This window comes from Ornithorhynchus anatinus, chromosome 14 (genome assembly GCF_004115215.2).
Source record: "Ornithorhynchus anatinus isolate Pmale09 chromosome 14, mOrnAna1.pri.v4, whole genome shotgun sequence".
NCBI lineage: Eukaryota > Metazoa > Chordata > Mammalia > Monotremata > Ornithorhynchidae > Ornithorhynchus > Ornithorhynchus anatinus.
The window spans coordinates 12,721,998-12,843,893 of NC_041741.1; the positions used below are offsets into that span (position 1 = coordinate 12,721,998).

General features: G+C 45.0%; 4 protein-coding genes and 1 long non-coding RNA gene across 6 annotated transcripts in view; 2 read left to right on the forward strand and 3 right to left on the reverse strand.

The window, feature by feature from the left end:
* The window catches only part of LOC114816427 (protein FAM170B-like), a 5,635-nt gene extending 4,458 nt beyond the window's left edge, over window positions 1-1,177 (forward strand). Inside the window, exon 3 of the mRNA XM_029078577.1 lies at window positions 605-1,177. The gene's annotated coding sequence lies outside the window, so the exon portion shown is untranslated. The remainder of the gene's footprint in view (window positions 1-604) is intronic.
* Window positions 1,178-48,035: 46,858 nt separating this feature from the next.
* SPTSSA (serine palmitoyltransferase small subunit A) lies at window positions 48,036-61,022 on the reverse strand. Its single transcript, XM_029079371.2, has 2 exons — window positions 60,870-61,022; window positions 48,036-49,255 (listed from the first exon to the last, which is right to left on the reverse strand). The coding sequence occupies exons 1-2, from the start codon at window positions 60,979-60,981 to the stop codon at window positions 49,152-49,154; spliced, it is 216 nt and encodes a 71-aa protein (XP_028935204.1). The 5' UTR covers window positions 60,982-61,022; the 3' UTR covers window positions 48,036-49,151.
* Window positions 61,023-67,747: 6,725 nt separating this feature from the next.
* Window positions 67,748-74,989, reverse strand: LOC100081416 (E2F associated phosphoprotein). The gene is made up of 6 exons (XM_001512171.4): window positions 74,858-74,989; window positions 72,269-72,450; window positions 71,527-71,622; window positions 71,241-71,361; window positions 70,026-70,136; window positions 67,748-68,299 (listed from the first exon to the last, which is right to left on the reverse strand). Exons 1-6 carry the CDS (start codon window positions 74,929-74,931, stop codon window positions 68,023-68,025), a joined length of 861 nt encoding a protein of 286 aa, XP_001512221.1. The 5' UTR covers window positions 74,932-74,989; the 3' UTR covers window positions 67,748-68,022.
* A 185-nt stretch (window positions 74,990-75,174) lies between these two features.
* On the forward strand, window positions 75,175-81,793 carry LOC114816558. The gene is made up of 3 exons (XR_003764346.2): window positions 75,175-75,227; window positions 79,732-79,845; window positions 81,093-81,793. It is a non-coding gene; the product is annotated as an uncharacterized LOC114816558 (long non-coding RNA).
* A 418-nt stretch (window positions 81,794-82,211) lies between these two features.
* Window positions 82,212-114,203, reverse strand: SNX6 (sorting nexin 6). Of its 2 annotated transcripts, none has more exons than XM_029078995.2 (14): window positions 114,081-114,203; window positions 113,878-113,925; window positions 105,136-105,240; window positions 104,429-104,539; window positions 101,422-101,543; window positions 99,274-99,397; window positions 96,187-96,282; window positions 94,488-94,593; window positions 92,603-92,678; window positions 91,928-91,967; window positions 88,320-88,403; window positions 87,112-87,271; window positions 86,939-87,024; window positions 82,212-84,001 (listed from the first exon to the last, which is right to left on the reverse strand). In XM_029078995.2, exons 1-14 carry the CDS (start codon window positions 114,084-114,086, stop codon window positions 83,948-83,950), a joined length of 1,218 nt encoding a protein of 405 aa, XP_028934828.1. In that variant the 5' UTR covers window positions 114,087-114,203; the 3' UTR covers window positions 82,212-83,947. The 2 variants fall into 2 exon arrangements, with proteins under 2 accessions (XP_028934828.1, XP_001512169.3); XM_001512119.6 differs by having other exon boundaries at window positions 88,320-88,406.
* Between the last annotated feature and the right edge of the window lie 7,693 nt (window positions 114,204-121,896).

Below are 121,896 nucleotides of genomic sequence, written 5' to 3' on the forward strand. Positions count from 1 at the left end.
CACCTTCAACCCCACAGCACTTACATATGTAACCATAATTTATTTATTTATATTAATGTCTGTCTCCTCCTCTTGGCCTGTAAGCTCCATGTGGGCAGGAATTGTGGCTGCCAACCTCATTATAGTGTATTCACCCAAGCACTTAGTACAGTGCTCTGCACACTGTAAGCACTCACTAAATACCACTGATTGATTTTCATTTGGATTTCAGAAGGACTCTGAATCCCATTCTCTTCCCCAAATAGTTACCCTAGTAAGAAGGAAACTAGATCAGTGACACACAAACACAAGAAGAACAGCATGGCCTAATAGGAGCAGCATGGCCTAGTGGCAAGAGCATAGGCTTGGGAGTCAGAGGTTATGGGTTCAAATCCTGGTTTTGCCAATTGTCAGCTGTGTGACCTTGGGCAAGTCACTTAACTTCTCTGTGCCTCAGTTACCTCATCTGTCAAATGGCGATTGAGACTGAACCCCATGTGGGGCAATCTGATTACTTTGTATTTACCCCAGTGCTTAGAAGAGTGCTTGGCACATAGTAAGTACTTAATAAATACCACAATAATAATAATAATTACTGTTAATTATTATTATTATTATTATTAAGAAGACAGAAGAAAAAAGAAAGAGAAATAGGAACTGAAGTGGAGAGGACCAGTGAAAATTGAAAAAGTGGGAGAAAAGAAAAGAATGGAGGTGAAGATTCCTGAGATGAAGTGAAAAGAGAGAATAGAAGATATGAGAAAAAAGGAAAAAGCCAAAAATTAAGAAGAGACAGAAAGAAGGATAAGACTAGAAAAGGAAAGAGAAAATCAGAAAGACTGAAGGCAAGAAGATGGGAGTTGAGAAAGTAGACAAGAGATATGGAGGAGATTGAAGACAAGAGAGAAAATGGAAGAGAAAATAGGGAAGGAAAAAAGAAGATAAAAGACAGAGTAACAGAAAAGATCAAATAAGAGAAAATGATAGAAAAGATAGAAGGTGACAGATAAGCTGGAAGATTGAATTGAATAGAGAAGATAAAAGATGAAAGCCAAGAGAGAATTTAGAAAAGAGACAGCAGAAAAAAGATAATAGACAAGCAGGTTGTAGAGGAAATAGAAGATAGCAGAGAAGACACAAGAGGAAACAGAGGAGAAAGGAAAACATGTAAATTAAAATTCTACTTGGTTGCAAATGATTAACACTGCTAGTGTTTCCCGGGACAGCACTAGGTTGGGGAGGAAGAAGATAATAATAATAATGTTGGTATTTGTTAAGCGCTTACTATGTGCAGAGCACTGTTCTAAGTGCTGGGGTAGATACAGAGTAATCAGGTTGTCGAGAGGGAGTAGAGATCAGAACTGGAAGGGAGGGGGGTCTGAAGGCCAGGCCTTCATTGCAGGAGGGGTGGCCCGAGGCTTGGTCCCTGGAGTGCCTCTGTCATGATCACTCATCCAGAATTCACCTGGCCAGTGTGGGGCTGGGTGGAGGAGGTCTCTGACAGGGCTCCTGAATTCCTTGCTTGAGCCTTGCCCAAGGCAGCTCGGGGAGATGAGCCAGTGACAGTACTTTGGGGGCCAGGGGAAGGAGATGAGAGGTCTGGGGAGAGATCCCCTTGATTTCCCCATTTGGGGGAAATGGCCCCAGACTCTAGCCAGGCAGCCTAGATGAGCTATACCGACAAGTGATGGAGAAGAGGGCTGGGGGCAGGAGGAGGACTAACAGGAAGGCAAAACAGTTGGGTGACCGTAAATAGGCAAAAGAAATCAATCTGGGCCTGACAGACCAGGAGAGAGGCAGATTGACCTGGGAGGGGAGGGGGAGACATGACTGTGGATGTGACTGTTGGACTCAGCCACCAGAAGCCCAGAACTCTGCTCTTCTAGTTACAGTCCCCTATTGTTTTTTAAATTTATTTTGTGCTTGTCTGTGTTGTTTGCATGTTCTTCTTGTTTTACCTTTCCTTATGTGCCTGTCACCAGTCCCCTTCCCCCATTTATTCTTTGTTTATTCTTAGTTTTAGTCTTAGAATGTGAACCCCTTGAGGGTCAGGAACCATATCTAATTATCACCCCTATATTCATTCCCAGCAATTAGTACAGTGCTTTGTACATACTAAGCACTTCATAAATACTATTGCTGCTACTAACTCTCCAAGCTCTTAGAACAGACCTCTGTCCAAGGTAAGTGCTCAATAAATACCACTGATGAATTAATTGGAGAATATGTGCGTTAATGTGTGTGTGTATCTTTGTCTTTCTTAATGTCTGTGTTTGCCTGTGTTTCTGGGTGTGTGTTCACACATCTGTATGTCAGACTGTGCCTGTGTCTGCGTATGTGCTCCTGCGTGCCGGTGAGCTGGGCTGGGCAGGGCTAGGCAGAGAGAATGTGGAAAATATGAGGGAGGTTTTTCTCCTAACTGGGAAGGTGAAAGGGGATGTGAAGGTAGCGGTGTGAGAGTGAGAAGTTTGCATGTTGAGCTGTGTTTGGGGAGAAGTTACAGGCAGTTCCTCACTGTCAGCTATTAGGAACCCCTCATTGCCTCTTTGAACCTCCCCATCAGCCGTTACAACCAGACGGGCCCCTGGCCTTACCCCCTCCCATTCCAGGCTCCAACCCTTTCTTGCTCTCAGGCTCTAACTCTCTCTTTGGTTTTCCAAAATAGGGGCCCCGCCTGTCCTGATCCTTCAAGGCTGAAGTGAGGTGAGGCCCGTGAAGGGAGCTGGTTCAGGGAGAATGTGCCTGCATGCATGTGGCTGTGACGGTTTCCTCCCAGCTGTGTTTCCTGTGGGAGGGATTCAGAGAGGAGATCCCAGGACTCCCAGGCGGAGACTTGGCCTGGGGAGGAGTGAAAAATTCAATTGAGATGTGTCACAAAGAGAATTGTTATCCTATCGGGGATTTAGTCATGAATTAGGCAGAAGAGATGGATTACTTTGCAAAAGTACTACCCTGAAATGTGCATTTTTGCACGAATGCACTGAGGTATGGAGAAATGTAAGAAAGGAACAAGGGAAAAGGAGACACAAAATAATGATCTAGAAAAAACATTTAAGCAACACGTAGACCTTTGTTATAACGAGAAAGCTGTTGGGATGGTATCCCTTTAGAAAGACACTTCCTTAGAGGGAAAGGAATTGCTAGCACTTCTGACTCTGACACAGTGCATTATACTGGATTTAACCAATTAGCTGTAGTTAGTAATAAATAATTTATTTTATTTCACATTCTTGGGGTTTAGAACTTGCTAACTCAATTAAAACACAAATTTAGATGAAATAATTTGAAAATTTGTCCCAGGATGTTCCAGAAAGGTTTTGGGAGCAGAACCCAGTTCTTTAACGACCCCCTCCCCTACTTATTCAAATCATTAAATCAATCAGCCCATCCCTCTGGCACTTAGGTGTAGATTTTAACTCGGTTGCTCTCACTTACCTGTGATTTGTTTTAATATCTGTCCCCCCAGGTAGACTGAGTGCCTTGAGGGCAAGGATCATGTCTACTAAATATACTGTAGTCTCCCAAGTGCTTAGTGCATGGCCCTGCACAGCCTAAGCACTCAGCAAATACCAATAAATACCATTCCAAACAAATGAGAAAGGAAACAGTTCTTTCCCCAGTGGTGATAAGGACATGAAATCCTATTCCACTGAAACTGTGCAAAAGGAAACACCTGCAGAGTCCAGAGGGGTTTGGATAGATCCATTAATGGGGGGCCGAGGGGGAGGTTTCCATGCTAGGCCACTAAAGGGAATGTTAGGGGTGGAAAGGGAGAATTAGGGACATGTATGGTCCATCCCTAACCACTGGCCGAAACCATCACCATTCATTCATTCGTATTTATTGAGCACTATGTGCAGAGCACTGTACTAAGTGCTTGGGAAAATACAATACAGCAAAAAAGAGAGACAATCCCTGCCCACAATGAGCTAAGATCCTTGCTCATGATCTGATGTTCCCTTCCCTAATGCTGCTGGGGCTATTTTGTGTCCAGAACAGTGGCCACCCCCCAAGAGTGACAGCAGGAGTGGTTAATGTATGCCCCCTGTTATCCCTTTTTGGCTCAGTGGTTAGCTTGCCCCGGCCTGGGGTCTGCTAAGACCCCCTACAGCTATCCAGCCCCCTAGAAGAATCAATTAATCAATCAGTGGCATCTACTGAGCCACTATGTGCTAAGCACTTGGGGGAATCCAATATAACAGAGTTGGTAGACAAATTTCATGCCCTCAAGCAGCTTTCAGATTATAGGGCTTCCAGACTCTCTCTATAGAGGATAGAGTCTGTGTCAGCCGATTGGGGACTCCCACCCCGGCCAGCTGGCCCCAGGGAGGGAGCATAGGTCATTCATTCATTCATTCAGTAGTATTTATTGAGCGCTTACTATGTGCGGAGCGCTGTACTAAGCCCTTGGAATGTACCATTCGGCAACAGAGACGATCCCTGCCCAATAACAGCCTCACAGATGAGACAGTTCCCTGGTAGGGAGGGCAACTCAGGTTTTCCTGACCCTGGCAAGGGCTCAGCAATGACCTTGGGTAACAGTTCCCTCAGATTTTCCAAGAGCCCTTCTCACTTTTAGACTCTGAGCTGCTTCAGGACCAGGGACTGAGTCTATTTCTCCCCTGCATCTTTTCCCAGCACCAGATTTTGCACCCAGGAGATGCTGAATAAAAAACTATTACTACTACTCAGTTTGGGCAAATGTGCATGCCATAGCCAGATGGGAGAAGTCAGGACTCTGAAAGCCGCTTCACTCACTCCTGGGGGGACAGTGGGTTGGTGTGGGAATGGGAGGGGAGGGGAGAGGGAGGGACAGGGAAGGGTGGGGAGAAGGGACAGAAGCAATGTCTTGCTCAACTGCACTGGACCATAAGCATGGGAAATGTCCAGCAGAGAGCACTCTCAACACATTTCCTGCCAGTCCAGGAGGGGAATTCTGTTGGGCGAGATGAAAGAGAATTGAATCAATAAGTGAGGAAGATAACGGAATCCCCACTTTGAGGAGTTCTGGCATGGGGACCCCTGAATCTTGGCCAACAGTATCCGCATCTGCCCCCAGCCCTCTTGGGCCCCTGTGAGAAGCGCCAGCAGTAATAGCAGCAAGAGCATTTATTAAGCACTTATTGGGTGCAGAGCACCTTACTACGTACTGAGAAATAATTTATAGGTGAGAATTAGTGTCCCTAACCTCCAAGGGGATTGCAATCTAAGAAGAAGAGGGCAGGCAATGGACACATAAAGTGGAAAATAAAACTATAAAAACATAATCATCATCATAACTTGTTTCCAGACTCTGACAGAAGGAAAGTCCACCAGGTAAACTGAGTCTTAAACAACATTGGTGGACATGTAGGGCCAGCAGTGCTGGGCCCCACAGGCCAATCCTCAGATCCTACATGACTGGCCCGCTGGGCGAGGGATGTGTTTTCTCTTGGTTTTGTCAGTAGTCGCTGGGGTCTGGATAATGAGCCTTCCGCTCCAGCCTTCTCCCTACACCCCAGGGTCAGCAAGAGGCCCCAGATTTCCTTTCCCTGCCCTTCTGGCCTTAAGGAAGGATTTGGATGGACTGTTAAGAGCCCCAGGTCAAACCCATTAACACTGTTAGGAATGCTTTTTCCAAGCTGTGAGCAGCAAGGGCAGGGACAGCTTAGCAGGGTTCATCTGAGGTTGGCGAGAGTGTTTAGTGTTTGGTGGCCTCTCGTCCTTCCTTTGTGATCCCGGATAGGCCAGATTTAATTAAGCAGAAATGGCGTGAGATGGGTGTTCAGGGCAGTGGAGCAGAAGATTAGAGCTGCCTAAGATGCAACAGCTCAAGGAAGAATTTCCCAGTCGGAGCCCTCCGGCCAGAGAAACTGGAAGGATATCCCTGCCTTCTCTGCCTTGGAGGTGCTAGTGAGGACGATTGACTCAGCCCCTGATGCAGATTCAGCATCGGCTTGGATCAGTGATCACTGGGAAACCTAGTCCCCCTGCCATGAAATGGCTCCCTGAAGAGAGATGGTCAGCCAACCCATACATCGATAGTATTCGTTAAGCATCACAGTGTGTGGAGCCTTGGACTAAACACTGAGGTGGGTACAAAAGGGTGAGAAGACACAATCCCTGCCCTCACTGGGTTTGCAGTCTAGTGCGGACAGCACACACAAATAAATTACAGATGGAGGGAGCGATAGCATACAGAAACACTGTACAGAAGTGTTGTGAGGGTAAAAGAGGCCCGGAAGGGCTGAAGTGGCAGTTGGGGGCATATAAAGTGCTTGGGAGATTAACAGAGCTCAATGTGGGCAGGGAATGTGTCTGTTATATAATCTATTGTATTGTTATATTGTATTCTCTCAAGTGCATAGTAAAATCCTTGTACACAGTAAGTACTCAATCAAATACAAGAAGCAGCATGACTTAATGGATAAAGTCCAGGCCTGGGAGTCAGAAGGACCTAGGTTCTAATACTGACTATGCCTCATGTCTTCTGTGTGACCTTGGGAAAGTCACAACTTCTCTGTGCCTCAGTTACTTCATCTGTAAAACATGGGAATTAAGAGTGTGAGCCCAATGTGGGACAGAGACTGTGTCCAATCTGATCAACTTGTATCTACCCTAATGCTTAGAACAGTGCTTGGCACATAATAAGCACCTAACAAGTACCATAATAATAATGATTATTATTATCATTACGATTGATTGATTGGGAATTTCTCCAGTAGGGGATGTGATCTCGGGCTTTAAGGATGGAGAGAGCTCTGCCCACCACCATCTCTCTCCCTGACACTTCCCTGGGTTTTCTCTGAGCACTAGGTCAAGCTAACCAGAGGAAGCACGAGCTCGTTCGGAGCCTGGAAACTCCCAGCACACCAGGAAACTCTGCAGCCCCAAGCATCCAGGCCTCTGATGGTCCAGCCTTCTCGCGCTGGAATTCCGCCAAGACTTCACTGCTGGCTGGCCAGAGTCACCGACTCGTGACTTCTCCACAAGCAGTGAGGAGTGAGGGCTCATTGTTCCCTTGCAGGAGTTGAAGGGCCCGTGAGGGCAGGAAACCCAAGTCCATATCCCCTGGGCCTGTGGAATGGTCTCTGACGCACCTGCCCAGGCCCCGGCTTAAAACGTCCATTCCCGCTTAGCCTGGCTGCCCCGCTTCTGACCCCATCCCCTCACGTCTCTCACAGGGGGCTGGCCCAAGCAGCTGACGGAACTTGGGTGTGGGACTTGGAGAGTGGTGCCCATCCCCAAAGGAGCAGGGGCCAGGGATGTGGATCCCACACCCAATAGCTTGTCAAGCCTGCCTGGCAAAGGGCAAGATTGCTGGACCACCAGCTCTTCTGCTTACAGTTCATGGGTGTGGGATGGGCATTTCCAGATATTCAAATAGCCTCCAGAGGGAGGTCAGTTTGAGGGACCAGCCGAACCTCAAAACCATGTCACCCCAGAAGGCCAAGACCATCCATAACTTCAGGCACCATGGGGGCAGCTGGGATTGGGGCCTCTGACCAGGATTTTCTTTAGCCCCTGTCTAGGAATCCTGGGGGGGAAAAGGTATTGCTTCGAAAGACATTCATTTGGCCTACAAAACTGCATCCCTGTGCCCACATCCATGCTTAGGGTGGCCACTAAGGGCAGTAAAATATCAGACCCGAAGACTTCCCTGTTCATCCACTTGTTTTACTGGGCACCCGGAGTGGCAAAGTGATATCATATGGGCCATCCTGTAGAAATACATTGAGTTTGCCTCAAGCCAGAGCACTCTCTGGCGGGATCCTGACCCCTATCACTTACACCAGAGCCTTTGTGTTCCCCTCTCAGGCCGAGGCCTAGTGGAAAGAGCACGGGCCCACTCCTCCACCTCTCCCTTCCCCTCCCCACAGCACTGTACTTGTCCGCTCAACTGTATATATTTCCATTACCCTATTTATTTTGTTAATGAATTGTACATCGCCTTGATTCTATTTATTTGCCATTGTTTTTACGAGATGTTCTTCCCCTCGACTCTATTTATTGCCATTGTTCTTGTCTGTCCATCTCCCCCGATTAGACTGTAAGCCCGTCAAACGGCAGGGACTGTCTCTATCTGTTGCCGACCTGTTCATCCCAAGCGCTTAGTACAGTGCTCTGCACATAGTAAGCGCTCAATAAATACTAATGAATGAATGAATGAAAGGTCTGGGTTCTAATTCTGGCTCTGCCAATTGCCCGTTGTGTGACTTTGAGCAAGTCACTTGACTTCTCTGAGTCTCAGTTTCCTCATCTGTAAAATGGGGATAAGATCCCTGCTCTCCCTGTCCCTTAAACTGTATATACCCCAGGGCTTAATGCAAGAGCCTGGAACATAGTAAGCCCTGAACACATGCCACAGTCATTGTCGCTTTCCATCATAGATGGGAACCCCCTACCTAGTGTGCGCATCTGTCAATCAGTCTGGGAGAGGGAGCTTGGGGAGTGCTTGGACCCTGTCTCCATGGGGTCGGTCTTTGAACCACATATCCCAGGGCCAGTGGGCTTTGACAGACCACATACCAGAAAGTAGATCTCCATTGTCCCCATTGACATCTGACCCACTCCTGGGACCATGAGCTTCCTCATCAGAGCAGAGAGCCGAGCAGTTCCTGCTTTCACTGCTTTAGTTTTCGGTTTATTCCTTATTTAGGGTGGCAGAGGGTGAGCATCCCCAGAAGTAAATCATCTGTGAAGGTATTGAAACCCAGCCTGTTTTCTCAGCTCTGTCCAATAAAGCACAGCCTTTCAAAATCTCTAATGGCAAGCTGTATTTCTTCCTGGACTTGTGTCTTGCCCCTGGACACTTCTATTCCATACTTATAAATTCCTTCGAATTGTTAACTCCACCTACAACTGCTCTGTGATTTCTCTCCTTCTGCCTCATTGGTGAGATAGATCCCTGGTCACTGACGTCCACAAAGGGGCAAAGAGGCTTGAACATACCTAAGGTCTACAGGTTGGTTTAAATAGCTGTTCTCACGCTCCACTACTTCTGCTGAGGGGAGTAAATATCTGCTAAAGGGAAGTCTGTCCCCTAGTTTCAGCATAGTGCAGATTGCAGACCATAGCCCCATAAGACAGAAACAGAGATCGACTGCAATCTTGAAGTCAATCAGGCAGCAAAAGACACCGAAAAGCAGCCCTTGGAGTGGCCAGGAGAAGCAGAGAAATGACTTGAATCCTATTGCAGTTTCTCTCACTGGACACTGATGGAAATACCAATTTCTTTTAGAAATTGGAAGCAACTGAATTATCTCCACAGTTTTACCAAAGCTTTTAAATTTCCAGTGGATAAATTGGGTTTTCTTTCCCCTCACTGAGCTGACATTCTTCAGCCCTCTGAGACATAAGGAGCCGTAGATAAACCGAGCAGCATTACTGACAATCTGAGGACTCTTTTCAATAACCCGACCCCACACCTGGCCCGTATCCAACACTGCCCAGGAATGAATGTCCAGACCCTTCCAAGAAATAGGGACAGTGTTTGATTGACAGAAGTTTGGCCTGGAGCTTTGAAAAGCCCCGGGGCCCCATTATAGGGAGAGTACTTAATGGGCGGGGAATACTTCTCTTCTTTTTGCTAGACATTCCCAAACACTTTATGTGGTGCATGGCACCTGATATGTACTCAATAAACACAATTACTACTAAATCACTACCAGTACTATTATGCTACATTACTATCGCAACATTCCAGGTCATAGCAACATCTCCAGCAGTTGTGTACTTATTTTTTATCCATCCTTTGCACATATATAAACATGTTTATTCAATTGCACATTCACAGCAACGTGGTTTAGTGGAAAGAGCACGGGACTGGGAGTCAGAGGACCTGGGTTCTGATCCTGGCTCCACCACCTACTTGCTGTGTGACCTTGGGCAAATCACATCTTCTCTGTGCCTCAGTTCTCTCATCTGCAAAATGGGATTCAATACCTGCCCCCCTCCTACTTCAATCAATCAATAGTATTTATTGAGCGCTTACTATATGCAAAGCACTGTACTAAGCACTTGGAATGTACAATTCAGCAACAGATAGAGACAATCCCTGCCCAATCACGGGCACTTACACTGTGGATCCTGATGATCTCATATCTGTCCCAGTGTCCAGTACAGTGCTTGGCGTAGAGTAAACACTTTACAAATACCACATTATTATTAACTTATTTATTCTATTTTATTTGTAAATATCTTTATGTCTGTCTGTCCCATTCTAGTGCAAGCTCCTTGTAGGCAGGCAATTTGTCACTTCCTTATTTTTAACTTCCCAAGCTATGGGATGGTTGCCCTCTTGGATACCAACCTCCTGATTAGGAATGGGACATTCAACACATATAACTTTCCTCTCTGTATCCCAACTTGTGCTCCAGGGACCTGCCTTGGCCCCCTCATCCATAGAACTATCCATACCTCTCTGAACCCATACTCCTTACCACAGATGAGCAGGTCTTGTGGCAGCCACAAGGCCCCGGACCTCTTCTCCAGAGGTTCCAAAGTCTGACAAGTGGTACCAATCTGCCCTACCCACCACTGCTGTGGAAAACGCAAGGAACAGCTGAATGTGCCACACCGCATGGAGTAATGAAATCCACAAAAGTGAGGCTGAGTAACTGATAGAGATAGATCTACCTCGCCCAATTTTGCCACGTTTCCCAAAGGTGTGGTGACAGCACATTTGGAATCTGTTTTAATAATAATAATAATGTTGGTATTTGTTAAGCACTTACTATGTGCAGAACACTGTTCTAAGCGCTGGGGTAGATACAGGGTAATCAGGTTGTCCCACGTGAGGCTCACAGTCTTCATCCCCATTTTACAGATGAGGTAACTGAGGCACAGAGAAGTTAAGTGACTTGCCCACAGTCACACAGCTGACAAGTGGCAGAGTGGGACTTCGAACCCATGAACTCTGACTCCCAAGCCCATGCTCTTTCCACTGAGCCAAGCTGCTTCTCAATAGTTCGCCTCACAAAATGATACAGCTAGGCTGAGGAATGGGATGAATCCCATACAGAAAGTGAAATGGATTGGACAACTCATTTCTCTCTGCTCCTTGGGGCAAGGGAGGGGGAAGACGCACATTCAGATTCATTTCCAACTTCTCCACCAGAGAACTGAGAAACTGTGACCTCACTGGACAGAGGGAAACAAGGTTCTTGGTCCTCAACCTTGCCTGGTCTCTGTGCCGGAGGCTTTTTCTACCCTCCATTGCTCTGTCTGTGGATTGATTTCATAGATTGGTTTGGCTACCTTATGTTCTCTACCTTTGAAGCCTTATTGAAAGTACACCTTCTCCAAGAAGCCTTCCCTCACTAATCCCTCATTTCCTCTTCTCCCAATCCCTTCTGTGCTGCCCTTGTACCTGCATTTGCTCCCTTTATTCACCCCTCCCTCGTCCCCCCAACACTTATGTAAACATCTATAATTCATTTATATTAATGTCTGTCTACCCCTGTAGACTGTAAACTCCTTGTGGGCAGGGAATGTGTCTACCAACTCTGCTATATTGTTATATTGTACTCTCCCAGGCACTTAGTATGATGCTTTGCATACAGTAAGCACTAAATAAGTATAATCGATTGTTGTCTGAACTTCACTGGGAGCAGGAGAAGCCTAAGTGGCCAGCTGGTTCCATTTCCCACCTGCCATCCCTAAAAACTCAAATAGGGCAGTGAACAAAATGGTCTGTAAACTGGCAGTAAAATCCAAATAAATAATAAAACACAACAGTATAAAATAACACTGTAAAAAATATTCTTCATCTTTGTGGTTCAACTGCCAGGGGGATAGGTGTGGGTGTGTGATACGGATGTCTACAGACTCACACCTGCACGGTGACTGGGGGAGGAAAGCCAGGCTGGAGGATTGAATCTGGGAAAGTCATACATAACCTGATCCATGAAAACATGCTTATTCACCCCAGCCCTGCAGCCTGAGAGCTCCAGCCCAACCTCCAGATCACCATCTCCCCCGACCTCCCCACCCCTTCTAGATCTCTCAACCTCACCATGGGATCCCCCAGCTCCTCGGCCTCCCCCCAGAGTCCCCTGTCCTCTGGGGGGCGGCTCTCACATTAGGGGTTACGCTGGGGGCCGGGGTCTCAGGGGAAGCTGATCCTCCGAGCCCAGAAGCCTCAGCCTGCGTGTGAGCAGGGAGCGGCCCCACATTTCCCTGGAAGCGATGATTCCCTGGAACAGGACGTGGGGGCCGGGGTGGGGACCGTGTCCAGCCCATTGTTCAGGCCAGGTGGATGAGGGGAGGAACTGGGGCTTCCCCCACTGCCCTCTCCAACCCCGTTGGCTGGGGCTGATCTCTGTCCACGCTGGGACCTGCAGCCGCAAGCCCGTTGGACCAGAGACCCCCGCAGCCACCCCCTTGGTAGAAACACGGACAGGAACAAATGGTCTACAGGATCTAAGTTCACCCACTCAGAAACCAGCCCAGCCAGAGCCTTGGAATGGAAAAAGGGTGTCATGCCCTCTGGACCCCTGACTGGTGCCTGGCACATAATAATAATAATAATAATAATTATTATTATTATTATGGTATTTGTTCATCCATTCAATCATATTTACTGAGCACTTACTGTGTGCAGAGCACGTACTAGTCACTTGGGAAAGCACAATAGAGCAATAAAGAGAGACAATCCTTGCCCACAAGTATATCTATTAAGCATTTATTATGTGCCAGGCTCTGTACTAAGTGCTGGGGTGGATATAAGCAAATCAGGCTGGACACAGTCCTTGTCCCACATGAAGCTTACAGTCTCAATCCCCATTTTACAGATGAGGTAACTGAGGCACAGAAGAAGTAAAGTGATTGCCCAAGGCCACACAGCAGACAAGAGGCCAAACCAGAATTAGAACCCATAACCTTCTGAACGCCAGGCCCGTACTCTACAACTACACTAGGTAAGTGCTTAACAAATACCATTATTATCATTATTAGTATATATTATCATTCTATTATTATCATTATTATTACCCCCCCCAGTGGTACCCTCAGGTCCCCTGCCTGGCACACATCTGAGGTGCCTTCACACCCCCTTTCTGGCACACACCCACACACTCCCTGTGGTAATCTGAGGGAGCCCAGCAAGCATCCAATCCAACCACATCTGGTCTTCAAGAGCCCAGGTGTCACAGCCTGTAAATGTACACGCTCATTAACACCTTCTACTCCCGAGGGAAATACCCACCAGAAGTCCTGTGGACAACCCCTGCTGGCTTTGGCAGGTACAGAATGGTCGCCAGTGGTTCAAGCAAATTTATTTAGTCTGCTTCATCTCTTAAGGACTGCCCATTTGAACCTACACTCTGTAACTCACTGTCATCTCTCCACTGCCGACCACAATTTTCACCTGGAACTACCTCATCCCATCTGGCAGACCACTTCCTCCCACTGTCCAGGCCCTTCTGATGTCACCTCTCCTCCAAGAGGCCTTCCCTAATTAATCTCTCATCTCCTCTAGACTTTAAGCTTGTTGCGGGGCAGGGAGCGTGTCTCTGTTATTGCTCTGCACATAGTAAGCACTCAATAAATACTATCGAATGAATGTTATGTTGCATTCTTCCAAGCACTTACTACAGTGCTCTGCCCACAGTGAGCACTCAACAAATACTATGGATTGATTGATCTCCCTACTTTATTTCCCCATCCATGACACTTCAACACTGCCGCTTTACCTAAGAATTTGCATATTTACATACAAATACACACACCCTGCAACACCAATGCACGTCTTTCCACTCTTTTGCTTCCTTCTATCTATAAATTATTTCATAAATTATATAAATATTCTTGATTGTATCACACTTAGACTGTGAGCCCAATGCAGGGAAGGGATTGTGTCCTACCTAATTGATTTGTATCTACTCCAGAGCTTAGAACAGTGTTTGACTCATAGTAAGTGCTTAACAAATAATAATAATTATTATGGCATTTGTTAAGCGCTTACTGTGTGCCAGGCACTGTACTAAGTGCTGGGGTGGCTACAAGCAAATCGGGTTGGACGCAGTCTCTGTCCCACGTGAGGCTAACAACCTCAATCTCCATTTTACAGATGAGGTAACTGAAGCACAGAAAAGTGAATTGCCCAAGGTCACACAGCAGACAAGTTTAGAACCCATAACCTTCTGACTCCCAGGCCCATGCTCTATCCATGTGCTGCTTCACATATATCATTAAAAAAAACAACAAATATTTTAAAAAATTGAACTGAGGTTTGTGTCAGTGAGGAGTAATAAGCAGTCCTTACCTCAGGTAGGGTTCTTTTCCATTGCTCTTGCTAGTTGAGCAGCTCCGGGCCACTGACCCATAACTCCAGGGGAAGGGAGAGATGAGAGGAGAGGGTCATTTCAGCAAGATTGTTCAATCTGGAGGCATGTAGCGTGGAGATAAGCTCCTTGTGGGGCAGGGAATATGTCTACCAACTCTTTCACATTTTACTTTCCCAAGTGCTTTGTGCAGTACAAGACTGGGAAACAGGAGTCCTGGAAACTAGTCTTCTCTCTACCACTGGCCTGCTGTGTGACCCTAAACAAACCCCTTGCCCTCTCTGGACTTCAGCTTCCCCCATGGAAAATAGGGAGAATACCAGCCACCTCCCCGCATCCCCGGGGTTTGGTGGAGTGGGATGAGATCACTGATGGGAAAATTAAAGTGCTTATCCCAGCACGATTCATATTTATGTTGATTATCTCCTCGCCCCCTTCTTTCCATCACAAATTGTGGAGGAAAAAAGAGGGGAAAGTGTCCTCTCATTCTCATTTGGAAAGGGAAATCATGTGGAAATGATCTAAGGTCTGAAGTCACGTCCCTCACGTTGGGACAGCTGCCACTCTTCCCCTCCCCCTACCCCACCAACGGGGAGGTTGGGGGGTGGGGGAAGAGAGAGAGAGAGATAGGGAGAGATGGAGAGAGCACAGGTGTCTCCCAGAGAGCCTGGTGGCCCCAGATGGGAGAAGCGATTGGGAGAACAGGAAATGTGGCTTTGCTCAGCTGCCACATGCAGTGACAGATTGATCATTGTGCTGTTTTCATGGAAACCCCAAGGTCACGATTCAATGGATGGAAACCATTGTTCACAAAGGCACGTGTACAAACGCAAGCGCTCCTCACTGGTCCGTTTAAATTTATCCCAGAACAAAGCTGCCAGCGAAGAACTGGCCGGTGCCCCCTCCAACCCTGCTCCGAGTTCCAACTTCACAGCCACTGACTCTCCCCTGAACAGGAGCTGGAAAGTTCCCCACTTCCCCACCCACAGGCTCCCACACCCTCAGGAGACCATGTTAAAATGCCCATGCAAAAGGATGCATGGAAACCGGTGCCTGCTTGGTCCCTCCAGTGTTCAAAGAGGGGGATAGGCAGACCAGAGACCCCAGAGGAAGTTATGTTCCCAGCTCCTTTCCAGGATCAGACTACCCAGGAGAATATTTGGAAGTGGCATGGCATAGTGGATAGGGCACAGGCCTGGGAGTCAGAAGGTCATGAGTCCTAATCCCAGCTCCGCCACTTGTCTGCTGTGTGATCCTGGGCCAGTCACTTCACTTCAATGTGCCTCAGTTACCACATCTGTAAATGGGGATTGAGGCTGTGAGCCGCACATGGAACAGAGACAGTGTCCAATTAGATTTGCTTGTATCCACCCCAGCACTTAGTACAGTGTCTGGTACATAGTAGGTGCTTAACAAATACCATGATGATGATGATGATTATTATTATTATTAGGACGTTTGCTTGACGTGCCCGTGGGGCCACTTAGGAGTGGGGGAGAGGGAAGGCAGTGCTGCGTGATCAGGGAACTCCACCTCCACCCTAAACTTTGCCCCAAAATGACATTAGCCAGGCCAACGCCAATCCCTGGAAGCCTGGCTCCTTCACAGCATCAGGGGAGTTGGCCAGCCTGTTGTTGTAAGACATGTTCCCTGTTCTGGAGGAGCCAACAGTCTAGAAGGGAGGATGGACTCCACTCCCTGCCTCCTGGGGTGTCACAGCCTCCAGAACCAGGACATCTGACCACCCTCCTGCCCGACTTGGTTGAGCTCCTCCAGCCGCAGGTACCACCAGCACCGGTTGACAATTAACCCAGAAAATGAAGTCAAGGCATCCCTATGGCCCCAAAACTGCCTGACCTTAGATGGCCCCATCATTCTGTCCTAAGGTATCAACTTGAAAAACAAATGATTGTATAGGCACCTGCCGCATTATGCATCACAAATTAAATCTCCATTTATCTCTATGCTCCAAACAGTACCTATCCATCGCCTTCACTTAAAAACACATTGCCCTTCCTTCCAGTCTTGTTAATTTCCAGATGCTAATTAAATTTATACTCATAAAAGTATCTGTTTAGCATGCATGACTAGTTCATCCTTCAGTACCCATTATCCATTCCACATTCCAACATGTTTACCTACTATTTGTCACCCGTGTCTGTTGCCTCTGTTTTGAAGGTGTAGGCTGGAGATTGGGCCCGGATGGCTTTTTATCTGCCCTCTTGAGTTCTCTTAAAGTTGTCTGTTGTAATAATAATAATAATAGTGTTGGTATTTGTTAAGTGCTTATTGTATGCCCAGCACTGTAAGGAAGCGCTGCGGTAAATACAAAATATTCAAGTCAGGCACGGTCCCTGTCCCACATGGGGCTCGTTGTCTAAATGGGAGCGAGAACAGGTATTGAATTCCCATTTTACAGATGAAGAAACTGAGGCACAGAGAAATTAAGTGATTTGGCCAAGATCACAGAGCGGGCAAGTGGCGATGCCAGGATTAGAAGTCGGGCTAATTCCCAAGCCCATGCTCTTTCCACTAGGCCATGCTGCTGCTTCTGAACGGGTTTTGGTAAGCCATTTTCTTTCACATTAACCCATAATGGAATGATTGCCCCATAGAAGCACTTAAATATGAAGCAGCTGGAGTCCAGCCTCATCTCTTGTGCTCATACTTGTATTCAACTGTATATTCCACTTAGTTCTTCATAACTCATTTCTTGTGAATATTTCTATGACCACTGTGAAGGTACCTAATAAATACCCTGGATGAATATTAAAGCCTCGCCTCCTTTTCCATCTGGCCTCGACACCCACTGCAGGGAGGAACGATGTGGGCAGGGCAACGGCAGGCGATGTTCCAGCTTCAGACACTGTGAATAAGCACACAGTGGAGCATAGAACTACTTTATATCCTGGGACCAAGTAATGATGGCCCCTACCCTTGGGGAGCTTCCTGTCTAACACGATAGCAGAAGGGGCACTGTGGAAGCGCAGGGGTCAGGGCTCTGTATTCATCCCTTTCTTTTCAGACCACCCCCTCTGGGCTCTTGAGCCTCTAGGCCCTGTAGATTGCCTCATACAGAAGAACTACAAGTACTGCTGAGGGTGCAAACTTCCCTAACTTGTGCAGCATGGCCTGAGAGTCAGGCAGACTGAGTTCTAATCCCAACTCTGCCACGTCTCTGCTATGTGACCTTGGGCAAGTCACTTCCCTCAGTTCCCACATCTGCAAAATAGGAATAAGGCTGTGAGCCCTATGCGGGACAGGAGCTATGTCCAACCCAACTGTCTTGTATCTACAGTGCCTAGAAGCAGCGTGGCTCAGTGGAAAGAGCCTGGTCTTGGGAGCCTGGGGTCATGGGTTCGAATCCCGGCTCTGCTGTGTGACTGTGGGCAAGTCACTTAACTTCTCTGTGCCTCGGTTACCTCATCTGTAAAATGGGGATTAACTGTGAGCCTCACGTGGGACAACCTGATTACCCTGTATCTACCCCAGTGCTTAGAACAGTGCTCTGCACATAGTAAGCGCTTAACAAATACCAACATTATTAAGCGCTTAACAAATACCACAATTTTAATTATTATCTTAAGTGAACAAAAGTAACTCCGGTGACTAAGAGTCGTAGGATACCTCGGGGTGGAATGTGGCAGGACTTCAGGCCTGTACTCCATTTGGCTTGGCCAAGTCGCCATTTACTCCAAGTGGGCACATCACATATCCTCCCCTACCTTTATCATCTTGTTCAGATGTCTGCCTTATCGGGGAGCTCGGTGTGTCGAAGTCTTGAAACAGAATGGAGGTGACCTTAGCGAGGTCAGGACCCCTGGCTGGCTTATCAGTGGGATTTGCCCACCTGACCTCTATAATGAGGCGGGAAAGGCAGGGCCAAGCAATCACCCCAAGTAGAAATTTACTGCTCCCCGCCTAGAGTATATATATGATGTATTGTGCTCTGCAATCACGTGCAAGGCTCAGATGTTGTTTCTAGACTCTTGGCATCTCTCATTTGTCCTGCTGGCTTTGGTCTGAGAGGCTGCAGGTCCAGCCAACACCATCTCCAATGGGCTGAAGATTCTACCTAGAAGGAGATCCATGGCTCCCACAGAAATGAAATGGAATAAATAAGTTACATAAAATGTGCCAACCCTGTGGAACTTCTCATGGACTTGGGGCTAGGGCAGGGAAAAATTGCATTCAAAGAGAATTGGAAAAGTTGGGTTGTTAGCGTATTTATAGTTATTAGTTATTAATAATAAAAAGACGGTGCTTATAAAGTACTACTGTGGGCCAAGATAATCACATCAGGTGCAGATATGGGACTCAAAATCTAAAATGGAGGCAACTGAGGCCCAAAGAGGTGAAATGGCTCTCCCAGAGTCACACAGCAGGCAAGGGACCAAGCAGGGACAACAATTCGGGGCTTCTGACTTCCAGTTCTATGCTCTTTCCATGAGGCCAGGCTGCCTCCATCCTAAATAGATTGGGGGGGGGGGTTTACTCTGAGAGGTTTCTATTGCTCCTTGGAATGTAGGCATGGAGTTTGGGTGGGAAGGGGTTTGAAGAAGGGAGTGGCAGAGAGGTGGATGGGGGCTTCAGTTTTGCTAAGTTTATGGAAGGCTAACTACTGGTGGGGCACAAGCAGAATCAGTGAGAAGGTCCAGCCCAAAGTTCTCCAAAAGGGAAGTGCTCATTGTGGCCCCTCAGGAAGATTTATGTGTATATCCATACTTTATTTATATTTATGTCTGTCTCCCCCTTTAGACTGTAAGCTCGTTCTGAGCAGGGAAGGTATCTACCAATTCTGTTATGCTGTATTCTCCCAAGCGCTAAGTACAGTGCTCTGCACACAGGAAGCACTCAGTAAATGTGATGGATTGATCGATCATATGAAACAGCGTGGCCTAGTGGAAAAGACCCCAGGCCTGGGAGTCAGAGGACCAGGCTCCTATTCCTGGTTCCGCCACTTGTCTGCTGCATGAGCTTGGGCAAGACACTCAAATTCTCTATGTTTCTCTTCTCATCTGTAAAATAGGGATTAAATCCTACTCCTTCTTACTTAGACTTTGAGCCCCATGTGGTACAGGGATCATGTCCAATCTGAATATCTTGTATGTACCCCAGTGCTTAGTGCAGTGCTTGGCAGATGGTAAACACTTGACACACACACACACACACAAACACTTCCACAAAGAGAAACACCTGCACATCAGAAAGCACCCCCACCCCACCTAGGGTTTATGAAGACTTCCGCGCAGTTGATCCCCATCTTTGTGGCTTTTCACAGAAATCCTTACCATCTGGGAATCAGAAAACCCGAGTTCTAATCCAATCTCTGCCACTGGCCTGCTGTGTGGCCTTGGACAAGCCCCTTAACCTCTCTGGGCTCCAGTTTCCTCCTTTGCAAAATGGAGATAATATTCCTTTACTCTCCTTACTTCACAGAGATGCTGAGAGGATAAAATGAGAAGATTTATGTCAAAGCACTGTGCAGAAATAAAAGCACTGGGCAAATTCCAGGAATTATTGTTGTTGTCGTTCATAAGCGGGGGCCTAACCAAACCCAGTACCCAAAGCCCCTCCCGGAAAGATGTTCAAATATAGCAAGGCTCCTCCCAGTGGGGGCGGGGGAAATCTCGGGTGAGGAGTAACTGGAGGGAAAATAGAAACTGGAGTCTTTAGCTGAATGGGAAAAAAAGGCTCTCTCCCTCTCCGGCTCCCTGCCTGAGTCTCTGCCCTCAAGCTTGAAGGATTCCGAGCAGAAATGGCTCCACTGCATCAACTTTGGAAATATGGATCGCAGGATTCTGCAAAAACCATTTATTACTCTGAACTGTGACTCAGACATTGTTGCATTTCTAGGGTTATAGATTTTCTTTCAGCTAAACTAAGGTTGTAAGTCACGGTGACAGTTGTAATGTGTGTAATACCACAGAACCAGATTCTATTACACACATATTTTTGCTAGAGGTTTACGATGGTAAAAATATTTCTTCTTTTTTCCAATACCTTTCTGTACCTGTTGTGTAAATATATTGGAACCTATAACCCCCAAGTCAATTTCCCAATGAAATGTGCACGCTGGAGGCAGTTTGTCCTGTTGAAAGAAGCTGCAGGAGTACAAGGGGACGCTGCCTCCGAACTAATTATATTCCAGCCCAATATTGAATTGTAATAAAAGATGAATGAGAGAAAGTCTGTGTCATTGTGAGAAATGAGGAAGGTTACAGAAAGCTGGTCCCGGAAAAGATTTATCAAGTGGGAGGCTGCAGGCGTCAGGCTGAAGATCAGGAAACTTATCTACAAGGGTGTTTTATGAGAAAATAGTGGCATCTGCATAGGAAAGAATTCCTGGAGATTGTTACCACTTGTAATGGACCAGAATGAGACCATTTGGGAGGTTTTCAATACAAATTCAGGGAAATAATCTCTCTAGACTGTTAACTCCTCTCTAGACTGTAAATTTGCTGCGGGAAGGGAATGTGTCTGTTCTATTCTATCGCACTCTCCCAAGCGCTTAGTTCAATGCTCTGCCCACACTAAGTGCTCAATAAATACAACTGATTGAATTTCAAGTACGACACTTAGATGTATTAGTGTCTAGTTTCTTCGACTGCAAAATGGGAGTGAGATTATCTCTCTCTCTAACCTCTTCTCCAGGGAGAACCAGCTGGGAATGGGACTGTGTCTAATCTGTTATCTAAAATCTGATCTGACATCTAATAGAAGCAAAGTGGCCCAGTGAATAGATCACGGGCATGGGAGTCAGAAAGACCTGGGTTCTAATCCCAGCTCTGCCACTTCCCCGCTGTGTGACCTTGGGCAAGTCGCTTCACTTCTCTGTGCCTCAGTTACCTCATCTATAAAATGGGGATTGAGACTCTGAGCCCCAAAGGGGGCAGGGACAGTGTCCAATCTGATTATCTTGCATCTACCCTAACTCTCATAACAGTTCCTGGCACATAGTAAGTGCTTAACAAATACCTTAAAAAAATCGATGATGCTGAAACTACCTATGCCCAGTTCCCGGCTAGACTACTGTGTCAGCCTTCTCTCTGACCTCCCTTCCTCCTCTCTCGCCCCGCTCCGGTCTATTCTTCACTCCGCTGCCCGGCTCATCTTCCTGCAGAAACGATCTGGGCATGTCACTCCCCTTCTTAAACAACTCCAGTGGTTGCCTATCGACCTCCGCTCCAAACAAAAACTCCTCACTCTAGGCTTCAAGGCTCTCCATCACCTTGCCCCTTCCTACCTCTCCTCCCTTCTCTCTTTCTACCGCCCACCCCGCACGCTCCGCTCCTCTGCCGCCCACCTCCTCGCCGTCCCTCGGTCTCGCCTATCCCGCCGTCGACCCCTGGGTCACGTCCTCCCGCGGTCCTGGAACGCCCTCCCTCCTCACCTCCGCCAAACTGATTCTCTTTCCCTCTTCAAAACCTTACTTAAAAATCACCTCCTCCAAGAGGCCTTCCCAGACTGAGCTCCTCTTCCCCCTCTACTCCCTCTGCCATCCCCCCTTTACCTCTCCGCAGCTAAAGCCTCATTTTCCCCTTTTCCCTCTGCTCCTCCACCTCTCCCTTCCCATCCCCACAGCACTGTACTCGTCTGCTCAACTGTATATATTTTCGTTACCCTATTTATTTTGTTAATGAATTGTACATCGCCTTGATTCTATTTAGTTGCCATTGTTTTTACGAGATGTTCTTCCCCTTGACGCTGTTTAGTGCCATTGTTCTTGTCTGTCCGTCTCCCCCGATTAGACTGTAAGCCCGTCAAACGGCAGGGACTGTCTCTATCTGTTGCCGACTTGTTCATCCCAAGCGCTTAGTACAGTGCTCTGCACATAGTAAGCGCTCAATAAATACTATTGAATGAATGAATGAATGAATACTTAGCACAGGGCTTTGGCACAGAGAGGCCCTTAAAAAGTACCATCATTGTTATTAACAGAAAAGAAGCAAACAGAAAGGTCTAGTGAGTCATTGTTATTAACAGAAAAGAAGCAAACAGAGAGAGGTCTGATGAGGCAAACAGGGGTGGGGCTTCTAACTGTTAGCAACTTCCAGCTCAGTAGTCACAGAAAGACAGGGACTGAGAGAGGAATTGAGGAAAAAGCTCAGAGAGACAAAGACAGAGAGATGGGAGACATACACAGAGAGACAAATAGCAAAACAAAGATAAAAATATGGACAGAGAGATGGACATGAACACAGAGGAGGGAAAGTGGGATTTGATCTACATTCTACAGATGAGGAAACTGAGGCACAGAGCAGTTAACTGATTTGCCCAAGATAATGCAGCAGGTGTCAGAGCTGGGATTAAGCATGGAGAGATAGAAAGGGAGACACAAATACAGAAACGCAGAGAAATACCAAGCCAGGAGAGGCTAAACTAGAGACAGAGAGACAGACAGAAAGGCAGTCCTGGATAGGAAGAAGCAGAGACAGATAACGACAAAGATGTGAGTCAGAGAGAGGCAGAGGTACCAGAGAGGTGGCTAGAGAAGGGAAGGGCTGGCTGGGAGAGGGCACTGGGGGAGAAGTGAGTGAAGCCTAGAGGAAGTCATTTCTAACCCATCATGCAAGGATGAGAGTAGCTGACATAAAGAGGAGTGCTTGAAGCAGCAAGGCCTACTGGAAAGAACATAGGCTTGGGAGTCAACGGGCCTGGGTTCTAATTCCTGAACCACCACTTCCCTGGAAGAATCTCTTAACTTCTCTGTGCTTCACTTTCCTCCTCTGTAAAATGGGATTCAATTCAATTCAATGCCCAGCTTCCTTCCTGCTTATACTGTGAGGCCCATGTGGGGCAGGGACTGTGTTCAACCTGATTACCTCAGTGCTTAGCACATTGCTTGGCAATCAATCATATTTATTGAAGCTTTACTGGGTCCAGAGCACTGTACTAAGCGCTTGGAAGAGTACAGTGTAACATATTTGGTAGATACGTTCCCTGTCCATAAGGAGCTTATAGTCTAGAGTCTGGGCCCATATTAAGCACTAAATACCATAGATATTATTACTGTTATTATTACAGCATGCCATCATGTCTGTCCCACTTAATGCCTACAAGAGTAACAACGTGGTCACTTTTGGCTCTGGTGGGAAGAGGGATGGAAAACATGATTGGTGCTGGTTGGTGACCTTTCTATAGGATTGCGGGCATTGGGAGTTATCTCTTACCCTGTCTCTTTTTCTCTTAGTTCTGTCTCCTCCTACTTCTTTCCGTGTCCCTATCTTCTCTCTCTGCCTCTATCTCTTTTTTTCCTTCTCCCTGGATGTCCTGAGAAGATGAGCTGCTGTTTCCCTTTGCTTTGGTACTGGAGGGGATTTTGAGAGGCATTTTTTTGCACAGAAAGCTCCATCTGGGACCTGGAGAAGCAGAGGTAAAGGTAACACTTGTGGGTGTAGCCCTGGAGATCAGTCAGGTCAGCCCGGGGGTACCCACAGTCCAAGCCTGGTGAACTCTGGATTTAGGGAACCTGAGGCAGGGATCTCTGCCCCCCTGCCACACGCTCAAAGTGTCTGGGAGTTTAGGGACTCAGGGATCTTCTGGAGTTGACCATTCCTGGGGGTGGGGAATTATTAATATTATTATTATTGTATTTTTAAGCACTTCTATGTTCTATGTTAAGCACTGTTCTAAGCACAGGGGTATGTACAAGTTGATCAGGTTGGACAAAGTCCCTATCCTGCACAGGCTAAGTAGGAAGGAGAGCAGGGATTTAATCGCCATTTTACAGTTAAGGAAACCAAAGCATAGAAAAGGTAGGTGATTTTCACAGAGTCGCACAGCAAGTAATTAGCAAAGCAGATATTAGAATTCAGGTCATCTGAGTCCCAGGCCTGTGCTCTTTCCATTAGACCATGTTGGACCAGACTCTGGCCCATCCCTGGGAGAGACTTTGAGCAGGACCCCTGCTCCAGGCAGAGCGGGTCCTGGGGACAGAGAGCAGCCCTAGAGCCCAGGGGCCGGCTGGAGTTGCAGCAGTTGGGCATGGGCACATCCCTTACACCTCCCATCTTCTTTTTCTGCCCTTGGTCCTACAGGAAACTACAGATGCCTTATGGAAAGCCCTTTACTCCCGTCTCTGTCTCCCCCTCTGGGTAACAGGGAAGGGGTGCAGTGCCCTGGGGCCCCGCATGGCATAGTGGATAGAGCTTGGGCCTGGGAGTCAAAAGTTCATGAATTTCTAATCCCAGCTCCACCACTTGTCTGTTGTGTGACCCTGGGCAAGTCACTTCACTTCTCTGTGCCTCAGATACCCCGTCTATGAAATGACCATTGAGACTGAGAGCTCCATGTGGGACAGTGTTCAACCCTATTTGCTTGTATCCACCCCAGTGCTTAGTACAGTGCCTGGCACGTAGTAAGCATTTTAAAAATACTATTGAAAGCACAGTAGCAGACACCTCAACAGTAGGAATTTCTACTACAGGATGGGTGCCCTGGGTGGTTGCAGTGCCCGGACAGATTCACTCCGGAGGGGTGTGGTGGGAGGTGTATGTGTGGGGGGGGTGTTTGTGTGTGAATGTGAGTGTGTGAGTGAGTGTGTGTGTGTGTGTGTGTGCGCGCCTGCGTGGACTGTAATTTCTACTACAGGATGGGTGCCCTGGGTGGTTGCAGTGCCCGGACAGATTCACTCTGGGGGTGTGGGGGGTGTGTGTGTGTGTGTGTGTGAGAGAGAGAGAGAGAGTGTGTGTGTGAGTGTGTGTGTGAGTGTCGGGGGGGGGGGGGGGAGTGTGTACTGTAATTTCTACTACAGGATGGGTGTCCTGGGTGGTTGTAGTGCCTGGACAGATTCACTCTGGGGGTGGGGGTGGGGGTGTTTGTGTGTGTGTGTGTGTGTGTGTGAGAAACTAGGGGAGAAAGGGTAGGACAAACTGCTTTTTTTTTTCCACAATGGGAAGATGGAAGGCTAAGCTGAGAGCAGTATGAATACCCAAGCTACAGGAAACAATCAATCATTGAATGGTATTTATTGACCACTTACTCTGTGTGGAGCACTGTACTAAGCGCTTGGGAGAACAGACTACAACTGAGTTGGAAGACACGGAAGCAGCCCCTGGGAAAGCTGTGCTAAGCATGGAAGCAGTGTGGCTCAGTGGAAAGAGCCTGGGCTTCGGAGTCAGAGGTCATGGGTTTGACTCCCGGCTCTGCCACTTGTCAGCTGTGTGACTGTGGGCAAGTCACTTAACTTCTTTGTCCCTCAGTTACTTCATCTGTAAAATGAGGATTAAGAATGTGAGCCTCACATGGGACAAAGTGATTACCCTGTATCTACACCAGCACTTAGAACAGTGCTCTGCACATAGTAAGCGCTTAACAAATATCAACATTATTATTAATCCAGAATTACTGTCAGTCTACTGCGTCATCGATTCCCCTGCTGGAAGCCGGTGGGTCAAGTTGCTGGGGCGGTCCACAGCGATGCACGTACGGTGTGATAAACAACAATTCTGGACTGAATTATCTTAGGCTGGCGGTGAGCCCCCGGCCGTGGGGACCGGCTGACCGGCCCACCCTCTGGTGTCTTGGGATAATAGCCTGTCTCCTTGTGACCCCGCAGTGACCGCTTTGTAGGCAAGGTTCCAGCCCCCTGGACTCGCTGCCCTCAAAGCACACACAAACACACACAAACACACATGGAGAGGTCCCTTTGCCTTTGTCCTCCAGAAAGGGCCCAGGGCCGGGGATGCTCGAGGGGACCGCACATTCTGTGGGCTGACACTGTCCCCTGGTGGCCCGGAACCCTAACGTCGCCGAGGAGCCAGCGGGGATTTGGATAAAGCCCCAGTGCTCGGGATGCAGGAATCAGGGTTCTGCCAGGCCCCCCCACTCCCTGGCAGTGGGATGGTCCCTTTTCATTACTCTAAACCGAGGAAAGACCCTCTGTGGCCCAGTTCTCCGCATGGCTGAACTTGGGGTTTGACAGAAAAAAATGCAGCTCCTCACTTTCCCTTTGGGACCCTGGAAGTGGGAACTCATGAGAAGGTGGTGAAACCTGAAAGGATGCCAGCAGTCTGAAGAGGTGGGTTTGCCCCCACACAAGCTTGGCCAAGCATGTACATGGCTTAGGGACACGTAGGGAAGGGTGGGGAGGAAGGGCAGGAGTGGGCAGGGCATTTTAAAGCCTGTAGTCCCAGTCCGATCACAGGGAGAGCCTCGCTGGACTCGGCCTTGATACCCACTTTCCAAGTGGGCAGGGCATTTTAAAGCTGTCGTCCCAATCCGATCACAGGGAGAGCCTCGCTGGACTCGGCCTTGATACCCACTTCCCACTCTTCAAAAGTCTTGAAAATGATTTTCCATTCCTCTCTCATCAAGTAAAAACATCTGACCCTCCACTTTAAAGCACTCAATCAGTTCTTGGCCTCCTATTCTCTCTCTTCTCCCACCTCATCCCAACTCCCAATCTTCATTCTTCTCAAGCTAACCTACTCATTGTGCCTCTTCTCATCTTTCCTGCCTGCTGATCTTTTGGCCATGCTCTCTCCCCTGCCAGGAACTTCTTTCCCTTTTGCAACCCACAGGCCAGTAAATTGCTTTCCCTGACATCTAAGATCTTCTGAAATAATATCTCCCCACATGACATCTTTCCTGACAAATTTCTAATCTCCCCTTCTAATTTTCCCCAAATGTTACTTTAGGCTTTCTGTAGCATTTAGGCACTTAAGTACTCTCAAACACCATGGTACTTATGTATATTACTCAGTTACTTTCTCTTTTTTTATGGTATTTGTTGTTAAGCCCTTACTCTGTGCTAGGCACTGTACTAAGCACTGGGGTAGAGTCAAGCTAATCACACTGGACACAGTCTACGTCCTGTGTGAGGCTCACAGCCTTCATCCCCATTTTACAGAAGAGGTAAGTGAGGTACACAGAAGTGCCATTCCCAAGGTCACACAGCAGACAAGTGGCAGAGTGGGATTAGAATTTAGATCCTCTGACTCTCAGGCCTGTGTTCTATCCACTAGGCTGTGCTGCTTCTCTTATATTTCCCTTGCTCCTCCTTCCACACAGCCCGCCCCCCACCAGAATCTAAACTCCTTGAGGTCAGGGATTATATCAACTAATTTTATTGTGCTACTCTGCAAATAGTAAGCACCCAGTACAGTGCTCTATGTGCAGTAGGCTTCAGTGTTCTGCACATAGTAGATACTTTATAATTGCTGATGACTGACCTTTTTCTGTCACCATGTGTTGCCTTCCTTCAGAATGCCACAGGGTGATGAGAACCATTCAGAGGCCTTTCATCCTTGCAGAGGAGAGTGTAATCTTTCCTAGATGCTGTTCTTCACCAGAACCCTAGCAAGACAGCAGCTTGCCTTTAGTTAGGCCAGCAGGGACCGAGAGGGAGATGACGGAGGCTTGCCCAGGGCTCTCTCAACTTCCTGGGAGACTCCGTTGCCTCTGTGCTTGAAAGGTAGTGTGTTCTACTGAAAAAAGCATGGCACTGGGAGTTGGGAGATAGGGGTTCTAATCCCAGCTCTGTCACCTTGGGCAAGGCCCTTAACTTCTCTGAATCTCATTTTTCTCATCTGAAAAATGGGGATGAGATCCATTCTCCCCACCTCTTAGGCTATGAATCCCAGGTGGGGCAGAGACTGTGCCTGATCTGATTATCTTCTATCTATCCCAGAGTTTAGCATACAGAACACACTTAACACCACAGTCATTATATAGTAAGAGCTTAACAAACACCACCATTATTATTATTGTAAACCAAATTCCGGCTTATTGTAAACCAAATTCCGGCCCTGGAGTGGATCAAAGTCTCCCATCTGGAGCTGGAAGCCTTGGGGTCAGTGAGGCCAGGGTCATGTTTTTGAGGGCAGGCCCAGAGCTCAGGGAAAGCCCCAACTCTCTGCTAACTCTGGAAGCAGTGTAGGTAGGAATGGTCAACTCCACTGCCTTTCCTCTGGGAGCTACAGTTTATCCAGAATCAGTGTGGGCCATCCATGGTAGAATCTGCCAAGGACCCTCCTTGGAGAGCACTGGGAGGCACTACTTGTTTGTATGTTGTTTATGGTATTTGTGAAGTACTTACTGTGTGCCACCCACTGTACTAAGTACTGGGGTAGATACAAATTAATCAGGTTGGACACAATCCCTGTCCCACATTGGAATAACAGTCTAACTTCCCATTTTACAGAAGAGGTAACAGACACAGAGAAGTGAAGTGACTTGTCCAAAGTCACACAGCAGACAAATGGCAGAGCTGGGATTAGAACCCAGATCCTCTGTCTCCCAGGCCTGAGCTCTCTCCACTAGACCACGCTGCTCTCTCTTCCCCCTTCTTCCCCAGTATGCTCTACCCATCACCTGCTCACCTCCCTTCTGCCTCAAAACCTTCCTTCCATTACTGTTCTGCCCCAGTGCCTCCCCCTCCATCATCTGCTCCTGGTGGACAGCCTCTGACCACTGGCCATGGTGACTATGCCTCTCCCTCCCAAATATGTCCCTTCTTTGACCTGCGACCCCACCTCGCCTCCCTAAAGCCATGACCAAGGCACCTGAGCAAGCCCCCAAACCAGAAGCTGACAAGACCAGACAGCCCAGCTCCCATCCCCGACTAAGGTATACTCTCCTTGAGGGAGAAGAACGGCATCTTCACTTCCACTGCACTCTCCTAAGCATCTGAAACAGTGCTCTGTACACAGTAGGTGTTCAATAAATACAACTGATCCACTCACTGATTGATTATGGAGTCAGTTACCAACACCCCAGCCCAAAGACCCTTACCCGATCATGGAAAGATGGATAAGGCCCTTAAGTTTGTTCTCTCCTGTGGCCGTCATCTTCGTGGCATCTCATTTCGGAGGCGATGCCCACAGCATGGTCTCGGTGAAAATCCAATCCTGTAAAACAGTGTTTCACCACCTAGCAACCATCCACCTTCCCAGGGTTCCTTAGGCCCAGGAATGTCTCAGGAACAGAAGAAACCAATTTTGCACAGTTGTTAGTTCATTTCCTATTCAGGAAATGTGGAACAGGTGTAATTAAAATAACACTTTTTTTAATTAAGTGACCCCTCTTGAATTCAACCATCTGTGAATTATTCAGATTTTCTTCCCATTACTGTAAAATTAAAACTAGGTCACACAAACACTGCAATCCTCTATATCTTTCCACACAGCTATATATATATATATTTTCCACCAGTTAAAATCCTTAATGATACCCTAAACCTGTCAAGCATAACTCCCCCAATTCATTTCCCGAAACCATCAATATTTTATCACACACTTGCAGTTGGCTTTAATTTAACAGTCCAGGTTACTAATCGAACAAAACACCCAAGTCATTAAAAGTTAGCGTGCCATTTACAAAGTGCATTTCACGTTTATTAAAATATCTTTCTCACAGCCATTAGAAGGCTAGTTTTAATTACAATCAGATATTTGGTTCTCCTTCAGTTATGCGTGTGGCATGCTGGGGAGACTTTTTTGATTAATCTGCAGGACAGAGTTCATCCTTTCCTTTTAACTTCTTCACACTTCACTTTCTTACCACTGCCACACCTGGGGAATGGAGAATGGAGGTCTTGGAGCATCCTTGGGTCTGGAGGAAGTTTCAATTATTCCACTTCAAGTGCTGCTTCTCCTCCCCTGAGGGCCGGGCACTTGAGAGAAACTTGAGGGAACAAAACTTGAGGGAACACCTGGTCTTCCCTGTCGACTTCCACTATCTTTCCCTGACAATGGGAAGACCCAGGGGATGATCAGGTCACCTTCTTGACAAGAAGATTCCGCCTCACCTCCGTGGGAAATCTTGAATCATCAGTGGTATTTATTGAGCACTGTACTAAGTGCTTGAGAAAGTACACTACAATAGAGTTAGTAGACTCGGTTCCTGCCCTCAAGGGACTTATAGGCCTCCTCCCCTCTGCTCCCACCAAATTCTCTGCTTGCAACAGCAGTCCAAAGCCTTCTGCTTCAACCTGTCCCCCACGTGGAAGCTCACCAGAAGAAACAGAATCACCTTTCACAAAGACGATGGCATACTCTACCAATTACTGGGACTAAGCACTGCCTCTCCCTCACCCCCTACACTGTAAACTGTATTTACCACCTCGATCGTACCTATCAATTGCATTTATTGAGCACCTACTGCTGTGTGCCTCAGTTATCTCATCTGTAAAATGGGGAGAAAGTTTGTGAGCCCAGTATGGGCCAGCCCGATTACCTTGTAACTACCCCAGCACTTAGAACAGTGCTTGACACATAGTAAGTTCTTAACACAAATACCATCATTATCATTATTATTATTATTACAAGTGCTTGGGAGTGTACAGTATAACAGAGTTGGTAGACATGTTCCCTGTTCACAAAGAGCTTACAGCCTAAAGGGGGATTGTTTTCTCCCATGTGCTTAGCGCAGAGCTCTGCATAAAGTAAGCACTCAATAAATACCATTGATTGACAGCTTATTCTGATCCCAGTAGTTCAGGCGGGGTAATTAAGGGGTTAGGTTGCCTTTCTTCCTTTCCCATCCCCCTGGGGCACCAGGAAAATTGTGCCTTAAAGCCAAATGGGCATGGCCCCAGGGGGTTGCTTGGGGCAGACATTTCTGCTCTGGGCATTTGTTTTACCTCCCATTCATCCTTTTTTGTTTGGTTTTTTTTTTTGCCTTTCCCCATATATCATATACTCTCCAGATTCTGGTCCTTCCAAACACATGTAAAGTGCATGTCACTGCTGTTTCCCGGTGTTTCCTTGCAGTGTGTTCAAATGCCCATTTCCACTGACTTCAGCAAGAAAATGTCACCCCTCCCAGGACCACTTGTTCAACCCCCCTCTGGGCCTCCCTGAACACCGGCACGCTGTCTGGACGAAGCTGGACACAGACTCTGCTCTCAGGCAGTCCCCCTGTCGCCTGACCGCCTGCCTGACCTCACTGCTACTGGACAACGGGGACAGGCCAGAGAGAGTGAGAGTGGCTCGGTGCAAGCTGACCCCTCTGCTGGAAAAGCCTATGGAACGTGAGGACACCAATGTGACAGAGGCAGGGAGGGTGTGGGGTCACCCAGGGACTACAGCGGGGGGCTCTCAGCTAGCATTTTGAAATGCTTGGCGGCCCATGCCACTCGGCTGTCACCTCCTTGGGGTCTCCCACCTCCATGTGTTCCGGGGGCAAGCCCTGCCCAGGTGAGGCCCAGCAGGAGCGGCTCAGCAGGTCTGGGAAGGCCTGGTCCAGGGCACCATCTAGTGGCCCAGTAGAGAGACCAGGCCAGGAGGGAAAGTCCCTGCCGCAGAGTTTGGGGGTCTGGCCAGAAACAAATCCCGAGGGTAAAGGTCCCCGTTTGGGGCCTGACTCCTCTCTGACCTCCTGCAAACATCCCGCACAGCACCCCAACCCCATCTCATCCCTTCTTCCACTCTCATCCTTCTCGGCCATTTCTCAAGGAGATATCTCCTGCCCAAGTTGCAATTCTCTTAACTGGGCCCCTTACCCAGGTACCCTTACCCCATTCCTTTTCGTCTTGGGAAAACACTCCAATCTACTGTTCTTACCTCTCTGTTACCTTCAACCACCTACTCTCTGATAGATTCATACATCTGCCTATCTCCCCAGTCCTTTAAAAAAAACAACCAAACAAAAAAATGTTCTGGATCCCACTGCATCCTTCAGCCATCACCCCATCTCCCTCCTCTCATTCATGTCCAAACTCCTCCAAAAAGTTTAATCCACCCGCTGCCTCCACTTCCTCCCTTCCAACTTCTTTCTTGACCGTTTACAATGGAGCTTCCGCCCTCTTCACTCCACAAAGTGAAGAGCCCTCTCCAAGGTCACCAAAGACTTCCCTTTTGCCAAGTCTAAGGGACTCTATTCCACCCTAATCCTCCTCGACCTCTCAGTTGCCTTCAACAAGGTGGACCACTCCCAGTCACTCTAGTCTGTGAGCTCGTTGTGGGTGGGGAATGTCAGTTTATTGTTGTATTGTACTTTCCCAAGCATTTGATACAGTGCTCTGCACACAGTAAGTGCTCCATAAATACGACTGAATGAATGAATGAAAGCACTATCTAGCCTCAAGTTCTGCTGGTAGACTTCTCCCCTCCTGTTTTTCCTCCAAGCCCTTATCCCTTAATCTCTTTCACCAGTTTTTCCTTTAATAATCATTAATAATTATAGTATTTACTGAGTGTCAAGCCTTGGGGTAGATACATGCTAATCAGCTCAGGCTGAGTCTCTGTCCCTCATGGGGCTCACAAGAACAGGTTTTGAACCCCATTTTACAGTTGAGGAAACCAGTTAAAGTGACCCAAGGTCCACAGCAGACAAGGGGCAGAATCGGGATTAGAACCCAGATCCAGGGAAGCAGCATGGCTTAGTGGAACGAGCACAGGCTTGGGAGTCAAAGATTGTGGGTTCGAATCCCAGATCTGTACTTGTCAGTTGTGTGACTCTGGGCAAGTCACTTAACTTCTCTGTGCCTCGGTTACCTCATCTGTAAAATGGGGACTAAGACTGTGAGCCCCATATGGGACAACTTGATAACCTTATATCTACCCCAGCGCTTAGAACAGTGCTCAGCACATAGTAAGTGCTTAACCAATACCATCATTATTCCAGTGCTTAGAACAGTTACCAGCACATAATAAGTGCTCAATACTATAATCATTATCATTATTATATAGACACCCTGCTGTCATTTCCAGTTTAATATGTTCTATCGTCCTTCCCAAACCCTCTTCTCTACATAACTTTCCCATCATAGTTAACAATGCTACTATGTTCCCCGCCCCTTAAGTCTACAAGTCTACAGCTTTGGCATTTTCCTCGTCTACCACCAAATCCTCATTTGTCAGTTTTTCCTCCACAACATCTCCAGGATCTGCCCCTTCTGCTCTATCCAAATGGCCACCACACTGACCCAGTCCCTCATGACTTCTGCACCAGCCTCCTCACTGCTGTCCCTGCCTCAAGTCTCACCCCTCTCCAATCCACACTTAGCAAGTATGTCTGGCGATTGAATGAATGAATGAATGAAAAAGAGCAGTGGGAAGCAGAGGAGGAATGTGAGCCCATTGTTGGGTAGGGATTGTCTCTATCTGTTGCCCAATTGTACTTTCCAAGTGCTTAGTACAGTGCTCTGCACATAGTCAGTGCTCAGTAAATACAATTGAATGAATGAGTTGGGGAGGCAGAAGCCCCAGGCTTGAGAAGCAAGAGTGGGCAGACACTTGAAAGAGTGAGTCTGGCTGAGGTGAGGTCAGGGAAGCAGACACTGAAGCAGAGACAGGGGATCACTTAGACTGTGAGCCCCATTGAGAAGCTGCGTGGCCTACTGGGACAAGAGCATGGCATAAAGGATAGAGCCTGGGCCTGGGAGTCAGGTCATGGGTTCTAATCCCGGCTCCACCACTTTTCTGCTGTGTGACCATGGGCAAATCACTTCACTTCTCTGGGCCTCAGCTTCCTCATCTGTAAAATGGGGATTGAGCCTGAAAGCCCCATATGGGACAGGCTCCAATCCGATTTGCTTGTATCCACCCTAGTGCTTAGTATGATGCCTGGTACACAGTAAGCGTAAATACCACGATCATCATTATTATTATTATTAGTGGATAGACCAAGGGCCTGGGAGTCACATGGACCTGGATTCTAGTCCTGCCTCTGACCTCGGGCAAATCACTTAACTTCTCTGTGCTTCAGCTACCTCGTCTATAAAATGGGGACTATGACTCTGAGCCCCATGTTGGACATGAACTGTGTCCAACCTGATTACCTTGTATCTACACCAGTGCTTAGAACATTGCCTGACACATAGTAAGCGCTTAACAAATATCATTAAAAAAATAGAAAAGTGGAACGGGGACTGTGTCCAACCTGATTAACTTGTATCTATCCCAATGCTTAGTACAGAGCTTGGCACACTGTAAGTGCTTAACAAATATCATCGAAGAAAAAAATGGGGATAGTTCTGCTCAGGAACTTTGTGTTTCTAGGTGTAGATATGTGGTGGGTGGGGAGGCTGATGGGAGGAACATTTGCTTGTGTGTGAGTGTATGGGCCTGGGGCTAGGAGAGGAGGTGTGGATGAGCTGGGAGAGAGGTGGGAAGGAGAAACAAAGTTTTTTGACCCTAAATGTGCAAAGGAGAACATACCCACTTCTCCAGATCACAGAGATAGACAACAGTCCCACCCAGGCATGCCTTGGGCACTCTCAAACCCACACATCACTCCTCACATTTAGTTAAATGCTCTTTGTCTTTCAACCAGAACTACACCTCTGCTCTCTTCTTCCCTCCCATTCCCCCTTCCCTCTATCCTCAGTCTGGTCGGCACCTCTCTGCTCCCTCCAACTGCTCTAAAGCAACACTGGCCTCAAGAGATGGGAGAATTTTTTTCCCATCCTTTCCCTCCGACTTCTGCCATCCCTACTGCCCCCAGGACAGGGAAGAGAAGAGAGAAGGGACATTGAGGGAAGAGAAGGATGATGGTAATTTCCTAATTGGAGGGCAATTATCAAGAGGGAACTAGGCAAGTGAATACTGAACTATCAAATCTATGAGCACCTCGAAAGTAGGGATTAGGTCTGTGGGTTTTACTGTCTGTTCTCCAGACTTACCAGTACAGTGGCCTGCACACTCTAGGCATTCAGCACAGTGTACATAGCAGGTGCTCAGACAATACCAGTTAGGCTTGCCATGACAAAATGTTACAGGGGAAAGGACAGGAAGGAGTTTGGGGATAAGAAAAAGGTGAAGACAACAAGTGAAATGGAGCCAGAGAAAGGAAGGGGAAGGAAACGGAGAAAGAAGGGAACACAGAAGGGCATGACCACATTGACTAGGAAAATCTAGACCTGGGGACAACACAATGCTAACTAGTTCTTGAATTCTGATACCATCGATTTATTGATGGATTTTATCGGTGCTGACCTTTAGAAGACAGGTGACTTGCCCATCAGCCACCTCCGCACAAGTGCTGCACAGCAGGAACTGGAGGGTCAGTAGGGCTCTGTTCTGTCTTGTATGGCTAGCCTAGGGCCTCTCAGGGGCCACGAGCCCACCCCTGAATCCTGGAGAATCATGAGGTGGAGGGGATTAGGACTGCCTAAACAAGGCATCCTTATATTCAATTCATTGGGGTTACTGTTAATGTTATTGAGCCTCTTCTTTGTGCACCTGACAGTCCCAGTCACTTGGGAATACATAAAAAACATCTTCGATTGAAGACAGGCCCTGCCCACAAGGAGATTACAATCTGGAGGTGGGGGTGGGGGTGGTAGAACAGGGATGGAAATTTAACTCACTTTAATCATCCAATCTAAACCTCTCCTATCTCCTCCCCACTGAATTAGTTCAGAATCAGCAACTGCCAGTGTTCTACAGCGTCTGTGGTTTCTGCCTCTGCTGCACCAACATCCCACCAGGGGCCTTCTCTTGCGGACGATCTGGCCCTGCTGAGGTAGCTGGCTTTCCCCTAGGCCTATACACCTGTGCCCCCTTGCCTGGGTAGCTGGGGACTGTGTCTAGGTGGAAGGAGAGCAGAGAAGGGCAGACGGAATAGGAACAAGCGGCCTTCCCGGAGGGACAGTGGGCAGGGCAGCACTTATGCCCTGCCTTGTCTCCTCTATGTAATTTATTTTAATGTCTGTCTCCCCCTCTAGACTATAAGCTAGAAGCAGTGTGGCTTACTGGATAGAGCATGGGCCTGGGAGTCAGAAGGACCTGGGTTCTAATCCTGGATCTGCCACTGGTCTGTGTCACCTAGTCATTAAATTTCTCTGTGTCTCAGTTACCTCATCTGAAAAATGGGGATTAAGACTGTGAACCCTATGTGGGACAGGGACCGTGTCCAACCCAATTACCTTGCATCTATGCCAGTGCTTAGCACAGTGCCTGACAAATAGTAAGCGCTTAATAAATACCACAATTATTATTATTGTGCATTCATTCATTCACTTACATTTATTGAGCACTTACTGTGTGCACATCACTATAGTAAGTGATTGGAAAGTGCAATTCAGCAAGAAATAGAGACCATCCCTATCCAACAATGGGCTCGCAATCTGGTAACAAGGCTCATGTCTACCAGCTTAATTGAACTCTTTCAAGTGTATAGAACAGTGCTCTGCACACAGTAAGGGCTGAATAAACACCAACAATTGATAGGTCAGAAAGGGAGGGGAAATGGATGACCATATGTGGGCAGCCACTTAACTTTTCCCGGGCCGAACGGTAGTTTGCCAGCTTTCCTCCTTTCCGTAGCAGCCTGGTGACCCTCCCCAGGTGAGGGCCCAGGCCCCTGGCCCCCAGAAAGCCACAACCTGGTCTGACAGAGTCCACGGGCCAGCCAGTCATTGCATTTATTGAGCACTGTACTATGTGCTTGGGAGAGTATGCTAGAACACTGTAACAGACACATTCCCTGCTTGGTGCCCTCTCCTCGGATCGGTCACCCCTTCTTATTGTCCGCCACTCCCAGACTGGCCGGCCGCAGCCTCGCCGAGCCCTTGCGGCTGCTCCGTTCAGCTGACTGAGCACAGGACGGTTGTTGGAGCTGGGCAGCGGAGGGAGGAAACCACGGCTGCTGTTTACTTTCAGCCTCTCAAACCAGTTCGACTGAGGCTTGCTGCCGTTTGGGAAGGCGGCATGTGGCTTTGAGCAAGGAAGAGGTGGGGGAGAGGGAGAGGAAGAGGAGGAGGAGGAGAAGGGGCCCTCTGTTCAGCGGTGACATAGACACCACTTTGGGAAACAAAGAGTCTTTTGTGCATTGGTAGCAGAAAGCCTGAGGGATCTAGCTTGGCAGCCCAATTGTCTGCAGAGGCTACTGATCCCTGTACAGACAGATGAGCATGGGCAGCTCTGGATTCTGAATGCCAACTGCCTTCCTCAGGGGCTGTTTACTCAAAGCGGGCACCCGGGGTGGGTTTTGGACACTCAGGCTTGGCTCACGAGGGATCTGATACTGCCCGATCATCAGTTGGTTTCTAGTGCCCACAACGGGCAGAGCCCAGAGAGATTCATAGAGGGAGCTTGCGCTCTAAAGGAAATAAGGCAACTGGTCCCCAGGGAGATTTCTTAAGCTTACGCTGAACTTTTTCCGGGTTGTTTTTGCAGATGGCACAGGTGCTGGGCAATGCCGGTTTTAGACATTTGGCCTCCCTGACGTGGGGAAGAAACTGCCATCCCCTCCCGTCCTGTTACATTTCACACTATGTGCAGCCAGTGTAATGTAACAATGTATGCTGTGGGCAGGGAGTGTGTCTGGGCAGGGAGTGTGTCTAACAACTCTGTTGTATTGTACTTTCCCCTGCACTTAGTACAGTGCTCTGCACACAGTAAGCGCTCGAAAAAACCCATTAAAGTGCAACATTTTGTGGAAATCTGTCCAAACAGTGTTCCTCTGCCACCATCACCCCCTAATCTGGCAATTTTATTCTGAGACATGAGCCCATGTGTGCACACATAGACACACACACAATCTCGCTTACCACCTGAACCTGGCACTGGCCCTTTCCCCTCTCTCCCTACCTCAACTGAACAGGAAAGCATCACTGTGAAGGGACTCAGCATAAGGGCCACCCATTGCAGTTTCAAGGTGGCGGGTTCAGAATAAACCCCAGCTAGTGGTGGGTTTATGGAATTTATTCCCACCAAAAGTTGGGCAAAAGGGTCACCAAAACCTGGCCCAAAAGCTAATCTCACCCATGTAGAACATCAAGGAAGGATTACATTCTGACTTATCTATCACTTCTGTTATTATCTTCATCCCATCAGAATTTACTGATCCCCTTTTGCATGCAGGGCACTGTCCTGGGCACTTGAAAGTCGTGGTCCCTGCTCTCAGGGAGCTTACAATCAAATGGGAGAGACAGACAAGGGTATTCTGAGTATAATGGGGACAAAGAGAAAAACAGATACAAGTGGTAAGGGCAAAATTAAGTTGGCGAGGTTCCCGAAGCGCCAGGAAGTTCCGGGAAGAAGAGAGAACATAGTGGGTGAGGGGCAGACATCACGGAGGGAGAAAAAGCAGAAGAAAGGAGAAAAGAGAAGGAGGGAGGAGACAGTGGGAAGAACACTGGTTTCTCCTGTTTGAATTTCTAGTTGCCCAGAATGCTTTATCTCCTTTACCCACTGGATCCTACTAGTAATATGTGCTACTTTGTTTTCCTCACATTCATTATTTTGATCTTGTTGCCATAGCTACGGCCTTTATAAGTGCTTACCATGTGCTAAGTGCTGGAATAATAATTATGGTGTTTAAGCGCTATGAGCAGAGCACTGTTCTAAGCGCTGGGGTAGATAAAGGGTAATCAGATTGTCCCACGTAGGGCTCACATTTTTTAATCCCCATTTTTACAGATGAGGTAACTGAGGCACAGAGAAGTTAAGTGACTTGCCCAAGGTCACACAGCTGACAAGTGGTGGAGCTGGGATTAGAATCCACAACCTCTGACTCCCAAGGCTGTGCTCTTTCCACTAAGCCACGAAATTGGAAACAGTCCCTGACAATCAACCAATGGCATTTATTGCGTGTTATGTGCCAAGCAATCATTGGTATTTATTGAGCACTTACTATGTGCAGAGCACTGTACTAGGCTCTTGGGAGAGTACAATACAACAGAATCAACAGACTTGTTCCCTGCCCATAACGAACTGTCCACAGGACTCTCAACCTATCTTATCTCCATTTTACACATGAGGGAACTGCAAGGCAAAGAGAGGTTAAGTAGATAGGCTGAGATCACATAATAGGCCAGTGACAGAGCTAGGGCCAGAACCCACATCTTCTATCCCCCTGGTCCCATGTTTTTTCCACTAGACTGTAAGCTCATTATGGACAGCTAACTCCTCTCTTAATACTGTTGCATTTTCCTAACTCTAATTAGTGCTCTGCAGTAAGTGCAGTAAGTGCTCAATAAATACTAATTGATAGACCTCGCTGACTACTACTTTCCTGCTTATGAAAATCAAGGCAAGAGGTGCATCTGTCTTGGTTGAGTCCTCTACTTTCTGAACTAGGGAGTTGTTCCCACTGCAACCCTGAAGCCCATTGGTCTTCACTTCTTTAAATCACCTTGGCAACAGGTATCTGAGTAAAGTCCTCCATCCTCACCAGACCCAGGCCAGACCCTGGCCTGGAGTCACAGCAGCATGTTGAGCAAAGGTTTTGATCACCTTCCTCTTGGTTTAGACACCTGGTATTGATTTACCTCTTTCCTTAACCCAGAAACATTCCTACCATCATCGTCAATGGTATTTATTGAGCCCTTACATTAGGCAGAACACTGTTCTACAAATTTCCTATGAGCCTCTCCCTGCTTCCTGGGCTTCTGCATTGGAGTAGCTAATGCATGAATCCACAGGTGCATGGCAGCTCCTGGAGTAGGTAGTAGTGGACCCGGTATAGACAAAGGGAAATGGCAGGCTCAAGAACAAGTGGGTATTTCTGTTTTGTTCTGGATGACTAAAAGAGTGGGAACCTTGGCAGTGTCTGAGACGACATTTTCCAGCCGGGGTCAGTGTACAGGGACAGAGTGGGGATCCTACATCCTATGGCTGCACTTTTTTTTTAAATGATTTTTGTTAAACACTTTATGCCAGGGCACTTTACTAAGTGCTGGGTAGATGCAAGCTAATCATGTTGGGCACAGTCCCTGTCCCATGTAGCTCTTGCAATTTTAATCCCCAATTTACAGATGAGGTAATTGAGGCAACGAGAAATTAAGTGACTTGTCCACGGTCACACAGCAGACAGGTGGCAGAGCTGGAATTAGAACCCAGGTTCTTCTGACTCCCCGGCCCATGCTCTATCCACTGGGCCATGCTGCGTCTCTTCTCTGAGCTGGAGGTCTCCAAATTACCCTGACCAAATGTGCAGTTTGGTCAATTTAAGTCTCCAAATCAGCCTAGATTAGCAGGAACTTGGTTCACTTGAAAGAAGGAACACAAGATTTGGAAGTGAATCCTCCCCTGAACGCCATCCAGCGGAACAAAGTTCATCCCCCTCCTCACAACATTCCCCCCAGCCGAGCATTCTCTGGGGAGGAAAGGGTTAACAATTCCTCCTTCCTCCTCGTTGGGAGTCCAAAGAGCAGTTACCTGAATGAATGGTCTAAAGAGAGTTGAACGTTCCACACTTAATCTCAAGTCCCCTCTCCCACCCTCTAAAGGGGAAGGGCTAAGCCAAAGAGATTACTCAAGAGGTTACAGTGCACTTGGTTCACAAAGAGCTTCTCAATTTAAAACAATTTATCCTTCAGGATGCTTGGTTTCCAGCTGAGGCAACAAGCCCCAGAAAGGTGCAAGTTGTCAGCCAGTGGCTGAGCAGGATTAGAATTGTGAGTCCCCACATTTCCATGTTTTGGCATCACCCACTGAGTCATGGGCCATCCCAGTTGGGGCTTTTGAAACAGCTCACTGCAGGCCTCACACATCCTGTTTCAGCTCAAGCTCCAGGCAGGCCCCGGGCAAGCAGCTTCAAACAGAAACTCACGGGCTTCTTATGCCTAAAACAGTCTCTCTGAAATTGCTCTCAGAGGGCAGGGGAAAAGCTCGTGCTCCCTTGCTTAACTCTACAAACAATTGTAATCAAAGCTGTCAACTCTTCATTTTGAATACTGGGGAGGGGGGTGGCAGATGTTTTCCGGGAAGGAAAAAGCAGGGATGGGATAGATGGACTTCAAAGAGCTAACCGTCCAGAAAGGTGCCATTTTGAGTCTTTCCAGCCCCAACGGGAAACTCTCAGGTCATGTCAGAGATGGGAGATGACTGAGGCTGGGAGTCCCCAGCTCAGAAGACTGTGGGAGCCACTGCCAGCATTGAGTCATCAGTACAGATAAATGCACTGTGAGCTGATGAGAACCACTAGGTCCAAATGAAAGCCTTTAACCTCCATTATCTCTGAACTCATTATGGGCAGGGAATGTGCTGCTAATTGTTGTATGTACCCTTCCCCAAGCACTTAGTACAGTGGTCTGTACATAGTAAGCACTCAAAGACCTTTGATGATTGATTTAAAGCCAACTTTACCCCAAACTTGAATTTAATATTACTATTAATTGTGATTTTGTATAGGCTCTTAATTTGTGCCAAGCATTGTGCTTAGTGCTGGGGTAGATCAGATCAGAGTCCCTATCCCTCCTGGGGCTCAATAAGAGGGAAGGAGTACAAACACTGAATCCCCTTTTCACAGATGAAAAAAGTGAGGCAGAGACCAGTTGAGGGACTTACTCAAGGTCACACAGCAGGCAAGTGGCATAATCTGAATTCAAACCCAGGACTCCTTCCTGGTTCTGGGTTCTTTCCAGTTGGCCACACTATTCTTACAAAAGTATTTACTTTGTGATGCACCAACTAGCCCCCAAACTCACAGATCAGATTAGACATTTGGCCACGCCTGTCCATCCAGACCAGGAAACTAGAATGAAAACCTCACTGGTCCAGAATGGAGGGAGCTGAATGGAAATCAAGGACCTAAATCTGCGTATTCCAGCTAAGGATATGGGAAAGGCAGGAATGAAAATCTCCCACAGATAACCTTATTTGAATTTACCGATTAGCCTGCTGAATGACTGCACCACGGCTTTGTAATTATAACACTGGGGATTATGTGACGTTGGGAAGGGTTCACCACTATAGTCTCAGTGTGCGTCACGGTCTCTGAACCAAAGCCAACACCCTTATTACCATACCACTGAGAAATGGAATCCAAATCACCCAAGACCCAGTTTTAGTCACTAGTTTTTACTTTTGGCCACATCGAAAACTGACAAGTCTCCCTGAACAGCTGCCCAACCGCCTCCCTTGCCCTGTCCTCACACAGAGGGACCGGCAAGCTGTGAATTGGCCAGAAAGAGGTAGAAAGGTCTGGTTAAACCTCAAAGAGATGGCTGCTAGTGGAAGAAAAGCCTTTGGTAAATTCAATATATAGTATTAAGAAGGCAGATTATTCAAATGTTGTTTTTAACAAATAATTACCGTAATTATTATTACCCAAACTGAGGCTTAAATTAAAAAAAAAGTTCAAATTGCAGAATGAAGTTGTCCCACACCTGTTAGAGAGCCCTAGCCAACTATGTTATCTAAACTCCTGATTCTGACTCACACTGCCTCAAGGCAGTTCAGTTCATTTGGTTTCTACTGGGAAAGAAGGATGGCCTAGTCAAAAGAGCACAGGACAGGCAGGAGACCTGGATCCTAGTCCCAGCTCTGACACGCATTACTGTGTGACCCTCTAAACCCTCTAGACTGTAAAATCATTGTGGGCAGGGAATGCATCTGTTTACTGTTGTATTGTACAGTGCTCTGCACATGATAAGCACTTGATAAATACGATTGAATGAATGAGTGAATGAATGACCCTGGGCAAGTCAATTTTTCTGGGCCTCAGTGTTCCCACCTGTACAAAATGAATATGACAGATGAGACCTCCATGTTGGACTATAACAAAAAGTTGTGGTATTTGTTAAGCATACTAGGTGCCAAGCCCTGTACTAAGCAGTGTATATAAACTATAAGTAGATCAGACAAGGTCCCTGTACCACATCGGGCTCACAGATTAAGGGGGAGGGATAATAGGTATTTTATCAAGCATACAAAGTACCTAAAGTACCCTATTATTCTGGGCATGTCACTCCCCTTCTTAAACACCTCCAGTGGTTGCCTATCAACCTCCGCTCCAAACAAAAACTCCTCACTCTAGGCTTCAAAGCTCTCCATCACCTTGCCCCTTCCTACCTCTCCTCTCTCGGCCGCTGAGTCCCTTGGCCGAGTTCAGAGGTGAAAGCAATGGCTCTGGAGAAATAAGCAGTGGGGCCAGGAGGGGCCCAAGATGCCAGGACATCTCAGACAAATGTTTTAGTGGGTGGGCTTCTGCTAAAGTGGCATCTACCTGATGTCATCATGTAAGCTCCTTGTGGGTGGGGAATGTGTCTACCAACTCAGTTGTATTGTAGTCGCCCTAAGCGCTTAGCACAGTGCTCCACATGCTGTAGGTGCTCAGTAAATACCACTGATTGATTACCATTACACTGCCTGTCAGCAGAACACAACAACTGACCAGTGCTGGTTATTGAGAGCTATGCATAGAGCACTGCCCACAGACTTGGCACATGTGCCATCCTGTACCTCAAGGGGTCTGGTTCCTTTGAGAGTTGTCACTGGCCATCCTAAAAGTCAGTAATGACCAGTCAGTCTAGAAACCCCTTGGGCTGGATTAGAATGTGCACAGGGAATGGCAATTCATTCAATTATCCTTTCTTTAGGGTAAAGTGTCATCTCTCCCCCTTTTGATAGTTATGTTTTTGCTTTTAAATGGATAGGGTTTCTTCAATTTAATAGGGCAATAAAGCCATTTGCACCATACAAAAACGTCCAATGTGCTCTTTGGACAGAGTTTTATGGTATATTTGCTAAACTCTAGGATCATGTCATGAATCCCAAGTATTTACTGATCCTCCTCAAAGTGCAAAGCTCCATTTCAGGTGCTAGAAGTTACTCTTTAAAGAAAGGACTTACTTCCAGGAGAATGGGTGAGGTTAATCAGAGAAAGCTTGCCCTCCCCTTAAGCTGTGATTGCTTGTGATTGTGTTGCCTGGCCAACTGAAGGTAGCAGTAATTTATAAACCCTTCAAACAACTAAAAACCTCATAGTACCTCCTGCTCCCATTAAATGCACACAATTTATGTCTCCCCGACTCCCTCATTAGATTATAAACACCTCAAAGGTTGAGGCCATTTTAATGTAATCTCTCCAGTCTCTAGTTTTGCACGATACATAGTCAATAACTTACTGAATGAATACTTCCTATTCTTAATGTTGCCCGGTTAAAATAATTCGGTTTAAAGAGCATTTGCCACTCTCAAACACATTTGGGAACATCTTCCAGGGTCAGATTTGAATGGACTTTATTTACATAATTGTAACTTGCATAAAACTCAGGTAACATCTTATATACTTCTCCTGGCTCTAAATGACCAATGGAACAAGATAGGAACATAGTTCCCTGCTTAAACCATTATTTGGAGGAATTGAGTTTTCATTCTAAAGCAGTGAGGTAGGACTTTAGCTATTGGGATTTAATTACAGCTTCCTAGGCTAGAATTACATTTACTTCTAGATTGATGTCTTTGATATTCAAGGATCACACCCCCGATGGTGAGGTTTATCTCAGCCTGCAAGTAGTCTGGAAGGCCAATGTGGGCTCATTCACCTTGGCCACCTCAGCATTTATTTACCATGCAAACCCATTTATCAGTGGTAGTTTAGTATGATATAACTTCCCGGGACAAATACCTGGGATTCTTAAGAGGAAAAATAAAACCCATCTCTTTTCACTAGCCTCTCGACAGTCCTTAAACTGTACAAACTTCATTATCAATCTTTATTTATTGAGTGCTTACTGTGTGCAGAGCACTGTACTAAGCGCTGGGAGACAATAGAACAGAGTTGGTAGACCTGTTCCTGCCCACAATGAGTTTACAGTCTGGACGGGGAGGCAGACATTAATATGAATAAATAAATTACGGCTATGTATGTAAGGACTGTGGGGCTGAGGGAAGGGTGAATAAAGGGTGCAAATCCATGTGCAAGGGTGATGCAGAAGGTAGTTGGAGAAGAAGAAATGAGGGCTTAGACAAGGCAGGCATTTTGGATGAAAATGTGCTTTGCATGTTTTGAAGGTGGGGAGAACAGCATAACGCTAAAGAAATTATATGCCCCCATATTATGATGGATTTTATAATTAGTATTTCGATTTCAAAAAGACATGGGGACAACTGTATTATCCTTACTTTCTAAATTCATAAATTTGGAAAAGCTAGGCATCCTCTAGACTGTCGCTTATTCTGTTGTGTTGTACCTCTCCAACTGCTTAGAATAGTGCTCCGCAGACATTAAGAGCTCAATATATGGCACTGCTTGATTTTTTTTCTTAAAAGGTAGTACCCACAACCCAATCCTGTTAATATAAGGAAAAGACATTGCTGAATTCATTCAATAGTATTTATTGAGCACTTACTGTGTGCAGAGCACTGTACTAAGCACTTGGAATGTACAATTCGTTACCAGATAGAGACAATCCTTGCCCAATGATGGGCTCACAGTCTAAACGGAATCATTTAAAAAGTAAGCATAAACCTTTCTTAAATCAGTCATGGAGGCCTTGAGAAAGCCTCAAGGAGTGAATGTAATTCTTGGTTCCGCCACTGACCAAGAAAGCTCGTCATGGGCAGGGAGCATGTCTACCCAACTCTGCTGTATTGTACTCACCCCAGCACAGTACAGTGCTGTGCACACAGAAAGCACTCAATAGATCCCTGACCTTTAGTTTCTCCATTTTAAAAGGATGGCTTGAAGATAATGTTATATTTCTGGTATCCCAAATGAGCCTCGTCCCAATAATGGAATTTCTCATTATCAAATTGCAGATTCTTAATAATCATTAATAAAAACAAAACAGCTAATAATGGTATTTGTTAAGGGCTTAATATGTGCCATGCCAAGTGTGGAATAGATACAAGAAAATCAGAGCAGACATAGACCTTTACTCACATGGGATTCACAATCTAAGAGGTAGGGGAAGCAGTGTGGCCTCGTGGAAAGAGCACAGGCCTAGGATTTAGAAGGAGCCGAGTTCTAATCATCCTCATTCTCTAATCATCCTGGAGGGTTTCCAGTACTCTACCAATCTCGGCTACGGGAGGGAGAGTCAAGCAGAGGCATACCAATTCCATTCTTAGTTTGGGCAGTGGCTAGTGAGTGGCAGGCAATCTGCTACAAGTCAAAACTCCCCTGTGCTGGGCAGTAGCAGCATGGGAGAGAGTCAAGGGTGGAGATTCGGGTTTACTGTGCAGAAGGAGGCAATGGTAAATCACTTCTGTATTTTTCCCCAAAAAACTCTATGGATACACTACCAGAATGATTGAAGATTGAGGAGGCGTGTTCTGGGAAAGATGCATCCGTGGAGTCACTATGGGTCAAAAACAACTCAACAGCCTAAGACAAGAGTTCTAATTCCGGCTCTGCCACTTGTCTGCTCTATGATGTTGGGCAAGTCATTAAACTTCTCTATGCCTCAATTACCTCATCTGTAAAATGGGGATTAAAACTGTGAGCACTATGTGGGCCAGGTAATGTGTCCAACCCGATTTTCTTGAATCCACCCCAGCGCTTAATACAGTGTCTGGCACATAGAAAGTGCTTTAACAAATACCATAAAACAAACAAAAAAACAGGCATTTTATCCCAATTTTACAGATGAGGAAACTGAAGCCCCAAGAAGTCAGGTGATTTTCCCAAAGTTGCACCGCAAGCAAGTGGCAGAGCTGGGAAAAGATCCAAAGTTTCCTGACTCCCGGGCCCATGCTCTTGCCACTAAGCAGACTATGGGAAGGAAAATCAAACTGTTGCGGGAAGATAAAGTAAATGATCCCCACAATCAAACTCTACCACCACTCCACTCTACCATCCTTTACCTCCTTCTAGCCTGAAAAAAAAATTAAATGAGTTTTTAGCAAGCTACAAGAAATTGTTGAGAAGGGAGTGGGTGTCCTTGCAATAATAGTAAATAATAAATTGGACATCAAGAGTTTACTATGTGCTAAGGTCTGGGAGAGATACAAGATTATGACATCAGACATAGTCCCTGTCCCACACTGGGCTCACAGTCTCTTTTACTCCCATTTTACAGATGAGGAAATTGAGAACCAGAGGGGTTAAAGCGACTGACTTACCCAAAGACATAGAGAAGCCCAGTAGCCAAACTGGGGCTTGAACCTATATTTCCTGACTCCTGGACATCAATACTTCTGATTAATTGAACTTTGGTGCTCTACTAAATATAGGAAGTTTAAGCTAGCAGCTAGTTCAAACAAGAGTTACTTTAAACCTGAATTCTCTAAAGGGGTATCAACTTATCAGAGGATCATTCTCATGTCTGTTTCCAGATGCCCTCAGGACTTGGCGCTGTCAAACACAAAGGGCTGTTGGGAAATAGAAAGCTTTGCTTTTCAGACAATATAAACTGACAATAAGCCTGAAGAAAACTAACCACAGGCCTGCACTAAGGGTACCCAGGGGAAGGAAAGCCCTCAGGACCGGGGGACAGGAACAAAAGAGGGGAGAGGAGTGGCAGGGGGGAGGGAATTATAATGTGATCTTTACTTACCCAGGGCCAGGTCATCATGTCAGACTGCTTCTGGAGCGTATCCTAACGAATTGCACGGAAGTCTATGGGAAAACGTACCTCATAATACAGCTGCTCACACAGTTCGCCCACAACAACTTGTAGTCTGGGATATGCCTGGAATAGATCACAGATTTATGGCTCCTAGTAGGAGCTGGAATCCCCAGGACCAGAGCTCCAAGCCACTGAGGCCCACCCGTGATGCCCAGGACAGCCTCTCCCTCCCCTCTCCACCCATCACAGGAATCCAGCCCCGCTTCTCCACAGGAATGGACCAAGGACATTCTAGCCAGAGTCTCAGTCCAGAGCCCCCCATGAGTGCCCCCAGGCTGCAGGGAACCTTCTAATGCCAGGGGGGCAAGCTCCTGGGCCTGACCCTGACCCCTAGTACACCAAACCTTCCTCCATCCTCAGGAGCGGAATGTGGGCAGAAGTCACCTCCAACTTCTAGAACTTCGAGGTTGCAGTTGTTTGACACGGAGGACTGTTAGGCTTCGAGCGGAGAGTTTGTAGCTGAAGTCCTGTGCCCTGCTTACTGATCGTGCTTCTCAGATCTGCACTAGCAGTCTATAAAGGGAGTTTATTTTTAAAATAGTAGTTTATTAAAAGAGGCCTAGTTCTAATATGAACCGAATAGAGAATAAAAGTTAATCTCACACCTTCAATAGAGCTGTTTTTATTTCATATTTTTGATTTCGATAAGTTTCCATTTCAGAAAATTAGGTAGTCATCCTTTACATTTCAGGAATATAAATCTTTTAAAAAAAACCACACACATATTACAAACAGGAGGATTAATCAAGCTTGAGCTCCTCATTATTAGAGTGTGAACTGCTGTCTACCCTTCTCATAATCACATTGCAAGAACGTGAAGGTTTGCACATGACGCCAGACACTACCAAGAAATTCAAAAATTTAAGGAATTAATTGTTAACATCGGCATCAGGAAAAAACCCCAACCCACCTTTTCCAAAACCACTCCTTGTTACAAGCATTATGTACAACAATAATGCTAATTAATAGGATTCAAGGACCATTTAATCACAGAAATCCATCTCCAACATCTTCTGACACTGAAAAATCTACAACATAAAAGTTAGGTATTAGAAGGCTAATTGCTTCTTTAATTAACTTCAGAAGGATGCCTCCGCTGTTTCAGGTGCTGATATTTTGACAACTTCAGCCCAGCAAAATGGACGTATTACACATTGAGAAAACTTTGAGTCAGCAAAAATCATGAGTCCGGTCTTACAAAGTCTTCTGTAAGAAATGCTTGATGAAAATATCTCACCCCTCTCATCTTGGTGTCATTTCTTACAAAACTTTGGTTAATAATAGAAATACATCCAGGCAGATGTATAGCATTTGCTATACAGCAGCAAAAGAAATAAGCCCAAACTAATAATTTCTGATTTAAAAAAATAGAAGGTAATTAAAATTTAATCAAAGTTATATTAAGAAAAGCTTTCACAGTGCAATATTGAAACGGTCACAAGGGTTAAGAAAATACTGATATCAAAGTACAATCACAATGTTAAAATAGACAAAACTACTATACAAGAGCATCTTTTACAACTAAAAAGAATGGGCACAATATACGAGCCAGGGTTGCTTCCCGGATCTCCTCATCTGGATTTCTTGTCCTTATATTCATCCTTGGGTTGCCTAGCTTGACATCTGACATCAGACTTTGTTGAAGTCCTTCTCGTGAGTTCTCGGAGGGAGGGTCCTTCCCTGTACTCTGGTCCCAGCTATTCTTGGGCACATTTCGGTCATTGCACAATTTCAAAGTAATGCAGTATCGCCATGATGTGTTGAGGCATGAACACGTAACCGGTGTACAACGCCATTCCAACAATGGAAACCAGCATTGAATCTGGGAGGTAGTTAAGGAAATCTGAGATTTGCTTAGCTTAAAAACAACTCCATTACCAAACACGACCACAGAAACAAATTCTAAACCATGTTCTGCTCTACTGATCACAGTGGAAAAAACAATCGGTCTAAAAACAATAAAGCTGTTGAGAATACTTCCCCCAACCTTATATTATTTGGGGCTACGGCAATGTACGCAGAAGGTCAGCAGGATACCAGGGTGCTAATAAACATTTAAAAACACAGTGTATCCAGAATGTTATTCACAGTAACTTTAAGGCAATAGTAAAGTAACACTGCTCATCCATGGAAACAGAAATGAAAAGGCAAAGTAACATTCTGTGTGATCAGTCACTTGTTAAATAACCACTTTTTTTTGGCTTTAAGTTAGAGCTCTGATGAAAGATCAAGGACTGCAGGGTTCTTAGAAGTGCCAGTAAACAATCACTATAGATCTCCTACACATATATGTCTTAGCAGATTCTGAATATTTGAGACTTTAAAAAAAAAAAAAAAGACCAAAGGCTGTTGAAACAAATCCCTTAATGATTAACAGATCCAGAACAAGGTTGCCAACTGGCTAGAACCACCTTTACAAATAGTATGAATGAAAAAGTACTGATTTTCATGTTTTTACTGACAGATCAAAAACTTTGGAGGGCTGACGTTACGGGTGGGAGAGCAGCCAACCGGAATCCCGACAAATGCTGCTTGTAAAAAAACAAAAACAAAAAAAACCACCCCAGCATTTGTCAACCCTGACTAGACTCTACCTACCTCATTCCATTATGCCCTGCCCTCTCAACCGGGTCTGGGGATTCCCTCATCTCCTCCTCATTACCAATAGTATTTATTGAGCTCTTATATGTGCACAGCACTGTATTAAGCACTTAGGAGAGCAGCGAGGTCTAGTGGATAGAGCACAGGCTTGGGAGTCTTTAGGACCTGGGTTCTAATCCCAGCTCTGCCTCTTGTCTGTCACTTGTGTGACCTGGGCAAGTCACTTCACTTTCTGGGCCTCAGTTACCTCATCCGTAAAATGGGGATTAAGACTATGAGTCCCATGTGGGACAGGGACTATGTCCAACTCGATTTGCTTGTATCCAACCCAATGCTTAGCACTGTGTGCCTGGCACGTAGTAAGCACTTAAATACCACGGTTACTATTAATATTATTACAGTACAGCAAAGTTGGCAGACTATGTACAGAGCCTGGCACAGAGTAAGCGCTGTACAAACACCACAGTTATTATTATTATTATTATTATTATTGTGACAGAACAAAGTTGGCAGACTATGTGCAGAGCACTGTACTAAGAGCTTGGGAGAGTACAATATAACAGAGTTGGTAGACATGCTACCTGCCCGTGCATGATGAGTTTACAGTCTAGAGGAGTAGACAGACATTGGTTAAATTACAGATCTATACTTAAGTGCTATGAGGCTGAGGGAGGGGTGAATAAACAGTGGAAATCCTAGTGCAGGGTGATGCAGAAGGGAGGTAGGGAAGACAAAATGAGGGCTTAGTTGGGGAAAGCCTCTTGAAGGAGTTGGGCTTTTAATACCTCTTTGAAGATAGGGATAGTGAACGTCTGTCGGATATGAAGGGGGAGAAGAGTTCCAAGCAGGATGTGGGCAAGGGATCAGAGGAGAAATCGATGAGATCGAGGTACAGTCAGTAGGTTGATGTTAGAGGAGCGAAGTGAATGTGCTAGGTTGGAGCAGGAAATCAGGGAGGTAAGGTAGGAGAGGGCACAGTGATTGAGTGCTTTAAAGCCTATGGTAGGGTGCTCCTACTTGATGCAGAGGTGGGTGGGCAACCACTGGAGGTTCCTGAGGAGTGAGAAAACATGGACTGAAAAGTTTTGAAGAAAAATGATCTGGGCAGCAGAGTGAAGTATGGGCTGAAGTTGGAAGAGACAGGAGGAAGGGAGGTCAGCAAGGAGGCTGATGCAGTAATAATGGCAGGATAGGATAAGTGCTGGGATTAATGAGGTAGCAGTTTGGACGGAGGGGAAAGGGAGGATTTTAGCAAAGTTGTGAAGGTTGAACCGACAGGACCTGCTGACAGATTGAATATGTGGGTTGAAGGAGATGAGTCAAGGATAACGCCGAGGTTACGAGCTTGTGAAACAGGGAGGATGGAGGTGCTGTATATGGGGATGGGAAATACAGGGGGGAGACAGGGTGTGGGTGGAAATATGAGGAGTTCATTTTAGGAAATAGGAAGGCAGGTCAGAGTGAGCTCTCCTCCCAACCCCAAACTGAACTAACCCTTTACAGGATTAACATCACTCATAGCATGCTGTGCCTTGGACGCTGACATTTTCACCAATAATCTAGTGATGCAATCAATCCAACACGATGATACGGATCGTACCTGCATCTTTAATACTGCTGAGGCCACTAAAACTCGGTGAGGAGAAACCCTGATTACAAACAAGCTCCTGTGCAGAAAAGAGACTCAGTAGGATATAGGATTAGCATGGTGTAAACCTAGAACCACAGGCTTCAGATTCCATCGCTCCACCGTCCACATACAATGCCATCGTGAGACGGTCCTTCCCCTTAGCTGCCTATTCATACCACTTGGGGCTATTCTGAAGAGTATCTGCCAAGGTACCCTGAGATCAAATCATCAGATACTATCAACTTCAGGTCCAGTTTTAGTCAATGAAGAGATTTTAGTTCCTTACTCCAAACAGCATGATCCTTATCACCACTGAAGCTAAATATTTATCAGCCATTTAAATAGATTTCCTGACTTCCCAGAATGTTAAAGGAAGTGTTATACTCAGTGCCATAAAATGAGGTTAAAAAAATGATCCATTCCCAAATTCTGACTTCAATCAATCAATAGTATTTATTGAGTACTTAGTCTGTGCAGATCACTATACTAAGCACAGAGGAAGATTCAAAAGAATTAACAGACAGGGTCCTTGACTTCAAGCTTACCACCTAGCTGCAGGGACAGACACTAAAATAAATTCAAGAGACAAAGCAATACGGTATAAAATTATGTACAAAACTTTTACAGGGCAGGGGTCAGGTGAACTGTTCAACTGGCAGGGGGGATGGGAAAATAAGGCAGGCAAGTGAGAGGTTAACCAGGGAAGGTCTCCTGGAGGAGATGTGATTTCAGAAGGGCCTTGAAGATAGGGAGAGCAGCAGTCTGGTGGATGTGAAGGTGGTGGGTGGTCCAGGAAGAAGTGAGAGTCTGAACTAGAGGTTCAAGAGACAAGAGAGATGAGAATGAGACAAAGCAAATATGTTGGTTTGGAAGAAGCAAAGCACGTGAGCTGGGATGTAGTGTGGGAGGAGTCGGGGGGGGGAGAGTAAAGCATTCCTCAATCCTCCATCCCTGTTGGCTATCACTCCAGCTTACTTCCAGAATCTCCCCCTTCCAATTTTAATGCCAGCTGAATTTGACCTCACTCAGAGAATCAAATGTCACTGACACGAAGTAGCCAAATCTTCTTCATCCCAACCCAATAAATTTTTCTATTTCTTTTCAAAGCCTCTATTTAATTCTCAACATGAATTTTATGACATCCAGAGATTCAGGGTGCCTTCCCACTGGAAATCTAACCCCGAAAGGACACTACCTAAGAAAATTCAGCAATAAATATGTGTCTGATCTGATTATCTTATAAGTACCCCAATGCTTAACAGTCCTTAACAAATATCCCAGTAATTGTAATCACCATTAATTTCTATTTTCTATATTTACAAACTAAGTGTGATATCTGTGACTTGAATTTTTTTGAATTTACAAGAAGGCATTTTTAGTTCTCCACCCACCCTCCACTGACAGTTCCAGATTATTATTTCATCCATGCACTCTAGGGCGTGTCTCCTGCTGGGATGTCACTAAATTTCAGGGGTTGCAACATAAAGCCAAGCATGATATCCCTAACACAACACACCCTATTGCACCATATTTCTGAATGCCTCTATTATCCTTAATAGGATTTTCAAGAAATTACTACCACATCCCATCATTCTGGGAAACTAGTTCACACTACAACCCTTCTAGAAGAGACAAATATTGCCAAGTGGTCTACATGTCAATTTTGTCTTTTAAAAAATGGGAAGTCAGTCGAATGAAAAAGGTGGGGGAACCCACACTCCCCAATTCTTCATTTCCTGATTAGATGCCACATGAAAGTAGAGACTGCTCGAGAGTTAACCGTTGTGCACAATGTAATACTGGCTTAAATAATTCCAGAAAGCAGGACCTGGGATTAAGCACTACTAGCATCATTCTAGGCACCCATCATTGCCTTTTTTCCCAACTCCTCCACTGTTCTTTCCTCCTTTTCTATTTCATGTTAAATTGCTACTCATTTAAAATTCCACTTATATTGCCCTTAAGGTTCTAGCCACTTTGCCACATAACCCCACTGGGCCAGGAGGGAAAACTTGAAACCACACCAATGCTACCAAAACAACTCAAGTGTTCAACCTGTTGGTGGTGGGACCTATTCATTTAATGGTATTTACTGAGCACTTACTTATGCAGAGCACTGTACTAAGCACTTGGGAGAGTACCTTGTAACAATAAACAGACACAGTCCCTGCCCACAACGAGTTTACAGTCTAGAGGCATTTACCTACCCTTCCTTTCTTAACCCACCGGTATCTGGGCAATACTCACCCAAAAGGCGCACTTGTGCATTCTCCCGACATAGTGTGGAAATTATCATCACTGCTAGTGCTTACTGCATGCTTACTATGTGCAGAGCTCTGAACTAAGCGCTTGGGAGAGCAGAACACCACAGAGTTGGTAGACATATTCCCTGCCCACACACACACAGGCCCTCCCACCTAATGGACGGAGCCTGTTGGCAGCATTACCTTTGAAAAGAAAAACAACTAAAATATGTTCTTAAAACACAAGATTTTTACTTTGCTTTCCAAAAACGACTCATTTCAGTATAATGAAATTTCCTGGTCAAACAGGATACCTATAAAGGCTCCTTTCAAGTCTTTTTTTTTTCCCTCAAACATTCCCCCCCACCTCTTCAAAAAAAACCAAAAACACACCCACATCTCTGATAGGGAAATTCCTTTCCAGGGCTCTAAAATCAAGCAATAAAGACAAACTTTCCCAAACAGATGGACTACCAAGACACTGAATTTCATATTCTTCATTAAGCTGAAGACAAAGTGGCTAGGTGAGACCATCCTTTGCAAATATTCATAGTAATTAATCAATCGATGGCTTTTTTGAGAACTTACTGTGTGCAGAGCACTGTACTAAGAACTTGGAAAAGCACAATACAACAGAGTTGGTAGACACACTGCACACAAGGAGCCGACTGTCTAGAGTGGGAGACAAAGTACCAAGTATTAAAAATATACATCAACGACACGGTAACTAAGTGGGAAAAAAACTTAGTTTCTAATATTCACCCATTATTGGGTTACAACGTAATGTTTAGAGCTGGCAAGACTTACAAAATCTTGCTTTTGCACAGGAACAGATTCAGCCTACGTATTAGTTTAGTTTGGCATCAGACGTAGAGAGTTTGGAGTCAGATGATATAGGTGAAATCACTAATCATTTCAAAGACCACACATAATAATAATAATAATGTTGGTATTTAAGTGCTTACTATGTGCAGAGCACTGTTCTAAGCGCTGGGGTAGATCTAGGGTAATCAGGTTGTCCTACGTGAGGCTCAGTCTTCATCCCCATTTTACAGATGAGGTAACTGAGGCACAGAGAAGTGAAGTGACTTGCCCACAGTCACACAGCTACCAAGGGGCAGAGCCGGAATTTGAACCCATGACCTCTGCCTCCCAAGCCCGGACTCGTTCCACTGAGCCACACTGCTACTCCTTAAATAAGTTTGGAGAGGATGGAATCGTTACCAGCTACTTCCAAGAACCTCAAGAGAATACCCCACTCTTTAAAAAGCAATAATTGCTAGGCTCTCTACATGGAGTAAACCTGAAGCATTTTGAAAATATTTAGCAGATTGCACATGTTCATTAACAGCACTAATGAAATCTGCCTCGTTAGCCAGCTAATGACAAGGGAAGTTGCTATTAGTATACTTTTGTCACAGTTCACCCTAGGAGAATCGACAAACATTAAGCTTAGGTCATGTAGACAGTGGCTTTTTGGGGGGTCTTTTTTCCATGAAAAATGGCATCTTTGTGCACACCATCTCCTAGTTGGCCCAGGGGTTCAATCCAGTTCACAGCAGTTGTCTAGGCAGTTGATGGTTCGGCACTGATCCTTTCTTCCCACTGCCAACTGTTTTGGAAATGTGCAGGAGTGGTAGGGGTGAAGGTGGAGGAAGAGAGAGAAGGGGTAAGGGCCTGAATCGGGGCAAGAAGAGCCCAAATCGCTATTGATCAGACAGGTTTAGAGAAAGGGATATTGGGTTGTGTCTCAAAGAAATTAATCCTATCTACATAAGCAATCCCTGCGAAAAATTACGTTGCTGCTTTAGTAGGCAGATGTCACCGATGGGGTTTAATAAGGTTTACTTGATGCTTAGTTGGAATACAGATCGGGAGACTCCCAACTGACATTAATATACTATCCAGAAACAAGTGTAGAGTGGGATAACCTGATTTAGGACCATAACATCTCAAAGCATCACTGATGACTCCTCCTCCTCATCCCTGCTTTGCCTCCTCTGCTCTCAGCACTCAATGCTCTCCTCCCCCAGTGTGGCATACATAACATAGAAAAGCACACACTCTTGCTGGGCTACAGGCACCTAGGCAAAAAAGAAAAAAGATTCACTATCAATAAATAAGGAGAATGATTTGCTACTGACTCCAAAACACCTGGACTTTTATTCCATAGTCATTATCTGGAACATGCTTATTTGGGACATATGCACACTAAGGGATTTGAACTGAATACCAAATATTGTACATATCTGCAGGTATGCTGTTTAGGTGTTTATGGATGGTAGATGTAGAAATTTTATATTTTTGCCATGTGCTACATTCTGGATTGCTTCCTAGTGAGTTGTTGGGTAGAATGAAAAGAGGTCCAGGAAGAAGCCTCAAGCAGCACACACTGAAAATAGACACTTCTACAAATCCCCAAGTACAGCTTCTGCAAAAAAACTCTGGTCCAACATATTGATATGGAACCTGTGCTTGGCACATAGTAAGCACTTAAATACCATCATTATTAAGTTAGATCAATCAGTCAATGGTATTTAAGGAGCACTTACTGTGCATACTGCACTGTACCATGAGAAGCAGCGTGGCTCAGTGGAAAGAGCCCGGGCTTGGGAGTCGGAGGTCATGGGTTCGAATCCCAGCTCTGCCACTTGTCAGCTGTGTGACTGTGAGCAAGTCACTTCACTTCTCTGTGCCTCAGTTACCTCATCTGTAAAATGGGGATTGACTGTGAGCCTCACGTGGGACAATCTGATGACCCTGTATCTACCCCAGCGCTTAGAATAGTGCTCTGCACATAGTAAGCGCTTAAATACCAACATTATTATTATTATTATTATTACTACGATTTGGGGAGAGTACAATACAACAGAGTTGACAGACATTCCCTGCCCACAAAGAGCATACAGTTTTGAGACGCCAATAAAGTCCCTCCAATTAGCAGCTTTCTAGACCAAGATGTTCCACGGATAAAAGATTTAAGTTTATTAAATTTCATATTTAATTCGTACTTGGGTAGGGGTTTGAAAGCAAGTTAGGAAATGCAGATTCCTATTATGGTTACTGATGTTGACACACAAACTACATGGATTCACATACGATACCTGCAGGGTAACAATTTCTTCAGTAATAGTACTCCTTTTCTATTTATGCAAATGAATAGCAAATGTTTGACATAATTCTCTGTTGACCTATGTAATTATAAAGCAACTTGAAGTTAGGAGTATCAAGCTCAAGTATCAGTCCAACATTTAATATTCAAATCTTGGTTTTGAGGTGAAAAATTCTAGATTGGAGCAAGAAAAATAATGTGACTAACATTGTGGAGAAATAAAAATTAACCTTAAGAGCCAAAGACCTAAGCAATCCCAGACTCTTCTTCAGTGGAGAGAAAAATTCCACGAACAAGAAAAAGAAAGATTGGGGAGGCCTTTAAAAATGAGAGAAGCAGTGTGGGCTTGTGGAAAGAGCATGGGCCTGGGACTCAAGGGACTTAGTTTCTAATTCCGGCTCCACCACTTGTCTGCTGTGTGACCTTGAGCAAGTCACTTAACTTCTCTGTGCCTCAGTTACTTTATCTGTAAAATGGAGATTAAGACTGTGAGCCGTAGGTGAGACAGGGGCTTTAATAATAATAATAATATTAGTATTTGTTAAGCGCTTACTATGTGCCAAGCACTGTTCTAATGTTGGTTTTTTTTTTTAAGCGCTTACTATGTGCCGAGCACTGTTCTAAGCGCTGGGGTAGATGCAGGGTCTTAATTCCCACTTTACAGATGAGGGAACTGAGGAATGGAGAAGTGAAGTGACTTGCCCCAAGTCACACAGCAGACACATGGCGGAGCCTGGATTAGAACCTACAACCTCTGACTCCCAAGCCCGTGCTCTTTCCACTGAGCCATGCTGCCTCCCACCACTAAGTCCAACCCGATTATCATGTATTGGCCCCAGACCTTAGTACAGTGCCTGGAACATAGAAAGTGCTTTAACAAATACCAAATGAGAAACGAAAACTCCACAAACCTTTGGGAATTTTTTTTCCTCCCAGATTTAATCTTAACTTTAGTAAATGATGTATGGCATAGAAATCATGTTAAATTGGGTTAAACTTTAAGAAGATCCCATGAAATCCTGTGAAATATTTTGTACGACATGTTTGGTGTGCCATATCAGCATTTTCACCATTACGTATATCTGATAGGCAGAAATCGTGACTTGTATTTTTCAAGTATTCAAAATATAAGCATTGTACATGAATTTTTGCTTTTGATTTTGTAACTTAAAGAAGAAACATGGGACTGACCTCACAATGAAAATGCAATATTCGGTGCACTTCTTCATGAGGTTACTCCAACCATTAAAAAACCAGTGATAAAAACTGGAACGAAATAACATTATTGTACTTAAACTCCATAACACACTTCAGTAGTTAATTCTCTAGAGGGTGAAAACAGATATTCATAGACAGTGGGGGGTGGAGGAGAGGAATAGCTGTATTAGCTTTCTTAAGACCCAGTTTAAATCACAAACAAATTTCAATGGTCTCTTACCCAGCCCGCCTTCATGATCAATATTGTAAATGACCTTCTACAATTAACAGATCAGAATGCAAAGTTCAAGATTTCAGAAAATCTTCCTTCACATTTCTATGCAACTTATTATGGTGGCTGCTGACACAGGAACAACATAGAGTTTCAAATCCTGTTACACCGACTTCAAGATCCCTTTTATTTTCGTTTCAGCTCACCGGCTGAAACGAATAAGGAATAAACGCAGCTTGAAAATGCATCACCACCAAAGTGACCGCGATCAATAGTCTCTTACTAAAATTGTGAAAATAGACATATGATAAGTTGGAGCTGGTTTTATCCCCGTTCGTTCACAGCCGAGGCCAAGAAAAAGAGAAATACTTAAAAGGTCACCGACAATTCAAGCGAGCAGAAGGTATTACTTCACCGCCCTGCACTCCCATTGTCTAAGTAAAATAAGATTTCCCCTTAAACTAATGAGGCGCCTTAGGGGAAAAGGTTGGGCCAGGCCTACCCTCTCTAGATTGTGAGGGTGGAGATAAATGGGTTAGAGATCGCCTTTAGAGATTGCCAACAGAAGGCAACTGTTCTTAAACCGATTTTTTTCTTTTTATATTTGTTATGGGCTTACCGTGCGCCCGGCACTGTCCTAGGTGCCGGGGGTAGACACAAGATAGTCAAATTGGGCCCCGGCCCTGTCCCACGTGGGGCTCACGGTCTTAATCCCCATTTTACACACAAGGTGACTGAATCCCGGAGAAGCTGGGGAGAGTTGGCCCGAGTCACCGGGCGGCCAAGCGGTGGAGGTGGTCGGAATTAGAACTCAGGGCCTCCGACTCCCAGGCCCGCCTTCTTACCGTTGGGCCACACCGCTTCCCCGAACCGATCGGTGTTCATTTAAAAAGCCAAACAAACGAATTACGTTAAAATCCAAATAGCCACCCCCTAAACTAAAAGCCCCTGTACCCCCCGCCCGATCCTACAGGCTACGAACTGAACTCCTAAAGCCCAAGACTGGGCTCCCGCCCCCTCCTCTGTGCCCCCAGCCCCCTCCTCCCGGGCCCAGCTGACTCCCCGTCCTCTACCCACTCTCCCTCCCCGACCCCCTTCCTCTAACGCTCCCCCCCCGCCACCCCACCTGCCCCCAGGCCTCCAGATCCTGCCACCCCCGACCCCCCCAGGCCTCCAGCCCCTGCCACCTCCGACCCCCCCAGGCCTCTAGGTCCTGCCACCTCCGACCCCCCAGGCCTCCGGCCCCTGCCACCTCCAAGCCCCCAGGCCTCCAGGTCCTGCCCCCCCCCCGACCCCTCCAGGCCCCCAACCCCTGCCCCCCCCGATCCCCCAGGCCTCCAGTCCCTGCCACCCCGACCCCCCAGGACTTCAGCCCCTACCATTTCCAAGCCCCCAGGCCTCTAGGTCCTGCCCCCCCCACCCCCTGCTCTCCCCCGACCCCCCAGGCCTCCAGCCCCTGCCACCCCCGACCCCCCAGGCCTCCAGGTCCTGCCCCCCCGACCCCTCCAGGCCCCCAACCCCTGCCCCCCCCCGATCCCCCAGGCCTCCAGTCCCTGCCACCCCGACCCCCCAGGACTTCAGCCCCTACCATTTCCAAGCCCCCAGGCCTCTAGGTCCTGCCCCCCCCACCCCCTGCTCCCCCCCGACCCCCCAGGCCTCCAGGTCCTGCCCCCCCGACCCCTCCAGGCCCCCAACCCCTGCCCCCCCCCGATCCCCCAGGCCTCCAGTCCCTGCCCCCCCGACCCCCCAGGACTTCAGCCCCTACCATCTCCAAGCCCCCAGGCCTCTAGGTCCTGCCCCACCCACCCCCTGCTCCCCCCGACCCCCCAGGCCTCCAGCCCCTGCCACCCCGACCCCCCAGGCCTCCAGGTCCTGCCCCCCCCCGACCCCTCCAGGCCCCCAACCCCTGCCCCCCCGGATCCCCCAGGCCTCCAGTCCCTGCCACCCCGACCCCCCAGGACTTCAGCCCCTACCACCTCCAAGCCCCCAGGCCTCTAGGTCCTGCCCCCCACACCCCCTGCTCCCCCCGACCCCCCCAGGCCTCTAGGTCCTGCCACCTCCGACCCCCCAGGCCTCCGGCCCCTGCCACCTCCAAGCCCCCAGGCCTCCAGGTCCTGCCCCCCCCGACCCTCCAGGCCCTCAGCCCCTGCCCCCCCCGACCCCCCAGGCCCTCAGCCCCTGCTCCCCCCGACCCCCCAGGCCCTCAGCCCCTGCTCCCCCCGACCCCCCAGGCCCTCAGCCCCTGCCACCTCCAAGCCCCCAGGCCCTGCTCCCCCCGACCCTCCAGGCCTCCAGCCCCTGACACTTCCAATCCCCCAGGCCCTCAGCCCCTGCCTGCCTCCCTCCCTCCCTTCCTTCCTTCCTTCCTTCCTCCGCCGGCCCGGCCCCCGCAGAGCCCCCGGCGGCTGAGCGTCAGGATACTGAAGACGGTCCTCTCCCAGGGCTCCAGCATGTAGAGGGCCGTGACGAGCAGGTACTGATAATAGATCCACGACATCTGCTTCCAGGCCCGGCCCAGCGCCATCCCCGCCATGGCTCCGCGCGGCGGCGGCGGCCGCCCCCTCGCCCTCGCCCTCGCCCTCCTCCTCCTCCTCCTCCTCCCCCCACCACCTCCGCCGGCCGCCGCGTCCTCCACCGACTGACCGCCCGCGCGCCGACCCCCGCCCCGCCCCGCCCCTCCCCGCCCGTCGCCCCCCATTGGCCGGCCCGGCCCACCCCGCCGCCGCCCATTGGCCCGCCGGCCCCGCCCCCATGACGTCACGGCTCGGGCTCGGGCTCGGGCTCGGGCTCGGGCTCGGGCTCGGGCTCGGGCTCGGGCTCGGGCTCGGGCTCGGGCTCGGGCTCGGGCTCGGGCTCGGGCTCGGGCTCGGGCTCGGGCTCGGGCTCGGGCTCGGGCTCGGGCTCGGGCTCGGGCTCGGGCCTAAAACTAAGCTGCCAAGGGCGGAGCGACGGGGAGCCTTATTTCCCGGCCAGCTGGGAGTCGGAGGTCCTGGGTTCTAATCCCCGACACTTGCCGGCTGCGTGACCTTGGGCAAGTCACTTCACCTCTCCGGGCCTCAGTGACCTCATCTGCAAAATGGGGATGAAGACTGTGAGCCCCACGTGGACAGGGACTGTGTCCAACCCGATTTGCTTGTATCCCCCCCCAGCGCTTAGTACAGTGCTTTGCACATAGTAGGCACTTAAATACCATAATTATTATTATTATTGCCCAAGGTCACAAAGCAAACAAGTGGTGGAGCTAGGACTAGAACCCATGACCTTCTGACTCCCAGGCCCATGCTCTATTCACTACACCATGCTCGGTAGACCTGGCCCCGGAGGCTGGCCTACCTGAGGACCCCGACTTACCCAATTAATCAGGGCATTTATTGAACACTTTCATTCAATTGTATTTATTGAGCGCTTACTGTGTATTTAGTAGTAATACCGGTACTATTCAGAGCACTTGGGAGAATGCATCACAACAGAGTTGGCTGGTAGACACATTCCCGGTCCATGAGGAGCTTACAGTCTAGACTGTGAGCTCATTGTGGGCAGGGATTGTCACTATTGTACTTTCCCAAGCGCTTAGTACAGTGGGTACAGTGACAGAAAGCATTGTCACTACTACCAGTTCATTTATCCACAAAATTAAAGCTGTCTTTATAAATCCCATTTGAAACAAGCCCAGCCAAAACTTAATTGCACTACAAAGGCCTACTGTCATTGCTACACACTCAACTCTTGTGAAAATTTTTTTGCAACCATCTCCCATAAGTTGCAAATGCTTCAGATTATACTTACCATACTGTTTTATATCCTCTATTGAAACGATGTACCTGAGTGTTTCACAGATCACTTTTGCAAAGGAACAATATCTCTCGGTTTCACAGAAAGGTGATTTTTCAAGACTGTTCACAAAATCTTAGCCATTTAAGCAAGCACCTTTCTAATCAGACGGGCCCCCTACCAGTTTCCTTGGGCCAAATACTCCATTAAAACCTATGTATATTCCACCCACAACACCAGGAAGGTCCACATGTCCTTAGATCCCTACTAAACAGGCAGTTTGGTAGTCACTTTCCTTTTTCTGCATCTCAGAAAGGTAACCAAAATACCCACTGTGACTAGGGCCCTCAACATGAAATTGGTGAGAATGTAGTTAATACCACTGAAGCAGAAGTGGTCAATTTAAAACCACAGCTAGAGCGAGAATACATCTACTTGTCTAAGTTACATATGTGCCCATTAGAGCTAATTAACATCCTCAGCCTGAGATGTCAGACTGCTGAAAGTCCTGCCACCACCAGTTTCCAGCCCTGAAGAGGAATGCATGTTTCATAAGCCAGGGGCAGGAAAACAGCTGCCCTCACATTACTTTATCATCACAGCGATCCATTTTGCTAAATTACATACTCTCTCATTATAGATACTGTAAATACACATTAAATTATCATTATGTTAAAATGATGCATGTGAATAGTGTCAACAGTCATGTCATTTTTCTGAAGTGCTGATCTCCTGCCAGTCACTGGAAACTGGGCCACAGGTCGAGGAAGAGGAGACTTGACTGATTTTTGGTTATCAAGACTAACAAGTTGGCATTTTTCACTTTTACCTTGTGTAAAAATGGTTATTTTTGCTGGAACTTATTTTCAGTTGGGGTTGGAAAGATCAATTTCTATTTTTGTGATCAAAATCACTTTTTAATATTAAGGGTTTTAGTGAGATCATCCCTGACTTTTTTAATATGTCCTTGAACACCTAATAGCTGTAACTAAGGAGACCAAAAAATATCCAGTTACCACACTGATAATTCATGTAACAGCTTGTGATGCAGATAAACATCAGCAGGGTGAGGATTGCTCAGCTACTCGTACGAAGTTGTTTTAAATTACGGGTCTGATTCAGAGGTACTGTTCCAGGCTAAAATTGGATTTTTAACCATTAAATATGCACACTAGTTTGTAGTCACTCTGAAGAAGTACCTTTGAAGATTTAGCACAGGTAAAAATGAAATCCACAGAAAATCCCAAACTCTTATTTTAACCAATACTGTAGTTTCTTTCAGTCTTCTAACACCAGGGTTTCTAAAGTGAAGCAAAAAATGAATTTGAGATATTCTGAACATATCTGATTATTCAGCTCCTACTCCTCTTCACCTCCTGGATATAACAATTATGACCTACAGTAAGAACCTCTCTGGAGCAAGAGCATTTTTCTCAGTGAAGATAACATGAACTCTTGTTAAAATGAGACTTCGCCTGTAAATACCGCCACTTTGAAATCACCGCCAAGTAATTTCTCAGTCAACAGTAGAACCTGGACCAATCAAATGTGAGGGCTTTGAGTGACTGGTTTCTGAACTAAGAAGACCTGGGCACACTCTTCTTGGTCGGCTTGGTCAGTAGGAAGGAGATATTCTGCCCTCTCAGCTGACAACCATGCCCCTAACCCAGCAGCCAGGGGCCGGTTAACAACAGACGAGGTGGGCATCCCCAGCCAGTCAGCTGTGGGTTTAGGTTTATCAGACACCCAAGATACCCAAACTAAATTGGCATTTCTATGGATATGTGGCAATAAGTTTATTACATGTGTCCATACACCCCGTTAGAGTGAAACTTCTTGTAGGCAGGGAATGTGTTCTGTGCTTCTGTTGTACTTTCCACTTAGTACAATGCACTGCAACCAGTGGACACTCAAAAACACCAACTATTACCCCTCCAGATAATAATAATAATAATACTTGTTGTGCACTTACTATGTGCCAAGAACAGTTCTAAGAACTAGGGTAGATTCCTGTTAATCAGGTGGAACATAATCCCTCTCCCATGAGGCTCACAAGGTAAATCGGAGGGAGTAGGATTTACTCCCCATTTTACAGGCAAGGTACCTGAAGCACAGAAAAGTTACGTGACATGTCCAAGGTCACAAGCAGACATGTGGCAGAGCTGGAATTGGAACCCAGGTGTACTGAATCCCAGGCCCATGCTGTTTCCACTAGGCCACGGTGCTTTTCAGATCCATTCTGAGAACTTCACAGAACACAGGATACGGTTCTGTAAAGGGATTCATCACTACTCTTACAGAAATGAAAATGATTTTGCTCTCACAAAGATTGTGTGCCTAAAGAGGAAAAGGCTATTATTCGAGAAGAACACTTGTTGATCCTTTTAAAATTTGCTAACATTTGAGTAGTATTACCATTAACTGTGACAACTGTTTGTCAGGCTGCATCTAATTTAATGACATTTGGCAGAAGTGCATTATCAGAATTCTCCATCATAACTTGAGCAAAGAGGGAGTGTTCACACCACACCTCTGAAGTCAAAGGAGAGGTTGCATTTCTATAAGCTGGGTCATGGAATTTCCCCCAGACATTTATTTAAAATAAGTTACCGGAAACAAAGAACTCATTTTCCCCCTCTGTATGTAACAAGAAGCTTCATATATACCTTGTAATGCAAACATTAAAAATCCAAGGGAGATGCATAATGGTCAGAGTTTTCCTATTACTGGACATCGTTTATTTGATTTCAAGAAATCAAAACTTTTTTTTAGGGTACACAAGACAAGGAGACGATACACATTAATTTAAATCGCACTATTCAGTATGTGCTGATTTTTGGTATTTTTTAAAATCTACAGTAAAGTCCTTGCCAGATCAGCGGATAGGTCAACCATGTCACAGGACTAGAGGTTTACAACAAAAAACAAAAGAAGTGCTGGAAAGAAAGATTTAATTCATCAACAGTATCTACTGAGTGCAAAGTTTACTGTATTAAGAATTTGGAAAAGAACCTGGGGATTAAATCCTTCCCTCCCCGACATACTGTGACTGGGTGTGGAGCAGGGTCTGTGTCCAACCTGATTATCTTGTATTTAACCCAGCGCTTAGAATGGAGCTTGCCACACAGTATGTGTTTTAACAAATACCATGGAAAAAAAAAGAACAAGAGAGGCAAGATGTACATTCCCTGCCTATACAGAGTTTACAGTTTAACAGGGGAGATCAATCTACAAAATTATTTCAACCAATGGCATTTGAGTGCTCACTGTTAGCAGAACACTGAGCAAAGCGTTTCGGACAGCATAATAGAGTATTATTTAAAAACAGTGAGAGTAGCTGGCTGACATAAAAGAGAACAGCTCCAATCAATTAATAGTATTTATTGAATGTCTACTATGTACAGAACACTGTATTAAGTGCTTTAGGAGAGTGTCCCTCCCTCTAAATTGTAAGCTTGTTGTGGGCAGGGAACATGTCTACCAACTCTGTCATTTTGTACTCTCCCAAGTGCTTAGTAAGGTTTTCTGCACACCATAATTGCTCGATAAATACAATTTATTACCACAAACTTAAAAGAAATTACCTCCACCCTCAAAGAGTTTACAATCCAGAAAGGGAGACACCAAAATAATTTACAAATAGGAGGAAGACGGAAAAGGGGATATGCACATATGAGTTAGTGCTTAAGTAATAGGGTAAGATATGGAAGACGCATTCCCTGCCCACAACAAGCTTACAGTCTAGAGGGATAAATGCCTTGGCGGGTTGTAAATACAGAAGAGTGAAGGTAGTGCTCAAATAGCAGATGAGGAGGTAGAATATAATCTGGGGAGAGTAAAATTTAAGCAGGGAAGAATTCTTGGAGGAGATGTGATTTCAAGACAGTTTTGAAGATGGATAGAGGGTGTGTCTGAAAGAGGAGAGATCTTCAGGGAGGAGACAGTGCTTGGGCAAAGGGTCAGTGGTGGGAGAAACAAGAACACAGCATAAGGAGCAGGGGATGTGAGTTTGAGTGGAATGAGAAAACAGAAGTTAAAATAAAAAGTTAGGAGTTTCTGTTTGATGTAGAGAGGAATGAGTAAGTTCACTGTGGGCATTGAATGTCACTGTTTATTGTTGTATTGTACTTTCCCAAGCAATTAGTGCAGTGCTCTGCGCACAGTAAACGCTCAATAAATACAACTGAATGAATTGGAATTTTTTGAGGCGTGGATGATCTGAGCAGCAGCAGAGTGGAAATGTGGAAACAAGTGAATGGGGAGACTGGATACAGGCAGATCAGTAAGGAGGCCGATGAGGTAATCACCCAGGGATATGACAAACCTCTTGGCCAGGGTGGTGACCATTTGGATGGAGAAGAAGAGAAAGACATATTGTGGAACAAAAAAGGCAGGATTTGGCAGTAAAGTGGGGGGTTGAAACAGAGGGAGGAGTTGATGACAATGCCAGTGTTGTGGACTTCAAGGATGGGGTGGAAGCAGCGTGGCTCAGGGGAAAGAGCGTGGGCTTGGGAGTCAGAGGTCATGGGTTCTAATCCCTGCTCCGCCACTTGCCAGCTGAGTGACTTTGGGCAAGTCACTTCACTTCTCTGTGCTTCAGTTACCTCATCTGTAAAATGGGGATTAAAAACTGTGAGCCCCACGTGGGACAACCTGATCACCTTGTATCTCCTCAGAGCTTAGAACAGTACTTTGCATATAGTAAGCGCTTAACAAATACCACCATTATTATTAATCTTGTCAGCTGTGACGGGAAGGTGTGGTGAGAAGAGGATTTGGGAGGAAAGATGAGTTCAGTTTGGGACAAATTAAACTTGAACTGTCAAGGGGCATCCACATACAGCTGTCCAGAAGATGTGGGATTTCAGAGGAGACCTCAGTGCTCAGCACTTGATTAAAAACCGCAATTCTTCTTAGACGGCAGGGCTAGCAAGCTAGATCTAGCAGTCATCCGGCAAGAAGTGGCAGGTGAAGCCATGGGAGTGGATGAGCTCCTCAAGGGAATAGAGAGAGGGCATGGCCTGGAAAAGTGCCCTGAGGGAGACACGCGTGGTTTAGGGGGAGGGAGGCAGAAGAGGAGCCACAGAAAGAGCCCGAAAAGGAATAAATGGCCAGAGAGCAATGAGAACAAAGAAAGAACTCTGCTAGTAAAACTAAGGTTAGATAATACATCTGCAGCATGGCACAGGAAGCAGCATGGTGTCACGGATAGAGCAAGGGCCTGGGAGTCAGAACGTCATGGGTTCTAATCCCGGCTCTGCCACTTGTCTAATGTGTGGCGTTGAGCAAGTCACTTTTCACTTCTCTGTCTCAGTTACCTCATCTGTAAAATGGGGATTGACACTGTGAGCCCTATGTGGGACAGGGACTGTTTCTAACCCGATTTGTTTGTGTCCATCCCAGCGCTTAGTACAGTGCCTGGCACATAGTAAGCGTTTAACAAATACCATAATAATCATTATTATCTGGCTCCATTCTAGCAGAAGCTGAAGGATCAGACACTCAAGAATGAGTGAGTGAGGAACATGGACAGCTGAAGCTGAGGAAAGTTTTATTCTAAACAGCGCGACCAATAAGTGTCACATCATTGCAGAATTCAGACTTGATTGAGTCCCTTGATTTCCAAACTGTCCCTCATCAAGGTACCTGCTGGCTATCACCAAAGGTCACGTTCATAAAGATTTAAAAAGTCATTCCTCCAGAAGACAAGGGTAGTGCAAACTGGCACCTTAGAGAATAGTAAGTGTCCTTATCTGAAATTCTACACACAGCAGTATAGGTACACAGAATGACAACATTACCGTTAGCAGTGGCTGGCTAAAACATTAAAAAAGTGGAAGACTTCATCTTTATCAAAAACTGCCACTTCGGTTGAACATTCAGTACATTTTACCGGGTGATAGATTTCTTCCTCCATTCCCTCCTGCTCTTCTGTAGCAGTCTGATTGTTGGACTCGTTCTTATTGCGTCCCCTCCTTTTCTTTCGGTTCACTGGTCCTCTGTACCTGAGAATTTCCTCTTTGTTAACCGAACAATTCATCACAAACATTGCACGGTACTGAGTTTTGTAGGATTCATGCCTTAAAATGGGGGGAAGGAAAGCAAAGGTTGTTAGTTTTGATTGGGCAAATCTGGTGAGGTTCACTCACCTCATTGAAATCAGACAAACCTATGTGCTGGGGTAGATACAAGATACAAGGTTCTGTATGGAGTTCGCAGGTGAGGTAGGAGGGAGAACAGGTACTGAATTCCCATTTCAAAGAAGAGGTGACTGAGGCACAGAGAAATGACTTGCCCAAGGTCACACAGCAGCCAAGTGGCATGACTGGGATTAGAACCCAGGTCCTTCTGACTTTTAGGCCTGTGCTCTAATTCTCTAGGTCTTGTGGCTTTTTTCATGTGATTCTTTCATTAAAAAAGTGCTGATCACTCCTCACACTACCTGTGGCTTAGATGTTTTTAAATTGACTATTTGACAATTATGTCACTATCAGTGCCACCTTGAAAACCAAAAGGACAGCTACAGAGATGTTCTTCCACACTGCCTTTCCTGTACTTCCAACACAGGAGATGTCTGCTCTGTTTGGTAAAGAAGCGCTTAGTGCAGTGCTAAGCACTTACTACAATGCTCTGCACACAGTAAGAGCTCAATAAATACGACTGAATGAATGTAAAGCCATCATTTTGAACCATCAAGATGGAGTCAAAAATTAAACTGATTTTTTTTTAGCTTTTCCCCAGTCAATACACAGACAGTGTTTTCTTCAGGATTCCTGTGGGTCTGACAATGCCTTCCTTCTGTTCTAGATGTCTCTTGTAAATTGTATTACAGCTCCTTTTTTCATTGTCTTTCTTGCTCTTATTCCAATATAGCACTTCTCATACTCAGCAAGGGTTAGAAAGCTGCAGAGACCATAAGAAGACTCCATTCCTGTGCTTCCAGGCAGACCTGTCCCACACCACGCAAAAGCAGAAACTCTTCCTCTGGAACGTGACCTGGCTTTTTGGGAGTTCACTTCATTTCCAGTCCTTTCCTCCTAGGTAGGCCATTTTCTCTGAGCCTTTCATTCTCTCTCTACTGCCTTCCAACATTTTCTTGGGCATTCAATTCCCCTGGGGCACCTTTAAGCTTTTAAATTGTGTAGCGGGGGCAGGGGTGGGTTCTAGTTACCTAACCCAGATCTGAGCCAGGCTCCAGCCTGGGCACAGAGGAGGGGAATGGCTTTTCAGCCACACTTCACCTGCCTCGCCCTCAGAGAGCATTCCACTGACCAAGTTTTCACACCCCAGACGGTTAGTGAAATATTACCAAAGAGGTGACAACAGTCCTGATGCTGTCTGGTTAAACCAATACTCTTTGTGTACTTGAAAAGATGTCAGACCAATATACTGATCACAAAAGCAGTGTGGTCTAGTGGGAAGCAGCATGGTCTAATGGATAAAGCATGAGCCTGGGAGCCAGAGGACCTTGCGCTCTAAACCCAGCTCTGTCACTTACTTGCTACATGACTTTGGGAAGGTCACCTGACTTCTCTGTGCCTCAGTATCCTCAACTGCAACATGGGATTCAACACCTATCCTCCCCCCTACTTGTATGTGAGCCCCATCTGGGACAGGGACTGTATTCAGCCTGATTAACATATTTCTACCCCAGCACTTAGAACAGCATTTGATAGAGAGTAAGTGCTTAAAAACATCATTAAAAAAGATTAAAAATAAATCTATTCCACTTTATGCTTGGCTTGTCTCTTCAAGCTATTTCAATTTAAAATTCACTCAATTTGTCTTTTCCTCCTTGTTCCTTACCTCTGACAGTCGAGGCACAGTGTGGTCATGCAAGCCGGGCAATTCAAGACGGCATCACTGGTGGGAACAACCGGCTGCCTGTGTGATCCCTGCACTCTGAGACCGTGGTATCTACAACAGAAAACACAAGCTGGGAAAAAGGTACAATACAACACTGGAAGACTCCAAGCATTTTACTAAGTCATCATTTCTATTTCAGCAAGAAAATACCGAGGAATTGCTCTAAAAATCTAGCTACAAAACCCCACTTAGGTTATCTGCCTACATTACTTCCGTTATGGCATACAATCTAGCTGAGTATAAGGTATGTGGCGAGGCTAAGACGACTCTTCCTCTAGACAGTAGAGCACAGTCTCAGAGTAGAGTAAGGGAAATTTGTCTTTGAGACATCATTTATCCCTTTTCTTTACGAGGAAAAGTTCCTTTTCTCTTCTACCCTGAGAGAAGTTCTATTTTTTATATATTTACACACATCTTCTGTGGGGACTCTCCCTCTCTCTCTCTCATGCACCTGCCTTCCTCCTCTCCTAAAGTTACCCTTCTTCTTCCAGAAACCACTTTCCTTTTTTCCCCTCACTTCAGGATTCCCAAAGTGGACAATGATGTACTTTTCCTATTATTCTGGCTGTGCTTTTATAAGAAAAAATAATGTCATCCTACTCTTTTAAAAGCATCTCTTAAACAGTCCTGTTTTAGGAAAAACATGCCATTTTAGACAGATCTTATGTGTTTTAAAAAAGCAAAAAGGATTATTTCTTGCTTTTAACATTAGGATTATGACATCCCTCCATCTGTATTTCCTTCTCATGCTCAACCCCAGGTTCAAAGAAGGCAGAGAGAAGCAGTACAGCCTAAGACAAGCAGCACAGCCTAAGACAAGCAGTTTGGCCTAGCAGAAAGAGCACGGGCCTGGAAAGCAGAGGACCTGGGTTTTACTCCCGGCTCTGCCAACCACAGGCTACGTGAATCTGGGCAAGTCATTTAACTTTTCTGTGCCTCAGTACCCTCAAATGTAAAATGGGGATTAGCTACCAGTTCTTCCTCCTACTTAGACTGTGAGCTCCACATGAGACAGGGACCATGTCCAACCCAATTAACTTGTACCTACCCCAGCACTTAGAATAAAGCTTGACATATAGTAAGCACTGAATATTACTACTTATAATAATAATTTTAACCAACCACTCCGAGGGCACAAATTTTCCACCATCTTACCCCATTCTCTGTGCATCCACCCAGGCCTGGTCTTCGTTGTCTTTTTCTGGATCGTATAGTAGTTCATCATTTGTAAGGACCCGGTGATGCCGCTTCCTTTTCTTCTTAGGTGACTGTGCAACTGTTGAGAGAGAGTAAGAGAAAGCTAAAGACCATTTATGAAGCAAACTCTCTTTAGTCAATTACCTTATGGGCAACATTAACTCTCCAAGATTTCTAATACTTTTGGAATGAAACTTTTAGGAAAATTTCTTGCTCAAACAATCTAGGGGCCAAGGTCAGTTACCTGATTTCTCTTCATCTTCAGAATCAGAATCAAAGTAAATATCATCATAGTATTTTGAAGGACCTGCATCCGTGATTTCAGTTCCAGAAGAAGAAACTATTTTAAAATAAAAATCCAAAAAAAAAAGTGCATGTCAGATTGAGTTGCATTATGAGACAAGGAGGAACCATGCCAATATCCCTCCCTTGAATCCCCAGCTTCATAGCACCATCGCCCCTAGCTGGGTATGGATGATGGGCAATACAGGCGATCTCTCAGATCCTCAGGACCTAAAACGAACAGGACACTAAATAATGGGGTAATCAACCATGCGGAAGAACTTGAAGGTTCAGCCACATTATCCACAAGGATGAAAACGTGATTTCCTCATCCTAAGTCCATTTTTAGGGGATAAACAGCCAAACAGCATATTTTTGGCTCATGCAAGGAGTGTGCGCTATTAGAGCAGGAAAACAGTCAACTGCCCCTCAAGAGTCACAAGGGAAAATAATAAACCTACAAGAGAAGTAACATTTGAAGAGTTTTCAACCAAGAACATCCCAGAAATGAGATGTGCATTTGTTAGAACATCCATAATGCTGTTATTCCCTTCACTAGAGATGTGTTTCCTCCATTTTGCATTAAACCCATGTCAAGGAAATCATTTCAATGAATGAGCGAGGGTTCTTAAGCTTTTAATTATTTGGGGGGGGGGGGGGGGGGCGGGCGAGAAGAGGATGCATACACCGAAAAGGAGACTTACCTCTTTCTGGAGAGTACAGCTTGTCATCCATAGCTCTTATGGTGGAATTTAATTCAGCTTCCATTTCCTTTTCGAATTCATCTTCACTCGACGATTCGCTTTCCCCAGTAAGACATTCTCTGATCAATTTGCGCTTTTGGTGAGGAGTCCCATGCAATAGCACATCCAGTTCATCTTCAGAACTAAATGGCATTTTAAAACACATCAGTGGAATTTCATCCCAACATAGGCACACTTTATTCAGACTACTAGCTAAATGAACATATACCTACGTACCTATCTATATAATCATTATGGTATTTTTTAAGTGCTTACTATGTGCCAGGAACTGTTAGAAGCACTAGGATGGATACAAGCATATCAGATTGAACACAGTCCCAGTCCCACATGGGGCTCACAGTCTCAATCCCCATTTTACAAAGTAGGTAACTGAGGTACAGAGAAGTAAAATGACTTGCCCAAGGTCACACAGCAGACAAGTGGCTGAAACAGAATTAGAACCCATGACCTTCTGACTCCTAGACCCATGCTCTATCCATTACATACACAAACACATGTCCAACAGAACAGCATATATAGCATATATATTAGAGAAGCTGGGTGGCTCAGTGGAAAGAGCACGGGCTTTGGAGTCAGGGGTCATGGGTTCGAATCCCGGCTCAGCCACTTGTCAGCTATGTGACTTTGGGCAAGTCACTTAACTTCTCAGTGCCTCAGTTACCTCATCTGTAAAATGGGGATTAAGACTGTGAGCCCCACGTGGGACAACCTGATTCCCCTGTGATTACCCCAGCGCTTAGAACAGTGCTTGGCACATAGTAAGCGCTTAACAAATACCAACATTATTATTATTATTACCTAACAAGGACAGACAACTGCTGTCCAAGTCTTAAGACACCTGGATGGAACAGGGCCTGGGACCGATCTGATTATTTTGTACCTAGCCCTGTGTTTAAACTCAGTGTTTTGACATCAAGGACGTGCTTAATAAACCTCATAATTTGTGGGTAGGGAATCTGTCCGCCAACTCTGTTGCATTGGATTCTTCCAAGTGCTTAGTACAGGACTCTGCACATAGTAAGCGCTCCATAAATACCACTGATGATGAAGACTGATGATGATGAACGGCCCATGTAGAGCTCTGTAGATAATAATAATAACGATGATGGTATTTGTTAAGTGCTTACTATGTGCCAAGCACTGTGCTAAACTCTGGGGTAGAGAGAAGGTAATCAGCTTGCCCCACCTGGGGCTCACAGTCTTCATCCTCATTTTACAGATGAGGGAACTGAGGCACAGAGAAGTTAAGTGACTTGCCCACAGTCACACAGCTGACAAGTGGCAGAGCGGGACTTCGAACCCATGAAATGTCTTGCCCAACGTCACACAGCAGACATGTGGGGGAGCCGGGATTAGAACCCAACGTCCTCTGACTCCCAAGCCCAGGCTCTTTCCACTACTTTCATTCAAGTACAGTGCTCAAGTGCTTAGTCCAGTGTTCTGCACACAGTAAGCGCTAAATAAATACAATTGAATGAATGAATCTATGATTCTATTTACCAATTTTGATGGTACTGATGCCTGACTCCTTGTTTTAGTGCCTGTCTCCCCCTTGTAGACTGCGAGCCCATTGTTGGATAGGGATTGTCCATATGTGTGGCCAAAATGTACCTTCCAAGCGCTTAGTCCAGTGTTCTGCACACAGTAAGCACTCAATATATACGACTGAATGAATGAATCTATGATTCTATTGATCTATTTTGATGGTATTGATGCCTGACTCCTTGTTTTCTTTTGTTGTCTGTCTCCCCCTTTTAGACTGTGAGCCCGTTGTTGGGCAGGGATTGTCTCTGTGGCCGAAATGTCCATTCCGAGCGCTCAGTCCAGTGCTCTGCACACCGTAGGCGCTCAATAAATACGATTGAACAAATGAATTTATGATTCTACTCATCTACTTCGTTGGTATTGATGCCTTACCCTTTGTTTTCACTGTCTGTCTCCCCCTTGTAGACTGCGAGCCCGTTATTGGGCCGGGATGGTCTCTCTCTGTGGCCGAAATGTCCATTCCAAGCGCTCAGTCCAGTGCTCTGCACACCGTAGGCGCTCAATAAATACGACTGAACAAATGAATCTATGATTCTACTGCTCTATTTTGATGGTATCGCTGCCTGACCCCTTGTTTTCTCTTGTTGCCTCCCCCTTGTAGACTGTGAGCCCGTGGTTGGGCCTGGATGGTCTCTGGGACCGAACCGTCTATTCCAAGCGCTTAGTCCAGTGCTCTGCACACCGTAGGCGCTCAATAAATACGACTGAACAAATGAATTTATGATTCTACTGCTCTATTTTGGTGACATTGATGCTGGACTCCTTGTTTTGCTGCCTCCCCCTTGCAGACTGCGAGCCCGTTGTTGGGCCGGGATGGTCTCTGGGACCGAACCGTCCATTCCAAGCGCTTAGTCCAGTGCTCTGCACACCGTAGGCGCTCAGTAAATACGACGGAATGGATGAATGAATGAATTCGGGGGGGGGGGGGGAGGGGTCCCCGTGGTCCTCCCGGGTGGGGGGAGGGGGACCGACCCCGAGCCCTACCTGGTGGGGATTGACTCCTCGTCGCTGGGCTCCTCCACCAAGTACGAGTCGTAATCCTCCGGGAGGCGGGCCATGATGGCCACCGGGCCACCGGACCGGCCGCCGTGCTCTCCCCCTTCTCCCTCCCCGCCTCAGGCCGCCAGCCGCTGCGCATGCGCCGTCCGCGGGCGCCCAGGGCCGCGCGGGGAGCTGCGCATGACCGGAAGCCGCTGAGCCGGACCGGAAGCCGCTGAGCCGGACCGGAAGCCGCTGAGCCGGACCGGAAGCCGCTGAGCCGGACCGGAAGCGGTTGCCATGGGCCGCACCGGAAGCGGTTGCCATGGGCCGCACCGGAAGCGGCTGCCATGGGCCCAGCCTAAGCCTTTTGGAGGTGGGCTGCTCCTCCTCCTCCTTCCCCCTCTGGGCTGCGGCGTTGGGTGGCCTTAATAAGAATAAAGATGGTTTTAATTAAGCGCTTAGTACAGTGCTCTGCACATAGTAAAAGCTCAATAAATACTGTAATAATGTTGGTGTTTAAGTGCTTATTATGTGCAGAGCACTGTTCTAAGCACTGGGGGAGACACAGGGGCATCAGGTTGTCCCACCTGAGGCTCACAGTTAATCCCCATTTTACAGATGAGGGAACTGAGGCGCAGTGAAGTGACTTGCCCACGGTCACACAGCTGACAAGTGACAGAGCCGGGAGTCGCACTCATGACCTCTGACTCCGAAGCCCTGGCTCTTTCCACTGAGACATGCTGTGATGAATAAGCGCAGCACAGCTATGACTGTGAGCCCCACATGAGACAACCTGATTACCTTATGTCACCCCCCCAACGCTTAGAAGAGTGCTTGGCACATAGTAAGAGTTTAACAAATACCATAATTATTATTATCCACTACACTCTGCTGCTCAGTGACCTCCTCTGTAAAATGGGGATTAAGACTTGTGAGCCCCACGTGGGGCAACCTGATGACTTTGTATCCTCCCCAGTGCTTAGAACAATGCTTTGCACATAGCACTTCACAGATGCCTCATCATCATTATTATTATTATTATTATTCTGGACGGACCAGAGCCAGACTGTGACCAGAGCCCTGTATCAGCAGGAGACAGCGGTCGTGCGCAGCCTCGAGCCAGACAAGGCTTGGCTGGATTTTTTTGCCTTTTGAAAACTCGAACTGTGACCCAGAACCCTGATACCAGAACTCTTCCTCCTTCGGAGTTTGGATGCACAGCTCAGCTGCTACTCCTTGTGCAGTGTCCTTCAGTGGTATAGAGTGCCTGGGAAAACAAGCACTTCCAGAGCCCTAAGGGATTGCAAGAACTGTATCCAAGCACCACCCCTTTTTATTAGCAGGAGATATTCCTGACTAATGGAATGTTGAGAACTCTGAGACGAGAGAAGAGTGGAGAAGCAGCGTGGCTCAGTGGAAAGAGCACGGGCTTTGGAGTCAGGGCTCATGAGTTCGAATCCCAGCTCTGCCACTTGTCGGCTGTGTGACTGTGGGCAAGTCACTTAACTTCTCTGTGCCTCAGTTCCCTCATCTGTAAAATGGGGATTAAGACTGTGAGCCCCACGTGGGACAACCTGATTCCCCTATGTCTACCCCAGCGCTTAGAACAGTGCTCGGCACATAGTAAGCGCTTAACAAATACCAACATTATTATTATCTGAGAGAAGCAATGACCCAAAATGCTACTACGCAAGTCACCCAAAAGTCAATCACGCAGTAGTATTTATTGAGCACTTCTGTGTGCAGGCCACCATACTGGTGCCCCCAACCTGTGCTGAGCACCTACTGTGTAGAGATAGAGAAGCAGCGTGGCTAGAGAAGCAGCGTGGCTCAGTGGAAAGAGCACGGCCTTTGGAGTCAGGTCATGAGTTCGAATCCCGGCTCTGCCACTTGTCAGCTGTGTGACTGTGGGCAAGTCACTTAACTTCTCTGGGCCTCAGTTACCTCATCTGTAAAATGGGGATTAAGACTGTGAGCCCCATGTGGGACAACCTGATTCCCCTATGTCTACCCCAGCGCTTAGAACAGTGCTCTGCACATAGTAAGCGCTTAACAAATACCAACATTATTATTATTATTAGAGTACTTGGTGTCTTAAATGTTGGGGAGAATGAGTTTCACACATGGATCCTAATAATAATGTTGGTATTTGTTAAGCGCTTACTATGTGCCAAGCACTGTTCTAAGCGCTGGGGTAGACATAGGGGAATCAGGTTGTCCCACGTGGGGCTCACAGTCTTAATCCCCATTACAGATGAGGGAACTGAGGCACAGAGAAGTTAAGTGACTTGCCCACAATCACACTGCCGACAAGTGGCAGAGCTGGGATTCGAACTCATGAGCCCTGACTCCAAAGTCCGTGCTCTTTCCACTGAGCCACGCTACTTCTGGCCCACGGGATTCATAGCCTTGAGAATACAGGGATAAGGGAGTTAGTGAGGGACACAAGGAATGTTTGAAGTGAGTCAGTAAAGCAGAGTAAGTATCAGTAAATGTAAAGAAAACAGCAGGCTCATCACCACTCAGGGCCATCCAAAGTCCAACATTTACAATCAGCTGTGTGGTCTGTGGATACAGCGCAGGCCTGGGAATCAGAAGGTTCTGGGTTCTAGTCCTAGTTTCACCACTTGGCTTTGTGACCTTGGGCAGGTCATTTAACTTTTCTGTGCCTCTGTTGCCTCCTCTGCAAAATGGGGATTAAGACTGTAAGCTTCATATGGGACATGGACTGTCTCCAAACTGATTATCTTGAATCTACCCTGGCACTTAGAACAGTGCCTGGACATAGTAAGCGTTTAACCAATACCACAATTATTATTAGTGTTCCAGTATCAAAACGTGCAGCATTCCAGCTTCTCCCATGTAGAGTGTAAGCTCCATTGCAGGCAGGGATCACATTTACCAACTCTATTGTACTGTACTTACCCAAGCACTTAGTACAGTGTTCTGTACACAGTAAGTGCTCAATAAATACCATTGATTGATTCCTGAGACAGTACTTAAATAGGGTATGTAATTTTCGTACAGAAGTATTATGGGAGGTTGAGAAAACAGAAGTGTGCAGATGGTACATAAATGGTAGTTGGTGGGATATAACTTTCCTGGTCTGTGGAGAAACAGCTGAGAACATATATTCCCGCTTCAGCTTCTTTTTATCCCACTCCAGCAGGGTAAAATTGAAGCTTCTCATAAAGATGCTCACTCCATAATGATGATGAGGTCCATTGCTTCCATGGGATTTATACCAGTAGCAGAAGCGGCCTCCTGCATTTCACTCATATAACTTTTATAGACAGTGGGCACAACTGAAACTAGCTCACCCTGCCCTTTGGTGTAGGAAAAAGAGGTGGAGTCAAGAGGGCAGCTCCACCTCTTTTTTTTCTGCCAGCAAGAGATGATGAAATTGTCACAGCTGTTTTTCTGGTCCTTTGGTGCCAAAGGCTGGATGCAGGCTAGGAGCTTCTCAGTGCCAGCAGGGACTGGGGAGATTTGAAATGACAGTCTGAATGATGTGGCCACAGAAAACCATGGTGATTCAAACCTGAAACCATGGCAGGTAGCGAACAACCCATTATTACAATATGAATCTGGCGCCAAGGCTTAACCTAAACTGCAGCACAGCCGGCCTGACGGTGGAGTTTCTAATCATTAGACTCCAAGGAGGTGTTCTGTTTTGTTTTTCTCCACTGGATTGACATTGGGACCACTTTACTGGAAATAATGCTAAGTGCGGAATTGAGAAAAACATCCAGAAGCCAATCGCTAGTTTTATGTAGGTCCCAGGAGTCATGACTGAACCAAACACCCAAATTAGATAATGATCAAAATCTAGTTTTAATTGCTAACACAAATGGAAAACATCCCAACAGAGAATACTTAAGGACAAGGTTTTCAAGATAATATTTAAAACCACTAGGGTTTACAACTGTCAGAGCTATGCTGAACGTTTGATTAACCAATGTCATGGGGTTTAAGCCATGTGGCCTACCTGAAAGCTTTGATTAGGGAAAATGCTGGGAAAGAGTTTAGTCTAAAATAACCCCAAATTAAGATGATAACCAAAATAACCCACTCTAGCTTCTTTTTTACCTCAGGTATAGCCTAGATGGAGAGAAGTAAATAACCACAATAAAAATTTCTTCTGTGTGGGCCTCAGACAATTTCTCACAGCCGCAGGATGCTCAAACAATGCCAGGCTCTCAGCTTCCCTGTCCCTTCAATTGGCTAGGCCAGTTCCTTCCCAGAATGTCTCCAACAACCCTGGGAACTTGTGGGGGGAAAGAGGCTGGGGCATGGCCAGGATCTATGTCTTTTCCAGACCTGACTTGCTAACAGCAGAGTTAGTTATGGTTGACTTCATTTCTGATGCTTTGGCAGAGTTCATTATCATGGTGTCTTAACATAAGAGCTGCATGTACACTTGTGGATGAACCACAAGCCTGATCTTTCAGCATCAGCCTCAAAATCATAAAACCCATGATGGGGTGCCTCACAAGGAGGATAAAGGCCAATCCAAATAGTCACGCGAGTCCCATTGCAGTGTGGCCTAGTGGATACGGGACGGCCCTGGGTATCAGAAGGACCTGGGTTCTAATCCCAGCTCTGCTTACTTTGCTATGTGACCATGGACAAGTCACTTCACTTTTCTGTGTCTCAGTTACCTCATCTGTAAAACAGGGATTAGTACTATGAGTCCTATTTGGGACATGGACTGTGACCAACCTGATTAGCTTGTATCTTCTCCAGTGTTTAGTACATTGCCTGGCACATGGTAAGCACTGGACAAATATTTAAAAAAAAATAACACCAGTTTACATTTTGCAACATATTTCACCATTCAGGGTCCTACTTAACTGTTTTATTAATTTTTCTTCCAGTTGAAAAAGGTCACTTCAGGAACCTTTCAAGGTTCAACCCATCACTGGAGAGAGAGGATATAAGGACAACTCATTCGAAGAACACTTTGGAGAGGTCAAATACCGAAAAGAAAGGTGAGTTATTAAAAGGCTAAAGATTCATACAAGCTGTTCTCTCACTTTTAGATCCCAGCTAGTAAATGGGTGGTTTATTCATTTCAAAGAGGATCTTGCTGAAAATAAGCTTTTTTTCCATATTTGGAAAAAACAATAAAAATTACATTTATTTCCTATAGTGGCTGCTTCTCAAGTACTGAAACCACAAAAAATAAAACTCTGTTACCGTTGGAATGGTTAGCCTATATCCATTGTGTAAATTTCTAGGCAAGATCAAATTCACAATTTACTCCATCAAAATCAATGAGTAAATTCACAGAGATTTGTAAGTTCCTCAAAGGCAGGGGCCACGTCTGCTACTTTTATTATTGACTCCCATCTCATTTTCCCATCCTATTCACCATTCTTGCAGCATCACCTATGTGCTTGGGCCTGTACCTAGCTAAGTACTTCGGTATCCCACCTCCTGTTCCAAAGCACTTATTTACATATCCTTAAACTCTGCAGCTTCCCCTATCTGTGCATTTTGGACAAATCTGTCTCCCCCACTAGACTGTAAACTCCTTGAGGGCTGGGATCACTTCTGCCAACTCTACTGTATTGTACTCTTGGAAGCATCTAGTAAGCTCTGCACGCAGTAAATCCTCAATAAATACCACTAATGATGTTGATAATATTAGTTTGCTTCTTTCTCTTTAAAAGTCCTCCTCCACCTCCCTCTCCGAGGACACGGGAAGTCTGGAGGCGTCAACAACAGCAAGATTGGAGTATCTGAGAAAGTAGGGATTTGGAAAGAATGTGAGAGCAGAGCAGCTGGAGGGCTTTAAAGCCAGACTGCCAGAGGCACAGATAGTTTTTAGATTTCCTAAACCAGCACTCCCTGCTGTGTTGTCTTCCTGCCTGGAGGAGAAAACGGTAGATGGGAGAATGCTGTAACTGATAGCAAGAACTGGAATCTAAGAGTCCTAAATATGGGTGGGGGTGTTGTGGTTTCATCTTTGGCTTATGCTGTTTGAAGGCTGCAGCAGCTGAGGGGTGGAGGGGTGTTCCTAAAGAGAGCTATCTGCCTGAGAGAAGACAATCACCCTAGGATTGACAGTTAATTGACAATACCTCTAGGATTGACAGTTAAGTCAGACATGCACTGGCTCTACAGTTTCCTGTTCTGGCTCCATAGTTTCCTGTTAGCTAGGTTTGCTTTCACTTGGATCTACTCTAATACACCTATCTCCTTTATTCTCCCATTTTTTTTCCCTCTCTTTCAGTACATTTGATTTACTGGATAAAGAACACTGTTTGAAGATCAGGTTTCAACCAAAGTGATAAATAAATGGATGCTGAGCACACAAACCTCAAATATCACCCCTTAAGAACACTGGAGAGAGATCCCTGCCCATAACGAGCTCATAGTCTAGAGGGACAATGGTTAATTCTTTGCCTTAGTCCCAGCCAAGCTACAGGTTAGAAGCCCTGCTTCACGGGGTTTGATCTAAGGATCAGCCCACATTAGGATCTGGTATGGTACCTCAACACTGGAAAAATGATTTGTTGAGAGGCTGAGGGAGAACAGAAATCAGTCAAGATAGGTTCAAGTACAATTCCTATCGACATCTATGTTCAGTAGCACTATATGGTTGCTCTGCTGAAAGATAGTAGCCATTGATGGATGTGATCAGGTATTAGCCAGAGTCTGGGAGAATGAAGTGGTTAGGGTCTAAAGTTTAAGATATTTAAGATTCAAGAAGTATTTAATAGCTGAATTTTTTGTTAATAGATGCAGGTCTTCTGATCTACCTTTCTACAGTCTGTTCAGAACAATCTTTTTGATTGCCACTATGTCTTCCTCCTCAACCCCTCACTTCCAACAGTTCTCAAGAGGGACACAGCAGAGAAAACCCAGTTAACTGAGCCTTTGATCAGGTCAGCAAAATGTTTCCTACTTGAGAATTAAACGGGCTCTCCTGAAGAGGGGAAGTCTCCTGTTCTCTAAGAAATTGGGGAGGAAGAGATGGGGGAGTCGCCTGTTATATTCAATGTATGGTGTAAAACCGTGTAAACCTAAATTACAGACTACTCTGTGGGTGAACATATTTACATAATACAGCACCTGAGTAAGGTCGTAACCTTGCCTGGAGGCTGATCTGATGCTCAAGGTTCTTTCCAGGTCTGATGCAATGATACAGTATTATATAAACCCAGGGGAGCATTTTGATCCTTTGGCAGAGTGAGGGGAATCCATCAGAAAGTCTTATCCAATATTACGGGTGTGAATAGAGTCCTCATGCCCAAAAAGCTGAGTCTGCCAACCCCGTGCCCAAGAAAATGAAAACTGACAAACCATCCCCAAATAATATCAACTGTAGCACAGCAGCTCACCAGAAATATTCAGCATTTTGTATTTTTAGTTTCTACACTCACTATTTAGCATTTACACAGCGCTTTACATTTTCAAAGCACTTTACAAACATTTGTTATTCCTCACAACACCCCTGTGAGGTAGGTGAGTCCATCTTCCATAGCTGGAGAAACTGAGGCAGAGGCAACATAGCCAAGCCCGACAAAGGCAGACAGTGAAGGAAGAGCTATATTAAACTCAGCTCTGGTTCTCAGTCCAAAGCTCATCCTAAGTGCACGTTTCACTCCTGCGCATCCCCAGAGAAGTAGAAGTGGAGAAAAACACACCAACTCTCAGCCAGAGGCAACAGAAAAGTAACAGCTTAAATGGCAAGAGAGAATAATGAGATAAAAAACCTCAAGAAAACATTTAACAATTACAACAGCCAGGCAACAGAATGCAGTTGCTGAAAGAAGTCATGATCCTGGATATCTGGAGATATCTGCAGCTGAGCTCAGGAATGGTTTAGGAAAATGTAAACACGCCTGCTACAATGCAGGGGAAATAAACCAGCTGACCCTGTAGAGGTTTTCTCAACAAAAGGATTGCTGCCTTCATAAATATAGGCAGTTAGAAAAGACAGGGAGAGGGTCCAAAGTGAACCCACATCTACCACAAAATTAGTAAAGTCCTAAAAATGTTCATTCACACTGAGAAGGCCAACTAATGAAACTTTACTCTTGTTCCCAAGCTCTCTAGAGAACAACTGAACTCTTCACCAATAAGACTCTTCCCTCTGGCACGGCCCTTGCCCACCAGCTGACAGGGGGCTCGGGTCCCAAACCTGACTCATAGGTGGATGAGTCCAGGGTAAAATTCATGCCACTGCAATCCTACTTTCATCGGCGATTCCTTTTTCTAGCACTACGTACCTAACTTGCCCTATTCAAATCCCACTTGGAACCTGCTATGGGCCTGAGGGTGTGTGGTTATTGTCCTGTGAGCGGGTTGGTGCTCTGTGTAGTCTCCTGAAATCTGAGTTCTGCAGGGTAAACAAGAACATAACAAAGGAAAGGCAGATTCCAGAACTTCTCCTCCTTTTGACAGAGCTCGTGATAGAATGACTACATCGTTAAAAAAAAAAAATCAGTCATCACGGTTTATTTTACAATAATTGGGATTAGTCTACAAGTTAAGGCAAATATACTAATGCATTTGCTTCTCTTCAGGAATCATACAGAAAAAAGATTACATAAAGTCTGTTCCAAAACGTCTAAGAAATGTTCATTAATTAAAATGTCAGATTAGGATGCTTTACCGATACATGGATAAACTAAGGATTTATACATTGCTTGATAGTAACAATACTCAGCTAATGACAATATTTAGTTCGTTCATTTGAACAACGTATTTCAAATGGGTAACTCCAAAAATTACTTACAGAGGTAAATAAGATTGGCAGCCATAAGTAATACTATTCATATTGGCTACTTTCACACAAAAAACAATGTTTGGTTTCTGAACAAGGAAAGCTTAACGATTAAATAAACGTACATGTGAATACATGTAATTGAGTACACGGTCGCTTCGTACAGTCTGGAATCACTTGGAAGTGAAGTCACTCCATTTTTTTTCTTTTATTCAGAAGACAAAAGAAAAGGAGAATGTTTATGTGCATGATGTCAGCTGATTCTTTTTGTTTCCAGTGAGCTGTAATGCCTAGTCATCAACAAAACTAAAATCCCAAGGAAGGCAGCCCTTGTTAATGGCAGGTTGGAGGATGGTTTATGTGTCTCCATTTAATACTGCCAAGCAGCTTTGCAGCAGCTGTAAATTACCCTAGAGAGGAACAAAACAGTTTGTATTTGTCCAAAGAAGAATTTTCAGAAGACCTGCAACTGAGCGCCACTTTAGAGAAGCAGGGAAAACAAATCACTTTAAATCTCTTTAAAAGCAAGGACACTGGAGTATGGCAAACCTGCTTTAGAGAAAACAGCCACTACATCCAAACTAAAGCTCCGTGACCTACCTGGACAAGACACACTGATTGCACTTGGCTATCTTGACTGCCATGCTGCCCAACAAGTCAAGAGAATAGAAAAGTACAGGGTTTCACTCGTTTCTCCCTTAATGCAAGGGTTATGCTGATGAACCCCATTTTAAGAAGAAAACTTGCATTGTGGTACCCTCCCCTGAATGGATGCTGGGCACACATGAATATCCGTGTCTTCTGACATGACGTGGTACACTACCAAGATCAACACATGCAGTTGGGAGAATATTGCCTTAATTCCTTACGGGGTTATATCCAAAATGTGTTGAGAAGACACTAATTATGGAAGAACTAAGTGTATTTGTACTTTCCAGAATGGAAAACACATCAATCCCTTCACTGCTCTCCACTTGAAATTTCTTCATTTTTCCTACTTCTGGTGGAAATATTTGGTTAGACCATCAGGTTATCGCACTTGTTAATACTGAATGAGAATTCACACTTGGCATTTCTTGATGAGACAACTTTGATCACTTTCCAAAGTTGTCTATAAATGGTACACTTATATACTTACCTGTATAAGGAAGTCAACTTCTGGGAACCTAACTTCTGAGCACACAAGTTTCAGATCACTCTGAAAATATAGCCCTAAATATCCCACTGTTCTTAAGAGATCCAAGTGAGTGGTTCAGACGGGCAGAATGGGAATGGAATGAAAGCCTGGAATGTGAAAATTTAGTTATCCAGTTCACAATATACAAGCCATGGCCCAATCCAACAATATTCAATTGTCTGGTTTTATAATTCAAGGAGAAAGCTTGGAACAATGAGCCAACCTAACAGCCCGTGTCATGTGTCTGTTGGTAAATCTTGTTGGACGCTTTAAGATGTTGGCCAAACTCTTCACGCTTCACACACCCATACCCACTGTGGCAGGTTTCTCCTGATCCTAGTGTGGATTCCAACTACAACCTAAAGCCAAACAGCATGGCCTAGTGGAAAAAGCACAGACTTGGGAATTAAGACACCTGGGTTCTAATCCCAGCTCCACCACTTATCTACTGCATGATCCTGGGCACGTCACTTAACTTCTCTATACTTTGGTTCCCTCATCTGTAAAATGGAGGTTAATTAAATCCTACTCCCTCCTTAGACTGTGAGCCCCATGTGGGGTAGGGACTGTGTCCAACTTGATTAACTTGGATCTACCCCAGTGCTTAGAAAAGTGCTTGGCCTATAGTAGGTACTTAATAAGTACCTTAATTGCTGAATGTGATTGGATCTCATTTGCAACTTTTTCTTAACTTAAAGAATGACCTCTTTCTATACTATTTTAGCAATTTAACACGTGGTGCTTGGAGCTCACTGTTTTGTGACAGTGAGTTCCAGTGTTAATCAGAGTGCTACCTCACATCTATTCTTGGTTTGTGGCCAATACTTCTGAATGTTCTGAGCTCCATGTTGTGAAAAACACTAGAGTTCTGCATTAGCTTTCTTTACACTTCAGCTTAGTAGCCTGCTCTATGACTGCATACCACAGCACACAGAGGCTCACAGATAGAGTTCTCAGCTGAGAGGAACTGTTGATAGGACTGATTGCTTCGAATTAGGGAATTGAAAGTTTCAAGGCATCTGTGGCCTGCTTTTAATTTTCACTTCACAAAGAAGAAACAGGAGATCATTTCCCAAAATGTTATTTGCTTCTGTAAAGTACAAAGGTGGTTGGTTTTGGCATTTTCTTTTTAGCATGCAAATATAATTACATTACTCACTCTCACACACATACACCTCTCCCCTCACCTAATAGCCATATCCTCTTTCTCCCTTTCCTCAAGATGGAAAGAATCCCAGGCATTCCCAGCTCCCCTACAGCCCCAGTAGCTGGATAGGAGGTAAACTAATATCATTCTTTCACTTTCTTCCAAAGAGCTGAATGCTTTTCACAAACAGTACCTTATTTGAAATAGTCCTGCAAAGGAGATCAGGGCAGGCATTACCCTTGTTTTACAAGTGGAGAAACTGAGGCACAAAAGTTAAGTGTCTTGTTCAAGATCAAAAAGGAATGGAGGCACTTGCACTGCACCATCTTTTTCAAATTTAAAGAATACAAGCAAACATTTCCCTTGAATAAATTGCTGCCAACAATTAAGATCTAATATAAAAGCTCTGCAGTGATGCTATACATAACCTTGTGATATTTAGCAGAGCAGGTCTTAGTTGTTGTTCAGAGCAACAACCATGATGACAATTAGAAAATCAGGTAAAGGCCAATGGATAGTACTGTTTCTTGCCAGGCAGTTGGAATTTGAGCTGGCAAGCCTTTCCCAATGGTCTACTTAGAGCAGGTATTATTTTTCACAAGGAGAAAATCTGGCAAAATGATTTAACGGATCACCAATAAACAAAAATCTTCAAGCAAATGAAAAGATTTCCACGATCCTTTAGGCATAAATCTAACACCTTCAAAAACTATAAATTCCTATTGAGGAGGTCTTTCAGATCACCTCAACATATCTTCATATTTCCTCAACAAGTTTTCTAGCAAAGCTCTGTGAGGACGAGTAGCTACATGAAACTAGTTTAATTTCAAGAGCTTTGGTTGCACTCCACAGCATGGAAGGTTGCACGCCACAGCATGGAAGAGGCAGACTAGTAGGATAGACAGATTTAAATTATTGCCCAGGACAAAACAAAAATTGTTACTCAGGAATGTCCATTCGCTTTTCTCAGGTGAACTAGAATTTCTAGCATTGCAAACCTTAAATAGTATATTCAGTTATTACCTTTGCATGCTTCAGCTCCAATTCTGCCAATTCCACTAAATTTTTTCTGAATGCAGCAACTCTTCTAGTTTTAAAGTCTATAAGTTCTGTAAAAGAAAGAAACTGAAATTTGGCATCTCTTGCACACTCTGGCCCGGGACATTCTTTACAAATAAAGATTGCCCGAAAAATACCTTGCTTTGCTGATTCTGATATTTTTTCAAATTTCTGACAAAACATTTGCTGTGAGGTTTCTGCCTGAAGAACATCTTTATTCTTGGCTCTGGCTTTATCAAGTGCTTTATTAGCATTTTCATAATCCACAAGTGATCTCGATCTTCTGTACAAGAGATCCTGAAAAACAGTACAATTCTGAGTAAAATAGGCTACCTGGAAGCCATAGCAACATGTCACTCCCCTCTATCTGCATGTGTGCAGGTTTTGTCCTGCCGGGCACCCCACAGCCGAAAGGTTGCAGAATGAGAAGTTCTGGGAGGGACTGGAACTGGATCCTCTAACCCAGAGACTTTCACCAAGGGTACATGAACCTCCAGAGCAGCCCAGTACATCAGAAGGCTGCCTCACCCACAGCCCTCCCCTGCCTCCAGGCCATACTTGCATCCTGGATCATTTTTCTACATAGTTGTTCTATACCTTTATTGGCTCAATTTGCAAAAAGCCTCCCATCTTTACCTATTCCTCTTCTAGCGAAGCAGAAACTCCTCACCACTGTCTTTAAGGCACTTAATCAGCTCTCTTCCTCCCTCTCCAAATCCCCATCTTCAAAGACTTTCTAAAATCACTTACCTTCCAGGAGGCCTTCCCTGATCAATTTGGATTTTCTCCTCCCACTGCCACTTCAGTACCACTTACTCACTTGTATACTCACAACCTCCTGAAGCAATTACATACAAATCTTACATACCCAATCACTTCAGAACTGACTTATATACATACCCCACATTCCTTCTTCCTCTGTCTTGAGGGCAAGGATTATGTCTGCTAACTAGTCTTTCTGTGCTCTCCCAAACGGTAACCTTGGCCTGCACACAGTAGGAGTTCGATTAAGTGCAACTAATTGACTGAGAAGGAGAGATAATGGGAACTCTGGGAAGCCCAGCAGGGACACCAGCAGTGGCAGAGACAGACGGAAAAAGTGCTGTGCTCAGTGTTTCGGGCTTTGAGGCAAAGCAGCAGTTTGATCTGGAAGCCCCGGCTCTCATCTCCACCAGGAGGATGGTTGGCTCCAGTGAGCATTTGGGTATGCAGGGATGGAAGAGAACTTTAGGATGGCAGGGAAACAGTTTATTGAAGAAAAAATCCCTGGGTCTAGTCGGAACTCCAATTGCCTACACAAATCGACACAATACGAGCAACAACAAAAATGAAGTTACATTCTCACCTTAGCAGCTTGAGATTCCCTTAAGTAATATTTTAGAAGGTCAGAGAGTTTGAGATCCTCATCAGCAGACACTCGTGCTTCTATCTTCTGAAAAAGGAAAAGCAATGTAGGTTTTTCAGACAGGTGAGGGTGAGTGCTTAACTTCCTCCAGAATTACCATGTTGAGTGAGGAGACAGATAGGGATTGATTATCAAAGGTGCAGAGTTTCCATTCTCTTAGTTTATTTCATGGGCCCCTTCTCTGCCTCCAACCCCCTAACTGTGGGGGTCCCTCAAGGTTCAGTTCTGGGTCCCCTTCTATTCTCCATCTTTACCCACTCCCTTGGAGAACTCATTGGCTCACATGGCTTCAACTACCACCTCTATGCGGATGATTCCCAAATCTACATCTCCAGCCCTGATCTCTCTCCCTCTCTGCAATTTTGCATTTCCTCCTGCCTTCAAAACCTGGATGTCCTGCCATCACCTCAAACTTAACATGTCAAAAACAGTACTCCATATCTTCCTACCCAAACACTGTCCTTCTCCTGACTTTCCCATTCTGGTAGACAGCACCACCATCCTTCCTGTCTCACAAGCCCATAACCTTGGCATCATCCTTGACTCCTCTCTCTCATGCAACCTACCTACCCAATCGATCACTAAATCCTGTCAGCTCAATCTCCACAACATTGCTAAAATCTGTCCTTTCCTCTCCATCCAAACTGCTACCATGTTAATCCAAGCATTTATCCTATCCCACTTTGATTACTGCTGACCTCCCCGCCTCCTGTCTCTCCTCACTCCAGTTCAAACTTCACTGCTACCCAGATCATTTTTCTACAAAATCAGTCAATCCACGTTTCCCCACTCCTCAAGAACCTCCAGGGGTGCCCATCCACCTTTGCAACAAACTCCTTACTATCAGCCTTAAAGCACTCAATCACTTTGCCCTCTCCTACTCAACTACAACCCAGCCGCACACTTCGCTCCTCTAATGCCAACCTACTCACTGTACTTCGATCTCATCTATCTCGCCAGTGACCTCTCACCCACTCTCACCTGGAACACCTTCCCTCATCATATCTGTCAATTACTCTCTCCACTTTCAAAGCTTTACTGAAAGCACATCTCCTCCAAGAGGTCTTCCCTGACTAAGCGCTCTTCCTTTTCTTCCACTCCCTTCTATGTCGCTCTGACTTGTTCCCTTTAGTCATCCCTCCTCCTGATGCCATAGCCCTTTTGTACATATCAATAATTTATTTATATTAATGTCCATCTTGCCCTCTAGACTCTAAGCTTGTTGTGGAAAGGGAATGTGTCTGTTATATTGTTACACTGTAGTCTCCCAAGTACTTAGTACGGAGCTCTGCACTCAGTAAGCACTCAATAAATATGACTGATTGATTGATCCCAAGCCTTCTTCCTCCCTCCCTCCTCTTGCCAGACATCACCCTGATCAATAGCATTCCCAGGATAGGCTGGGAGGGAATCCAGATGCAACTCAATCCTGCCACTTAGTCTCAGGCTTAACAGCTCCGGATGGGGTTTAGATTTGCTTTCATTCATCTTGCTACCCCGGCCCACTCTACTACCAAAATGGAAAGAGAAATGGAAAATCCCTAGAAAAGATGCTTTTACTTTCAAGTCTGATTACAACTTAAGATGACTGAGAGGCAAGAGTGTTGCAAGAGATTCCAGCCCTAAAACCTATGAGGTTATTTTGTACTCTTCCTTCCCTCTCCCTTGGGAGCGATTTCCTCCAAGTTGTGATCCAGAACTTCTTCTACTTTGAAACATTTACATCATTGAGGGTAGGCAGATCTATGAAAGCCAGGAACAAAAAAGAAACCTCCTGACTTATGTTTGGGGCCAAGATGCAGATCTTCTCTCCTATTGCTGCCTGGAGACAACCTATTCCCTGGTCTGAGAGATCATGCTTCAAGCAACGCCAACGAGCCAGAGAGCAGCTGCATTCTGGAAACTAATCTATAATTTGAATAAACTGTAAAATATCCAAAGGAGCTGAATGATGTCTGACCCCCAACCCGCCCTTGACTGTAAGCTCACTGTGGACAGGGAATGTGACTATTTATTGTTGTGATGTCCTCTCCTAAGCGCTTGGTACAGTACTCGGCACACAGTAAACGCTCAATAAATACGACTGAATTAACTGAATGAATAAATGAAAAGTCAGAGCTTGGAACTTATATTTCAGTCAAATTTGCTAGGAAACAGACTGTCCTGTTTTTTCACTTTTTCAAAGGAAAGCCACTCCCAAGGGCTTAAGTAGTCATTAAAAAAAGTCCCCTTGATAGACTGAAAACTTGCCATTTTCAGAATCTTTTACCAAAGTAAGAATTCAAGTCAAGAATGATATCCCTAATATCATCTGTTTAAAAAAATACCCTCTGAATTTTGTTGTTCTAAATTGGTACCCATTAAACAATGATGATGGGATTTATTAAGAAGTGATTACTATGTGCCAAGCACCGTGCTAAATGCTGGAGTAGATACACGATAATCAGATCAGAGATAGCCTTCATTTCACAGGGGGATCATAGCAAAAGGAAGGGAGTGCAGTTATTTTATCCCCATTTTACAGATGAGGGAACTGAAGCACTGGGAAATTAAGTTTCAAGGTCACCCAGCAGGCAAGAGGTGGCATTTGGACTAGAACTCAGGTTTTCTGAGTCCCAATCCCTTGGTCTTTCCACTACGCCAAGCAGTTTCCCCAAATATTACCATAACAGGTACTACCAAAAAAGGGAATTCCTCTAGACTTTTGTTTAATGAGCTTTAAAAGTTACAGCTATTTGTAAATTGACTGCTATCACACCAAACTTCTAACTAAGCCATTTCTATAGAGTCTACAATTCCTCCCAATGGTCAGGAAAAATCTAGAAGAAAATAAGTTCTGCTGGCTCCTTTAATGCCAACCTACTTATTGTCCTTCGATCTCACCTATCTCGCCATCAAACCCTCACCCATTGTACTTATGTACCTATCTGTAATTTATTTCTTTATATTATTATCTCTCTCTCCCTATAGACGTCTTGTGGGCTGGGAACATATAAACCAATGTTGTTATATTGTACTCTCCCAAACATACAATACATACATACTCTCCCGCATACAATCGTTAACTGGTCTGAGGCTGGCCAAAGACAGGCTGCAATAACGGAATGTCAAAATTCTCAGATTTCTACAACCCAAATGTTGCTGTGCCCTCTACTAGCAGTAAGGCCAGATTTATTGATGAGTAATTTAAAGCAGTATTGAAAGCCTTGCTATAGCCAGATTGTAATGAAACTATTGCTTTATCCCGATCTATGAGGCCCACTAATCTGACAAGTAATGTCCTACGCCTTGTTGTTTGTGGAATTGGCCTTGCCCTTCATAATGAATTACAGCTTCCCCCCGTGGACTAAAAACAGTTTGGAAAGCATAAATCAGCACACTCATTTCCAGTTAAACACCCTAGGGTTGAATGATTCTATCCCTCCAGTATTTGAACCCAGTCACCCCATCCCTTCTATTATAACTAAGTTCTGCTCACCCTGCCTGCTAAAAGCAAGCATATTTGACACCCCCTTCCCCCTTCCCCAAACTGCAATGACGGTACTTACTCGTGTTTTATCAAACAACTCGGACACTTTGAGAAAAAATCTGGAAGGGGAAAAATTTTTAATCAGTTGCATTCTTGAAAGTCATTGATTTTTCCAATTCATTTCCAGATTTTTCAGCAGTTACTCAAATACCCATGTTAATTTTAAGCATCCGGTCTCTCTAGTATTAAAAAGGAAAACACTATGTCTTGCCTAAATTCATCTGGATAAGAACACAGATACAACAAGCGAATCTGGGTCACAGAAAAGAGCTGTTTTGGAACATTCATGATACAACAAGCAAATTTGGGTCACAGAAAAGTTTGTTTTGGAACATTTATGTTAAAAGATATCTGAACACTCATAAGAGGTGCCCCTCTCGACTGTAACCTCATTATGGACAGGGAACACGTCTGCTAATTCTGTTGCACTGTACTTTCCCAAGAGCTTACTACAGTGCTCTGCACATGGTAAGCGATCGATAAATACCATCGATTGATCGACTGAATGATGAATCAATCGCTTTTTCCCCCATAACAATCTTCACTAAAGGGTCTTTAGAAGTGAAGTGACTGTATGTGATTAGGCCAAAAATGAGGAATCCCAGTATTGCTAGGTCCAAAGTACATATCAAATTTGCTGTATTAATACTTCTCCGCGCATTTATCTTTAATGCTATTTAAACAAAGTGCTTACTTGCATATATCGGTAGAGTCTTGTGTTCCTAATGCATATAATGAAGAACCGATTCTATTATAATCATCTGCAGCACCTAAAAAGATAGTTTTTAAGATTTAATTTATCATTACTTTCCAAAATAAAAAAAATTGGGGGGCAGAGAATATAAAGAAAAATACCAAGCTATATAATTCCTCTAAACTATACTCTTGAAAAGGATTTTTTTTAATGTTCTCATATTGCTAGTCAGAATTCAGATTCTAAAGTCTCCTGCATTCTGAATAATGAAATCCATTCATTCATTCATTCATTCAATAGTATTTATTGAGCGCTTACTATGTGCAGAGCACTGTACTAAGCACTTGGAATGAACAAGTCGGCAACAGATAGAGACAGTCCCTGCCGTTTGACGGGCTTACAGTCTAATCGGGGGAGACAGAAATCCATTCACTGCTTTTACACCACCAAATTCTGATTTAGAAATCAAGCATTCATACAAACTTATTTAGGGAGTAACGATCAAAAGGAAGAGAAAGCTAACAGGTTATTTTTTTCTCTTTATCTGGCTGACATGAATCATGACTAAAATGGTGTACTAGGTCAGCCTGACCTAGAAATGTTATATTCCAGTTTAGATAATCCTAAACTGCATCTGGGCAGAGCAGTTTATTCACTAAACTCCACAGGGATAGAGCTATGGATAATCACTGAATGTGGTAGTTCAAGATTAAAAAAAGGATGGACAAGCATAGCTGAGTTTATCATCACAGAAAGTTGTGTAGGCAGAAAGGGTACGGGGCAGGTGCAGAATGGGTTAGGAACATTAGAAGATACGTGAGGATGGATATCAAGGAGGGAAATTAAGCTCCTTTGGTGACATTGTGGGAGACACAATACTAGACAGACCCGATGTGGAATATGTTTTTTTCTTATATTTACTGCTCTCTCTTTGCCCCAAGCACCAGCACCAAGCACCAGAAAACTGATTTTGAAAACTGATTTTGAAAACTGATTTTTATAAGTTCAGGTAATTGTATTTAATATGAAGAAAAAGACTTTGCCCTCCAATTGTTTAGACATTCAAGTTCACTATCATTTTGAAATTCTCTCTCTCAAAGCGGTATTCTATTGGGGGAACTACCTGAGAATTCTCAAGCTTCTTTCCAGGACTTATACCTTAACCACAGCAGGTGATTCTCTATTTTTCTGACTCCTGACTTTTGTCAGGGAGACCCGCTTGCTATCTATTACTTGCAAACTTCTAAGTTGGCCAAAGGGCAGGCTTCCAGGCAAAAAGGTCATTTTAAACATCACTTCTCTCCCGGCCGCGGCCCTTTGCCACATAGGGTGGTTCTCCAGGAAGTGAATGAGAATGGCTATGCCAGCTCAAGGGACGCTACTCCCCTCATAATGCTTGGTGCATGCCTGGTGGGGACACATTTTCCTCACTAGGAGGCAAATACAATGCAAATCTAATTCACATGACTTGCTTGGGCTATTCAACATTAGGGCGGAACTGAGATGCAAATTAAGTCTCCCACTTCTTTAGTTCAGAACTGTATTCCTTATTGTGAAATTGAAATGTGTAGGTTGCCTGGCTTTGCACTTGAGGAAATTTGCAAGTCACTAAGAGCAAGTCTTCTAGTGAAAAACAAATATCAAAAGTAACTTCCAACCATCCCCAAATGAATGATTAAAGAAGAAAAAGACCATCACTATGTTTGAGACTGCTTATTCCCACTGATCTTTTAGAGCTATAGTCAAATATGAAGCTGCATAGGACATCGGATTATTCACCAGAACAAAACTATTTCCAACTGCAGAGTCATTTACATTAGCCCTCAACCAACTGAATCAAGCACATTGTAATTTCACCTCCACTTCTAAGACAGCATAACCTTACTTTTGTGTGACCTTGTCATCCTATCCGATTTGGCAGATGCATCCTTAACTCGGTTGTGATATTCTAAAAGGAATGTTCGCTCATGCTCAAAGAAGTCATCTACGTCCTGTAGATCAAGACAAAATAAACACATGGTTTTCATCTGCCCATAGTCTCCAAAATCTTCACTTGTCTCTGCCAGAGTTCTAGGTAAATCACTTTATGTAAAGCAAGGGGGTTGGACAGCTAATGGGAACTCCTGCACATGCAAGAGAAGCTTCTGATCAAACAACATGCAGGCCAGAGGACTGGAGAGAGAGCTAGTCATGAAAAACCACCTCCTTTGTACCCATTCCACCCTGCTAACCTTTCCCTCTATCCCCCAGAATTCGATAAACTATTGGGTAGTTATCAATTAACACAGTCTGAAACAAAACAAAAAGACGACTTGCATAAGAGGCGACTGGAGAGAACAGAGGTTTTCAATCACATCACCTGGATGCTTCCCCTCTAGATTATAAACTCGGGGTGGGCAGGGAACATATCTATCAACTCTGTTATAATGTACTCTCCCAAATGCTGAGTACAGTGCTCTGCACACACTAACTGCTCAAGAAATACGATTGATTGATTGATTCTGCAATTTTAAGTCTGAGTGACTCATACTATTCAGAGAGTGACCTGAAACTGGGTACTTGGCAGCAGGCTGCACTGGGCTCTTCATGAAATGTTTTTGGTGGGTCTCTGGGCACTAGGCCCTAAATGCAAAATCCTCCCACATTTGTGCCTTTAGCCTGTTCACTTCCCCATTGTGGCAGTGTCAAACTGACAGTGAGGAAGGAGATTTGAAAAAAAATAAAGCAACTTTAGTTCTGTATTTTGGGCTCCAGTACATGTGTCGATGAGCTTAGTGAAGCAAACCAGATTAAAATATCACCTTGAACAACTGAACATTTCAAAGGGGTGACAAAGTGGTGAGTTTGAGCTGCTTCACAAAGGATTCACCCACCAGATCCCAGCAGAAGTTTAAGCCCATTAGTTAACCTCCATAGCAATACTGATTAAACTACTCAAGGAAATGGGTTCCAACTGTCCTCACCCTTCCCAGAAAATAAACTGCCTTTTTAAAATCTACATTTCCTCTACTCCATTACTCACATGAATTAAAGTATCTTTTTAACAAAACCCTTCATGTAATTTCATTTTCCTAAACGACTGCAACTGCAACATAATTCACTTTTAAAACCCATTACACACCAAAAAAACCCTTTAATTGAGGCAGTTTCATCATTCAGTAGAAGGGTTACACAGTAAAGGGTTGACATTTCAAGGGTTCTAAAAAGGCCTCTGTACTGAAGTCTCCCCACAGCTATTAAGAGCCAAGCTCATAGAGCCAGAGTTTAGGCAGCGGCCTAGATGCCTTTGGCTCTCCAGGGAGAGAGGTCCACTACCAATTAAACAAGCTCTGAACAAAACAATAGAGTGTGAAATGAGCATTATTGTAAATGTAAAGATTTACATTCGATAACCTGATTCATGAGCCTAGTTAACTGAGCAGAGCAATATCTTTTCATACTCTCTGGCACAATTAATTCCAAGTTCATGTACAATGACTGCATTTAAAGTCCTGCCTTCTACCTATTTGGAATTTGGTTCTCCCCTCAATTTAAAAGATGGCAAATTGTACTTCAAGTTAATAGAGTTGGAAATCAAGTCTCACCTTTACTCCAGAAACAATGACACCATCAGCTGACTTCACCATGCTTTTAAAGAAATCTTCAAGCTTCTCTTTCTTATTTTTCCCACGAACACTCAACTGAAAGATAAAGACAAGTTTTTGGTTGGGGTCTTCTTGAGAAGAAAAAGGAGGCATCTTCTGGTGGTTATAATATTTTAAACTCCGGGTGCATTTAACATTACCTGTGGAAAAGTCATCATTCTGTTCAGAACTCATATTAAAGGAGGCAGTGGGAGAAGATGCACAGTTTTTCTTGTGGTTAGATTTGTTGGAAAACAAATGCTACCAGTTTCCACAAGGGCCTTGGCTGAAAATTATCCTTTTATTTGAGTAACCAAAGGCTCCTGAGACTACGGCCGCTCCCAGAGAGATGACCTGTCCAATGGGAGCCGAGAGGCAGGAGTAAGCTTTCCAACATTGAAAATATAGGCATGGTTGTGACTGTTGAAAACAAGAACTGACCTGCCAGAGAGGTAATAAGCCTGAGGACTCCTCATGGGCACAGAACACTTCTGCCAACTCTGTGTACTGTACATTTCCGAACGCCTAGTACAGTGCTCTGCACATATTAAGTGTTTAATAAATACCCCTGACTGATGGATTGACCACTCTCCCTAGCATGATAATATTTACATCCATTGTCAGCTCATATATAGTTTTTTCCTTACACGTTTTGGCTAGAACATGAGGGAAGTATTGGGAACATTCTTCCAAAAGCACATGTCTGCCTAGATAATGTGCACATATGCATGACATTAGTCACAGCTTAAGTATTATAATGTGAGTTTTCCTTTAAAGAAGTTCCTTCAAGAACTCAAACCCTGCACCATAAGCGGAGGTTAATAGTGATTCGGGCTCCTAGTTCCCCCATTGCTACTTGTGGTTTGCAAAATACTTTTTTTTTAATGGTATTTGTTACTCACTTACTCTGTGCAAGGCACTGTACTAAGCACGAGGGTAGATACAAGCTTATCAGGTTGGACACAGTCCCCTGTATGGTTCACAGCCTTAATCCACGTTTTACAGATGAAGAAACTGAGAGGCCTAGAGAAGTGACTTGCCCAAGGTCACAGAGTAGACAAGAGGCAGTGCTGGGATTAGAATCCAGGTCCTTTGGACTCCCAGACCCGTGCTCTATCCTGTAGGCCACACTGCTTCAAAAATAGCATTCCTGTCTCCCCAACGATGGTCACTTCCCCACTTCTGGCCAACGAGCCTTGGGCAAGTGAGCTGCAGAAGGAACAGGTGGTAAAGAATTTGTTTGAGATTCATATTATTAAACTAAAAGGAAGTTTGTCTAAGCGTCAGACTGGAATTCAGCAATCCTGTTTTTTTATTCTGACTCTTACAGTTTGCTATAGGCTTTTATACTGCTCTTGAGGCACCAGTACAACAACAGCCTTGTACATCTATAATAATTATGGTACTTGCTAAGTCTTTACTATGTGCCAAGCACTGTGCTAAGCCCTGGAGGCTCACAGTGGTCCAAAAATTTGGGCCAGGCTGATAAACCCTTGGGCAGTGAACTCAGAAGCATATCCAGTCCATTCTTTCCCCTGTAGAGGGGCAGACATGGTTGTATTAACTGGTAAGCTCACTGCTAAGGGAATGTGTTATAGTGAATTCTCTCAAGCACTTAGTACAGTGCTCTGCACACAATAAGCACTCAAATATAACTGATTGACAGGATTCTTCTGCAGACTTACGTGGTCCGGGGAAAAGCCCCTGCCCCATGTAAATACAGAATGCAGCACCCAAGCCCAGACAATACTCCACAGAGCGCACAGTGCTGCTGGGGCGAAGGGGGACCGGGGGAGGGAATGTTGCCTGGAAGTGTGATGATTAGTGACGTTGTGACGGCACTTTTACTCTTCGTATGGCTTCACTCCCGCAAGGACCTTAAGTATGTGGCTCTGAGAACCATTTGGGAGGGGAACATGGGGAGAGGGAGCACTTCCTATTCCACTAGGCCTGTTCAATTAGGCTCATCATATAATCACAGGTCTGCTTAGCGAAATCAGTGGAGGGAACTTCCTCTCTCTTCCACAGTCCTGCCTCACCACTTCCCCCAACACACAAACCGCCCCCAATACCTTCCAATAGAGATAGGCCTGCTCAGAATTTTGGGAGCTAATAAACATCTTGGCTCTAAGCATTTAGTCCTACAAGCACATCCCTGCAAGCTGCTACAGAATTACTGCAAATTATTGCTGAGTATTTAGCTTGGTACACAGAGATAGGAGAATCGAAAAATAGTAAAGGGGGCATCGCAAAGGCAAATCAAGAATTTGGAATAACTCTGGAAGATATAATTATTATTATTGTATCTGTTAAGTGCTTACTTTGTGTCAAACACTGTTCAAAGCGCCGGTACAAGTTAATCGGGTTGGACAGAGTCCCTGTCCCACATGGAGCTCACACTCTAAGTAGGAAGGAGAACAGACATTTAACCTCCATTTTACAGCTGAGGACACTAAATCCCAGAGAAGTAAAGTGACTTGCCCAAGTTCACACAGCAAGCAACCAGTACAGCCGAAACTAGAACCCAGGGTCCTCTGACTCACTGCCTTTTCCACTAGGCCATGCTGCTTTTTCCTATCCTCTTCTTTCCACCCTTTTTGCTCATCCCATGCCTCATTCAAATTCTGTTTCCCTCTTGTCAAAGGTCTTCTGGGTCTCCCGGTTTCCTTCAGAGTTTTTCTTTGAAACTAGGCTAGAAGGGCAGAATCATATACCAGAGCTGAGTCAGCACCAGTGATCAACCATAGAAGAAGCAAGGTGCATATCTGGAGTTTTTGTTCTCACCTCTAACAATCATTTATTTGGTGACCTCAGGCCTCACTAACTTTTAGTTTAGGAAGATACGTTTTACTGAGCTCTAGTGCACCAGGCACTGGCAGTGTGAATTACTGTCATTTTAACGACAAGGTCCCGAGGCTAAAGTCGGTTATATTATTAACAAATCCCTGTAAATTACTTCAGAAGACAATCTACAAGGCACCTAGTTTTTTCCACCTGCACAATGAAACAGAGCGGCTAATGGTTCTGCCAATACACTTTCGTACTTACATCCTGGTTATATTCCAAGAAAACATGGAAGTTTAAATCTTTCCGCAAAATAGGATGTGCTGCCACCCGACACAAGAACACTTCATGCATTGCAACTGTCTTCTTGAAGATTGCCAGATACTCTCTGCAAGTAATGAACAGAAGTAATGGTAAAGCGACTGAACCATTTCCACCAAAGTTCTTCACTTACACCAGGCAATTCTTAAAATTATACCAAATGCCAAATTAGAAATCCAGGGACACTATTAACGTATAAAGAGATGTCAGTCAGGCTGTTAACTAAATCGTAATACTTCCTTCTTTCGAAAGGGAACGATATTTCACATATGGCTTGTTACTGCTTAAAAGTGCTTTGTACTTTTCTAATTATAGAATTGGATATTCGGGGTTGTTTTCCCTTTATACCAATCACAAAAAATACCCCAAATGTAACCTTAGGTGTGTTGGTTTCCAGTTCCACACAAAGCATACTATTTACTTAGCCCAAAATTAGGACAATATTAAACCCTTTGGCAGGTAAATCTCAAAATAAAAATCATTCGAAACAGATTTTGCAACAGAAATAACAGATTTTCGTTGACTGCCTGGGCCCTAAACATATGGAAAACACTGTAGACATATTTAAGCCTGGCACTATGGGTAGGATAGTCAGGTTCTAACGTAAAGATTTCTCTCGTCCAGTAGTTTCAGTGACCTCACACAGGCAGTACGACAGTACTGGCTTAAAAAACACAGCTTGGGGAAAGGCCTATGTAACTGAGGCTCTTGCTTCAACTACATGCAAGGAGGACCAGAAGTTTTACATACCAGCATACCAGCAGGACCAATGTTGGGAGAAGTTTGATCTCTGTGAGGGTAGTCATTCAGTGAAGACAAAAAAGAAGAATGCAGAGGATGGAGGTGGCAGTAGAAGAAACCCAAGGTTTCTGTGTTATCCAACCCCTAACCAGACCACAAAAGAATCATGATCAGGGCCGCTGGAAAAATCACAGGTTCTTCAATATTAATCTGCTTTGCTAATTTCCAGTTTTCAGCCTTACAAACTATAAGTGTATATGTCTTCTGCTATCAGATTACCGCTTGCTGTATAAAGCACTGGCTTAGTACTGAAAAGCATTGCCTCAGCAGGTTTTAATACTAAAGAAGAGGACTCATTGCCAAAAGCAGTTTCTCCTGCCAGTATGAAGCTTGGGAAAAGAGCCATCTAGCAGCAAAATGAATATACACCTGAAAACTGGAGCCATTTGAAAGACAGGAAAAAAGCAAAGATGTAAAGGGGGGAATGATTGAAAAAGGAAAAAGGAAATGGTACATAAAAGGAAAAAGATTTTCCTGTGTGACTTCCACAGTGTCAAGCAGCACCACAGAGCAAATCTCAGGTTTCTACCAAATGACTCACTTTTGGAGGAGGATCCTCTAGAATTTTAACTGTAAAACATAGATCCCTTCAAAAGGTCTAATAAGCCCTCTAGCAGGATTATTAAGTTTCTGATCGGTGTGGAACTGGAAATCTACATGATCACTACGAGAGATGCTGAGAGACTAGAGGTTTGATGTAGCTGGTGCCTTTCCCGTTCCTTTCTTCATCTGTAGTTGTTACCCTAAGTACCTTAGCAGGTCCTTGAGCAGGTTACAACTTCAATTTGGGGGGACACAGGAAGGCAGCAAAGGACACTGTTTATTTTTCAGGATATTCATATATATTACATATACATATATGTAAAGAACAGCTGAGGCCATAAGTCTATGATGGAACTAAGTTTACATGCTGAAGAGAGAGAATATGGTCAGTAAGAACTGAGAAGTAAATACTGCTTGCATGTGCCTAAAAAGCTTCTTTACTTTTCTTGTAACCCTGTGGATAAAAATTCTGGTCATTTTCCACTTTCAGCACACACATGAAAAAATGCCCCATTTAAGAATTCCCAATTTGGCAAGTTGGCAAGTCCCAAGTGTTTACGATTTTCCTGATGGCACTGATCATGACCATTAAGTTAACAATGGTTATGGGGTAACTGGAGATGCTCAAACCTGCATCTTCCAGGAAGGGTCACTGTGACGAAATGGTCAAAAGGATGGGGTAGCACAGAGCACCAAAAAAAAGGTGTCATACAAACCACATTCACAGAGACACTGAAATGCACGTACGCTTCAAGTTCCTGTTTCATCTTTGTAAATTCTTCCTTAGTCATCGACCCTTCTCCTTCCCCAAGTTTCTGGAGTTTTTCTCTTGAAGCATCAAAATCAGGCCGTGGCGGTGCTGGTGGAATCTGTAATGGAGCCAACCAGAAACGCATGAGACATTTTACCCTTCTAGAAGTGAAGACTCACTTCTTTAGGAACCCTAAAGGATATTGCGTCTTCAATAAATCATTTTTAGTTCAGATGAACCCTTGCTCCTCACTTCAAATGAGAAAAGCTGTGACCATTACTCTTGATATGGGTGCAACACTAATGATTTTAATGCTGAAAGATCCTATTTAATTGGATTAAATATACTTATATTCAGAGGTAGCTCATGATGTAATCCAAATTAAGTCATTTTGAAGGGTTTTTTTTAAAAAAAAATCCAACAGACCACAGCACTCCCCTCATTCAATGCCCTTCTAACATCCCACTTTCCTCTATCAAGCCTTCTCCAATTAGTTCCTAGAGCCCCACGGCATACAAACCCACCATCCAACTCCAGCCTTCTGCACTTCATATCTATCCTGAGGTTTTGCATATATAATAATAATAATGTTGGTATTTGTTAAGCGCTTACTATGTGCCCAGCACTGTTCTAAGCACTGGGGTAGACATAGGGGAATCAGGTTGTCCCTCGTGGGGCTCACAGTCTTAATCCCCATTTTACAGATGAGGGAACTGAGGCACAGAGAAGTTAAGTGACTTGCCCACAGTCACACAGCCGACAAGTGGCAGAGCTGGGATTCGAACTCATGAGCCCTGACTCCAAAGCCCATGCTCTTTCCACTGAGCCACGCTGCTTCTCATGCTTCTCATATATGCTACTCATCTGTATAACTGACAATTTCCTTTGATTACATTATGGTCAGGAATGTGTCACTCCCTTGTTTTGCCCTTCTGAAGCACGCAATACAGTGCACTGCACCTAAGGGTGCTCAATAAATACTCTTATTACTACTTCTATCTTAAAAGAAGGAATTCAAATTTCCTCAAAACCGTTTTCCACCTCAAATTTGTGATTCCTTAAATCTGCACCTTTTGATCACTGACACGCAGATATTAATAACAGGGATATATCTTGTTCCAGCTCTCTGGCAGAGGAGGAAGGCGGCTTTGAAAGGATAGCCTTGGGCTTTGCAAATGACCTCTTACCCAAGGTAAATTTAGGCAGACAAGTATAAAGAACTATTAATTTTACCAGTTCGATTTATTTTATTATCTGAATATGTTAGGGGAAAAGGCAGTTAAGTTAAAAAAAAAAAGATATTAGTAAAATTGTTCTACCTGTTCTTGTAGCTATTTTCAAGGCTGGGATACTTATGTACTTGTTCAAAAATAAGGTTATGGCCTCAGGTGTTCTTATAATAAGATCACTGATTGAAAACAAAATATGAGATCTACTATTTCAAATCTCTGAAATATCTTGAAATTAAAGAAATAGAGCAAATTGAAATACTTAGCAATTCCAGTTACATTCCACCTAAACCCTATAGGTCTAATGACCACCTAAGCAAAATTCATCTGGAGGTCAAAGGAAAAAAATGCAAAAAAACTAATTACAATATAAACTTTCCAATCAGATAAAAGTTTAAGAAGATTGGCTTCCTTTCTCCTTCAAACCACTTTACCGGATTTTCACAAAATTTGTGCTAGTTAGTCAACAGTGGAATAAGCTCAACTCTTCTTTATTTTTTTAATCTTCCAGGCAACAGTGAAAGTAATCCAGGTGGAGTTTCAGTTGGTGAAAAACAGAATGAACAGCAGAGAAGCCAAAGCTGGTGATTTCTGCAGCATTTAAAGGAAAGGAACTTGAACAAAACTGCTCTCACTCGTTACTGTCTTTTATACTAAAACTCTGCACAGTTCCGACCAATGATCTGCTATATTTGACACTTGTGACATAAAATTCCATTACAAAAAATAATCTAAAACATTCCAACTAGATGCTAGCTACCAAAACAGAACACTGAATCCCAAAGTAATCACTTATTTTATCAAAAGGGAGTCCAAAGCTATGGCCTGGGTATGGGTTTGGATTCCCATATATCTCAAATTTCCTCATGTTAATCTTCACAAATTGACTGATTAGGATAGAGGTGGAGAAACAGGCATAAAAAAGAGGATCTCAAAACTAAAACCCAAAGTGACCCTTGGGGGGAAAAAAACCCCTTAATTTTAGATTTCAGTGCATTAGCCCAAAGTGATTGGTACAGTGTTATTTTCCACAGTCCCTAATAGAAAGGACAAAACCTAACATTAAATCACCAGAGGAAAAGCAAGTAAATTGCCCCCAGAAAGTGTCCTAAAATAGTGGAGAAATCCACTAACCAGGAATTCTCCCAGAGAGAGCACTAAACCCAGGAGGCTAGATTGTAACTCACTAACTACATAGAAGTTAAAACAGGCATGGTTTACTTACCTGCCTGGAATTATTCCAAAGGCTAACATGATTCCATTATTTCCACAAAAACAATGAGTTTGTAAATTTTAGAAATAAAATTCAACTACATCACTAATTTTAAACAACCAAGAAATATGCATCTGTTGTTAAAAAATGATCTAAATCATCTTCATCCCTACTTTCTGGACAGGAGTTTCTCTGAAACAAAAATATTTCACAATCACCATACTAAGTCCCTGAAAACTCATGTCAGGGACAGTTATCACAAGATATTAGGAGCCCAGTTTTCTCTGTGGCTAACAAACTACAACGATCTGCTAAAAGTAATCGAGGTAGTCTGAAAGAGTTAATGCTCCTTCCAAAGTGCCTCAATCAAGTCTAGGAAGAAGGCTCAGTGGATGAAAGAAGTAAAAAAGTGACACCCAGAAATACAGGAATGAAATTCACCCTTCAAAAAGTTATTTCTGAGTTGGAATCAATCACTTGAAGTGAAATGAGTTTTGCTCATGGTCAGAAACGTCTATAAAATGACATTAATGGGGGTAATTAAGCATGCACAGTACTTACGATGTATCCTGCATAGTCTTCATTTTCAACAAAGGAATCATGAAGCCAAATAAACTCCTCATGTTGTCGAACAACGGAAAACTCACTCTGTTTAAAATTTGGTAATGAACTCTGCAAAGATACACATTCTAAAGTTAAGAGAAAATCACTCACAATTTGTATGTACCTTTTATATTATTCTCAAAAATGATATTCTTCATAACCAGAGAGAAAAACAATCATTAGAGTAGTTAGAAAAATGAATTGGCAAATTTACTATACTGATGCCACTATGAAGAAAGTCATCCTACTGGTAAATATTAAAGCCAACTCTTCACACAGAAAAAAAATGTGTCCAAAATTATAAAAAGAGCCTAGGAGTCAAATTCAGAACTTGCAAAATAATTTTTTTAAAAGAGGTAAAAAGTCAGTATCAGATTAAAGATTAGGAAATTAGGTGACAATAACAGATTCAAATTTTTTATATAGAATATATAAGGAGAATATGAAAGCTCATATTCTTCAGCACTAGCACATTAACAATGTTTCATCTATCTTCTCAAAGATCTTGGTAATCCTGAATTAATCAGTTGTAAAATATACTGATGTTTTAGTTAATTTATTATGTCGACTAGGTTCAAAATCAGAGTCCAAACAAATGTCTAGTTACCTAAGTAACATTAACCGAAGAAAAGCCCAAATAATGCAAAGTAGAAAACCAGGTTTACCTTCGTGTGAACGGTGAATTTCACTTTGTCCCTCTCACTAAGAGCATCAGAAATGTCCACCTGAAGGGCAGCATCGCTCTGAAGATCAACATTTATTGCTCTCAGCTAAACAAAGAAATTCAACTTTAATGAAAATGTACTTGTGAGTTTACATACCAGTACTTCACTCTTCTCACTTTTTGATTTTTTTTCAACTTTGGCGGGAGAAAAAAATATGTAGAATATCCTAAAAGTTTAACCCAAACACTTGACATTTTGGCAGATATGGGTAGGGGCAAATGGGGGCTGATGGAAGGATGCTTCTGAAAAAAAGGCTTTCCCAACCACCCTTCATTCTGTTTTGGCCAATTATATTTCAACATGACTGCATGAGGCACACAGAGCAGACAAAGATTCTCTAGAGTTCCTTACAAAGGACAGACTGTATACTATCAGTTGACCATTAAAAACTACAAGTAAACTAAAATATTTTAGATCTGACTAAAAAAAAAAAACAAGAAAATTCACAGAAAAAGGAATATGAGCAAAAGCTCTAAAATTGATTTATGTTGGCAATCTATGAAATTGTTTCCTTCAGAATACATTTTCCAGTGCATAAGTACAAGGATTTTATTTTACTATTTACTAACCACAGTATACCCTAATAATCCAATATGCATTTTCCTCGGTAATTGCTCCTACAAACTTGTCCATGTGCAGAAGTTTCCTCTCACACATCTTATTAAGCTCCCATGACTGTTTCATCACCTCCCTTATCTTCCCTTTCTTTTGTGCACTTCTGCATTCTAATATCATGACGCTTGGGAACTTGGGGACCAACCAGAACAGAAAGTACCATGCTGATACGATACAACATGGGGGACTTTTGAAAAGAAGAGACAGTTTTTACATTTTGGCCACTATATGCCAGACGAAGAATAAAAGGAGGGCCTTCTCTTGCAACAGCTCAGAAAGCTCACTCTGTATGAGTCCAGAAAGTGTGTTTTATGTAGTAACCACGTCCCCTTTAAGTCATTAACCAGCTCAAAAGGTAGAGTACTGTCATTTAAAAATAGGAAGCTGCTTCAAACAGTAGCCTCACTGCCTCCAGCTACTGCCCTGTACTTCTGTTTTCCACTGGGTCATTGTTCTATTCAGCTGTTTACCCCAAATGCACAGCCTTACAGTGATTGTTTTTACATGCTTTACCCCCAAAATGAATTTCATTCAGTAACCACATCTCCTTTAATTCATTAGCCAGCTCAGAAGGTGATGAACTGCCATTTAAAAATAGGAAACGGTTTGAAACAGCACCCTCACAGCCTCCAGCTACCTCCGCTTAGTTTTGTTTTCCACTGTCATTTCTCTATTTTAACTGCTTACTCTCCCATTTACATTGTGAGTCCCAATCTGCTAACCTTGTATTTACCCCCGACTTAATACAGAGTAAACACTTAGTGACATTACTACTAGAGAACATAAGAAACGCTATTTTCAGAGAAGCAGCGTGGCTCAGTGGAAAGAGCACGGGCTGTGGAGTCAGAGGTCATGGGTTCAAATCCCGGCTCGGCCACTTGTCAGCTGTGTGACTTTGGGCAAGTCACTTAACTTTTCGGTGCCTCAGTTACCTCATCTGTAAAATGGGGAATAAGACTGTGAGCCCCACGTGGGACAATCTGATTCCCCTGTGTCAACCCCAGCGCTTAGAACAGTGCTCGGCACATAGTAAGCGCTTAACAAATACCAACATTATTAACATTATTATTTTAAATCCATCTGATAACTGTCAACTAATTTTTCTGGGAAGGGTGGGGTGGTGCTGTTCTTAATCCAAGACCTAGTTTCTTTTGGCATCCAAGTTTCAGACCAATGAGTCTCAAGAAAATGTTTGTGAATCACATGTGTGACTGCAATAGGATGATGGTGATATCTTGGCATCCCTTTCATTAACATTGCTCAATGTGTTCTCAGAAATCAGTTAAAACAGGAAGCCATTTCCTATGCCATTCCAGCATCACCCACTGTTTCCAGTCTGAACAAGCACTGGGGAAATGGGCAAGGAAGTCATTGTCTTCAGTGGGCTCAAGGATACCAGGGAGTGCTCAGGTTGGGGTTCTCTAGGCTGTAGGTAGAAGAACCAGGCTGGGCCCGTGGGTCCTGAGTTGGACTAGCCCATAGATGAGGACACTCTCACTCCAAATTTGGCCTTATTTGGGCCAAAAGGACTACAAAGCTGCCACATAGGTGTGATGAATTTATTCAGAGACAAGCTCCAACTCACTGAACATGCAAGCTCACTCGCTTAATGCTAAAACAATACACCATCAAATGAAACTTTGGCAAATTGTGCTCTGTTCAGCATGCAAATTAATCTATATGTTGCCCTGTTGAAAAAGTATGCTTACCAAACTGAATAAGCAACTCCCCTCAGAACTCTGACCTTCTGGTCGGTCCCTGCTGGGTCCCGTCAGATTCAGGAAAACCAGACTCGTGCCGGACTTTTCGCCTTGTTGGATCCCAGACCAAACCAGACTCCTGAAACCCCTACTGACTCCCAAGCCTGATTCCTGGAAACAAGTGGGCCCTCCTGGGCATTTGAATCTGGGGGCCCCCCCTAGGCCCGGATGTATATATATGTATGATTCCATTTGTCTATTTGGATGGTCTTGATGCCAGTCTACTTGTTTTGTTTTGCTGTCTGTCTCCCCGTTTTAGACTGCAAACCCGTGTTGGGCAGGAATTGTCTCTATCTGTTGCCTAATTGTACTGTCCAAGTGCTTAGTACAGTGCTCTGCAGACAGTAAGCGCTCAATAAATATGATTGAATGAATCCATCTACAGGCCCTCCCTCCCTTCCTCAAGAAAGATCACTTTGGATACAAACCCAAATAATGAACCACACAAGATCCTAAACCATGGGGAGGAAACCAGTAAAACAGAGGATGAGTATTAACCTGCACCCTCTATGTTACTAGGAAGGATCTGCTTCCTCTTCCCTTCTGTCACAAAAGAGCAACCGGAATTGCTTTGCCGAAAAGCGGCACGCAGGCTGCTCCCATCCTAGCTAAAAAGCTGTTGCCTGATGAATACAGTAGATGCCCACACTACTACTCCTGTAAAAGAGGAAAGTGTAAATACATCTTTCTACTTTGGGCTCCTTAACTCAGCCAACTCTTCTTTCAGTCATATGGATTTAAATACTGGCTTAATTGCTTGCAAATTTTGGCTTAACTGTTGTAAATTTGTCATTTTATTCTAGTATTTCCCGTATCTATAAATTATTTTAAAGTCTGTCTTGACAACCCCTCAAGTCTGTAAGTCCTTGTAGGGCAGAGATCACATCTATCGACTCCATTGTATTGCATTTTCCCGAGTGGTTAGTACTGTGCCTGCACACATTAAGTGCTCAATTAATACCAATAATTGCCTGCCAGGCAAAATTCATGAAAGAATATTAGATGTTTGCAAAGAGGTATGTGTGACCTGCTTAGCAGAATGCTCTCAACACACTAGTATCAACTAGTGTAATCCTCCGTGAGTTCCAACAAGCACATTTGGAAATTTTTAAAAAAATCACAGTGGGGGAAGTTAGGGAGAAGGGGGTTAATCTTGGGTATAACAAGTAAACACAGAGAGAGGCTGCAGAGAGGGAATAAGACAAAGAAAAACAGACAAACTAAAGACCTTACTCACAGGCAAAGAGCATCTGACTAGGCTGAACTGTTTGTTTGCCTGGGGAGTCAACGCCAACACGTGCTGAGCCTAAATATGTTTTTGTGGACCATATCTGTTGATGCTACCAACACCAGTGAAGGATAATATTGACAGAAGACCAACTGCAATGTTTTGCTCTTTGGAGGAAATAAATGTTAATATTATGGTCCACCCAAGATGATGTTATAAAAGCAAGGACAGATTATTTAGAAATCTTCATTTACTGTTAATACAGTACAGCATCAAGATATTACTTGTGGCATACTGTGCTCTGTTCAGCATGCAAATTAATCTATATGCTGCCCTGCTGAAAAAGTATGCTTATCAAACTTTTTATTTGAAGATAAGCTACTGGCAGTGATTGCTATCTAGGTTTCCCAGTAGGCTGAAAAGACTTTTTAAAGCCCTTATAAAATGCATTTATGTAAAAATTGTGGTTTCTGTCTAAACAATTTTATAACCTTTATTTGTGGCCAACCAGGGAGACCCTACCTGAACCCAGAATCATCCCTGGAATATCATCTAGAAAAGTTTGTTGACTGGCCATTTCATATAGATTCCACAAATTTCTTCAGTTGAACCATCACCCTTCTACAGGTCTCAATCAATCAATCAGTGGTATTCACTGAGCTCACACTTTGTCCAGAGCACTTGGGAGAGTACAGTACACTGAAATATTCATTCTCTGTTTTTCCAATTCCCCAAAGACCTTTTTTTTCGCATTCTAGTCCTCTCAAATCAGGCTCATCTAACCTACAGTACTTTTACCAAGCTTTCTAACTGCCTGTAATGCTCTGCCTTCTAGCACGGCAAAGGAAAACAATCTGGCCATATTGTCCAATTCCTTCCCTCAACAACCGAAAGGCACTTGGATAAGGGAAAATGAGATAACTGACACTTGAACACTGAGGCTGCCTTATACTTAGCGTGGTCACTTAGGGGCCCTCCAAGATCTTGGCCACTGAGCTGCGTGGGACATCGCATGCATTACTCCCAGAACGAAATGTAGCAATATAGTCCCAGGCAACACTGTAGAAATCTGTCCGAGGCCACCTGAACCTAAAGTGTTTCTTTAAGGGGTCTACTGATCATCAAACTTGCTTCAGGGCCTGCTGAAGCAGGACAGACCAGTTGAAATTGGGCATAGGGCTACCCTACTTATACTGCTACTATATATGCAAATTTTCTACTATACCTTTAATTGCTGTAACGTAGATATATATATACTTTACATATATATAATATATATATATAATTTCCTAGGTACCAGAAGTTTACTTCAGAACTTCCCAAATATTTTTCAAATGCTTTAAAGCCTACCAAATATAAATCAGTGTTAACATTTGACTGCTTAACAAAGTTTCATGATGGTATAACATTCTGGTTCCTGAGGATGTTTTTCCATTCTCATACTAAAACCTGGGTCTGACAGAAAATATCCCCCAATCACAAGCTACTTCCTTTTAATCAATTGCATTTACTGAGCAGGTACTGTCTGCAGAGCACAGTACTAAGCGCTTGGGAGAATTCGATATAACAGTTGGTAGCCACGTTCCCTCCCCACAGTACTAGTACTAGGAACATCTTGTAGAGTACTCATTTCCACTTTCGCAAGCACATTTTTCCAAGAGCATAAAAGAAACTGAGACCAATTTTCATTTTAAAAACCCCTCAACTCCTGCAAGAACTGTACTGGATTTCTACATTACCAAGCATACTGTTTCTGAACATGTACATGGTGTTATAAGCGGTCACCCTTCATTGGAGGAAATACAGTATTATTGTCATTTTACAGGCACAGAAGGGAAAATGTGACCCAAAATGAGTGCTATGGGTCTTTCTGACAGATTTTTCTTTCAGCCAGTTTAAAAAAATCAATTCCTTTAACTCAACGGCCTTATCACTTCATTCCTTTAAATGGTAAATGTGATGATTCATCCAATTTTACTTTGACTCCATGAAACCAATTAGATAAGTAGCCAACTAGCCTTTCAAAGATGGTCAACCAAAAAAAAAACACCTCCTGAAAGTTATCCTAACTTTTCCAAACTGCTGTGACATTATCGATTCATAATGAACGAAAACCCCAAGTACCAGAAAACTCCTACTACTCAAAAGTGGGAACTTGCTACCAGATATTTTATTGTTGCACCTGCCAGGACCTGTCCATATAGTCTGCTCCGACCCAAATCCACAAATTAACAAGCATAATAAGGGTCTTTTGCACAAAGACGATAAAATGGAAACAGGCCTTTGGAAAAGTCAACTAAAAACGAAGGTCCAGGAGGTCAAGTCGGGGCCAGACCTGCGACTGATCGGTTGTCGCTATCATCCCCCCTTCCCAATTATTTAGGCACTCCCAAGCTCAAGGCACCCTTCGGGAGACTAATCATTATCCTTCATTCACTCCTGTGTGCAGAGCACTGGACTAAGCACTTGGAATGTACAATTCCGCCACAGATAGCGACAATCCCTGCCCAACAACGGGCTCTCAGTCTACAAGGGGGAGACTGATGGCAAAACAAGTAGTCAGGCATAAATGCCATCAAAATAGATATTCATTCATTCAATAGTATTTATTGAGCATTTACTATGTGCAGAGCACTGGACTAAGTGCTTGGAAGGTACAATTCGGCAACAGATAGAGACAATCCCTGCCCAATAGGTTCAGTTTCAGTGATGCTGAATGGCCCGACTGAAAAATAGTCATTTTATTGAGGAAAAATGCCACTTCCCTGGGGAAGGAGGGGATTAGGAAGGAATTAAGGGACTCCGACACGAAGGCACCTCGTCCCCTAACATTCATTCATTCAACAGTATTTATTGAGCGCTTACTATGTGCTGACAGGAGGCTGAGGGAAGAGTTGGGTTTTGGGGGGGGTTACACGGTCTGAGGTGGTCTGAGGAGGGGCCAGGGTCTTCCCCCTTCCCCTCCGCACTGTGCTCATTTGTATATATTATTTATTACCCTATTTATTTTGTTAATGAGGTGTATATCTCCTTAATTCTATTTATCCTGATGATGTTGTCTTGTTTTGCACTGTTTTCCTTTGCTGTCTCCCCGGCTTAGACTGCGAGGCCTTTCATTGGGCCGGGATGGTCTCTAACTGTGGCTGAATTGTCCATTCCAAGCGCTTAGTCCAGTGCTCATAGTACGCGCTCAATAAATGACTGAATTCCAAGCACTTAGCCCAGTGCTCCATACAGAGTACGCACTCAATACGACTGAATGAATTCCAAGCGCTTAGCCCAGGGCTCTGCAGAGTAAGCGCTCAATAAATACGATTGAATGAATTCCAAGCGCCTAGCCCAGGGCTCTGCACAGAGGAAGCAATCAATAAATACGACTGAATGAATTCTAAGTGCTTAGCCCAGTGCTCTGCAGAGTAAGTGCTCAATAAATACGATTGAATGAATTCCCAGCATTTAGCCCAGGGCTCTGCAGAGTAAACACTCAATAAATACGACTGAATGAATTCCAAGGGCTTAGCCCAGTGCTCTGCAGAGTAAGCGTTCAATACAATTGAATGAATTCCAAGCTTAGTGCAGTGCTCTGCAGAGTAAGCACTCAATACGACTGAATGAATTCCAAGCGCTTAGCCCAGGGCTCCACACAGAGTAAGCGCTCAATAAATACGACTGAATGAATTTCAAGCACTTAGCCCAGTACTCTGCAGAGTAAGCGCTTGATAAATACGACTGAATGAATTCCAAGCGCTTAGTCCAGTGCTCGGCAAAGTAAGCGCTCAATACGATTGAATGAATTCCAAGTGCTTAGCCCAGTGCTCTGCACACAGTAAACAGTAGAGAAGCAGCGTGGCTCAGTGGAAAGAGCGCGGGCTTGGGAGTCAGAGGTCACGGGTTCTAATCCCGACTCCACTGCTAGTCAGCTGTGTGACCTTGGGCAAGTCACTTAACTTCTCTGTGCCTCAGTTACCTCATCTGTCAAACGGGGATTAAAAAACTGTGAGCCCCACGTGGGACAGCCTGATCACCTTGTATCCCCCAGCGCTTAAAACAGTGCTTTGCACACAGTAAGCGCTTAACAAATACCCCAATTTATTTTTATTCATTTAAACTCTCTTTAAATGCGACTGAAAGAACTCCAAGTGCTTAGACCAGTGCTCTGCAGAGGAAGAGCTCGATAAATACGATTGAATGAATTCCAATGCTCTGCAGAGTAAGCGCTCAATACGACTGAATGAATTCCAAGCGCTTAGCTCAGTGCTCTGCAAAGAGGAACCGCTCAATACGACTGAATGAATTCCAGTGCTCTGCACTGTAAGAGCTCAAGACGACTGAATGGGTTCCAAGCGCTTAGCCCAGTGCCCCGCACAGAAGAACCGCTCAGTACGACTGAATGAATTCCAGTGCTCTGCAGAGTAAGAGCTCAATACGACTGAATGAATTCCAAGCGCTTTAGCTCAGTGCTCTGCACAGAGAAACCGCTCAAAACGACTGAATGAATTCCAGTGCTCTGCAGAGTAAGCGCTCAAGACGGCTGACTGGGTTCCAGGCGCTTAGCTCAGTGCCCCGCACAGAAGAACCGCTCAGTACGACTGAATGAATTCCAGTGCTCTGCAGAGTAAGAGCTCAAGACGATTGAATGAGTTAGAAGAGCTTAGCCCAGGGCTCCGCACAGAGGAACCGCTCGATACGACTGAATGAATTCCAGTGCTCTGCAGAGTAAGCGCTCAATACGATTGAATGAGTTCCAAGCGTTTAGCCCAGTGCCCCGCACAGAGGAACCGCTCAATACGACTGAATGAATGCCAGTGCTCTGCAGAGTAAGCGCTCAAGACGACCGAATGAGTTGCAAGCGCTTAGCCCAGGGCTCCGCGCAGAGAAAGAGCTCGATAAATACGTTTGAATGAAGAAGGCCCTGAGGGAAGGAGGAGAAGGGGAGCATGACGGGGGTGGGGGAGCCCCTCGTTGGGTTGCGGGCGGGGTCAAAGGTCAAGGAAAGGGGGGCTCGGGGGGGCCTCGTTAGGCTGCGGGCGGGGTCAAAGGCGAAGGGGTGAGCCGGGGTGGGGGGAAGGCAGGACTTACTCCGCGGTCCTCTTCGGAGAGGAAGTCGGGGCCGTCGTCCAGGCCTTCCTGTGAGGCCGAGCGGGGGCCGAGGAGACGCCGACATCGACGCCGACGAGGGAGAGACAATGGGGGAAACGTTAGGAGCGGGCCGGGGCCGCCGCCGCCGCCCGCCCCCAGCCCCGCAGCGCCCGCGCCCCCCGACAACGCCCACCGACACCCACCATCATGGCTGCTGGCGCCAGGTGGGGCCGGGGAGCCTCCTCCGCGCCAACGCCGGACGCGGACAACGCCGGAGGGGAGAAGGGCAGCGGGGCGACGACGACGACGACGACGACGAGGAGAAGGACCGGCCTGGGAGGGCCGAGGGGGCGGAGCAGCGCGGCCTCCCCCCGGCCCGGGCCCGGCCCCCGCCCGCCTTCTGCCGCCCCGGGAACCAGGACGACGACGACGACGACGAGGAGGAGGAGGAGGAGGAAGAAGAGGCCGCCTCTGCCCCTTTCCCGGCCGCCGCAGAATGGCGGGCGCGGGCTTCACTCATTCGTTCAATCGTATTGAAGAAGAACGCTGGTATTTGCCACTCGTCAGCTGGGCGACTGTGGGCAAGCCACTTCTCTGGGCCTCAGCGACCTCATCTGTCAAATGGGGAGCCTCACGTGGGACATCCTGGATCTCCCCCAGCGCTTAGAACAGTGCTCTGCCCATAGTAAGCGCTTAATGATAATAAAAATAATGTGGGTATTTGCCACTCGTCAGCTGGGTGACTGTGGGCAAGTCACTTCTCTGGGCCTCAGCGACCTCATCTGTCAAATGGGGAGCCTCACGTGGGACATCCTGGATCTCCTCCAGCGCTTAGAACAGTGCTCTGCCCATAGTAAGCGCTTAATGATAATAAAAATAAGGTTGATATTTGCCACTTGTCAGCTGGGTGACTGTGGGCAAGTAACTCCACTTCTCTGGGCCTCAGCGACCGCATCTATCAAATGGGGACCTTCAGGTGGGACAACCTGGATTTCCCCCAGCGCTTAGAACAGTGCTCCGCCCATAGTAAGCGCTTAATAATAATAATAATAATAATGTTGGTATTTGCCACTTGTCAGCTGGGTGACTGTGGGCAAGTCACTTCACTTCTCTGGGCCGCAGTGACCTCATCTGTCAAATGGGGAGCCTCACCTGGGGCAATCTGGAGTTTCCCCAGCGCTTAGAACAGTGCTCTGCCCATAGTAAGCGCTTAATAATAATAATAATAATAATAATGTTGGTATTTGCCACTTGTCAGCTGGGTGACTTGCCCACAGTCACTTCACTTCTCTGGGCCTCAGTGACCTCATCTGCAAAATGGGGATTCACTGGGAGCCTCACGTGGGATCACTTGATGACCCTGGATTTCCCCCAGTGCTTAGAACAGTGTTCTGCCCATAGTAAGCACTTAATAATAATAATAATAATGTTGGTATTTGTTATTTGGTATTTGACCAGTGGCAAAGCCGGGATTCGAACCCCTGACCTCTGACTCCCAAGCCTGGGCTCTATTAATAATAAGAATAATAATAATAATGCTGGTACTTGCCACTTGTCAGCTATGTGACTGTGGGCAAGTCACTTCACTTCTCTGGGCCTCAGTGACCTCATCTTTAAAATGGGGAGGAAGATGGGAGCCCCACATGGTACAACCTGATCACCTTGTATCTACCACCCCCAGTGCTTAGAACAGTGTTTTGCCCATAGTAAAAGCTTAACAAATACCATCATTATCATCATTATTATTATTATGGCAGGCACGGGGTTTCCCTCATGGGTCATTAGGAGGCCCGCCTGGGGTGCTACCCATTGGACTCCCGACCCCTGGTTAAACTTGCCCCTCTGGCTCACAGGACAAAAGGGCAAAATTGGCAGTGGAGGTCACTTGGGCTGGGTCAGGGACACCTTTGGGCCACAAGCCTAGTTGACCCAGGTTCTCCTTCCAGGCCCCTTCACTCTTTCATTCATTCAATCGTCTTTATTGAGTGCTTATTCTGTGCAGAGCACTGTACTAAGTGCTTGGAATGTACAATTCGGCAACAGATAGAGAGAATCCCTGCCCAGTAACGGGCTCACAGTCTAAACGGGGGAGACAGACAGCAAAGCAAAACAGAACAAAATCAAACAAGTAGTCTGGAGAATTGTTATTGAGCGATTACTGTGGGCAGAGCACTGTACTAAGCGCTTTGAAAGTACAGTTCAGCAAGAGACACAATTCCCACCCAGCAACAGGCTCACATAGGAAGCAGCATGGCATAGTTGTAGAGCACGGGCCTGGGAGACAGGTCATGGGTCCTATTTCCACCCCTGCCACTTGTCTGCTGTGTGGCCTTGGGCAAGTCACTTTTCTGTGCCTCATTTACCTCATCCCTAAAGTGGGGATTAAGACTGTGAGCCCCATGTGGGACAACCTCATTACCTTGTATTCATTCATTTATTCAATCGTATTTATTGAGTGCGTACTGTGTGCAGAGCACTGTACTAAGCACTTGTAATATACAATTCGGCAACAGAGACAATCCCTACCCAACAATGGGCTCACAGTCTCTACCCCAGTGCTTAGAACAGTGCTTGGTGCATAGTAAGCACTTAAATACTATAATAATTATTTTTATTATATTAATCCGCAAAGGTTGCATCCCTATTGTCAGGGTACATAGCAAGTTGAGGTGAGGAACCTCCCTGCCCCCTCCATCTCTTAGGGGATCTAAAACCATTAAATGTGCTCTTGTTGAAATGTTCAAATCTTTCATTATTTTAAAGCCATTAAGGAATTTGGGAAGGAATTTAGAATGTGGGTGAGGGGTTAAGTAAGAATAAGGGCCTTCACAATCTAAATCCAGGATCTCACAGCGGGATTTCCAACCTTGAAACAATAAAATTGTTAATGAACAACTCAGCCTTTCTGTCCGAACAAAGGTCACAACCTGGGTATATTTTGAATATGATTTTTTAAAAACCCAGTTCCTGGCAAAAAAAAAATGCTTTGGTCACATAACAGAGGTAGCTTCCATTGAAAGAAGTGGAGACAAGATCACACCTTAAATCTTTCTGTCTTTTGGAAATTAAGAGAATGAGTGTTATCAGGCTCATTCTTGGCAGCTTGTTCCGCAATCACTTTCAACCAACAAACAGTTTAAAAGATGTGCTTGGTGTTAGTTTGATTCATAGTGCCTACTGTGTACTGAGCACCTACTTTGTGCCCTAATGTTTGGGATTAAAGGAGGAAGAAGACTCTCAAAGTGTTTACAATCTAATTGGGGATGCCTGTTACAAGTGCACATTGGGAACTAGTGGAAAAACATATCAATCATATTTATTGAGAACTTACTGTGTGCAGAGTACTGTACTAAACACTTGGGAGAGTGCACTTGTACTCTGCTTAGTACAATGCTCTGCACACAGTAAGTGCTCGATAAATACAACTGATTGATCTAGTAAGCAAAGAATATGACTGTTTCAAGTTCCTGCCTCCATATCTGATATAAGCAGGTATATAAACAGAGGTGTGAATAGGAGTTATTTCCTCTTGGAATCTGACAACCCTCTTCCTTTCCTTTCCTCACTACCACGGTCTATTGGACTGAACCCAGAAGAAGAGATAAGTGTATGCCCTGTCAAACTGCCTGCCCCCAGCCTTTGACAGTTCCCCAGGGCCAGTCTGTTTTGTCTAAATTTTGTCTCTGAAATCCCCAGTTTCCCCAAACTTTCTATCCTATGATCACACCATTGGTTGGAATTGTGCACCATAAGAAGAGTTGCAGAACCATCTCTCAAAAAGTTTGAATCTCATAATTAGGGCATACCAGATCCAGCTTCAATTTGCTTTTATCCTAGTGGGCTGGCCTCAATATTGGGGAATTTTGTCCTGCCATTTGATGTTGAGTTTAGTTAGTAGGGTGCACTATCAAGCTGCTCAAGAAGTTGATGTGTCTTCATAACAATAATAATAATTGTATTTAAACCTTATTAAGTCTCAAGCACTGTTCTAAGCACTGGGATATATACAAGGTAATTATGTCAGGAACAGTCCCTGTCCCACAGGGGATCACAGTCTGAGAGGGGGAACTGGGATTGAATCCCTGTTTTATAGATGAGTAAACTGAGGCAAGAGAAGTTAAGTGATTTGCCCAAAGTTACACAACAGGCAAGTGGTGGACCTGGGATTAGAATCCAGGTCCTCTGACTCCCAGGACCTTTCCACTATGCTATGTTTTGTAGCAGATCTAAGTTTTCCAGCCATATAGAAGATTTGCGTTATTGTAGGTGCGTAATCCGAGATCCTGACATTGGAGTCTCCCATCGGGAAAGATGGATGAGACTTCTGACCTGAGAATCTGTGCAGAGGAATCGATTATAGTGCTGGTGGTTGGCCCAGCACTGCTTACACTTTCCTACCAGTTGTGTTCATGTTGGGGCACAGAGTGCAGTGAGAAGATTGGCTGGCAAGGGTACAGTATATTGTGGAGTGCATGTGTGTTCTTCATATTAGCCAGCTCCTATTAGACCTGGAACTTGAGGCCAGTTCTTCTAATCCCCAGCTCTTTTCAATTGGGTCGAAAGTAGGCACTACAAAATGGAAATAATAATCATAGTAATAGTAATAATAGTAGTATTCTACAAACTATTTCTGAGTTGAAGATGAGGTAAAGTTTAAAGTGAGCTAGGAACAGCAACATTTACCCAATGCCCTAATCAAAGATGACTATTTTGACTATTTTTTTTTTTGCCCATAGCAGGTCACAGAAAGACCCTGGTGTAACCTACAGTCACTTAAACTCATCTGTATTCTGTCTCTAGGTCAGGAATTGTAGCTGCTGTCTGTGGTAAAAAGTAACTTGAAGCAAAGAGAATGCCATTAGAAGATATTCGATCAGGAGACAGAAAAGACATTCTGATCATCTAACCCATATTTAGTTATCCTTCATATTCAGTGGTAATGGTGAAGTTCCCCTTTAGTGTGTTTGTGGCTGAAGAGGCCAATGTGTGATGCACAGTCTGGGCCATATTTTGTGCACCAAAAGGCTGTCCCTTGTGTTCTTTAATGGTTGTAGCACCTGGAACTGTTTTCTTTTTTGTCTCAATCAATCAATCGTATTTATTGGGCACTTACTGTGTGCAGAGCACTATACTAAGCTCTTGGGAGAGCAAAATATAACAGAGTTGGTAGACATGCTTCCTGCCCATGGTGAGCTAACAGTCTAGAGGGGGAGTCTCCTTGTTTCTAAATCCCTATGGAGCTTTTACTTGGAGACATTGCTTTCTTTCCTCACCCTTAGTAAAGGATTTCAGTCCCCAGGATTTTGGCAATTTAGGTCCTTGGCCCCTAAATACTATATTTTCTTGTTAAGCAGTTACTATGTGCTAAGTGCTGAGGTAGGTATAATCGGGTCAGATACTGTCCTACACTTGGAACTCATAATCCCCATTTTGCTGATGAGGAGACTGAGGCATAGAGAAGTTAAGTGAATTGCCCAAGGTTCCACAGCAGGCATGTGGCAGAGTTGGGATTAGAACCCAGGTGTCTGGACTCCCACCCCTATACTTTTCCCACTAGACCATGCTACTTCTGGGAAAAAAAACAACACTCGAGTGTTCTCTACTAGTGTTTAGCACCTGCGGCAGTTATTTGAATGATAATATTTGTTAGTAGCTTATCCTGAAGAGAAGTTATCCTGATTTCAGCTTCCTATTCTGCCACCAAGATTCTGGGTGCTTTTGAGAAACCTCCGGAAACATTGCAAATTCCCTGGTGGGGCATGTTGAGTGGTAACCTCTGCAGATTCAGCCCAAATCTCCCCTTCACTCCCAACAAACCATGCCTTCTTACTGTTCCAGAGAGGAAAAATGCTTTCTGGTGCCGAAGGTACCATAGTCAGTTTTAATCCCCATTTTACAGATGAGGTAACTGAGGCACAGAGGAAGTGAAGTGATTTACTCAAGGTCACACAGTAGACAAGTGGCAGAGCAAGAATTAGAAGCCAGGTCCTTCTTTCTCCCAGGCCCATGCTCCATCCCCTAGACCATGCTAGTCCTGTATTCCAGAGAGCTGCTCCTCAGAAATACCGTTTAGAGCAGAAATGTAAAAGAGGCAGGGATGTAAAACGAGGTGAATTCTTTCAAGTATTTGGCTTCTGCGTTTCCAAGAGGCAAGATTTCTTTTAATCAGTCGGTACCAGGAGAGGGCACTCGATGCCTTAAAGAAAACAGCGATTTCAACATGAAGTTCTTCCTCGGCTCCTGCCCTTGAAGTCTCCCACAACCATTCTGTGCACAGAGTAAGTGCTAAGTATCTTGCTCTGCAAAAAATAGATGCTCAGTATAGCGTTCTGCATAGAGGAGGTGTTCAGTACAGTACTCTGCTTGCAGTAGATATTCATTATAATGCTCTCCACACAGTAGGTGCTCGGTGCAGCGTGCTTTGGGTGCAGTTGGCTCCCAAGGCAACGCACTGCACAAAGAGACAGTCATTCGATCATGGGCATGATGATAATGATGATGAAAATTCTTCTCCATACAGACTTTAAAAGTGGGAGGGAGCAGGGGGATGAGGAAAAAATTAAAATTCTTTACTCTAGAAAGATGTCGGCTGAGAAGGGGACAGGATCGAAGTCTACAAACCCTACAGACCTTGGTCGCAGTGAATGTAGACGTAACAGGAACAGGAAATATGAAATCTAGTCCCTCGGGAAGTTGAACGTCCAAAGATTTCAGTAGTGGATTTGGATAAATTCATGGATCTGGAATCTGTAGTGGGTGAGTTGAGAAAAGGCCACTCGAGAGAGGGGAAATGTGGTGGTACTGGATGATCCCAACTCTAACAAGGAGAATGAGGTCGGCCAGGACACGGTTCATCCAAGCATTCTGGTCCCCTGTCAGACCACTGTCTGACCCAGTAATGGACTGACTGTATTGTTTTCAGTCAGGCCAATACCTACCAGCACTTGTATCCTCCTGGATGGCTCTAATATGAATTCTGTACCCCCATTCCTAGTTAAACACTGCTCAGGCAGGCCCACTGCCAACAATTTCTGATGTGGGAGATTCTAGGTCTGTGCTTGTTAACCGTTTGCATTTCTTAGTAAAGGAGAAAATCCTGTATGCAGATGATGATAGAAGTAAGATATAGGTTAACTGGTAGGGCCAGTTGAGATATAGAGGAGAAAATGGTGAACAGGAGTAGCTCGGAGCTTCCTTTGTGGGGTGAATCCAAGTCAAAAACTCCTCGTGTTTGTAATTCAGAAAACATTTTGGAAAGCGACAAAGAGATTACTGCTTCCCAAGGCTCCCAGTTCTCTACATTGTCCACTTGCCTGCCTTCACACACGTGCATACACACACACAAACCTACCCTTGCCTATTTTTACTTCCGAGTGAAGGGGCATCTCTGACTAAGTCATGGAATCAATCCTCCAGAGTCGTCAGAACTCTGCTCTCCGTCACTTAGCGCTATTTAAGGAAACACTCTCCCACTGTGGGAATTGAGTCCAGTAATCTGTGCCACCTGTCAATCAATCATATGTAATGAACGCTTACTATGTGCCAAACACTGTACTAAGTAAATGCTTGAGAAAGTATAATACAGTACACTTAGCCGACCCGATCCCTGACCACAAGGAGCTTGCAAGCTACAGGATCAATTGAGCAGTAAGATTCTTGGGGTGCTGGCAAGGGAACAGAAGTCTCAGAAGCAAATGTAAGATTCCCAAGGGAACAACTCATTTTCTTGCCCTCCTTCTGTCAGTTACCATATCTGTCAAATGGGGATGAAGACTGTGAGCCCCATGTGGGGCATGGGCTGTTTCCAAACTAATTAGCTTGTATCTACCCCAGCGCAGAGTATAGTGCCTGGCACATAGTAAGTGCTTTAACAAATACCACTGAAAAAAAATAGGTCAGCTCTTCCCAACAATACTTGGGCATCACTCTCCTTCCAGTCAGAATCTCCTCTTTCAGCCCCTAACGGAACCCCCTCTGGGCTGTGCACTTTTGATTACCAACCCAGCAATTCTCCCCATT

Bases quoted from the DNA above. Each gene is read 5' to 3' on its own strand.
- SPTSSA (XM_029079371.2), bottom strand. From the start codon at position 60,981: ATGGCGGGGATGGCGCTGGGCCGGGCCTGGAAGCAGATGTCGTGGATC. The intron at 49,256-60,869 runs GTATCCTGACGC...ACTACCTCCCAG, and splicing joins CTGGGAGAGGACCGTCTTCA to ATTCAATGCTGGTTTCCATT.
- SNX6 (XM_001512119.6), bottom strand. The intron at 94,594-96,186 runs GTGAGACTTGAT...CTTGATCTACAG, and splicing joins TCATTGTTTCTGGAGTAAAG to GACGTAGATGACTTCTTTGA. The intron at 87,025-87,111 runs GTATTTTTCGGG...TTTCTTTTACAG, and splicing joins ATCAGAATCAGCAAAGCAAG to AACTTATAGACTTTAAAACT.
- LOC100081416 (XM_001512171.4), bottom strand. From the start codon at position 74,931: ATGGCCCGCCTCCCGGAGGATTACGACTCGTACTTGGTGGAGGAGCCC. The intron at 70,137-71,240 runs GTAAGATGGTGG...TTTCTGTTGTAG, and splicing joins GTGGATGCACAGAGAATGGG to ATACCACGGTCTCAGAGTGC. The intron at 68,300-70,025 runs GTAAGGAACAAG...CCCCATTTTAAG, and splicing joins CTGTGCCTCGACTGTCAGAG to GCATGAATCCTACAAAACTC.